The 112,043-nt window shown below is 34.2% G+C and overlaps 2 protein-coding genes across 4 annotated transcripts; one reads left to right on the forward strand and one right to left on the reverse strand.

Annotated features, from left to right (window-relative positions):
* Positions 1–26,817: 26,817 nt before the first annotated feature.
* LOC132552364 (ectonucleoside triphosphate diphosphohydrolase 2-like) lies at positions 26,818–74,473 on the reverse strand. 3 transcript variants are annotated; one of them, XM_060216526.1, is made up of 12 exons: positions 74,410–74,473; positions 45,456–45,732; positions 39,487–39,623; positions 38,252–38,369; positions 37,891–38,041; positions 37,009–37,180; positions 35,357–35,605; positions 33,806–33,931; positions 32,780–32,923; positions 32,046–32,171; positions 30,437–30,577; positions 26,818–29,608 (listed from the first exon to the last, which is right to left on the reverse strand). In XM_060216526.1, exons 2-12 carry the CDS (start codon positions 45,700–45,702, stop codon positions 29,363–29,365), a joined length of 1,857 nt encoding a protein of 618 aa, XP_060072509.1. In that variant the 5' UTR covers positions 45,703–45,732; positions 74,410–74,473; the 3' UTR covers positions 26,818–29,362. The 3 variants fall into 3 exon arrangements, with proteins under 3 accessions (XP_060072509.1, XP_060072507.1, XP_060072508.1); XM_060216524.1 differs by having other exon boundaries at positions 39,487–39,626; XM_060216525.1 differs by lacking the exon at positions 74,410–74,473 and adding an exon at positions 73,411–73,448 and having other exon boundaries at positions 39,487–39,626; positions 45,456–45,706.
* A 274-nt stretch (positions 74,474–74,747) lies between these two features.
* LOC132552381 (AT-rich interactive domain-containing protein 5B-like) lies at positions 74,748–106,082 on the forward strand. Its single transcript, XM_060216548.1, has 11 exons — positions 74,748–74,805; positions 75,009–75,263; positions 95,070–95,292; positions 96,040–96,273; positions 96,508–96,623; positions 97,344–97,497; positions 97,932–97,984; positions 98,333–98,430; positions 98,712–98,892; positions 100,881–102,170; positions 102,823–106,082. Exons 1-11 carry the CDS (start codon positions 74,785–74,787, stop codon positions 103,177–103,179), a joined length of 2,982 nt encoding a protein of 993 aa, XP_060072531.1. The 5' UTR covers positions 74,748–74,784; the 3' UTR covers positions 103,180–106,082.
* The last annotated feature ends 5,961 nt before the right edge of the window (positions 106,083–112,043 follow it).

Below are 112,043 nucleotides of genomic sequence, written 5' to 3' on the forward strand. Positions count from 1 at the left end.
TGCAGTATCAGGTTTAAGTTATACACAAACGCTGGAATTACGTTGCACATTATTACAAAAGTGACAAGTGGAAACAATTTGTGGTTCCCCATTATAGCAGTTCGTGATGTAAATATTCCTTCATAAAATAAACATATGAAACATTTGCTTTAAGATCACGACCAATGCAATTTGGGAAGAATCGTTTGCAAAAGAAATAGAAGAAATTTACCATTTCCGAAAGGTATTAAGAAAATGATCTATTTTTCTTCAACGGTTAGTTATTGTAAAATTTAACTGCATTTTTATTCTCGATATTTCTTTGTGGAACTGTAATCATTTATTTATTTTCGTCAAACTGGTATCAATTTTCAAAACGATTTTGACGTTTGGGTAGTAAGTATAATATAAATACTGTGAGGATAGGAGATTTCGACATGTCAACATAATCGTTAGAGCAGAAATGTAAATAAAAATAACAAGGATTAATGTTATATTTGTCAATAAGTACAAGATGAATAAGACATGGAGAGACGTTTCGGCTTGATTGGGTTCAACAGTCATGTAAATACAGTACTTCAGTTAGTGATATTGGGTACAAATAAAGAAAAGAACGCAATAACATAATGAGAAAGAAAAAAGTGTGACTATGGTTATATATGCGACGATGCCAGTAAAAACAGGAAGATACCGGCTATTAAACAAATTCACTCTTAAAACACAAGCATTACAAAATAAGAAAGATTTACACGGAATAGCATTTTCTGCTTCATCCATGGCACTCGTAATCTAAATCTTGGTCAATCCAAGGCACTAACGTCATGTTCCAAAACGAGAACAAAGTTGACAAAATAACAAACCATTTAAATGTAAAATTGGTTCAAGCCTTTACAACACTCAGTTTTATATTTGCAGTGAAATCACATTCAGCGTTACTTGATGTCTTGATGTCCTTTAAAAATATGTAAAACTGGGGTAGATCGAACATCAGTATAAACTTTTTAATATTTGCGTGATACTTGCATAAAGGCAAAGCTTACCAATACGGTTTCAAAATAGAGGAACCCGGAAAGTTAAATGGAAGATTCTTTTACGTGAGAAACTCCAAGCACAAGAGACAAAAAGAAAGGAATTACATGAAAGTACATTTTATTCAAACTCAAGTGACTTGTCATAGAGTTGATAATAACAATAAGATCTCATTCTACTTTAAGTAGACTACGCTGCTATTGGTCGAACAAGAACTCCTGAGAGGTTTGAGAAAGAGAAAAGACCATTCATGCTACTGCTCGTAATAGGAAATGTTTGTGTGCTTACTGAATTACCATAAAGAGACCAGGAATTGCATTTTAAACATATTCATAAACGATAATGTCGACGATGGTGAGCGGAGATCAACTAAGGTGTGATACCAGGACACAGTGGTGTAGCACAGCACCCCTAGGACAGAACGAAAATGGATCTCTGTCTGTTTACCGCGGGACTCAGTTGTAGACGTTGGCATGTGTCGATATACGATATTTAGAGAAAATTGTTGTCTCTATCGTTGGAAACCAATCAATTGAAATTGTTTACTCTTTTTCTGTTCAAACTGTTTTATCTAAAAACATAAGATAGCATCCATAATCCATTTAACTGTAGTGCTAATTAATTTGGTTTATCTATAATGTTTAAGTGTTTCCGGTTTCCTTTCATCTTTATTCTTAAACATTATGGAAACTTTCGTTTAAATAATTTGATAGAATCGATCAATATAAAATTATGTTGTGTATGTACATGGCATTTTTAGTATAAAAGGTGGACACCAAAATATAATAGAAGAAAATCCCATACAAAGACATCATTTTCATATACCACCAAATATTCCAAAAACAGCGAAGAAACATATATCCTAATAGATATGATCACCAACGCGGATACGGAAACAAAGTATGGCTGGGATGTTATTCACGAAAGAAGAAAAATTGACATTTAATTTAAGACATAATTAAAATTATATATATATTATAAAATTTTATAGTGAAAATTTTGTGGGAAAATGGGATACAATATATGTATATATAAATATAACACGAAAAACATACCACACATGCAAACGCAATGTCAATTTTAGCGGATGCCATAGCCTTGACCTAAGGAAGTAACATTGTCTTGATTTGCTGGTATACGCAATCAAATGAACATAACACCTTATTATCCCATACATGACAAATCTTTTATTTTCATGCGAATTCGTTTCTGTTTTATATCCTACAATCGGTGTGAAATGAAAAAGAACAGAATTTTCACATGTTTTCCCTTTTTTCCAATTTCCTCATCACAAAAGATAAAATGCAATGAAAGTCTTACATAAATGCAGGATACACATGTAACTATTTGATATTCCTCCCGAGAAAGATTATTTTTTTCACAGAGAAAAGTAGATGCCTTGTTAAGGCCACAAATCAGAATATCTCGTAAGATGGGATAATCTAGGAAGAGGACAATTAAAACTCTACCAGATCACAGTTCTGACTGAATAATGAAATAGAAATATAAGCTCCATTTCTGAATTTTGTATTAGCTTCGGAATTCGGAACAAAAATCATGAATTAAAAACAGAAATATTCTACAAAAATTGTATTCACTATCGTTTTAATCATTTAAAAATTCTAATTATTTCTTATTATCTTAGACCAGAACAGATACTTCAAGGATGTAGGAAGGTCTAATGGGTAGATGTTCTTTAATTTAACTTTAATTAATTTGAAAGCAAAAACATTCATATCGCTGTGGCAACTCTTTCCGGTTCAGGCGTCAGAATATGTGTAAAAAGAAATATCAGAATTATTTCTGACTTTTTTTGTTCTGTGTAACAGGCAATGACTTAAAAGAAAATCTCCTATTTGATTAAAATGTAGCAGAATGATGATGAAAATGACGTGATAATGCTCAATTTCCATTTGATTTAACGAGCTTAAAATTGCAAAGCAACCAAGAAACTTTCAAAATCTGATGCTTTGATTATTCGAGAATTAAAAATAAGGAGAATTATATTTTATTTTTGTAGTTTCACCAAAATGTCATTTTTCGTAGATCAAGAAATCAGGGCAAACATTTATTTCGGGCCTTACAGAGAAAGAGGGGCTCATAGAAAGCAATCCATCAAGTAAGGATCTAAGTATTCAAAAAACGTGATTGTGATGATATCTTTCCAAATTGGTTAAAATCTTCTCAAGGTTTTTAGAGTTACATACAAGAGAATTACTGTACCTAATTGTTGCTTAGGAATGGAAATCAGTTGAAAATGTTGACACTATTAACCGAATTATAACAATAAATAACAAAGCATTTTTTCATGTTCCAATTAAACTACATTTTATAAATGCACAACAATGTAACCATCATTCTCAAGTCCTGTCATGTGGTGATATACACCCGAATATACGACTTTTCTGAATAATACTAATATTGATTCGTGTATTCCATGTTATATTTATTTGAATATATATAAGAATCACTGTAACTATAGTATCTCTAGACAAAACTAAGTATGATCACTTGAGCACATCGTTGATTTTGTGGTCATTTTTATGAGCACCAAAGTTACCTTTGTGTCAGCATATACCCCAGTAATGATCATAAATTGTATAATGCCAACATTGAAAACAATCTCATTTCCTTCCGTAGCAGGGTTGACAAAGACATATACATAATCTCCAATAGGTCATAATTCAACATCGTTCGAAACTCTGATGGAACTGAATCGGACAACGGCCCTGGATACATTTGTACAGATGCGAGTGATATAAATCAATGGCAATTTGATACATTGACCTAATGTTAATGACTTATCCGAATGAAAAAGTATTTGCAATATTTGCCAAATTAACATAAACCTCTTTTTGGCTGAAAGCTTGTTTACAACATATTTAAAATGTTTTTCTCTTTGAATGTACAATTCCAGTAATGATAGTGATTCCTTTTTTCATGAAGGAAACATAAATCGTTGCATTTTCCTCATCCCTCGAATATTGAACAGTATATATTTTCTTGGGGTGTTTCAATTGTTAAGTATGAATGACACACCGGTTCTGCGAACGTCGTCAAAGTAAATTTGTGTTAACGGAATTTCTAGATTAAGGACTTTATATAAATTCAGATCGATGTGTTTACTTTGGATTGTCAGCAACTCGGAAAAAAGTGTCAACATTAAGATTTTCAAAATAACAAACTCAGTGAAATGTAATTTACAACTTCCGTTCATAAAACTCTTACATGATATTCTGATGGTACTTTAAATGAGTATTTCAATTGTTGTAAATTGTAGGCAAAATGTTCATGGAGTATAAAAAAATGACATAAATCATTTCAGTGTATCAAAATGCAAAACATCATTTTAGGTTTGAAAAGGTGATTTTTTTTCTTTTGCTTTTTATAATATTATGTTAATACTAGAATTATCACTTACTGAAATCAAATTAAGCCCATATCTTCTACATCATTCAAGTGAAGTCCAGTGAAAAAGGAGCAGAAAATCGGCCACATAAGACAGATAACTCACTAAGTAAAATCCCATTAGATATTTTCCTAAACAAAACAAAAACAAAGAGCATTTTAACGAAAGAAAATTAAAATGTGTGGTAGGACAACTCGGTCTATTAATTTCTGATTGTTTGTTTTCTAACTTTCGTACCTGTTTAGTGTACATGACGTGATCAACAGTTTCCAATACATGTCACTACTTAGATCGCTTAAATACTGAAATGCTCTTATTTGTTAATATACGAAACTGAGATATTTCCTAGTACATTTGTATTTCACCATAAAACTTTCAACTTTAAGGAATTATTACAGTAGCGAGACCATTCAATGTATTTTCATTACACTGCGATTTAAAAAATCAGTGTGACGTTACAACATTTTCTAAAAAATACTGAAATCAAGCATTCATTCCTTATTGTGTGTATTGTTTACCTGTATATTAAATGGATGTTATATTGAAAAGGAAATATTAATGAAACTGTGAAACATTTTGAAATGAATTAATACATTAAATACATTAGAAAGCGGTCACTGGGGAGTTTTTAAAACTGCTTCATACTGGAAAATATCCAACATTAAAGATTTCTCGTCAAGGCATGTGTGTTTTTCATAACTATGTAATAAAACTATAATGCCTTGTCATTATGGAATATAATAAATATTAACCGCTAGGTACTGTTTGGCAATATTTGTTTTGCAGAAGTCCTTTTTCAAATATAGGATATGTTAATTAACAGTACCTTGGATCAAATACCACGGGAGGGCACTAAATGTCGGTAAAGGTCAAATATAATTTATGATATTGACTGCTAAACTCCACTTTCATTGTTTTATGTTTAAGGTACATACTCTGTAAATAATCTTTGTAAATGTTGGGGAATTCTGTCCATTCTCTTCAACTCAAACGCGAAAAAATGAATTACGGAAACTCAAAATTCAAACCAGCTTATGTTCTGGATTTGTTATTACGATACACGCGAGGAAGTCAACTACATTATTGTCATTTCCTTATAGATAGGAAATACAATTTTGATTAATTGACCTTTTCGTTTTCTTGTCACTAAGTCTCACGATTACCCTTAATATCCAGCGTTTAATTTGCCTAGTTCAATATACACATATGAAACTATTACTTCATTTCTAGAAAGGTACAAATTATTCTCACTAATACATAACTCCAATGCCATATAATTCCCAGCTGAAGTGAGATTATCTCACCGACGATCCATTTTTTTATTTCTGAAGGAGAGAGTAGGGGATAAATTTTGCACCGGTAATGGTTCACGGCTGACCCGGTATCTGCTCATTAAAGAGTGGCATCATAAAATGTTCTATCCTTTATAAATAAAATTACAAAACCCTCATTGTCACTATCTTAACTTTAAAATGCGACAGTTACTTTGATCCATCCCTTGGTGACACTAAAACGCTGTCTAGCTTTCATTAGTACAATTTCGTACAGAATAATGACACGCAAGAGCCTATTTGGAAAAAGATTCAAAATTGTAAAAAGTTGTCCATAAAATAAAAGCAAAAGTTAAACCCAGAAGATAATTACCAAACGCGTGTTCCAAGAGTATTATTACAATACTTACCCTTACGCAGATTCGAAACAAATTCCTCGTTTCAAGGTTTCTCGGTACATGTCAACAGAAACTTGGATACAGTCTTTGGAATTTTACTGAACGGATATACGTCTCAAGAGAAAAGTCAGTCAAATAAAAACGCATTGCAATGTTAAAGCACAGTACATTTAACGCCTGTACATGTGATGTGACCTTCTGGGCAACATTTGGTTTGGCCTTTGACATTGATGGTATGGTTACATGTATTTAGATACATGTCTTTTCATTAGATAAGTACAACCTACATGAAGACTACAAAATTTTCAACTGAACAGACCAGGCCTAGGTCTTTATAAAACAATATCAAGTTCTCATAATGAGCAACACGATTCTCGGTGCCTAAATGTCAGTTCTCGAAATCGGCAGTGATCTCTAATTTCTTTTAGAATCAAAATCAAAAACGACATACAGATAATCATTCAGCTATTTCAACAGAATTTTATTTTCTTTAGATGTGTTTACACTTAAAATAATACGTCACAAACTAATTATTCATATTTTACATCTTTGTATTTTAGTATTTCTGTTAAGATACCAACGTCATGGTAACTTAAAAGAACTACTCAAGTCGGCATGTACATGGATAAAGGAACATTTTTTGTAATACATATACTGATAGACAAAATTGATAAATGCTAACATCATAAAATTAGATGCCGTCGGGTCAAATAATGTAAACCATATCCTCAAAACTTATGCCTCATATTTTTATATCTTTAAGGTCAATATCTAATGTGTCTGTATATCATTATACTAACATGTTCGACAAATTTTGTGTATAGATAGAATTAATTCCAACCACAGTGATATCACAAAGAAAATAAATTATATGGCATACATATGTACCAGTTCAACACGATCTGATTATACTGGAATTCCAAGGGCACATTCGATTACTGAAAGATTCCTTTCTTTAGTTTGTCTATCAATGAAGTCAATTGCTTGAAAACGCATCATGTGATTTGTGAGTCTAGAATTATTCCCTCAGTTCGTCGCAATGTCAATGATTGCAGACTCATCTACATGAACATTTAGCTCGTTCACATGCGCATGTCTGACATTGCTTAGATTCTTCTGTTTTATCAAAACATCTAATTTTACTGCCTGTTTCACAAATACTTTGTATTGTTGCAGTGTTGCCATTTTACTTCCTGAATATATACGAGTGAAAGAACTACTTATCTTTCTTGACTTTACAAATCACAATGGATGAAAAGAAACATAATAAAACAACAAAACAAACAAAATAGCAGCATTATTTTATCTAAATTGATTTCTACACTGAATTTGTGATCTTTTGATAATAAAAATAATGAAAGTGTTTGATGGTATAAGACAACAAATACCATTTAATATCGATCTTGAAAAATCTACTAGTATAGCATTATACTCCGTTACCGCATCAGGAAGTTTCCAAACATCAACAGTTTGTTGCACAACTAATCAAGAGAAATTTCTATCTAAAGACCAAGCTCATTGACAGTACATACACTCGTTCTCATATTTTCTTCAGCAAAGGAAACAAACACATAAATTACCAGGCAAAAATTGCTACAGTCTTCTAAACGCTCTGATTCGAGAGGATGTCGTTTCTTTGGAAATATTTTAGGTCATACCGCTTAAAATTAACGCGGGTGAAGCGAAGAATTTGCCGAGATTGGTGTGCGGGGGGCTATCAGGAAGACGTCAATTTCAGGGGGGAATTACCTTGATTTGATTATGTGAAGTGGTTTATCCTCCGCACGTGCTGTTCGTATTAGATCTATACCTGTTTGCTTCCGTTAATTCAATGAAGGAATCGTTTCCACTCCGCTGGCAGAAGTCGCAGCAATTAGCAGTCCCCGAGGAATCTCGTCGCAATCTTAGCAGGGAAAATTACGTCTAATAATACAAGATATTGTTCTTTAATGGACGTACAATGTTATATTGCCGAATGTTAGAATGTGGGAAAACGTTACTCGTTGTAGGGTGTCGATGGGGCAAAGTTTGTACACGTCACAGCATTCTCCTCGCCTGTCGGGAACTTGGCGGTTTAATCATTCAATGGAATCTTTTGGCTGATGATGATGACGATTACAATTTGTATCGTTTTCGCTCCTCATATATCAAGTATTTGCGCCCAATGTGCAAATGGCTGCCATGTTTTCCACCGGATCTATTCGTAAGATGTTGTTTGGGTAAATTCCCTGACGACATGGCTAATACCTTGTTTCCATATTAGAGGTCCCTTACACATTAACTCTGTGTCCGATTATAGTGTTATCATCTATCTTGGTTCCTCTTCGACAAACTTGTGTCGACTTTAAAGACCGTTTTCTTTCAAAAATCTTCCCAAAGGAACATTCATTATTCAGGACGTCACCTTACGAAATTCATTTTTCATGACATCTAACCAAGACGCAGCAGATTCTGTGTCAAGTTAGGGCCAAATAGAAGAAAATTAGAAACAACTAACAATATAGAGATTCCTATGAAATATAATTTACTCGTTATAACTACAATATCGTCAACTTATTTTCACACATCCGTAAGCGGGATTCATTTTTCATAGCTTCAAGTAGATACAGTATATGTTACATGTGTATACAATAGACAGAAATTTATCTTGAAACTGTCGTATTCATTAGATGTGTTGAAGCTAGTACGATATATTAATCTTTATAATTAAATATTTTGGACGGTTATTCAAGATTACCATAACGATTATCATCCTTTTTTTCAAAGGACTCGTTCAGAAAAAGGAAGAGAATCGGCAACTGATGTCATCTTCACTAACAATAACCCTGAGTCCATTTACAAATTCAGAGTTGACACAAAACGTTCTTATCTAAGTCTTCATATTCGTATTCAATTTACCTCAACTGTTGATTAATAATTTCAAAATAGGCATATGAAAAACAAGATATGAAACCTAATTATTCAGACGAAATAATTGGTAAATTATTATATTAATCTTCTACCGAAAAATATGTATTTACCATTTAATTTGCATGATTAATCTGAAAAAGGTTTATATTCGAAGTGTCAAAGGATGCTTACACTTCTCTTGTGTTAAAAAGGAAAACATTTCTAAAATGCACATGAATTGAAATATTGCTTTTGTAACAATATTCTTAAACTTAACAAAGAGATCATTAGTTTGGACTCGGTATGTTGTTTAAAGTATTGGTACTTGTATGGCATATGCACATGTTAATTAAAGTCGCCTATCAGAGCAACACTATCATGAAATCATTGTTATTTTTTTTAGCAAAAAAAATATCAAAATACGTTTGAACGTATCAATTAATCGTGGAACATCGAAGATTTAAAGAAGATCATGGCAAAAAGTAATATATCTTACAAAACATTGCATTGTGATCATTAAGGCAGAAATTGAATATACAGGTAAATAAATAATAAGGACACCATCCCACAGCTAGGCCAAACCGTGATTGATATACACTTCTGTTGGTATCTAATTTCTGAATTATAACCGAGAAACTCAAACAAAAAATATTTATGGTAAAACAATGTGCCCCGAAAAATGAAATGAAAGATAGCACTATAATGTTGTAATATTTAAAAGGCTAAAACAACATAGGCTGACAATCATACATAATTCGACTTTGCGAAGCAAAGTGACATTTTACCGATACTACGTAGTGATGGTGAAGTAAACTGATAGGACACAAATGTCATTGATGACGATGACGTGATCGCTTATAATTAGTCCACTTTCACGAAATAATTGATAATTAAATTATTTGGCAATGTATATAACAGAATCGATATAATTGGTATTGATCTAGGGAGGAGTTTAATGCTTGTTAATCAGACCATAACTGTAATTGATTTAAGTCGGACATATGGTGAAATTTGACCTCGGAGACAGACGGTGTGTCCATTTCACACGGGCACACAATGGAACAAGTTTTACAGGCAATATCAAGGATCTGGAATACATCAGGAAGTACAAAATATGCGGGTAAAATATGAGGAAAAGTGAAAAAAATTTACATTCGAACAGCGAGAGTTTTAAAACTGATATCTCTTACCTAGTGATCAGTTTAGCTGTATTATTGATCACGTGGCTCATAAAAATAATGACAGCTAAGTGCATGAACAGTATCTCGGATATGATTTAAGTCAAACTACTATGAATGAAATTTTCAGCTATTCCGTCTTTCTAGGACTCCATATCGAAATCATTGGCAAAAGAAGTGAAACGCGTGTATTTAAGAAAATATAAAGGAAATGAATACCATCTCCATAATTCAATTATTTTGACAAAATTATGACAGCACGCGCCAGTTTTTATTAAGATTAAACATTTCATGTAAACGAGAACGAAAATTAAAGTGAATCAGAGCATTATTCATCAAATATCATTTATACATATCCATTATTCCATGATCAGCAATCCAGTAATTTTCAGCGATTGATTTAGTCAAGCGTCGGATTGACTAAGACAAAATAAAAAACAAAAGCTAACAATATAACCCTCATTTAAGTTAAAAGTCAAATGGACACGGAATACAACTTTGTCCAATTGGAAAAAAAAAAACAATTCAGACATGTCAGTTTAATTAAAACGATTATTGTCATAAGTATTCGTGTTGTAAAATACTCCAATATTTTATTAACAGATCTGACTTACACTCTTGAGATATCGATTTGTTTTCGGTGGACGACCCTGTAAATGAAGAGAGATTGAAAAGATAGTGGTTAATCAAAATAATGTTGTTATGCTACATACCGTCTCCTCCATCAAAATATCGCAGCGCAGTTTACTAAAAATGACACATTCTACTGACATTTGGGGTATATTTCTTTTTGCAAACATATATTTTCTGGTATTATTCAATCGTCCAAACCAATACAATCACAGACATTAAAGCTACATCCTATGCAGAAATTATTTGAAATTAAACCATGAATATACTATTCTGTAAACGAAAATAAATACTACCCCTGGGCGCTCATCCACAACCTCAAAGAAGGTAAGTTAACCAGTTACAAAGTCTCGGTATACGTCCGGTAATGTTAATAGGGATATGATTTTAAGTCAGATGCTGTTCATACTCAAAGTATTTTATGATTATTATCATTTGGAACGAAAAGAAAAAGCCTCAACTATGCATTCGTTAAGGAGGTCTGATATTGCCTTTTTCTGCTTTCTGAAAAGCTTCGGGGTGTTTGATGATGTTATGCCCTGTTGTAATTATTGTGCTATCAAATAGAAATCAAATTCATGTAATTCTTTTTCCTTTCCTGGCTTAAATGGTGTTTATTGTTATTTTACGTTTTTTATCCGATCAGATCTGTTAACTAAGGGAACGGATTAAATATCACTAGTATCTCCAATACATCTCTTAATTTATGTTATATTTGGTTCTTTCATTGTTAATATAATTTATATTTACAAGAGAATGTCCCATGCAGTTCTCGTAAACTTGTTGTGATGCGGTACTGTGATATCTAGAATTTAAAACAGAATATATACATGTATTTAGGAGATAGTGGCATTTGAGCATTTGAACCCGAGAATACTGTATAGTTGCTATAGAGATACGTCAAACCATCAGAAATACACAAAAATAAATGAAACGGTTGAAAGGAACATTATTAATATCATAGGTTCAGATTTGGCAGTTTCCGAAACAGCTGTATGATGAAGGTTTAATTCATTATTCTAAATTTTATTGGAAGGTGTTACTCACTCGTGTTTTGTACAATCTATTGACAAGAAGACCACAGCACCATAAAATAAAATAATTTTATGACTAGTATTCCATTGTTGAGCTATTTTCATTTTCTTAGAAATAATAACTAACGTAAAATAGCCCACAAAAATGTATCATTCAATTGATGGTACATCACATTCACATAACTTCGAAAGTACAATTTTGACGTTGTAGTGTCGATTCTCTCTCACTATTTGTGTATTGCGAACACATTTGAGATAAGTAATGACTGATCTTGAAAAGTCCCTAGGTGAACAAAGATAAGAATACAATATTTAACGTTGGAAATGAGAAGATCAAAAAGAAATATCTGAGATAAGAAAGTGTTATGAGTAAGTGTACCCAGACGTGTGCACAGACGCTCAGGGACCATACAGCGGTTCTGGGAACGGTCAGGAAATTAGCTTGAATTTGGTCCCGACACAACCCCATCCGCATTAACAACGCAAACACTATTATGCTGTAAATATGGAGATTTAAACGAAGAAGATTCAGGGAAATTCCGTTTAAAATAAAGGGTGGACACTGCTAACAAGGTGGTATGAGACTGACTGGGGAAACAGAAATAGAGTTAATTAACCGAACGTTTTGTTTTCCTGTTTACGATTCTCTGGGGCTTCACTTTATGGTAATTGTCTTGACCATTCCGGCGCATGTTACTTAGTAGCACATCCACGATCGCTTCATAACTAGTGTGTTCAGTGGCCATTTGCAGTTCAAATGAGAACTTTCGTAAATCGATTTAGTTATGAAGATATATGATTGAGATGGGGAAATAAATAATATTTTATGGGCAAGGGCAGCCATACCGGTATAAGAACGTTATAAATAGCAATCCAACTGGAAACAGATGATTAAGAGAATTTCGTTATGGGTTTTGATCCTCTCCTTTCTTGAGCATTACACATTTATAAAGTGTAAATGGAACACACCGTATTTTATGAATTTGGTAATATTATTTCATCTTTCTCCTCCATAGATCGTTTACATCATTTTTAGTTTTTAAATAAGGGAGATCCGAGAATTGGCGTCTTCTTTTGTCTTCGCGATATCAGTCTCACACCATCAACTCCGAATGCCAAATCTTCTCACAGCAAACTAACACTAAAAAAGTCCTAAATCAATTTTTGATTACCAAAACATAAACCGAAAATTGCCTGTAAGCATTTCTTAACAAGCTGTACATATCTCCTTGATATTTCTAGTCTGTCCGTCCCCTCAGTGTATTGTATAGATACCGATGTATACTTGGCGTAGCATCCATTTTTGTTGAGGAACTACTATCATCTTAATTCCTCTTTCCATACTCCGGTTTTGGCAATGTTTAAATATCAGAAATAGAAAAAAAGTCATCTAAATTGAATCTGTTGGACACCATTATTGGTAGACTGGCTAACAGTCCTTAAGTAAAAGAATTGTTTGCTGCATTTGTTTACTAGCTTATCTCCCCTTCCTATGAAACTTCGGAATCAAAGCTACCTGACGGATCAGAACTATAAGTTTGATTTGCTTTTATTACTTTAATATTCTAGAGACATGAGGTCATTTCACATTAGTGGCACACGTAACACCAGCTTGACTTCTATTAAAAAAGTCACCAAAAAGGTCGATTTAACTTACAAATGACACTCAGTCGACGAACATTCGTGGTATCTCTATTAATACACAATATCCATAAAGATGATAAGACGACATCACGAGAAGTCAAACACGGTCTTACAAATCTCAGTTTCTAAAATTTTATATATTATATAGTGAGATTTCGTGATCAGTATAAAGTGTTGTATTGTATATAGTGAGATCTCGTGGTCAGTATAAAGCGTTGTATAGTATATAGTGATATTTCGTAATCAGTATAGTGTTGTATAGTATAAAGTGAGATTTCGTGGTCAGTATAAAGTGTTGTATAGTATATAGTGAGATCTCGTGGTCAGTATAAAGTGTTGTATAGTATATAGTGAGATTTCGTGGTCAGTATAAAGTGTTGTATAGTATATAGTGAGATTTCGTGGTCAGTATAAAGTGTTGTATAGTATATAGTGAGATTTCGTGGTCAGTATAAAGTGTTGTATAGTATATAGTGAGATTTCGTGGTCAGTATAAAGTGTTGTATAGTATATAGTGAGATTTCGTGGTGAGTGTTCAATGTTATATAGCGTATAGTGATATTTCGTGATTAGTGTGTTGTATTACACAGGGTATGGTGGTATTTCATAGTGGATGTTTCATGTTGTACAGTGCATAGTGAGATTTCGTAGTCAGTACAAAATATTTTTAATGTATAATGATATTTTTGGTCAGTGTATTGAACTATGAAGCGTTTATTGATATTTTATGGTCTCTGTTCAAAGTTATACAGTTTACAGTGATATTTCCTGTCTAAAAAGTGTATAACGAGTACAGTGATATTCAGTTAAAAGTTATGCTAGCTATTTTGTGGTCAGTGTACTGTAATATATAGTGTACAGTGATATTTCTTGTTCAGTGTTAAATGTTATATAGTGTATTGTGATATTATAAAGTAAACTGTGATATTCGATTAGAAGTTATGATAGAAATTTCGTGGTCAGTGTACTGTACTACTGAGCGTATACAAATGCCTTGTGGTCAGTGTTCAATGTTATAGAATATGTAGTGATGTTTCGTGATCATTGTACGGTATTATGTAGTGATATTTCGTTGTCAGTGTAAAGTGTCATATGTAGTGTATAATGACATTTCGTGGTCAGTGTAAAGTGTCATGTAGTGTACAGTGATATTTCGTGGTCAGTGTAAAGTGTCATATGTAGTGTACAGTGATATTTCGTGGTCAGTGTAAAGTGTCATGTAGTGTACAGTGATATTTCGTGGTCAGTGTAAAGTGTCATGTAGTGTACAGTGATATTTCGTGGTCAGTGTAAAGTGTCATGTAGTGTACAGTGATATTTCGTGGTCAGTGTAAAGTGTCATGTAGTGTAGAGTGACATTTCGTGGTCAGTGTAAAGTGTCATGTAGTGTACAGTGATATTTCGTGGTCAGTGTAAAGTGTCACGTAGTGTACAGTGATATTTCGTTGTCAGTGTAAAGTGTCATATGTAGTGTATAGTGACATTTCGTGGTCAGTGTAAAGTGTCATGTAGTGTACAGTGATATTTCGTGGTCATTGTAAAGTGTCATGTAGTGTACAGTGACATTTCGTGGTCAGTGTAAAGTGTCATATGTAGTGTACAGTGATATTTCGTGGTCAGTGTAAAGTGTCATGTAGTGTACAGTGATATTTCGTGGTCAGTGTAAAGTGTCATATGTAGTGTACAGTGAAATTTTGTGGTCAGTGTAAAGTGTCACATGTAGTGTAGAGTGATATTTCGTGGTCAGTGTAAAGTGTCATATGTAGTGTAGAGTGATATTTCGTGGTCAGTGTAAAGTGTCATATGTAGTGTACAGTGATATTTCGTGGTCAGTGTAAAATGTCATATGTAGTGTACAGTGATATTTCGTGGTCGGTGTAGTGTTTTACAATAAACAATGACATCTAGTGGTCAGTGAACAATATATCTAGATTATAGTGATATTTTGGTGTCAGTGTTATATTTTATAAAGATTATAGTGATATTTCATGCTCAGTGAAGTGTTATAATTGTACATTTAAGACTCCTGGTGGTAGTGCGTAGGTAGGTATCTAGAGTGCCTGTAAACTATGTTCACTCGGGCGGAGAATTAATCATCAACCACCGCTTGTAAAAGACAGGAACGATATCCACTAATAAACTTGTTGTGAAAGCAGCGTAGTAATGTATTGGTGAATTTGGTAAAACACATCGAATATGTTCTATACGTAAGTATGCAAGGGGATCTAATCATGTTACCTCTGATTGACCGATGATATGTTGACAGATTTGAAGTTTTGTAAATTAATACCCCAAATGTAGGGCTTAACTGTTCAGGAATTAGGAATAGATTACATCGAAATTGGTAGAGTAAGACAGAAATCGAACATTGAATATTGCAAATAGTCACTACTTTTCACTGAAACTGTCTAACGATCAGTAATGCAGTTAAAATTATAAGAATTAGCAGCAGACATGGCGGTAACTCATACCCAGTGTCCGCTATATTGGGTACCCTTACAAACTACACAATCACAATTTCAAACGACAATTTATCTGTTTGTGTCATGAAAGAATTTAGAATTATCTTTTAAGATTATTCTACCAGTATCATTCACGTGTTATACGTTCATGACATAAAGTCTGGGATTTATCAGCTAAAACAAAGAAATTGTCAAAACTGTCGTGCTAAAACTACATCACAGGATAATGTGTCACTATTATGACGAATGGGGCCAACCTCCCTGATTTTTCATCTGTCCACAATATCAACGCCAGCAATTTTTCACTACAAAAAAAATACTACAAGAATGTGACCCGAGTTTTCCATGCGGTCATCACAATTAGAATCTAAATTTTATGAGGGGAAAATCCGCCATAATTGTATGGGTATAGACACTGGAGCAGGTGGTGGGGCGGTAGTTTCCGTGTAATTATCACCACAACCTTCCAACATACGGGTTCTTCCATTGTCGCGCGGACTAGTTCTACATCTCGTACGACATCTCGCGGCCACGCGATGACAAGTCAGGACGGACCGCCTTCTACGTCATGCGGCGTTGCCAATTAATATACGACAGCTCTCGATAAGTTACGTCGCGTCTTAGCGAAGCCCATCTGCGACCACGCCATGCCGAGGTATCACCATGCACGGAATGTCGACCCAATGTGCAGACATGAGATTCATAACACGGAACGTCCTCCTTTTTTATTTCCTGGCTAATGGTGGACTTTACGTCGGACTAACAATGGTAATACAAATACCACCCTCGGGAGAGCAGTTAGACGGGGCAGGCAACTCCGCTAATGATGACAATGATTGACCTGTCGTTGTATTCATTGGCCGTTATACTAATTCATTAAATTTATCACGTATCTTGATAGATTCATTTCATCCTTGATCGTTTGATAGCGAAGCGAATTTCATGCTTTATTGAATAGAGGATCTGATATCTGTTTGTTTCTAAGTAGAAGAATAACATAGTTTACAAGTATAGATGATGTATTTGTTTATAAGTACGATTTCTTTAAAGCATATAACCAAGATATATCAATCCATGTTTACTTTAATCATATTCGTGTATCGTTATGGTTTCCTGAAGTAAACCAATCCACCCCAGGATATAACTTATTAAAGAATACAAATGCAAGGATGTCATTTATATTATTATATTATCTTATTTATATATATTTTATATGAAAAAGCGCCATTCAAATGAAAATTCTTTGATAGATTCATGGGAACAAACTGTGTCCCTCTATTGGCTGACTTGTTTTGTTTTCATAAGAGACTGAATTTATCCAAGAGCTTATCAAAACAGGTAATGAAGACCTTGCAAAGTCGTTAATTTCACGTTCAGATATATTGATGACGTAATTAGTTCAAATAACCAGAAATGGATTGAAAGCGTCCATCGTATATACCCACCAGAATTCACAGGAAATCAAAGACACGGTCGACAGACTATTCTTTATCAACCGCTTATTTCGATCTTTTCCTACAACAAAATCTACAGCTCTCCACCAATCTGTATGATAAGTGTGATTATTTCAATTTCCCTATTGTGAATTTTCCATTTCTGGATAGCAACATCTCCTCATCCTCAATCTATGGTCTTTACATGTCGCAGTTGATTCGATATTCGAGAATCTCATGATTTTAGTGCAAGAAGTCGTCAACTGACGAACAAAACATAACACAGGGTTACAAAAGATGCCGGTTGATGAAAATGACTGGGAAGTTTTACGCTCGTCATCGTGATCTCATTGAGAAATATTCTGTTTTCTTTGTGTGATATGAAGCTAGGTATATTCAATGCTCAATAAATTGCCTGATGGTTCCGTTGTTATATACCTTCATTTGAGAACGTGACATTACTACTTGGTCTTATTCGTGTACTTTTTCAGATGCCTCCTTGTAAATATTTTGTTTGTTCATATTTTGTCCTAGTTTTATCTAATTTGGATTTGGATTATGTTGACATGATTGTATATTCTAGTTGCCCCCCTCCAAACAAACACGCAAAATTTAAAATAAAATGGAAACTCGTGAAAGCTCGTCTTTGTATGCAAACAAAAGAGTTCCGAGCATTTTCAGAAATCTCTCAATAGTGATATGTTTCGATTCGATCAAGCTTATATCAGCAGGTTAGAAGAGTGAATACATACCGGCGTGATTGTGTATGTAAACTCATTCTAATATACGGGTACGATCCCGAGCCGGAATCATACAGTGCCCGGATGTGTTTTTAATCATTTATGAAACCATAGTTATTCCATCAACATATTTTGTTTAACATTTGTTAGCTCAGGTATTTTGGATATCGTGATCAAATTTGGATATCAGGAATCAAACCCAAAGAGGGCAATACTGGCTTGTTATCTTAAAAACATCACATTAGGTCCATACAATTCGGTAGTATACCTAGAAATATGTCCTCCACTTTCCTAATCAACGAAACGAGTGGCAGAAAAATATAATATTTTTATAGAAAAATTTGCATAGTTCTTCCTCTTCAATTTGCATAAATGTCAATAATTACTTTAAGTACCTAGATATATTTCTTTTTGGTCAATACAACCCATTTAACCGAGTCAGATTAACTTGAAAGTCAGAGTAGCCATATTAGTCATCAATTGTGAAATAAGCATGTATCATATAAGGTATGTTTATCCGTTCTTTGCGTAAGGTTAGGCGCTTTTGACAAAGTCGCCATTCATTTGCTGATAATATCAAACATTTTCTTTAGTACTGAGTTGATCATCGACGCCAATGAGACAGACATCGACTTTGTTCTAGTTACATATAACATTATCAATTATTGTATTGGACCATCGACATATACTGTCAAACAACTATTGCTATGTACGAAGTGTACAGGTTTGTGTTCCGTTCCGTTTTAGATACCTGATAAAGCTTTGATATCTTTGTACTTTATCAAGTATGAAGTGATTTTTCAACATCTCGAAAAGACAACACTACGTAAGTGTCTCGTTCAAACATTAAATCCATTACATGTATTTCTTGCAAAATGCCAGTTGAATATCAATCTTAAAAATCTAATGCCGCATCAAATGGAAAACTGAATACAAATCTAGATATGCTATACGCCAAGATGTACACCGCTGTAAAATTTGCAAGACTGGAGCCGAGTCCAGGAAAAAGCACTTGTTACAACTTTCTCTGCCATTACAAAGTGGTGATTTGAACGTAGAGACATACATGTAGAAGCAGTTGTATTCCGGGCACACACTTAAATGTCAAAGACATTGCTTATCATGTACATGACATATTATGATAAAGCTACGTACAGAACAGACCAGACTTACCCCGTGTTTCTGACAAGTCAGGAACCACAAGCCTCATTATCAATGTTGAAATTTTAAATTCCCTCATGCCTATAAAACTATTTTCAAATATTTCAGTTAATATGGACAGATATCATACATGCATAAAAGTCATCAATTTATTTGAAGAAATGAAATTTTATTTTGATTATCTTGCGAAACATCTTACGAAGAGGAACCAACAATACGAGTATAACAATACATGTGATTGTACAAGTCATTGATCGAACACGCGAGCCGGGCCACGATAACAATATTTTAATTCAAGAATGAACAACAATACAATATCATCTGATTATAATCAAGCGATAAAGTCTAAAGAAACATATGCTGGTGATCAATTTTATATGCCTCGATTTCTATAATGACTTCATCCAGTCGTACATATTCACGAAAAATCTTGAGGAGCCGATATGACAAGTTTTGATCTTGAGCCAGCTTTGATTAAAGCGATATCATCTCGGAAGCACTTGTCTCGATATGGGGTTATGGGTTACACCAGGTCGTTAAAATCTTCAATCTATGTTCTCCTTATTTGGTGAGAGAGAAAGTATGAACTTTGATGATGAAACACGCTTCAAAATGATAAAATTGTAAGTCGTAAAATATTCAAAGTATCTTTTTGATTTATAAACGAAAAAAACCCATCTCGGGCTCGACATGAAACTTAGATTAAACTAGATTAAATGTAAATCGTGACATTCTAGATATATATACATATGTAGATTATATACATATTTTTAGATACAAGCTATAAGAGTATCATATATACAAACGTATCAAAATGTGTCTAGCGCATAAAAACCAGGCTAGAAATAATCTACATCTCCTTCGGAAAGACAAATCGCCAACATGAAACGATTAGCATCTCTGAACTCGGTGGGCAACTGTGCGAAAAAGGGAAGCTTATAGTTATAATTGTAACAGATAAAGAAAGGGAAAAGGTATAACATGTTAGACTTCGTCCCTCCGGCGGCTCAGGGCAAAAGGTGTGCATACATACATAGGTACTATGTTTGATGACGGAGAATGACAAATATACTTTAGTTTCACTTCCTTAAGATTTTTTATTTGAAATATCGGAATAGTAGTGCAACATTTTCTATTAAAAAGATAAAAAAACAAAAACAAAATCTGAAAAGCGATGTTACAATCTTCCAGGATAATACTACGTATCAAAAATGTGTAAACTGTTCAGACAAAAGAAGTAGCGCCACACAATGGTTATAAATGGTAAAAATGACCTATTTCTGCATCTCAAAAGAAAGGTCAAACGGTAAAAAAATAGTAAACCCACTGGCCTGACTTATATGCATCACAGTGCTTTCCTGACTGAACTGACTATATGTTTAGGAAACCGATATTTCATCCACAACGAAAGCGGACGTTGCACTGAAATAATATCTTTATATTTTAATGTTTCGATATATCCTTACATACAAAATATACTTTGTACACCAGAATCGATTGTAGCTCTACGTTTCTTACAATCGAACGGACGGATGTAAGGACAAATATGCTTCACACACGAGAACGATGTTATATAACATTTGGCTTTCTTTCAAACGAATGTATAACGTAAAAATTAAACTAGATAACCAAACGTTTGTAACATTATGTACTACTGTTTTAGCAGAACTTATGACTGAGAAATCAGACTTCAACAATTCTTTGAACTATTGCAGACACCGAAATCAGGAACGTCGTAAGGACTGTGTAATTCTTCGAAGTAGACAGAGAGAATTTCGGATGAAGCTATTTGCTTTGTATAAACGATTTGTTCATATCGTAGATCGTGTTTTTTTCCTAAAGAAACAGTTGACAATAACTTGCGACCGATAAAAAACATAAAGCGAGATTATGACTACACGTCCGTATATATTAGATTAAGGAAAAATAATCTTACCTCACAGTACATGACAGATTTCCTAACATCATATCAAAACAAAGGACAATACCATAACAATGTATTGAAAAGTAGTATTTCAATGGTAATGCAAAACGTCATAAAATTTAATGACGTGATAAGATGGGGTGAACGGTACTGTTACCATGGACAATGACATCATACACACAGAATTTGATTTCTTAGGCCGTAAAGTTTACACAATCGTGGTCTTCAGACTATGACAGATGCAGACAAACGAAAGTCTAGCTCATCACGACAGACGCAACTAGACAACGACATCTATAGAATGACAAGACACATAAAAGACAAAGAAACAACTGCTGATCACTAGTTTTGACTCATTTGTTTTGATTTATCATACTGTCTAAGGTAAAAGTGACAAGAAACAAAAGTGGATCTTCAATTTTTAATCAAAGAAAATTTTCATTCTTTAATGCATTATGTTATTATCTGAAAAATGAAAGAAGTGTAAATCAGAGGTGTACAAACAATATTAAAATAGATCTGACCAATGTAATTACACGCCGGAGAAAGGACATATTCATAACGAATTATTCAAGAGAAGCGAAGCGTACATCTAACTCCAACATCAAACTCAAAGTAAGTAAAGCAAAGCACAGAGCCATAGCCATCCCCCAATATAGTTAAACACGTACCCATTACGAACACAATCATCAAGAATTACACTGGAAACAAAAGGAACGCAGCTATTGTGTAATTCGTTAACTATATTCTGTATTCCAGAAGCAATATTCTGAAAGATAAACTTATGTGACCTGAGAACGTAAGTGCACATAAGTCGTCTAATATTTTGTCTGTTACACATGCTATGTTAGGTATCTTAGAAAAACGAGGATAGAAAAACGTATAAATTTAAAATGAAAATACTTAGTGACTGAGAGTTGATTTAACAGTAACGACGGGCTAAAGAGTTTCTCACGGAAATGGTGCTCGACTAGTGTTTACGTTTTGTATATTTAAATGACTATAGTTTTATTTTTAATCAGTGTAAGGGATCTCTGCGACAAAATTTACCGGTACTTTGATGCGATGCACGAGTCTGAACTCCGATAAACAGAAGCCATGTCTCGATGCGAGTTCAGGAGAAATAGGACTGACTAAATTTTTAATATGGCCACCATTGCGGTCATCTTGAATACACAATTCATTGGTGGGAGGTTGGTCTCGATACGACTCTCCGTTCAGGATAAGTAGAGATAATGAGGATTAGAATATACCATCACGGTGGCTGTCTTGAATGCTACACGAGTTCGGTTTTATACTAACTTGATCGTTTCTTATGCATAAGGTAAAGTCGTTTCACGGACGGACGGGCGGACGTACGTGGAAATGGATGAAGTTCTTTTAGTTTTTGAGACGTGGAGCTGAAACATGTCACGTGATATGTCAATATAGATAAGATAACAGTTATTGATAAAAGTAACGATAGTGACAGGGAGACCTTGAACACAAATACTCATACACACGCAATCAGAAAGCAATGGAAGCAAATCTTCACTGTTTAGATATTTCAACTGTCAGCAAACAAAACCTAGTCCGGTGTTTTTTTTTTATGAGGTGATGATAAACCTTTTAATTTCAAATGATAAATGGTCATGATTATTTTTTAAATGTGAAATAGTAATTGATTCGGTACAATTATATATTTGAAATATAAAAATATATTTGATTGTATTCTACTGTGAAAAAAAAATGTTTCGCATATAATACAATATAACAATATCTTTGATTGTGATGTTGCAATAGGTGGACTATGATGATCTTTGAAAAAAAGGAGTGGGTAATGATACACCCGCTTTCTTGTAAATGGCAGTTGCCTTTCACTACTATCATATTTCTGTGCTGATGAAATATATCATCACATAAAGGGAGGCAACTCGTATACAATTAATTCCTTTTGTGAAGAAACAAAATTTTTAGCTTGAATCCTGAAGCAGTAGGTCCAAGCAATAGTCAAAATTAATCAAAAGGTAAAATAAAATAAATAGTTAAATGATAACTTCGTATTTCATAATTACAATTTAAAGAAAGAAAAATACATCTAAAACGCTGATGAGATTCTCATTTTCGTCCTAATTTTGGTGTGGTGTTTTATCAGGTTGTTGTTCATCTTTTCGACACTTCTTTGAACACATATTTTCAATATACGAACATCAATATCTTACACTTCTCCATCGCAAAACTTGAACAAGTTTCTTCCGTTTCTTGAAAACCTCCCCATGACAAAACTCATGGGGACAATTCTTCTGTGATACATACAACAATGGCATTTCCCAGCTATACACACTTGACCAAAAAGAATTAAAATAAATAAAACTCCTAGCAGCACTTACATGTCCTGCGTTGTTATTTGCCAGAATAAGGACTGGAAATGTACTACTCATTACCGAGTATTCAATAACACATAACATTATCCCTACACATGTTATGTGTACACTAAGAACGACAACTTTATCCTTTGATGTCACGATTGACAACCAATAAATGGAGCAACTTTTTAGCCAACATTCTCTGGTCAGATATGTATAAAGGGCTCTATTTCGATAACTGCATGAATTGCGCTTCAGAGAAGAAGCATTTAAAGCGAAGGACAATACAAGAGAATATGATGGGTTACGTTAAAAAAAGAAAGAAAAAAACTGGCGTTAATATTACCCAAACGAAAGTTCTCGAATAGACTGACAACCCCAAACCTTAAAATGGCACCTGTCCTATGACGAGTGAGAAACACTATTCTTTAATTATACCTTAAAAATGCATATCCCCATTAAACCCCTCGTCCTATGATTGACATCACATCAACCTGACATTAAAAATTCTTTCCCTGAACAGAATCAGGACTTACCTACGAACTCGACATCGGGCATTTTTTGTATGGAGTTACAAATTACAAAAAAGGATTAAAGTTATTTAAGATATGATATGATCAAGTAAACGAGAGACAGCAACAAGCAAAACACAGGAAAATATTGACATATTCAGAAAATAATTACTTACATGAAGGCTCTAGAAAAAATACTACAATGAGACAATGTGTCCCGGAAGAATAAGCGTCTTATGCTTCATCGAAGACAATCGCCGTGTAAATCTTGGTAAAGCCAAGTAAGTACTGTCACATTCATAAATGAAAGCGATGTTTACATAGAAAAACCCCTGAATAACTGCATATCGCAAAAAGAAAGTCCCCAATGAGGACACTATGATTAACATAACAGTTTCCCGAAGTCTTCATCAACCCGTAACTCTCGAAACCTGGTGTTCTGAAATTACCTCTCATCGCCCAACATTTTTCACCTAAATTTCAATACTAGGAATAAATCACTGAATATCGAATCGACTTGTGAATACGATAGAGTGGGGAAGCAGGTGTTCACGCCAGGAAATAAAAATCAGTACCCATAACTATCTTTTATATACAAATGAAATATCTTATAAACAAATTAGATATTATATTTGATAAATTATATGTCTTATTTAATGAATTTTATGTCTTATCTAAACAATCATTAATCAAATTAAATCAATTACATATTGAATAAATTAGATATAATATTTAATTTCAAAAAAGTACTTGATCAACTCCGAAAACCCGTTGTATATAAACGAGCGTGTGTATTTCAGTCTGGATGTCCTATACGACCATCAACTAAATATAAAGAGAGATCTATTTTAAATTAGTAACTATGCCAGAAATACAGTTTAAGCAGCAGTAATCTTGACAAATATCCCCTTGACCATCATTTGTCCGAAGATATCGAGCTGTGTAAAGTTGGACCAACATTCTACATACATTGTACAAGTAGAACATTGATAACCGTTGGCTCAATGTCCAATATTCGATATATTAATTTTGAATGTTTAATGCCGTATGTCGGACACTGATCCAACTTGTGCAACTGTGTGATATAATTCATATCAATACTTTATAATTCCGGAATGAATTTTAACTCCCAAAACTGAATAGGTTTTTACACGGTTAAACGTTCAGAGCTAAACGTGTGTCATAGATTTGTGTTGTGGACCGCCTTTTATAGTCTGATATTCATGACAAGAATGTCTTTTTCATCTTGGTGAATAGAGAATATTCAAAAAGCAAACGAAATATATTACGATGATGAAAACTACATTCCATAATCCATTTCGTGGATATGGAAAAACATTCGTTTCCACAGAGTACACAAATGATTCGTAACACCTTAATAAAAAGGAACACGGGTAGATGTTAAATAATGTTAACTAGATACATAATAGAGTACAGATATTGATTATACAGCTGACAGAATAAGTAAAATGCATTTTTTCGAGGTTCTTTAGTTTGTTTTCAATAGGGTGACTAGATCTACTGGAATATGAAAGGGCGACATTTTATACAAATAATGGGGTTTCTTAGAGAGATAGAAAGAACATCCATTTCATTTCACTCCTACAGGAAGATTTCACTACAGTTACCTGGCTTTGTCTTCTTTTCCTTCCCTATGCTGATTTTCGGCTTTCAAATTTTAAATTCGGAAAACTTTTAAATATGGCTGACTTCTTCATTAATTTTCCTCAGAGTCGTCTGCAAAAAACACATTTGTGCGTATGCGCAATAGCTCTACCATCGGATTGGTTGGAAATTGACTAATAGCTGTGACGAATCAGACAATGAAATGCATTTCGGGAAATGGCTCGATGCTCGATATAAAGTTTAAGAGGTATATCAAAATTTACACGACATTTCTTCTTTTCTATGTAGATTTCAGAACTTGACGATTTCAAAAAACAGTTTCAACTAATATTTTTTGTACTTAAGTTTCCCACTTCAAATTTAAAACTGAATTTATTTTGACACCCGATTTTGTTGAGAACTCAAAACGTTTGGCCCAATATCGATATTATTTATAATGATACTGAATTATTATCATCATTTGCGATCGGAAACTAAAAGCGTAAATGATTCTATCACATACACATTGGTACATACTACAGTTTGGGACTAATAAAACGGGACAGCCGAAGTGGATTGGGAGTGAAATCAAATACCATTTCGCCTTTTCACACAACGGCAATCTTGGAAATCGATTATACGAGGCAGCCATCTTGGTGGTACGACACAGCAACCGTATATTGTCAGAAGGAAGTTACTGTGACCTTGAGCCTCACAAGGAAGTCAATGACCATTTGACCCACCATACTAACAGACTAGCTTTTCAACAAACACGACAGTCCTTCAGCCGTCATATTCTAACAGCTCAGTGCTTGCAAAACAGTACTGTATCAATTTTTTTCCCCAAAAATGTTCACACGATTTTTTCAAAATCTAGAAGAAAAGGGACCTATTTTTTCACAAATGTCATGGAACACACGTATTTCTCTATTTAATGCAATTCCAGTTTTTACAATTCTATCCTAAGAGATCCCAGAAAGATCTTAGCACATCTTTATTTTTTTTTTGAATTTGGTCTTTTCCATTTCCTTTCTTTTTTTCTCTCTTATCTGTTCAACTTTAGAACACTAAAGTTAAACTTTACATGTAAAACAAATTTTTACCTTTACTCTCGTTTTACCATATCAATTGATGACGAAGAAATGACTATATCATTAATCAAATCAAAGATCTGTTCAATTATCACAAATTTTATTTGCTTATTTCTTTCAAAAATTATTACAAAATAAATCACATGAAATACTATAAGTATACCTCATATCAAAACAATTTTATTTGTCATTGATTATCCTCATTTCTCAATTAGAATGTAAGTAAATGATTCTTGGTCACATCTCTCACACACATTTTCTTTACGAAGAGAGACAACTCCTGAAAGTACATTGATGTTCTTATTCATTGTTAAATAAGTTGTCCACAAAATTAACAAAATACTGTGTTGTCTATATCTTTATGTATACCCAATCAATTGAAGCATACATAAACAGGGACATACTTAGTTCTCAACTGGCATGCAACAACTATGACAAGGAGACCTTTTTAAGAGATCATATGGATATGTGGAATATGGAATGTATGAAAAAATCACACCCATTAAAAAACATATTTTGGTGGGGCAGGGGGACAAAAAAAAAAAAAAAAAATAAAAACAATGTAAAATCTTTAATATTAAATATATCTCAAGTACCACTGTCAGGCATGCATTGATAATTAACATAAAAAAATGTTTACTTACTATCTAGTTCCTTAATATAGCAACCTGAATACTTGAATAAAATGCACTGGATATGAGAATTTGAATTAATGCCCTTTCCTATTAGCAGTCTGCGGGAGGTTATACTAATTAGCACAAAGACGGAAAAAATCGGTTTTGAATCGGTAGTAATATACTCTTCTCATACGCACTATAGTTTTCCCGACATCCTTTCACAGCCTTGGTGTACATGTAAGGTCATCACAGATCTGTGTTTACTTTAGTACATGCTATACTAGGCTGGTGAGGTGATCATTCTATAAGTACAGTATATATCCAACAGTTCAGCACAGAATTGTAGTATTTGTTGTACCTTATACTCTATCACAGGATAAAGTAATTCTAAATCTGCATCTGAAACAGGATACGGACTTAAGTATCAAAGACAGTATTATCACAATACTACTGAATTAAGAACACATACAATTGTAAAAACTGACTTTGTCTTCATGAACAAACAGTAGATGATGATGCTGATTTCTCTCTGTCACTTCTAAAAAATGGCTATAAGGTTTAGATATAAACACACTCATTGATATCTTACATACCAACACAACCTGACAATTGCAATGATACATTAATACATTATATCAATATTTCACTCATTACCGATATATTTTTCATCACTTTCAGTCCATAAACAAGTACAATCAATGTTTTCCAAGCACACCAATGAAAAAATGAAAAAAATCTTAGACAGCTAACAATTGTACATACCAAATAGGAAGGGTTTGGAAAGTTTATCTATGAATTTAGAAATTTATTGGTAAACGTATTGAAAAAAAAGTTTTGAGTGTGGGATGTGGATGCAAGTGGAACAGCATTAGCTGTCATATAAGATTCTTGGCCTCACCACAATTAACAACCAATTACGTTTCTAAGATACAAACAAATTATACCAAATCTGTTTAATTAGCTTTGTTCAGCTGAATTTCTAAACTGAATCCTGCAGATCATCTATGAAAAATTAATTCTCTTGATTTGAAATGAATGAAAAAATGAATAAGTCACCAAATATCATGCGTGAACAGTATCCCACAGTTACTCAGAATACAGAAATTTAACACAACACTGTAATTTTGGTTTCTACCAAAGGAGAAAGATATGTCTATCGCATATATTACATAATAACAAACTTGTATTGAGACAAACATAATTAACAACTATCAAATCTCATAATGAGCAAAAACAGTAAAATTGAGTAAACAACATTATGTAGGAGATGGAAGTCTCTCTATTTATGAGTCAGGTGTACTGTAAACCACATTAATTTCCTGTTGGATTTATTTTCCTATTAATTTGGGAGGCGTGTCAATTGTGAATTCAAATCCTTTGCAATTATTTATATGAAAATGACTCTGGTTACTGATATCGGAGTCTTGCAGAGTACTGGTCTGTAATAGCTTAGCATTCACAAATTTATCTGATAATGAAATATTGTGGTCATCTGGTGGTCCTTGTGGTCTGTTAGTTACACTTTCAAAGCAACACAGCATATAAAAAAACTCTGATATTTGGATAAGACAAATTATCTTCATCAATATTAGACACTAAACCAAAACTCAGGTCCAGCATTTCAGATAGAAAACAAATAGGATGAAATTGTGCTCCCAACATAGATTGACCAAAAATAAAATAAAGTTTGTGAATTGTGCGTGAATTTTGTTACAGTATTTTCTGTACATAATGTTTATTAATATTTTTCTTCAAAACTACTCAATTGAAGGAAACATGTACAGGTTCACAAGTTTGGAATGTGCTGTCCAACAGGACTTTCATAAAATTCTGAGAAAAACTCCAGACAAGATTCCACCAACAGAGAGATGCACAGATGAACAAACAACCTGTTTTCTCCATATCCCTTCCCAATACTTCATTGTATTGATATGAAAATATCTTGAATTCCTTCTTCAAGATAAATCACAGTAAAATGGCAATTTTTGAAACATTTCTTATATTTCTGTTACTATACAGTCCCATAGCTTGAACTCCCAGCATTAGGTAACTGTTGGTATCTGCCTTTCAACGTTTGCTTCAAACTTCTGATGGCATGTAGAGCGAAGCCAACAGAAATACATATAAAGATGCAGAAGAGGATGAGGAGTAAGATGAAGGTTACCAGACTGATAACACAAGTCGGGGAAACGGCAGCAATGTAGATACTCTGTGAGATCATATACCCCAAGCTCCAGCCTATCTCTGTCCCATCCAACTGTCAACAGAAAACAGTGTTATCAATATTGTAAGCTTTAGGTGGCCAGTTGTTGTCTTATTTAAATGTGATCTTTTTCAAATTAATTTTCAAAATTTTATTTTAATCAAATTTGATTAATTTGATGCTGTTGTGGTAGCACTCTCTGTCATAACAGGATTTTAAAATTCTTGACATGACCTTTGTCTATTCAGCATTATCCTGTTGGCTAGATATTCTCTTAAACATTAGAACACATTCATCTCTTTGAGCTAGTTTCAACATGAAGACATCCAGCATTCTCTGACCATTTGGTTTTACTCAGCGATGAAAACAAAAAGTAATATCAATGAAAAGTAAACTAAGTGAAAAAAAAATGTGGGAAATATGCTAAAATGAAATTTTTTAATTTAATCAATCCTGTCTATTTTACAGCTGCTTGTTTCTGGACAGAGTCACTGTAGATACTGGTTTGCACTACAATTTCAGATCTGAATTTTTTTGTTTTTTATTTTCCCTACGATGTTCCAATATTTTTTCGGAAAAGAAAAACAAAAATATTAAATACATCCCATGAGGCCAAAAGAGTTATTTAAGAAACTAGATTTATTGAAATCACTTCTGATATCAATTTCTTTTTCAATTGTATTATGATCACATCTAAACAAAGAGGAATAACTCCAATGGTTACAGAATTTTACGATTAAGCTACCAAGAAAAGGTCTGACAGTGGAATAATTTCTCATATTGATCCCACAATAAGCCTATGGCTGGTCATAACCCCATCCCCAACTTTGAGTAATGTGTTGCCTCCCCAGGTAGCAGGTTAGATACAGGGGTGACACATACGTCTTTAACAAAGTTGATTTTCTGCCATGACCCGTCGACAGCATTAAACTTGTATTCTTCATAGAGTAGTGTAAGAATATATCGTCCTCTGAAGCAGAACTCTGGAAGGAGAGACTTTATCTCAGTCTTCATGTACTGGACCTGTAAAAAAACACAAGTAATAATTTCTGTACACATACAAACTTACTGTAAAAGTTGTTACTTTTTAGGGGATCTAATTTTCACTACTTTTGAAGATCAAGCCATGAAAAATTAAACACTTTGAAGATTGTACAAAAGACATACAAGTAAGTAGCATCTTTTAATACAAATTTAGAATTGGAAACAGTAGAAACAAATAAGGAATTTATCACCATAATACAGCTCTTTCATCCCTCTTGGACTCATCAGTGATGCTAAGGACCAAAATTTTAAAATCTAATAAGCAATTTAGGGAAATCAGAACTGATCTATCAGAATAGTCAAAATCTAGATTGATATCTGGTAATTTTCATAAATCTGATAATTTCAAAAGAATGTCAAGTACATGTGTACATTTTTTGCCGTGCTACCATTTAAATTAATTAAAAATACGTGTGCAGATTATGAAAAAAAATTATTCTTAAAAAATGAGGTCTTTTCAGGACTTCTATGAAAAGTACATCCTTTCTTTATCAAGTTTTTGGTAAAACTGAAAATTTGCATCATCAAAAAAACCCTTTCACAGTATGTGAAAATGTGTGTATCAGAATGACCACACAAACTAGAAAAGGTCTGTTCATTACATGTATATGCCTACTTTGACAGAAATTATCTACACACTATGACAATCCAAAGTCAGCAAAACCGTAGACTAGGTCCAAAAAATGTCTTTCTAAACTATGGCCAAATATCTAAAAAAATTGGGTATGGTGTCTACATTTATATTTGTTATACAATGTACATGTATGGTTGAATGGCCCAGAGGTAACACACTTGCCTTTCACCTAGCTGTCCGGGATTCGATTCCCGAAACGGACGTGAAAAGGTAAGGGGTCATTTGCCCGACCATGTGGGTTTTCCCCGGGACTCCGGTTTCCTCCCACAGTAAGACCCCTCACGCGCTTACATCTGGGCCAACAACAAGTTTATATTTTATTACAAAAACATCAAGAAAATACAAACATGCAACATAATCATAATCCAAACTCAAATTCAATAAAACTAAAGCAAAATAGAAACAGAAGAAAGATTTAGATGGAGACTCCTGAAAAAGTAGCATTGATGAATGGACTGTGGCATGCTTCTGTCTATATAGTGTGTCTGTCCATATATTGTGTCTGTCCATTACTTGTGAGGCAGTTCCTCTTTAGTGGGGCTATATGTGTGACATCTGTATTTTGCGCACTGTTAAAACTGAAAAAAACAATTGTCACTGGTGTATCAGATGTATTCAGGATCTCCTCTTTACTTATGATAATCACTATATCCACGTTACATTTACCCACTTCCAAATGTCACCTGTATGTTAAATGGATGCATCACTCAATGTTGTCCTACCTATGATAAGTACAATATTCTGAACTAAATGACTGCATCATGAAATGGGTTCCTGATGTTGGCTACAACATCATCCCCAGCTATTCATTACCTCACTCCAAGGTTTCTCACACAGAGTACTGACAGCTTCTATCACGTCTGACAATTTTGTCTCTGGTGACATCGTCGGTGATGTCAGGTTCAAGAATTCCATCACATAGTAAAAGTTGGAGAAGGCCTAAAGGACATCAAACATGAAGAATACCAATGTAGGCAACTGTGATACTAGATTACAAAATTACCATCAATAATATTCCCTTTACAGGTAATTTCTATACAGCTCAGGAACTGTGTACCTCATTCCAATCATAAAAATGTCTTAAATTATCATAATATTACAAATAAAAAAAAAAAAAAACAACAAAATATCTTTAAATTTAGTGAGTTTTAAAACTGAGGTGATTATTTACACTTTCAGATGATAGGTACTGTTTACTTACATAATATTTACCATAAACCTTTGGTTGGTAGGTACTGTTTACTTACATAATATTTACCATAAACCTTTGGCTGGTAGGTACTGTTTACTTACATAATATTTATCATAAACCTTTGGCTGGTAGGTACTGTTTACTTACATAATATTTATTATAAACCTTTGGTTGGTAGGTACTGTTTACGTACATAATATTTACCATAAACCTTTGGTTGGTAGGTACTGTTTACTTACATAATATTTACCATAAACCTTTGGTTTGTATTTACCATAAACCTTTGGTTGGTAGGTACTGTTTACTTACATAATATTTACCATAAACCTTTGGTTGGTAGGTACTGTTTACTTACATAATATTTACCATAAACCATTGGTTGGTAGGTACCATTAAAAGTACACGGAGGCTGGGTACAGGTGGTGTGGTTGAAGAGTTGCTGGACTGTCTGATGACACACGGAATCGTCACTCTGTCCCTCAAACACATATGTTGTATTCTGCATCGCAAGAAAAACACCAATATGTCATCTTCAACTTCAATAGAGATTGATCAATATTTCTTTCAAAGCATAGAGTTCATATTTTGATGCTTTGAAAATGGAAGATACTTTCAAAAACTTATTTCTACAAAATCAAGTTTGACTAAGAGAGCATGATGTATGTAGGTCAACTTGTTGAGTTAGTACAAGATTGTTTATAAAAGGTAATAAAACAACACTGTCATGGTTTTTTCACATTACCTGATAAACTAATTTTTAGACACACAAAGATGCGTCATCTTGTAGAACAACCCTTTGGTGTAAACATTATTGTAAAACCATGTATTTACGTGGGGCTCAATTTTGTGGTTAACCAAAAAAATAATATTTCGAGGACACCTGATTTCTTTGATAAATATAGTACTTATGCTTATCTTAACAGTTCATGGATGTATAAATTTTTGGACTAAGAGTACCCACAAAATTCATGAAAATAACCCCCCACAAAAATGTATGATTTTACAGTTTACAATTAGCACTAGTAATTTCCCAGATAGGGATGATTCAGTAACTAGATTTTGAACAAAGCCAATGAAGCAGCACTGACCAGTCCAACAGTCAATGAAGACATCACCCAAGACAATGCTCAGACTGGTCTATTGGTCAACAAAGAAAGTGTCAGTCCACTTATGTCAGCAATGCCAGTGATACAGATCAGACATTCTGGTCCACTTTTAAGAATATTGTGAAATACAAACCACTAGCTAATCTTCACCTGAAGCTATTCAATTAATTAACTGATCATTTAAAGCTAATGGATGGTATGTATTGAAATATTCTACTTCAACATATTACATTCAATCTACTAATAACGGTATGTTTTAGATCAAGAATACTGACTCTGTCGATTCCTGATGGCCTTGAGTCTTTGGTACATGGCGCCTCGAAAACATCCATATAGGAAACACTGATGTTTTTACCCCGCGGACCACAAGGGTTGGTCACTGTCTCACTGTAGTTCTGGTTCTATAAGAAAACAAAAAACAAGAGTATCAGTGAAATTGATGAATACTCCACATATCAACTTTACTGGACACAAAATTTTAACAAATTGCAACAATTCTGTAATTAGGTGGTTATGGGCAGAGACTTCGGTACACTGAGTTTCATTATCCTAATTTAAATGCAAGCAATGTTATGCTCGGGACAAGACATTTTTAACAAAGGGCAATACCTCTGTTATAGAGGGTTTGCAGGCCCTTACTCTGATACATTGCACATCATCTTAGTATGACCAGTGTACACACCAGGTTTCATGATCCTTGTTTAAATGAGGGCAAATTTATGCTATGGTAATGAAGGGATGAATGGACAGACAGATAGATAGCCAACAATATGCTCCCCAGAAAATTTTTTGGGAGAATAAACATCTAAATATATTTTAATAAAATTTCTCACTTCACATCTGATCTTATCACTTTTGTGTTATAATGCTGTCTGGACACATACATCTGGATAAGACGAATGCTATACATTATACGAATAGAGACTTCTACACAAATGTTTGTCCACTGCTTCAATTGGCATTGTCATCACATAATTTAACCTAGATGCAACACATTTGTATTTCCATACAATCTATGATGTATAAAATGATAGGTAGAAGCGAACACCATGGTGTATGTCCAACTATCCACAGATACAGAAAAGCATGAGGTGAACGGAGCACATCTATCGCAACAATCTTTGGATTGGTTTTCATGCAATTACAAGATAAAGTTTTCATTTTATTTGTTTTTGATTACTGGATTCATCAGGATCTCTTTGCATAGTACCCAGATGTTCTTTAGTAAATCTCTCTCTATAAACCTGAACTAAAGACTGTTTCCTGGTGACTGTTATCTGTGTAGACTTGGTCAATCTTAATCAATCCCAAAGCTCAGACCAAACTGATAGATCTCTAGCTACTAATCATCTGTCTCAAGGTTTTGGAATTCATTACAATATGTTTTTCCCTCCGAGACAAGATGAAGTGACTTAATTTAGAATCATTCGAGCATGTCACAACAACTTCAGTAGTACTTAGAGTTATCCATCAGTAATTCCAATTCATTAGAGATGTTACCCAACACAGGATTGGTCAATGCAATGTGACAATTAACACCCTGCACAAATTTCCAATTTTGCACGTCTAGTATGAATGACAATAGTTAATGGCACAATTAAATACCATTGACTCTTGACACTTCATGAAAAAGGTGTCAGGAACAACAGTGCCATGACGAAATGCCCCCTAATTTTGAAAGTTACTGGTGTCACAAATACTGAGCAAGATGCCCTTGATTTCTGAAAGTGTGCACAAAAATGGCAATAATGGTAAATGATGTTTTTATTTCTTTTGTGTCACCAGCCCATTAATTTAACATCAAAAGCTTTATCCCTATATCTTACCTTGATAAGAAGAGCACGATATTTCCTAGTTATCTCGTTAACCCCATAACACAGGTAACTGTGAGTGTACACTGAGTAATTCATTCCATACAGCATCAGATCCTGTTCATACCCCGGGGGCATGGTAACATTACCAGGGTAAAAAGTAATTTGTGTTGAGGCGCCACCTAGGTCCATAGCCCCAACAGTTCCATCACCAGTGGCAGACATCTGCCAGGAGTTACCTGCTCCTTGTAATGTTGGCTTTTTCTGAAAATTTGTCAATTTTGAATACTAGTAGATGTCAAAACTATATAATCAACAGACTGTGTAAAGCAGACCCTGTGTAAACCAAGCCCAGTATAAACAAGCCAACTTTTCTCCAAAGTATAATCTCACTGCACACTCATTAACGTTACAAAATTACCATCGCCACATGTGAAATATAATTCATTGCAACCTTTGATATAATACATACAAATGCATTAGAAAATAATATATTGTTGTGATTTATTTGCATAATGTTTATGCCTACTAACAAGCTCACAGAATTTTGGTGGAAACTCATCATCAACACTAATTCCTTGTCCTGCAATTAGCCAACTCCCCTTATTTTTGTCACAGATGTGTTGGCCTCTAGACTTATTGTAACTTTTTTATTCTCCTATAATAAGCCCAGACACCTACTTTAAATCAGAGATCATGTGTTACCCATCCCGTCTTGGCCTTGTTTCAGGAAAAATGTGGAGCTTTAAATCATAGTCCTGACCAAGAATTCAAGCATTGAATTGAACCTGATCTCATTAACACTAGATATCATTCATTCATTTCTTTCCGGTATTGATATGGCAGCAAGACTATCTCTGCTTATTTGCCCACCCATATCTTTTTTCTGTTACTTAGACTCAAACCAACATTATCTAACTTATAGCACTGTAAGAAGCCCAACCCCAGACTTTAAATGAGAAGTAGGATGCAAACGTTTCTAGGATCATAGTTCCATGTTACGCCCAACCCAGACTTTTAATGAGAAGTAGGATGCAAACGTTTCTAGGGTCATAGTTCCATGTTACGCCCAACCCAGACTTTTAATGAGAAGTAGGATGCAAACGTTTCTAGGGTCATAGTTCCATGTTACGCCCAACCCAGACTTTTAATGAGAAGTAGGATGCAAACGTTTCTAGGATCATAGTTCCATGTTACGCCCAACCCAGACTTTTAATGAGAAGTAGGATGCAAACGTTTCTAGGGTCATGGTTCCATGTTAAGCCCAACCCCAGACTTTTAGTGAGAAGTAGGATGCAAACGTTTCTAGGGTCATGGTTCCATGTTAAGCCCAACCCCGACTTTTAGTGAGAAGTAGGAAGCAAGCATTTCTAGGATCATGGTTCTATGTTAAGCTAAACCCAGACTTTTAGTGAGAAGTAATATGCAGGGCCCATAGGTCTCATTGTTCCATAATATGCCCAACCCCTGACTTCTAGTGAGAAGTAATATGCAGGGCCCATAGGTCTCATTGTTCCATAATATGCCCAACCCCTGACTTCTAGTGAGAAGTAATATGCAGAAGTGTCTAGTGATTATTGTAGGATAAGTAAAACATGTCTTGCTTGTATTTCTGAATTTAACCATAATTAACATCCCATTTTTATGATGATGACACAGAAACTTACCACACCAAATGACCCAGTGATGTAATTACTCGTAACCCAGGAGTACAGCCCTTCTTCCTCACCGGAAATGATTCGAGATTGCTGGGTGGCATTTGTAAACATGAAAGGGTATTTTTTTATAGAACTCCGAACAACAGCTAAAATGGCATCACTCTGGCTACTGTTAACAGCACTGTAAAAGATAATCAGTCAGTATGAATCTATGGACAGATCCAATACCGTTTTTCAATGAAAAACAATTATTTGTAATTTACTATGTGTAACCAACAGCTTAAACTTAAATATTAATATTTAACTTTAGTTGGAAATGCAATTTTTTTCTAATACATCAAACAAATTCCACCTAATTTTAGGAATTTTCATCTTACTTTTTTGAAATAGTTAAAAAAAAATTTGATGTGAGGAAAGTTTCTTCTGCCTCTTACAACTACAGTAGTTCACTGACCATATATCCTGCTTAAGATTTTCAAAGTTGAGCATGGACTGTTATAATAATATTGTCTATAAGATACTAATGAGATCAACAGACACTCTCCCATAAATCTAATACAAAATGATTTGTTTAAAGTTTGTCTTGGCATAAGAATCATTTCTTTTTCATAAATGATACCCATAATACTTAAATACACATTGTGTGTATTCAATGAATGGATCAGCACTTGAAAAAAGATGACACATATATAATTTCTTACTTCTTCAAAATATTATGCAGAATTACTTCCCTTTGACCTGAACACTTTCAGTCCGGATGTAAATACACATTGAACATTATTTTAGAATCAAATTCTTCATCAATGGAGTTCATCCTGTCCATATACCGACTAAATGCACCATTTCCTTACATTCTGTACAATCTGTGCTCTTATTCAGTAATTGACCTACTAAAGAAGTCTCATCCCAGCAGTGGCTCCAAGGTAGATGGGTGTGGCTGAATGCTTATCTGCAGGGACTGTACTTTTAGCCTTATCTAAACATTGTTCCAAGGGTTTGGCCAGGCCCTGGGGATTACTGACGTAGGTCGATATAGATGGTCCTGAGAAAAAAAAGAGAAATATACCGGTAAGAAAATGAGACAACATAATTTTTTCCCTTTCCTGCATGAAGAAAATTATTTCTTTTATGAAGAGTTGCTATAAAACAAATAACTGAGTGATTTATAAAAGAAAAATATTTCAACAGCATTGAAAATTTTGACTTGAATCTGTGACCATTAATTTTCAAGATTAATCACATTCAGTGTTACCTGAAACTTTACAGGAATCTATCTGTACTGCCTGAGCCGTGTCTTTGTATTTTTCACTGGACCATTTATAAACATACAAAGTTGTGTGACTGGATCCAGCATCCATCACTACACCAAACTGTAAGATAAAATGTTACTAATCATTGACTGTATTTCAAATCATATATCTGTTTCAGTACAAGTTATATCCTTGCAATTCTTTTTTTTTAACTCCTTTTAACAAAACAAATATTCATTCACAGTGCAAAAGTACCTTTCTTATCACAACAGTAAGTCCATATTGTCATTGGGCAGATGGTGACACACTTGCCTTTCACCTAAGAATCTGGGATTTTGTATTTTCAATTAATTTTATTACCAATATATATACTACTCTGTTGTCGCCAAAGAGGCTCCTCTTCTGACTTTGAGCACTGCAGATAGGGCATAAGAATGGTATTTGCTGTCCTTACTGCACAATCATAAGCAGCCATAAAATTGAACACAAACTTCAACTAAACTAGTTTCTCTCTTTTCTAAAGATTTGTCTTTGTAATGCCTGCCTTGACACTGCCTCACTGCCATGAACATTTTTCCCTGTGAGGAACATTTTTCCATCCCCTGGCCGAGCAATAACAGGGCCTTTAATAATGGAAGCATTGTGGTAATGTTATGACTGGTTTGCATGTTGTCAATGGCCGGATGCCTTGGTGCAGTGTACCACATGGAGGCTTACATGACATACTGCAGCCTCCACAAAACTAATTTTAGTTTATTTGTTGCTTTACATTCTATTAACAACCAGGGTTCTGTAGAAAAAACACCAGTCTGTGGCCTGTACCTGGTGACTGTTCCACGTAGGTCTCCAGCCAGAGACCAAGAGGTGGAGGGCTAAGTAACGTTATAAGATGGTCAGTCACCTCACCCATTTTGTCACCTCCCAAAAACATAACACATAAAAAAACACAACACATCCACTCACCTCGAATACATTTGGAACCTACCCTTAAACAACCCTGGCTTTTGACTGGGTGTTAATAACATACCCCAAACCAACTATCCTTGAGCCAGAATTACATTGCTGGATGATTATAGTACAGTTGTATTACAAAGGTATTGTATAGTTAGTATTAAGCAAACTAAAAACTGAAACAATGGGAAACCCTACCAAACATTAAAGAGTGAAAAAACTTGTCTGGAAAGGTAAGATATCATTGATTATTGTGTTTTATTTTACCAATTACAATTTCAATTACCTCATACTCCGTTTTCCCGTTTTGTTGATACATGATAGAGATGGCAACAAGACCAAATACCCCTATCAAAATGCTCATTACACCCATAGACCACCAAATGTTGCATTCACATTTTTGTCCTGAAGTCCTCACTTCCTCTGCTGAAAGAAACCAGAAGAACTTTAAACATGTCGACTGAACACTGATAGCACTGGAGTAAATCCACCTAGCCACGATGGAGTTGTGTTGAGGAGAAACCCATAACCAACTAGTACTGTAATATGATTATCATTTCCCCAAGGTATGATAATGTTTCTTTTGAAAATCCATACAAGGCAATAAAACAGTTTTAGATATATCTCTGTGATGCTTACTTTAATTTCAATCTGAAGACCGTCTCTAAATCTTAATTTGAGAAATTTGCCCTTCTGAACTGGATTTTGAATTGTTTGATCATTTATTCAGAATGTCCCCAACGAACCAAGTATAACCTGAAAAGAAGGATACACAAGAATTCTTTTTTCTCATAATCCAAATTAATCATCTATTAACAATGAAAAATGTAAAACAATTCAATCAATCAGAACCAAAATGATGATCCCATTCTTTCTCATAATTAATCTGTTCTGATTGAAAAAAAAATTCTAATTTGATCGTGCAGTACTCCCAATGACAATTTTTGGTAGAATAATTAACAAAACAAAAAAACAAAAATCCAACAAATTTGATGTAAAGTAGTATTTTCCATTTAAGAGGGCACATCTAACATAAATTTAATGTTGAAAAAAAAAAATCAGTAACACCCGTAATTTTATTTCTCATGTGGATAATATCTTTTCATATTAAGTCAATTTAAAATAGATCAATTCAAAACAAGCCTTTGGATCTGCAACTGGAAGGAGTGTTTGAAATTTTGTATGACAGTTCAACTCAAAACAGAATAAATCACGATTATGTGGGCAGGATTTTATTTTTTTACAGATTGTTGAGTTTTGGATGAACCTATTTGTGGCAATTGTACTTGAATTACCTCCCTTCCCCCATTATGAGTGTTAAATTACCTCCCTTCCACCAATCACCTCACTGATCAACAAAAGTTTTATAAAAGAGTAAATAACCAACCAGATTGTATTACAAGGAATATATCAGATCTATTACTTGTTTGATTTTCTTATCTTGTTTTTTCAATTCATGAATAAGTGTATATAAGCAATCACGTTAAGTGTGATGAAGAGTGTTCACAAATGGATAACATGTATATAAATATATCAATGTGTATATAGGAGATGAGCATGTGTTTATACACCATAATTATGTTCACATAATATCTATGCAGGTGCGTATGGATTATAAATATTGTGTATGTGATATGAATGCGGAATGCATCAAAAATTAATGTTGCGGCTCAATATTTGTTTCTTGAAATGTAGAATGCATGTATGATAGTGCAACGGTGATGCCAGCTATTTATTAATGATTCCAAGTAGTCACTCAACAAATGATGAAGAATGAGTGTTAGTGGTTGAGGCATATGTGTGTGTGTGAACAGCACTATATATGTAATATATCAAAAAACCTTTAAAAAAAATCTACAAAAAAAATCATTTCTTTTTTTTTTTAATTAAGTGAAATGTTTGGAAATTGCATAACTTCCACTGGTATTTGAATTTTTGACATTTTGTGTGCCCTCTGGTAATTATTCTTATACAAATAAATCAATTGCAGCGTGAATATGAAAGTTCCAGCAATTCAAAAGTATTTTCTGTTAAGAAATATTAATACAGTCCTATTTACAAACATATGTTTATTGTCAAAAAACTTTTTTTTTTCATTTTTTGTTTTTCATTTGCATAACTTTGAATATAATCAAACAAAAAACACAATCCCTTTATCAAATACATGTAACAGGTCAATATTGACACTGATCACTGGTCTGATCAATTCTGATGTGGACCTCTTCAGTTCTAACTGTCAGTAGTGTCAATAAGTGACACCACCATTGCTTGTCTGATGTAACATGCTGATAAATTTCAAAACATTTGATATGTCTTTAGGGGTGAGGTCCCCTATGACATGACTTTTAAAAATATTGATATAATGTAGATGTATTTACACTGTGTCTCATCCAATCTATCCATCATGAATATAAGTATGTAGGACTGTCAGATATTAGTCACGGACTGTGTTAATGGTAAAAACTAGGACTGACCCTAGTATGTATATATTTTCTGTATATGAATGTTTTAACTTACACACATATTTTGATACTTTTTTTCCATTTATTCATTTTTTTTAATTTTCATACTTAAAAAATCTGACTCAAGTATAAAAAAGAGTCACTTACTCCCAATATAGTACTTTAAGGTTAAGCAAAACATTTTACACATATGCATATTTTATTTTATGCAAACATTTTTACTTTTAATTTCAATTATTCATATGATTTTATTCCTTAAATTTCATTGTTTTTTAATTCTTGTCAGCTGAAAAAGGCCTTAGCATTTGTATTTGATTAATGTAAGTTCATACTTTCTTGGCACATTCAACTTTACATCGCACATTTGAATAATTCAATTCAGTTTCTCTCTGAAACATATTCATAAAGATACATAAAAACTGTCAAATTTGTTGAATATGTAAAAATCAGTGCATGACATGACTACTAACGAGTTTCTGATAAAAATATTTACCATCAATAAGCAAGTAAAAAGATAACATTTTCTTTTCTGAGATGCATTTTTAATTAAGTTCTGTACATAATCATGAGTCCCATTAACATCATATTTTCAAGCTAAATTACTGCATCAACAGTCTTATTACAACTAAAAACAGAGGAAATCAGAACCTAATACTATCTGATCAAACTATTTATTCCGTTCTAGTAACTGATATCTCCGTGAATGACTGTGAGTAATTGGCAAAGTTTAGAAACTGCTGAAATGATAGCTAGTTATTTAAACGTGTTAAAACCCAGACAATTGCTTGTATGTTTAAAGATAGCATTATCCTGACTATCCGAGTGTGACCTAGATACACGCTATACCTAAGTACTTACTACAAAGACCCTGAGTGCTATATATATAGCCTGGAGATTGGTTTTGATAATGAATAGAAAATAACACATTACCTGTTCAGGTGTAATATCGTTAGACAAAGAAAGATCAATAGAAACTAATATTGTCTGTCAGATGAAATTAAAATGTGAAGAAAAATTTAATTATGCTGTATCGGTAATGTATCTTTACTGCTACAATGATATTTTTTTTGTTTAATATGACACTTTAAAAAAAAAACAAACAAAAAACAAAAAATGCAAATCAATACAGGTAACTACTAACAATGGACCAGCTAAGTAGTTTTATTGTTCAGATATTCCTGTCTGGTATGAAATTTAAATAAATCAAATTAAATTCCGCAGCATGATCTTATTACATTTAGATGTTACAATGCATTTTCATTTAAATGCAATTCAGATACATGCATTAATATACATATAACAAATGATTAATTCTAAACATGTATTGTAACCATCCCTAATGTAACACATTCTGATGTAACACCACTAACAAGTAACACAATAAGTCAAATAACTCCTGTACAAAATGAGTTCATCAGTGAAATTTGTCTGAACTGGACATCCTTGGGACCAAATAATTCAGCCGGTTTATAGGGAGTTCAGGATTGTAGAGAGTCTATTGTTAAAATGTTGTTTGAATTGGGACTTAATTATTTCACAGGATTAGGCAGATATCTGGATTGAAAAGAATCAGTTTTAGACAGAGTCCACCGTACATTTATAATCAAATTACATAAATGCTTTGTTTAGTATCTTAACTCAGTTTTTTCATCAAATATTTGCAAAGAAAATTTTCCAAATTCATCGCCATCAATCCATGTATCAACAGTTTAAAATCTTTTCCATCTTATCTAATCGGGCACTATTTGAATGCAAGCTATCATTAAAGAAAATATCAATCACTGAATCTGTTGTTTTTTTCACCTGCTACGCATCAAACACTGCCAATAATGAAATCTGCTTTGTCATTTAGTCTGAGAAATGAATTTAAAAATGGCTGTTTTACACTAATATTGATCCTGTTTTTCTCAACACATTTACAATAACCAATATTTTCATCTCTATAATCAACACGAAGTGGTCTGACTTATGAATTTGTTTTTACATTGTTATGATATGGGACTAAATTTGTATAGAATAGCCTCAAAATCCCACACGTTCAGCTTGGCTTGAATCAATAACACAGAGAATTCTCATCTGATGTACACACTGCTGTTAGAATTGTATGTTATATCATTTTCAAAAATTTCTCATTGATCTAAGAGAGTATTACCTTTTATTCATGAGATGTTTAAACCATATTTTCACAATGACAACATTAAGGCCACAACACATGGCAACGTCTATGTTTTAAATATGCATCTTTCTGAGAGTGATAATCAAATCATCTTTGAAGTCTGTTGAATTCAATAAAGAAGTTCATTTATCACCCTACCAGCTGATGGCTTTCCAAACATCTGACAAATCATGACACAAGTTGATAACCAGTGTAAAATTACATAACAACAGAGTTATTTTTGATCCTTGATAAACTGACATGCATGTACTTAACAGTACATATTAAACCACAAGGATGATTCCAGTACCATGATGAAGAAAATAAAATGCATTGATTGGGAATAATACTACAATTTTTCCTTTTTTATTCTTAATTTTTATTAGTTTTTTTTGTTTGGTTTTTGTTCTTTTTAATTGCATTGGATTCTAAACATACTTCTTGCTTGACTGTAAAATTAAAGAAAAACCAATCGCACCAGTAATATGTAATATTTCACATCTTTATATTTATAAAATTGAAATCTGCAAAAAAAAATCACCTTTTTTAACTTCTACTTTTTTTTGCGGAGGGGCAGTTAAAAAACCCAAAACTTAAATGCGAAACAATAAAAAAAACTATATATTGTAATACAAAACTAAACCTGTTATGTCATAGATCTTTGACAATCCTTGTTTAAACAACTCAACATGGACTGTGAAGGAAACAATTAAAGATTATGTGGTGAATTTAAATGCCTTAATCTCCCAACACTTGGATGGTATCAGATTCCCTCGATCTCCAGAGTAGGCTTACAACTCCCTGATATCACCAATGTTTTTAGTCAGGTAAACACGTCCTTTGTCAGAGTCTTACAATATTTTAAAGTAAACAGGAGGGTCGCTAGATTTATGACCTGACATGGGCCAGGTTTTGTTTGTGTGTGTGTATGTGACATTGTCTAGTTTAGGGCATGCAGGACTGTCTAATACCAAAATTATCACACACACTTTATTATAAATGATATACATACCTACATTTTTTTTAAACAAATACAAACAATAAAAATTGTGAAATACATTGAAGTAAGCATTAATTAATAACACATTTGAAAAAAACATTTACAAAAATTATGAATGACTATCATCTATAATTTTGAACCAGATATTCTTAATCATACAAAACATTCTGTTGCCAAGGAAAACTATGAGGGACTACACAAAATAATATTTTTTGACACATAATGTAAATTTTTGTTAGATTTAACTATTTCAGTTTTCGAAATGATCTTCAACATAGAATACTTTGAAATCTTACTATATTAGAAAACATTGTAAAGCTAAAGATCTGGTTCACTTGAATGCTTATACCTCAAACACAATGAAATGTACCATGTTAAACTATTGCATGTATCCTGCAAGGAGCCCTAGGGGGCTTACACATTACTCCTGATTCTGAGGGTCAGGCTTATTCCAGGATAATAAAAAGATGGATGGGTCTATAATCAGACAAAGGTCTATTGCTGGGTACAGTTAACAGTGAAGTTTCAAGTTCTTCTTTAAAAACATGAAACAGTAAAAAAAAAAATAAATAAATAAATATATGATCACTGCATTTTGTGAATTTTATTTTGTGAATATGACAACGATCTACAAATACCTGTATTCCAGAGATAGAACTCTTTGCCACTGGTCAGAACATTCTCCTTGACTGAAGTAGACCACAATAAGTTCTTTCCATCTTTGTTCTGAAGCATGTAGGAGCTCTTCAATGGAATGGTATAGTCATGACATACTTTACGAATCAGCAGGCCAACCTGAGAATTTTCACTCAAAGTAACGTGAAACGTTCCCTGTGGCTCTCCCTCTGGCAGTTTACTGTGTATGGTCACTTCTATTTCCTCCATGATTCTTCAATTAAAATCAGACAGATTTGGCTGTGGATATAAAACAAATAGCATCAAACTGGAGTCAAATCTGTCAATAAGGGGACTCTCCAGAGACACAAAACAATACAAGTAACATAAATCCTATAAAGATCATCCACTGATATATTGAACAGTTCACCACATGAAAAAAGATAAACATAAAAATGTCTACAATGCATATTTCAACACATCATTACTGAGTAATCACAATTTTTGCTCCCTTGTTTATTCTTTAATATATACAATTTAAGAACAACTTTTTTCTTTTTGAAATTCAAAGCCAACATTTTCACAATCTTATGATAAATTTTCTGTTTCATTTCACTAATTTACATGTTTCCAATTTTGTTGTCTCCAAGGACAACATTCACAGCAAAATATAGACTGACACAATTATTTTCCTTTTTTTAAGTCTCCTATTAACTGCTTTAAATATTTGATTCATCTGATCTTTAATTATCTACTTATTTTGAAATCAATAAATAATTAGTTGTTGTTTTTAATCTGGTAAGAATTTGATGAAATTCTCTGTTACTGTTATGTGTTATCTCCCCTGGCATGAGCTGGTTGTACACATTATTGATCCCTTCTGTAGAACAAACAGCTGTGTGCAGCATACATGTATATCCTCCAACATAATATGTTATAGATCTTGCCAATCACACCATGCACTGTCAGCTTATACCCCGTTTAATTAAATTGAATTAGGGACTATTTCATATAAAATACTGAAAAAAATTGATTTATATTCCAAAAATCTCCACTGTTTGAGTTACGAAATATAAAAATGTTCAATGTTTCCGTAGAGTATTTGTAATTTGTAATTGATTTAGCATGTCAAAAAATCACATCATAAAACTAACAAGGCTTAACAAAAATTTCAGTTCTCACAAAGCAATTTCTGTAACTAGATGTCACAGATGGTTTTACCACAACCTCAATGCTACCAATGCAAAATATTAACTTAATTATGATTGATTTTCTTTCAAAATCGCATCAATATTTTTTTTCATCTCTTGATGCAAATATCACAAACACTTCTTTAATAATAACAATCATTTTAATATCAGCAACATACAAAATTACAAAAAAAAATCATATGACTGCATAAAAAAAAGCTTTGAAATATTAACTTAAAGAAAGAAAATTGATTTTCAAAGCTGAAAATTTTCAATGCCTTGATTTCATTTGAATCTCATTATACATATTGAATTTTGTTTTATGAACGTAGAAATTACTTTTTAAAAATTTTAGTAGACACTTATACAAAATTCATGGGGGCGCTGTACATGTGTTTACTTGAGATCGATTTTACCAAGTTATAAATATTTTTATAGAATCAGACAAAAACAAAGATATCTTCAATCTACCAAAGCATGAAAGTCATAGAGATTACTATTGTATGATGACAGACCTTTTGATAAATAGAAACAACAACAAAATTTCATAAAACATTAGAAGACTAAAATCAAAGCAATTTTTGTCTGTACAAACTGACAAATTCAGTAATATCCTAGAATCTAAGAAATTAATAAACAGAAAATTATATCAATCTCCTGGAAAGGAAGTTCTGTTTTAACAGCATTTGATGAAAGCTGATGGAAATATTGTCAACAAAATATTCATTACCCAGAAAGTTGATATGCCCAAGGGGCTATGTCTTTCATATGATTAATGAGATAGGGGCTTGCAAAAAGAAAGCATTGTCAGCTCAATATCTAAAAATAAAAACAAAATATCATTTATTTCTACCCATATATCTAAGATCTCTTATCAACAAATTTTATTGAACATAGAAGTCAAATGTTTCATTCACACACAAACTTTCAAAATGAGTTTTGAAGTAGTATGAAAAGATTTTAGATGCATATGTGTTCTGTCCGAAGCTTCCCAGTGATAAAACAGCTAGCTCAGAGCTTGGCTTTCTGCCTGTGTTGCAAAATCAATGCCAGGCACACTATATATATTATACCAATACAATGTATAGCAGCATTCACCACAGGAGAATTGGCTCCAGATAAATCTTACACACAGTTGTAAAACCTGCCTCAAATAACACCATTTATCTAATAAATATTCAATATGGCAATCTTATTCCTATAATATTTCGATTTTGTTTAACATGTAATTTCTAGATTCATAATAATAGTACAATTTTGACTTTTTTTTAAGGATGATTTAATTTCATTTTCTGTCTTATGTTGATTGTTATCCTTTTTTAATTAACATTCTTTCAAAACATATCTTTTAAAACAAGTAGCAGTGTATAAATTGATTTTCTTCTTCATTAAACATAATAATGGATAAGCCTTCACATACAAATTTTAAATAACGTATAATCAATATAAATGAAATTATGAGATTATTACTAAAATTTTACCAACTTCAATTAAAATCAAAGAAATATATTCCCTTTATTGGGCCCCTGAAAATGATCCTGCAGCCATGTGGAGCACTGAATTACTTTAAGGGGTCAAAGGTCAGGCAACAGAGATAAATCCAAAAATAGTCACCCTCCCTACACCAGTGGGAGGAAGATCAAATTTTTTCTTACAAAAAAAAATACATGATTATCATCACGTTTATAATATATCAAATCAATATTTCATGAAAACATTAAGACAACATGCAATCCACGCTATATATCTTCCAACAAAAACAGTTTATACAGGGTGGGGTATTTTACTTCCATCCCTCAATATCAGTGTCATGAATAATTTACAGAAGTTATGTGAAAAGAGCAAAAATGAAGAAAATAAGGCTTGTTATTTTGGAATTCAATTTCACACAATGGTATCGAAAATTCCTTTATAAAAAATTCCTAGTTATACAAGCAATCCTGAAAAAGAAGTCTGATGAAATTAATCAGATATATATATATATTTATTAGATAAATTCCAACTTTATTGAAAAGTTTATGTTGAACCTAAAGCCTGTTTCTAAACATTGAATATGTATTTATTTACTAACACCTAACTCATACAAATATAATGATCTACATCTATGTAGGTATTTCTGACACATTTTCATATTGAAGTCTCCATTTATCATTAAACTGAATATTTCCGATACAGGAAAGAATATTCATATTATTTTATCTTAATTATGTTAATGAACAGAATAAAGTATAAAGCCATCATTTGAAATACAGAATAATTTTAACATACAGATGTAATGATGTCATTTTAAAACATTGCCATCTACTAGTCATATTTTGTTTTATATATGTGTTAAACAAACATTGTAATACAATGTTTTTTCTTTGAATAAAATGGTAAATACTATGTACATGTAATATATATTTAAAAAAAAAAATGAGAACTGCTGAAATAGAATGAAATTAATTATGCAGTAAACACAACATTGATTTAATTTTTTTTATCTTTATTATGTATGCAGCTATCTATTAGTAAATAGCAGACAGGAGTCTCACAATAGGTTATCTGGTAACAACACAACACCATAAATATTCATAGAAAATCCAGACAAAGTAGAACAAAAGCAATTATTTCTGAAACACTGGCAACAGATGTTTCTCGTTAATGTTTTATAATCTTGTATGCAAAGATTACTATAAACATATTGTAATTATTTCAACCTTCTGACCACATATATTTGTTGAAAAATCTGGGAAACGCATACAGAGAAAGTGGACTAGCAAGGGGAGGTGTGTAATTTGGGGATGGGGTATGGAAGAGTCGGGGTAAACATGGACTCTTCTAAAAACAGCTGGGGTGGGGTTAGGGGTTGAATGAGGGCTGGGCTGAAGGGCTGCCATTGTGTGGGAACAGTAAGTGGACAAGAACATACCCAATCTGTCCAGGATGGGAAGAGGCTTTAGATTTTGCCACAGGAATGATAGTGAGAAGTTGCTCTGACTGTCGATGCAAGGTTAGATAAAGATAATTGAGGGGTGAGTGAAATGTATTAGGGAGTTGTACCTCAGAGATAGAACAGAGTCAGGTAGATGGGTGGGGAAAAGAAGTGTGATTATCTTGAAGGTGAGAGATTGTTGTGTAATGATGGGAGGGTTGAGAGCAAGATATGACACTGGGTGGTAATCCACAGGGGATGAAAGGAAGAGTTGGGATAGGTGTAGGTGGGGAAGTTGGAAGGGAGGGGGAGGATGACTGGGGTGTCTTGAGGAGGGGGAAGTAAGATGAAAGGACGAGTGAATGCATAGGTGAATGGGTGGAGTGGAAAAGACATGTAGGTGTGAGTGAGGGGGTTGGGGTAGGTGGAGGAGGGGCAGATAGAAGTGTGAATGGATGGAAGTGTACGTGGAATGGGACACTTGAGAAAGGGGAACTTTTTAGTCAGAAACAGATGTGACCATATACTATTCAGTGCTAATGATACTATGGTAGTATAGTCTGTATCTACAGCTATACTGCTAATGACTTAATTTCCCTCAGTATAGTCTGTTCCAGAAAACTTACTATTTCACTTCTCAGGAAGTTTATCAAACTGTGGTAAACATTCTCTCAATATTATAACATATCGCCGACCTGGAACCTATAAAAACTAGATCTAATGAAACATGTGTATCACTAATCCTGCTTTAATCGTTAATTACAATGATAGATGTACAGCACCTATCATTCTCACTATTGATTTAATTAACATCACTTCGCTAAGCATGAACATTAGCCAGTATTGTTTGACTTTGCTTGGTTTATTATTTTGATAGGTTTGTCACCCATGAACAGCCAGGGTCATTATGAGGCACGGTCTCCTTGTAGTTGCTGGTGGCTACCTCAATGAACAACATACAAGAGACCCCTCATATTTCGTTCAGAACAATCTGGAAAAAGATGTCTTGCCCAAGGACACAATCAAGACAGCACATACCAGTTGGTCTGTTTCCCAGCTTCCTCAGAAACACAAACTGGTACAGATAGAAAGCATCAAACCCTGCACCTCAGATCTCTATCAGAGGTTACCTGTCTCTAATGCTTTGACGACTGACCTATCCCCATCCCCTCCTCTCTCCATCAGATAGAAAATTGATGACTGAGGTCCATGCAATGATTCTATATTTCGATTCCTTTGTTGAACATTTTTCCCCATTATTTGTGATCATGTGATCAAGTGCAAAGAGAAATTTCCAGACAATCATCTGGTTCCGTTCCATCAATACCTCATTGACATCTGTAGTTTATTATATTGTTCACATGAAGTTATATATCCTTATTTCGTTTTAAAATGACTTTAAAAAATATTCACATATATATCAAGCAATGTGCTTGTAATTTAAATTTCGAAAATGTAAAGCTATGCTGACTGTGTTTAAAAATTAATTTAATTCGTGTACATTTCAATTCCCATTCAGTTAAAAAGAGCAGTATTTACAATTACCATATATACACATGTATACACTTCATCTTAAAGGAACCAGTGGAAATGCAATGGCACATCTATAATTTGATCAAACTTTCACGATGTAAATATCTATCACACTACCAAGGTTTGTTTTGTTACAGTATTCAATTACTAGTTCATAAAATCAGTAACACAATATATAATGTTCTACTGTGCCTGTGATGTAACAACACTTTTTATAGTTTAACAATCATTTCCAATGGTAAAATTACACATACACACATATAATGTAAATGTGCAACTCCAACTCTTCCTGTAGTTAAAGTTAACTTGTCAAGTGAGCACATATGGCATGTGTATATTGAAACAATTCCACACACCATTCATATAAAACTTGTATTACCCAATTACAGACTTAAAAACATTTAAATACTACGACATCTGTAATTATCTCCTTCAATTGAATAAAAACATCATATTATCAAAGTAATGCTGTTCTCATGTGTGTATTACCACATGAAGGAACAATCAATGATATTTTGTAATGTTTGTCAAATGATTAAGTCCTATTTTAAGCTCAGTCAAATATACAAATTCTGACTTATAGCCAAGAGGTTAGTATTCAGCAAGGCAGTGAAATTTGCATGCATTTCTTTTATATTCTACTGAACATCAACAGATGTGGGAGGGATTCATTGTTATCAGGAATATTTTTATTTACATGCTGTTCCTCAATTTGATTATTTTTTAAAATAAAACAACAAACAAATTGAAACTTCGCAAATGTTATCATCAACCATCAAATTAATGTATCATATTAACCAACACAGGTTAACTCCCTTTATCTCAGAGTAAGAGACAGACCCAAGGAAATGTCATCTACTTGTCAGCATTAGGTTGATAATTCACCATGTTGACCTCATAAAAAGCAGTGCTTTCTGCCCTGTTTTACAGCCAAAAGCACGCTGTTCTGTGTGCCACTTTCCAATAACTGTGATTTTGGCAATATGAAGAAAAAATTCAAAGATGTCTTCTCAATTTTGAGGAAATACTATTTTTTCCAATTTATATAGGCTACTGAAAAATTCAGGTAGAAACAAAAAAAAACCAAAAAATAGGACAGTTTGATTTTTCCTTTTATGATTTTCAAAAACCGTTTCATATTGGTTGTACTGGAAATCCAACCTATGATTGAAAATGATCGGAAATTTAACAACTTGCAAAGTGCATTTCAATCTACTGTAAACTGAAGCCAGCAACTTCTTCTAAATTTTATGAATTCACCGGGCATCAACTGAACCTTTTAAAGAATTAATGTCAGGAAAGAAATTGGTAGTGTATTATTAACACTTGAGTTTTATGACTATATTTTATATAAACTGGTTTCTTGAGAGACTAAAACGAACAAAATTAAAAAAAAAATCTACAAAAAACATTTACATGCACTTAGCAATATGTATTTCTGTAACAGCTTCCAGCAGAGAAATATTTGTGAAAGATATTTCTGAATAATTTTTACACATTTCCGCTACATACCTGATTTATGAAACTTCTGAATAGTCATATTAAGATTTCAAGTTTTAAGCGAGCTTCTGGCAAGCTAAAAACAGCATAAGAAATAGAACAAATTAAAGACCCAACTTAAAACACGATCAATTAATTTCCAAAACATTAAAAAAACATGGATTCCAAAGTCACTTTTGAAGACAATCTTCACTCCATATTGAAGGCCTCAATTATACTGTAATGTAATCTGTGAGCATGCAATGTCATTTTATTATCTACTGACATCACAATGGCTAGTTTAAATAACTATCTGTGAAAAAAACCAACATATACACATAACACAAAAGCATTATTTCAGGAAATTATACAATTTATATTTAACATCATTACTGAGACAACAAATGATAGAACAATACCAACAAAGTACAAATGATATAACTTCTCAAGGTCACTGTACAGTCCTTCAAGGTTCAACATAAAGATTATATCTTTCTGGATTTAGTAATGATACTGCCAGTTGTTTTATTAATAAAAAATCTTATCATTCATTTTAGATTTAATTTATAGATATTGAATTCTTCTCGTACTCTTTGTAATGATACACAATATACTAACTAAAAAAAACTCTATATAACATAAGTAAGCCGATATGTCGAGTCATAACTTACATTATACACGCACACATTTATACTTTACAAAACAGAGATCTCTATGGACAGGGTATGAAAGTTGTAAATAACAACATATTGTTTATTGTTTAGTGTTTTGGTTTGTAGATGGATCATTACACTTGTAGATTGTATACATTCTCTAGCAGTCACATCTAATCTGTGATTACATCTATAGCAAGATACACACAGGAAACCGACTCAAGAAGAAAAGTAATGTGCATCTAGTCCCCAAGTACAACAAGAGCCCATGTTTATATATAGATTTCACATCAATTACAACTTCTCTTTTCATATTACCTGGAAATTAGCTGTTTCCACAAACTTAATCAACCGTGGCAGAATTATCATGTAGAATGTGTTCTTTTCTTTGAATGAATATATTTTCTTTTTATTATTTCTTATTATGATTTTTTGAGCACTGTGAGTAATAATGGTTTGTTTTCTTTTACAATATAGTTATGAAACTGAGTCATAAACTTTCCTTGATCCATGTGCATATGATTTCGTATAATGGCCTTGATACAGAGGAAAACATAGAAAATTGTGTTGATTCAGTATGTACAGTGGTTCTAAAATAATATTTGAACCTCAAAATGGGGTATTGAATTCCTCTCATCTAAGTGATAGGTGACTTATGCTCAGTAACCTTTATAGGAACCCTGTGGTGAGCCCCATCCAGTGATAAATCCGATAATACAAAACAGCACCATGTTATCCATATGTTATCATGTAGGATAGAAAATTTATGTCCTCTAGTATAACCATTTAGCTTTTGTCCTGTATCTTGCTAATATTACACAAAACTCAACTATTAAGGATTCGGTGTCAATTTAAATTTGAAATCTAATATAATTATAGAGTAAAAAAATATTTCAAAGTGCTTTGTAAAGTTATGTCACAATCATAAAATAGCTTCACTCAAACTTGTTTACTTGACTCATACACAATAAGTATAAAAACCTGATTATTTTTTAAAAGAAATTAATGGATTTTAAATCCACAATTGAAAATATCGTTCTGCCCTAAATGACTTCTAAAAAATGATTCATATAAATTGGGATTACTGAAAATTTGAATTTAAAATTATGCTATTGATATATATGTAAGTCTGGTAAACAAGTAAACATTGAACAAAAAAACATTCACATTTCAAATAGTTTTATTTTTTGCTGGATTATTTGTGTTTATCCTCCCTCTACCATATTTGAAATTCCCAGTAATATGACACAGGGTTGAGATTAGGCTCCCGTCTTAAGTTATTGCCAACAGACTGTGTACATATCACTTCAGCGCTCTAACAGAACACACAACATATTTCATACACACCTAAAATCACATGTTAAAATAATATTAACCTGCTTCTTACTGATAATTTCCCAACATGTAATTTTATATGACTTGTTTTTGAGACACCAAACTGTTTTAAATTTATTCCCATTGTTGTTTATAACAACATTTTGGTTTTGTAACACATGCACAGTAAGTAACCTTTTCTCACCAAGTATTACAACATTTTCAACATCTAGCAATAAGCCCATTTCTGACAATAAGCCCACCCATGTCTACGGCAGTTTCAATAAAAAAGCCAGAAAAGATTATGTTAAGAGTTCTGTAATAAGCCCACTTGTTCTGCTACTTTTGATTCAGTCTTTAACTTAAGGGCAACATATGACTAATTCCCTATTGATTGAGATGTCTTTTATTACCTTTGACCCTCTGACCTATATCTATTTTGCTACTGGACACCAACCCTCTGTACTTAAGAGGCCAGTCAAACTATTCATACTTCAGACCAAATTATTCCTACAGGATAAGTAAGATTTTAAAGAATTTGCTCTATTTTTCCTTATTGGCCCTGCGCCCTGCCCCTCCCTCCCCACTTCAGGCCAAATTTTGGCAAAATCCAATCCTTTTACAGAAAGATTAAGATTCTAAAGGATTTTCCCAATTTCCCCTATTGGACCACGCCCCTATAGCCCCAGGGGGAGGAGCCCATGGTTTACAAAAAACTGATTCCCTTTCCCTAAACAATGTTTCAGACATAATTTAGCCAAAATCCAATTATTCCTACAGGAGGAGAAGGATTTAAAAAAAATTGCTTGATTTCCCCTATTAGGCCCCGTCCCTCCTGCCCTAGGGAGTCGAGACTAACCATTTATACAAAATTGATTTCCCTTCACCTGAGATTGATTCCACTTCACCAAAGAATGCTTCAGACCAATTATGGGCAAAATCCAATCATTTCTACAATAGGAGTAGGATTTTAAAGAATTTCCTCAAATTCCACTATTGGGCCCCCCTGGGCCCCTCCTCCACTCCACTGGGCCCCCTTTCCCTCCTACTGGGCACCCTCCTTCCCTCCAACTGGGCTCCCACTTGGCCCCTCCCACTGGGCCCCCTCCCTCCACTCAAATTCCACTATTAGACCCCCCCCCCCCCTCCCCCATGGGTAAAGGTTCCACTATTGGGCCTCGCCACCCCCACTCCTATTCTACTATTGGGCCCCCACCCTACTATTGGGCCCAAACCTCCCTCCACTCCTCCATGCTTGGGCCCCCCTTCACTCCCCAACCCTTGGGTCCCCCCCCCCCCCTTTTGGTTACTGTAAACAACCTTATTTTAGCAGGTATTTAATTTTGCGAATGCTAAAGGAATGTATGTTTCGGGTACCACAATATGGTTTTGATGTTACCCCACTACAAAAGCCATTCATTTATGGACCACACCAGTAAAAGTATATTCAAGGGGAATTGAATTCATGGATAATGTTGCTTGCAAAACATTATCCCTTGCCAAAAATAAGACATTCACCCAAAGCTGCTTCAAACCAAATTTGGACAAAATCCAATCATTCCTACAGGAGAAGTAGGATTTTAAAGAATTTGCTCTATTTCCCCAATGGGGCCCTGCCCCCTCCAGCCTCTGGTAAAGGAGTTAAGACCTAGCGTTATACAATTTCATTTCAGTAATAATTACCATAACTTTAGTATGCAAATACAGTACCTACACCCATCTTTGTATCCCAACAACAAAAGATTCGAAACAATCCCTCCCTCCCTACGATCCATCAGCCATCACGGCAGGAACACAGAGTGATTTCCCTTCCTCTTACCTTTACGGCTGCCGACGAGTGCGAAGGTGTCTGAGCTAACTGCTTTTCTTACTCCTTCTCTTCGTACTGCTATTGTCGTTTGAGTATATTGTTACTCATTTTGTAGTCTATAAACCCATTTCCCAACTTATATTGTGAAATTAAGTATTGTCAATTGTTTATTTTGACCTTATTTCCAGCCGTGTTTTCCTCCACGTGTTCGAGTGCATGAACACTTGTCTCGTCGCTTGGATTTTCTCTGTACGCCTGGCTCCCCCGGTCCAGCTGCGCACTGAAGTAGCAGCCTGAGCCTGACTCGGTGCAGTCTAGGGTCGAATTGGCCGGTAGCTCTCGATAGCCGGCGGTGTTACCGTCGGAAAGGAACTTCCGGTCGCAGGTCTCTGATTCCTTCAGGGACCTCGGTGCGCCAGGTGGTGTCGTTTGACTCCAGACCTGTACCTTCGGGTATAGGGTCAGGGGCCACAGACTTTTTGTCAGGATTGTCTGTGGTTACGGGGATTAGTGACAATGAGTTCACTAATCCTCTGGTGTCAGCGTGGGGCCTGTTTTCCCACCCTCAAAGGCTTTTGGCTCCAGTTCAGATTTCCCGGTGCAGGGTTTCCCAGGGGGTTTCCGGTCTCCCTTTCCCCCGGGCTCAGGATGCTGGGGTGCCTGCTGGCACTTATTCCTCATGGATTTCCGCCTCATGCGCGGACCCGTCGGTCTCCTGTTCCCAGGGGTCGGCTTCGGGTCTCCGACCCAAGCCTACAGGTACGGCTGTTAGACGCTCTGGATATAGAGGAGTCCCCCTCTCCGGAAATGGCTCATCTGGTGGCCTCTATTCCTCCCAAGGGGACTTCGGTCCCTATTGAGGAGAAGATGGATGTCGAGGGCGCAGGGTCGGCAGAGGAAGATGATGTCATTAATCTTTCTCTTGGGTGCTCGGAGATTGATCTATTCAAGTCATCTGATGATGAACCTTCCGGCCAGGAGGGTTCCCAGGGGATAGATGGCCCCGAGACTGCTGAAGCCGACTGCTCAGTCTTCTGCGCAGCCCAAGTCCAAGCCTCACTTCGAGGGAAAAAAGGGAAAGGGTAGGAATGGTAAGAAACCTTCTTGGGGCAAGAAGAAGGGTTCCGGACTCTTTCTGCTCCTTGGCCGCGACAGACCAAGGGCATGGCTGGGTGGATGTCGGTCCTCCCGTTCCGGGCTCTTGTCCTTCTCCCGCAGGCTCAGACTCCGGGTTGGCAGACGATTCGCTGGTCAGGCAGGGGCTCGATCTGCCCCATTCGGAACTCCCTGTCCGCTTTCCTTCCCCAGTGGCACGAGATCATGGAGGACGCTTGGGCTTTGTCGGTGGTCAAGGAGGGTCTAGGTATTCCCCTTCTTTGGGATCCGCCCTCACCGCCCGGCCGATTTTCTTTCCTCCTCCGGGGGGATTTGGAATAGGATCAGGCGCTCCAGGAGGAAGTAGGGACCATGCTGGCCAAGGGCGTGATGCCCTTCGGGAACACCACAGCTCCTTTGGTGTTCACCAAGTTGCTGCAGGTGGTTGTGGGATTCACTCGCTCATGGGGAATAGACGTCCACATCTATTTCGACGATTCCATCATGCTTGTTTGGTGAGGGAATTGCTAGTGAAGGAGACCCGTCTGGTCCTGAAACTCTTACTCAGAGTTGGCTTCATTCCTTCCAGAGAGAAGTCAGAGGTTTCCCCATCTAAGGACTTCGTCTACCTGGGGAACTGTTTGACATGGTTCGGGGCTTAGCCCTTCCACCTCTGGTGATGTTCGGGAAGGCCAGGGCTATGGCCTTCATTGCTTGGTCGCTTGTCCAGGTACGTTGGTTCCTCAATTTTCTGGGGTATCTCAACTCCCTGGCAGATGTGGTCCCCCTAGGGAGCGTCACATCAGACCTCTCCAGATGTTCCTCCTGTCCGACTGGGTTCCGTCATCCAGGAGTGGGAGGCCTAGATTCCGCTTACCCAGTCGGTCAGGGAGTTCGATCGCTGGTGGACCATTCAGGAGAACGTTTTCCGCGGGGTGCCTCTGACCAAGCCTGTCCCCTCTATGATCCTGTTCACAGATGCGTCCATGACAGGATTGGGAGCTGATCTCGACGGCCAATGCTGCTCAGGGGAGTGGTCTGGCAAATAGCTCTCAGAGCACATCATTGTACTCGAGATGAGGGCTGTTCTTTTGGCTCCGCAGTCCTTTCGGGGTATCATGCAGTCCAAATTGATCTGTGTGGCAACCGACAACTCTACAGTTGTTGAGTATCTGGAGAGGCAGGGGGGCACCAGGTCTTACGTCCTGTGTGTCATCATCCGCATCCTTCTTCTCTGCCAGGACATGCAGTTGACCATAGCGGTCAAGCATCTTCCTGGCAGGCTGAATGTGTTGGCGGACACTCTCTCCAGGCGCCGTCAGCCAGAGTTGATTTTCAAGGGGATTTGTCAGGTGTGGGACAGATCTCTTATAGACCGGTTTGCCACTTCCCTGAACAACCAGCTGCCAACCTTCGTCTCCCCGGTCCAAGACCGAAAGGCTTGGGCTGTGGACGCCCTTTCTCTGGACTAGGATGGGATGTATGCATTCCCTCCCTCAATCTGGTGGGCAGGGTGCTACAGAAGTTCTGGGAGCATCACTGCTCTTTACTTCTGATAGCCCTTCTGTGGCCGAGGCAACCTTGGTTTCCAGAGCTCTTGTCGTTTCTGGTGGAGCAACCCTTGTCTCTCCCCACCAGACCGAATCTGCTACTCCAGCCTCGGTCCAGAACGACACACTCTCGACCAGATCACCTTCACGCATGGAGGCTGTCTCTGGAAGACTCGCCAAGGTAGGCTTTTCTTGAAAGGTGTCAGATCTCTGGGCAGCTGATTAAGGATTTCCTACTCTCTCTGTTTAGGGACCGCAATCTGGCACCTGGCACTATTGCTGACTATCGTACAGCTATTGCCAGTGTTCTTGCCTGTTATGGCAGGAAAGAGATAGGTTCGTCCTCCTCTCTTTCTGCCCTAAACAGAGGCTTTGCTCTGGATAGACCCAGAGTTCTGCAGCTGGCCCCACAGTGGAATCTGGCCCTGGTGCTAGACTCCCTGACTAGGGCTCCTTAGGCAGTCTTCCTTTTGGCTTTGGTCTCTGGACATAGGAGGAAAGAGGTCCATGCCTTGTCGTCGCTCCCCTCTTGTCTACGTTGGTCCAGAGGCCAACTGCCATAACTCCTAACTGATCCTTCCTTTTTGGGTCCTCGGCTTTTCTCGGAGGAGAGAGAGGTCATGTCTTTTGCCCATCAAACAGTAACAATAAGATATCTCCTCCCAGTCGGTTTCCAGGTGGGTTTGCCAGGGGATTAAGTATGCTTACGAGCATTCTGATAATCAAACTTGGGTGAGAGTGAAAGTGCGGGCTCATGAGGTCAGGGCCCTCTCTGCATCCTGGGCCCTTCTCAATGGGTCCTCCTTTCTGGAGGTCATGTCTGCAGCATTCTGGCGGGGCAGGGATACCTTCACAGATTTTTATCTGCGATCCCTAGCTTCCCACTCAAAGGGCCTGTATTCGTTGGGACCTCTGGTGGTGGCATAGTCAGTGGCTGGGCTTCCTCGTTAGCCCTGGGGCATGTCTTTCCGTATGGCGGCATGTGGGTACACCTGCTCTTTTACAGAGAGGTCCCTTCCTTCTCTTTGGCACTCTGTTCTCCCTCCCTACTACTTTGTCTGTGCTGAAGGGGCTGCCTGGCTTCTAGTCACCACTACGTTAAGACAAATTCGCATACTAAAGTTATGGTAATTATTATTGAAATTGAGGTTTTTTCATGTAAAACCAATTTTCATGATATAATACTTACCATAACATTATGGAGTCCCACCCTATCCTCCCCTTTTCCTTATCTGCCTGGCTGCCCCTCTGTGGGGTACTCCAATAAGGTTATTAGAGGAAGGGAGATCACTCTGCATTCCTGCCATGATGGCTCATGGATCGTAGGGAGGGCGGGATTATTTGAATCTTTTGTTGTTGGGATACAAAGATGGGTGTAGGTACTGTATTTGCATACTAAAGTTATGGTAATTATTACTGAAATGAAAATTGGTTTTACATGAAAAAACCTCAGAATTATTTCTCCTTCACCGAAAGAATGCTTCAGACCAATTTAACAAAAATTCAATCGTTCCTACAGTAGGAGTAATAAACAAAATTTCCATTTCGGGCCTCGTTGCTCAGATCCCTGGGGGCTGAAACCCACAATTTACACAAAATATTTTTTCTTCTTTCCCCCAAGGGTGTATCTGACAAAATTGGTAAAAATCTGTTCAGTTGAATGCCACAGAATGCCATAAGCTTGCCAGGCTCTTCCTGCCAGGTGGACTACAAACAAAACACTCATTTACAGGGTCTTGGTAAACAAATGTACTTTCCTAGGTCTAATATACCGATAGACTGATTTGTAAAAAATATTCTTATTTGACCTTTAACTTTTGCTGACTGTGAACTAAAAATGACATCAATAAAATCAATGTTCATAAGTTAGTATGCAAATAGTGAAGACTTTGACACCAGGCAATCCAGAGGAGGCATCTCCAGGTAGGGAGAGCAAGGTTCAGGGAACTTTGATGTGCTCTGAGAGCTGCTCCCAAACCAATTCCCTAAGCAGCAGTGCCTTTCGAAGCAAGTTTCCAAACCTGTCATGGAAGCATCCGTGAACAGGGCCATAGAGAGTCCAGTCCACTATAGGAATCTCCTCAACTGCACCATTGGCAAGCATGATCCCTACTTCCTCCTGTAGCACCTGAGTCTTTTCTAGATCCCCCAGAGGAGGGAAGAAAATAGGATTGAAAGTTAAAGGCAGATCCCAAAGAAGCAGTATTCTTAGACCCTCAAGGACTACAAACAAAGCTCAAGCATCCTCCATAACTTTCATCCATTCTGGAAGGAATACTGAGAGATGTCCACCCACAGGAAGATCTGGACCAGGTAGATCAAGACCCTGAACACCTGTAGCCTGATCCTGTTAGAGAAGGACATGAGATGAGAGGACAGCCACCCTCCAGGGCAAGCACGTCATCTGAAGCCAAGGAGAAGAGGGAGTTTAGAACCATTCTTCTTGGCCCCAGGAGGGTTCTTATCCTTTCCCTTGCTGCCCTTGAAGCAAGGGTTTTCATAGAAGACTGAGTAACCGAAGGTTAAGACTTTTTCTTAGGAGGCTCTGACCGCTGAGAGGTACTGGCGTTCTCAGCCTGAATCCTCTTCATCAAAAGTGCTGATGCGACCAAGTCCTCCTTCGTGTCCTTCTGTGCAGAAGGAAAGGCCCCTAAAAACCAGGAGGAATTGGGAAAGGGGAAGTCAACAGACAAGGTAGGTAAGGCTCTTTGACTGGGCCACTTTTCAAAACAGAAAAATGCCTTGCCAACATGATAATTGACCAGCAATGAGACCTGCAACACAGCCAAAGCTCTAAATGGCGCATTCTGGGCAAAGATAACTATGTCCAAAATATCAGTCTGTTCTGTCTGAGATCTGACCCTAAGAGAGATTGAAAACCTAATATAGACACATTGTAAGGAAGTCTATATAAGACAAAATCTTAACAGAGAAACACAGCAGTCTGTTCTTTAGATCCAAATACCACCTGGTCTACAGACTTGCCCAGTAAAGCTGCCACCTCTATCGATTCCAGCCTTGCTGGTTGAGAGGCAAGATGCCCATCATGTGAGGCGTAGTTAGTGGGGTTAATCTCTAACAAACCGCCAACACTGAGCTGCAGCCCAGCAAACCCAGTACTGACCAATGCTGAAGACACAATCGTGCCTTCTGGCAGAGAGTGGTCCATCTGAGCATGGGGTCTGCATCCCTGACAAAACATGATGGGCCTCAACCTCAGCAGTCAACGACAATGCTAAGGCATCACCTAGAGGGAGAGACCAAACCCCAAGGAAACAGGTTGCTTGACCTGATGGCCAGATTTGCAGATCTAAAGTGGAATTGCTCAATTAACCTGAAGTTCACTCACTAACATTAATTTCAAAGATAGTATTTTCCATGACCCTCAAAAACCTTCATTTTGACTTCTTTAATAAACAAAGGGCCCCAAGGCCTCCCTGAAATTGACCCCCAAAAATAAATTCTTAAGTTTTACTATAATTCAAATATGATGTAAGTACCTGGACTCTTCCGATGAATAAATTTGAGGGTCTCAGGAAAACTCTTATGGACTGTTTGTCTATAAATTCAACAGACTATTTGGTTCAAATGTCAAAGTAGCAGTACATTAAAATACTGGAAAATACAGAAAATGTTGTTCAACATATACAGAAATAAAAAAAAACGTAAATGTATATTAATATTTTTCTCAATTTCAATTTATTACTTTTAAATTTTTATCAAGATAGTATCAAAGGAAAAAAAAAACAAAAAAACAAATATATGGAAAATGTTACATTTCTTTTTCTTTTGATTCATTATTATATTAACATATTTACATAATTTTATGAAAGAAAAAAAATACCACCAAGAAAATACAGACCCATATATATGTTTACTGTTGTGATCAAAAGTAAACAACCCCCTTAGATATATAATACAAGTCCATTTCGAACCAAAATGAAAAATGTCTCTATGCTTTTCAGCAATGTAATTAATCTTTAGAGGCCTGACAAATAAAGGCCCTCGTCTTACCTGAGACCAGAGCTTGTGCCTGTGGCTACCTCAGGTAATTGGGTGTAGTTTTATGGGACACTCTCTCATATTTTGTTTAGCAATCATTTAGTATCTAGCAACACATTCTACTTGGGTATTATAAAACCAATGAAAGTTGAAATACTTCTTATAAACACTTCATTCCAATCAAATGTCAAAGACTTAACACATTTAAACATTTTTCCTTCACATTTTAAAATGACTTTTGAATACATTTGACAAGTTATGATATATGTTCATTATTATCCTAAAAAAAAACAATTGCATATTTTTTTAACACTAGATCAAAATAATTACAAATATATTAGTTTATGAAAATGGCTTTTTTACCCCAACCCAATTTGAATATCTAAACATATATCAATACATTGTATAAATGAAAATGCTAAAAAAATCAAATTAACAGATATACCAGGTAATACATTAATCCAAGCATTTATGACTCAGTGAAATAGGAGTAAACAGGGAAATCTAACACAGGCTATCGGTGATCATAACTTGGAGAAAGTACACATTGCGTAAGGGATGTCTGATGAAGGAGACTTAAATTCTTTTGTTCAATATCTATATACTTGTGCATGTACAAAAACCTTGATGTAATGCACCTGTTCTGTCCATGCTAAGTAAAACTATCATCTACTGTCCCTCAATGCTGTAATTTAATATAGTGCTCCTCAATATATGACACTTCAATATAATGATTCTCAATACAGTAAAACTTTAGTATAGTTTCTCTCATTACAGTAACACTCCAACTGAATGTCCCTTATCACAGAAGAACTTCAGTAAAGTTTCTCTCATTACAGTAACACTCCAACTGAATGTCCCTTATCACAGAAGAACTTCAGTAAAGTTTCTCTCATTACAGTAACACTCCAACTGAATGTCCCTTATCACAGAAGAACTTCAGTAAAGTTTCTCTCATTACAGTAACACTCCAACTGAATGTCCCTTATCACAGAAGAACTTCAGTAAAGTTTCTCTCATTACAGTAACACTCCAACTGAATGTCCCTTATCACAGAAGAACTTCAGTAAAGTTTCTCTCATTACAGTAACACTCCAACTGAATGTCCCTTATCACAGAAGAACTTCAGTAAAGTTTCTCTCATTACAGTAACACTCCAACTGAATGTCCCTTATCACAGAAGAACTTCAGTAAAGTTTCTCTCATTACAGCAACACTCCAACTGAATGTCCCTTATCACAGAAGAACTTCAGTATAGTTTCTCTCATTACAGTAACACTCCAACTGAATGTCCCTTATCACAGAAGAACTTCAGTAAAGTGCCTCTCATTACAGTGAAACTTTAGTATAACGCCCCTCAAAGCAAAACCTCGATATAATGCCAGAACTTTGACACTATACACATTGAGTAAGACTGTCACACTTAACCACCATCTCTTCAGAGTGTGTTTGTCAAAACAAAGAAAAAAAACTTCAATGTAATGCCCCTTGTGTAGTTATCACACAAATGCTTTAATCAACAGCATAGTGATCAAAACTGATGATGGCAGTGTCTTGATTGTTGCTGATGACAACTATTGCCAGTTTACTGAAAGACTTAATTGATGGTGACAACTATTGCCAGTGTGATGAATGTTTATCCATGCAATAATTGGCAGTACATTGAATTAGGGTAATACTCCATTGACAGTATACTGAATGACTAAACTATTGGCAGTACACTGAATGACTAAACTATTGGCAGTATACTGAATGACTAAACTATCGACAGTATACTGAATGACTATACTATTGACAGTATACTAAATGACAAAATTAATGACAGTATACTGAATGACTAATCTATTGGCAGTATACTGAATGACTAAACTATTGGCAGTATACTGAATGGCTAAACTATTGCCAGTATACTGAATGACTAAACTATTTGCAGTATACTGAATGACTATACTAATGACAGTATACTGAATGACTAAATTAATGACAGTATACTGAATGACTAAACTATTGGCAATATACTGAATGACTACACTATTGACAGTATACTGAATGACTAAACTATAGGCAGTATACTGAATGACTAAACTATTGGCAGTATACTGAATTAATGACAGTATACTGAATGACTATACTAATGACAGTATACTGAATGACTAAATTAATGACAGTATACTGAATGACTAAACTATTGGCAGTATACTGAATGACTAAACTATTGGCAATATACTGAATGACTACACTATTGACAGTATACTGAATGACTAAACTATTGGCAGTATACTGAATGACTAAACTATTGGCAGTATACTGAATGACTACGATATTGACAGTATACTGAATGACTATACTAATGACAGTATACTGAATGACTAAATTAATGACAGTATACTGAATGACTAAACTATTGGCAGTATACTGAATGACTAAACTATTGGCAATATACTGAATGACTACACTATTGACAGTATACTTAATGACTAAACTATTGGCAGTATACTGAATGACTAAACTATTGGCAGTATGCTGAATGACTACGATATTGACAGTATACTGAGTGACTAAACTATTGGCAGTATATAGATGAAAACTGATATACCTACATTAATAATGAAGATGAAAAATAGGTACTGCTGCAAATACTTTTGATTTATATAATGACACTGTGAACATGACTCTATAGTAAAAAAAGCTGATGGTATAAATTTAAATAATACGATAAAGAATGTTGGTATACAAAAGTTAAGTAACTCCAACCTTATGATTATTCTCCTAGATGTTTACATGTATACCTTAGAAAGTTTTATGACACATATATATCTGTTTATCAGAGCTTTCACACATACCTCATACACAGGGCTATAAATGGAAAGATATTTATATTAGGTTGAAATCCAATAAAGATTTGGTATGGAGGACAATACACCTACTCCTAACAATGTTTAATATATATCTTGAGTTCCTTGCTGAAATCTATATGTATATATATATATCTATAAAATAGTCTAAATACTCAAAATAACAACTCTTACAGTAGCAAACGCAAATCACAAAATTATTCCTTAACAAGTGGTCCCTGAGAATCTTTGCACCCATCATTGTTTGATTTTTTTGGTCCTTTAAAAGCTGGATATTTTCCCTATATTTTCTTCTATCCTCTTATTTGTTCTTAATTATATGAAACTTGTGAATTTTTAAAGAAATGTCAATAATAATCTTTAACTTTCAAATCAATGATAATTGCAGGTGACCAATTTTGTTTTTATGATCAGTCACAAAATCAAAATGGCAAAACAAGGGACCAAGGAGAACATATGAAATTAAAGGTAAGTCCATCAAGCATTTGTCCAGAAATAGTGATAACAAACTGTCATAGTCAAAATTCAAGATGGCCATCTTTTTGCCATTTTGTTTTACCAATAAATCCCAAAATCAAAAGAGTAAAACATGTGTATAAAGGGCACAGACAAATGATATGACACAGATTCATCCGGTTGTGAAGTTTGATTGCCAAAATCTTATGATGGCCACCAGGGAAATATTCTGTTTTTTTTTCAGTCCCAAACTAAAAAGACATAATAAAGGACAAAGAGTAACCTTTATATTCAAGAATGATCGTTCCAGTAGTTTTCAAGAAATAATAGCCATAACAAGAAAAACAAGAAAGATAACATATATAGGTTGCTGTTAATGATGTTGGACTCTTTTCTGTACCTGTGCAAATTTAGTACACAAAGTAAATTATGTAGTAACCACTATTTGATTCAAATACAGGAAATAGATAATAATCCTTATACTTTTGATAAACATAGACTTTTATAAAACATTTAAAGAACAAATTACCTTATACATATTGTTCGAACATCAAGCAGTAAGTTCAAAGTAACAGACATATACTGGAAACAGTTGGTGGCACCACTGGAGTATCATTGACAACATGAACAACAACAAATAGTTCCAAGACCAAATGATTAAAATGATAATTACATTCATCTTTATCTTTTTTTCTTGCAAATACTGATATACAAGTGTCTTACATGTCTCTTAATATTTAAAACATGTTTATATAAAAGCACACAACCTATAAAACTGTATAATCTTGTTAAATCTGATGAATCCTAATAATGAAATTGGTAAGCTTCATCTAGAGACTTTGTAATTCAAATGTTAATATTATACGAAATAGGACATCAGTAGGCTCCAGTTTAGGCATGGATCTAATGAAATATGACACTCAGTGTTATTTCAAAGCAAGTTTTTCTTCTGCTCTATGATATGAAACAAACACAGTCTAACATCTAGCACCCTGAGCTTTATCAGACAGAAAAATTAAGTTGTTATTAAATATGTCTAATTGCTATTTAAAATAGTTGAAATTCATTTCAGCAACACATAATAGTAACAGCTAGTTACATACAATGTCTTGACCAAGAAATTGGGACAAAACATTCAATTTAAAAGCATGCACAGGGAGATGCCATATAGTAGAGCAAAGAGAGAACATGTAGCCCCTGAGGCTACATCAATTTCACAAAATGAAATATCTTAAACCCTTAATTTCATATATGTAAAGAAGAGACAATATGTTTTTACCTTTTTTAAAGGGACAAATTTTATCAAGCCATCTTTGCAAATTATAATCCAGTTTTTACAAATTAAAATGTTGAAAGCTTTGATGCATTTAACAAGAAATCAGTCACAAAACTTGTAAACAGAAATTCAGGTATGACTTTTATCCTGATCAGCTACAATTTTATCTTTTTCATCAAGTTTTCGACAACATGTATTCCAAACCATTAATGTACATGCATTTGATTGAATTACTAAAAACTTACTAGGTAAGCAGTTTTTTAAAAATTTCCACTTGAATGCTCAAAAGGAATACTTTGCAGGTAAAGAAAATTAAACAAATTATTCAAAACAATTTTAAAAGATTTGGTAAGAAAAGTTCTCGTACAGACCTCTACCATACATCCCTTTTATGGTATATATAATGGTGTATTGATTGTCTTGTCCCTCTGATCAAGCAGAGAGATAGGAGTTTATCATATACCAAAGGTCAAGGTGATAAAGTGGTTATAAACATGTATACTTTTATATAGTTCATCTTTAAGTTAACGGTTAAATCTGTCTATAAAGGACATTTCACGGAATGGAGAAAAGTGGCCTTTATAGGCAGGTGACTTTTATATTGAGGTTCAATCACTATGAATTGTGTTATATTGAAAAAAATAATGTTTCTGATTTCATTTATATCTTGCTTTACTATGTAAACATCAATAATAATATCACAACGAAAACTCCAGACAGATGGACAGTTTCCATCAACAAGTGTACTTATTGCTTAAGTAAAAACACCACTAACAGTGAAGTTTCCTTTGAATATATAAGTTTTCCAATGACTGAACAATAAAACATTTGACACAATGTAACAAAACAGATCAATATGAATGTCTTCACCTGATCACAGTACAGAAGATGATATCTGTTAACTTGACCATCTTCTGTATCTCACAGAAGCAATGAGACACATAATCAATATTAATTGGCTTCCCTTAGCCAGGCTCCAAATTACCGTTTATCTTCATGTATCAGCGCCTGATGAGATTTCTGATTTTTTATCTTTTATGTTGTTTTAATTATTTTTAAAGCTTAACATAAATATCTTTTTGTTGGGGAAAATTTCTGGTCATGATATTTCATTAATTATAGTTGTTTTGTTAAGAAAAACGTATCCTGTTTTGAAACATGAATATGAGTCTACATCACTAACCAGCCAAATAACAAATCAACAAAAGCATATTACGATAATTGTCTGTAATTTCCTATAAAATACTCACTAACTTCAGAAACAAAAGTTTATATATATATCTGTAATGGTCTGATAACATGATATCATGATAACATGACTGACTCTGACATTTGACCCTTAAGCAAGCTATGACATTGACCTTTGGACTACAGATCCAAGAACATTCAGCAACAGGCTGTATCAAATGATAGACATTCAATGCATGAAATTTCAAGTACCATTTTTCCCAGGCTATAAACTGCACCCGAGTAAGCTGCAAGGCTGCTTATTAACAAATTATTTGGTTTGATCAGCTCATAAAACTCACGCTGCACTCTTTCTTACAATGTGGTAACTGTTATGTTGACCAAAGTTCATTGATATAACAGACAACAGATGGCAATTTATTCAGATTGTCAGTGAAACATTTAATATAAGTTTGTAAATGAATTATACACAGATAGTCCTTTATTTTATTGATATGTTTGAAAAACATTCAATAGCAAATATCAAACTTGTTTGGCTTGCAAGCCTTCAAAAATTGTCTACACACAGATATAAGGCCTGACATTACGTATGGTTTTCTTAGCAATATCACCATCGATGTTTGTACTGGTAAATATTAGCGAAATATTGCATGCTGACAAAATTCTTATAGTCCAGCATGATTTCTTGTAAGTTGCTCGAAGCCATTCTTATTGTAAACAAGCATGGCGGTCATTTTAAAATTAGACCCGATGACCTATCGATCCTAGGATGCAACAGGCTATTGTAAACTTCCACTATGACTTCTGAAGCAACCATGAAAGTTCAGAATATATTATTGTGATTCATATTTAAAGGTATGATTAACTAAATCCACAAGAATATTATTTTTATTTCAATCTTAATATCAACCTGCATATGGTTGCAAATGACGGTTCTAGACGACCTGTTCCAGTCACAAACACATGATAGACCAGTACTTGTAAAAAATTTGGTAACCACATCTTGTACTGTTCTACTGGTACCCTCAGTTTAAATCATTAATTTTTATTCTTTCTGAAGGCATCATGTGTTACAGCAATCAAAATTATCAAGGTGCGAGGTCAAGCAGGTCAATATTCCATGTGCTATGCCTCAACAAAATGTAATCACGCAACCTCCACAAACTTTTCTGAACTGGTGACATGTCCGATGAAATCTTACTCATTGTCTGATAAAATATCATAGCAAAAGTTAAAGAAGAGTTTGAAAAAAGTCAACACTGCCTCTCTCGTACAATGATACAAGAAAGATAAGGCAAAATAAAAAAAATCAAGTGACAGATTTTAAGTCACAGTGACAAAGATTTACAAATGAAAAGCCGTAGAAGCTTTCAAGGAAAGAGGACATTGTTTATCTAACTCTTCAAAACACAATATCTGGCTGTAAACACAAAGAACCATGGAGATGACCACTTGTAAATAACATATAATATTTGTGAATACCATAGACTGGCATCAAGAAGTATCAAAATGTCAGCCTCTGCATCATGTTGCATGATGGCATTTACTTTTAAAGATAAAACTCCAGTTCTAACAAGATTGACAGTTGCCATTTATATAAGCAACTGTAGTGTCACTCATGTGATTCACTGCTTCTATACAATCCAGAGCTTATGCATTTGTGTGTTAATATTAGCGACAACACTCCAAGTTTTGTATGGGTTGAAAGTTGGAATTCATTTCATTTTAACCAATTTTATTGCACAAATTGTACAAAGGGATCTAGACAACAGGCTGGCATAGGCGATATTAGTCTTTCCTAAGAATTTAGTGTTATGTTTTCAATTCAATGAAACGTAACAACACAAACAATGAAGCTAGAATTGATGAATAATGAATTTCCATATTAAGGACTCTGTTAATTATGGCAAATACAGTAAATGTAATTGCATGAAATTTGGTGAAATTTACTTGACATTAATCACAATTTTTTTCTTTAATAAGCTCATGCCTGGTAATAAGTCCACCCATTTAATGCTGTAGATTTACAAGTAAACATTATTCTATTGTTCTGTAACACAAACAAACATAATTTCACAGTCCTGTAATAAGTCCACCCAACTTTGACTATAAGGTAATCAAGTCTTATCCTTCCACAGCTTATTGTATTATAAAAAAAAAAGAAATTAAATATTGGCTTGTTTGCATCTTTGTGGATTATACTCTACCATCCAACTATTCATGAATTCCTCTAGGTATGAACTCTTGAATGTCATCCTCAGAGGGCTTGTATCTAGAGGGATTCCGACTGGATGGGGTGATGGACTGACAACAACTGAAGTTGGGACAACTCTTGCTAAATATAGTAAAGATGATAGTGTAATCACATCAAGTTTAAAATAAATTAATGGGTTTATGTGTATTAATAAACAAACAATTCAAAGGAAGCCTGAATATATCTTTAGGACTATTATAACATCGATAAGAATGACAACATGACATCATGTAGGTATGACAAAATAGTGTCATGCTAGAAATCATTTCCTTTTTCTTTTCAGTAGACCAAATACGATCATTGAAAAACTAAAACACATGACCTTCTCCCTGTAATGGGCTTTCTGATGAAAGAAACTGATGTTTTCTGAAATGCCAAAGGTATACACTATTAACAAAATTTCCAAAGACTTAAAGCATAAAATCAATACAACAATATATGAATGGCCATTATTTCAATATCAAGACCTGATTCCATTTTGTGATTACTTATTTAAGCCTAAAGTTAATCATTATTATTAAGACACAACTTGCTTGCCCTAAAACTTGTCCATTGGCTTCGACTTGTAGAACCAATATCATGTAAGCCAATGGTGGCTACGTGTGATTGAGTCTTAGACAAATTGCTGGCTTAATTATCCTTACAGAGACAAAGCAATCAGAAGACATACAAGTTTAGGACTTTCAGTAGGACATTGAAAATATGTTTTTAACTTCCCCAAATTAGCTTTGACTCTTAAGTTTGAAAAGACATACCTCTCAAGCATATGTTTTGAAACAGACAATTAAGATTTCCAGACCTATGACTTCTGAAATTAAAGAAGCTGCAACATTTTCCAGAATTTAAACATTCAATCAATTACTGTTAGATAATCTTTCCCAAAAAATTAAGACTGAAGAACCAACACAGATTTGTGTAGCACCCTACATGTTGTTTCTGATGTAGTCAACTAAACTCTGTTTCTAAGATAGTCCACTAAAGTCTTAAGGCCAGACCAACACAGATCTGTGTAGCACCCTCAGGGCTCTCGATCTGCCAGATTTGGGGCTGATATTCAGCCCCATTCCCAATGCAAAATAGTATCTTTTTTCCCCAATTTAGACCCCAAGTTTTCCAAATTCTAAGGAAAATGCCAATTCTTAGGGCCCCGGGCCCCAGTCCCAAAATGGGGTGTGAGAGCCCTGACCCTTCATGTTGTTTCTGATGTAGTCCACTAAAGTCTATGGCCAGACCAACACAGATATGTGTAGCACCCTTCGTGTTGTTTCTGATGTAGTCAACTAAACTCTGTTTCTGATGTAGTCAACTACAGTCAAGGCCAGACCAACACAGATCTGTGTAGCACCCTTCATGTTGTTTCTGATGTAGTCAACTACAGTCAAGGCCAGACCAACACAAATCTGTGTAGCACCCTTCATATTGTTTCTCATGTAGTCAACTAAAGTGTAAGGCTTGACCAACACAGATTTGTGTGGCAATCTTTGTTGTTTCTGATGAGGTCAGCAACAGTCATGGATGGATCAACAAAGTTTTGTGTGGGATATCATATTGTATATGATGAAGTCAACAACAGTCACAGTCAAACCTGAATCTGTAGACATCCAGTCATATATTTTATCGCTGAGCTTAGGGAATTTAGGAATAGGCAGCCAAAGTAATGTTTTTTTTTCTTTATGTACAACACACATTCACAATTATTGAATTTCATGATCTTTATCAAGTCCCTCCTTCCTGAGAGTTTTAAACTGAAGATGCAACCAGAGGTAATTACTTTCTCAAAGCATCCTAAAATCTTGGACCTCTGGCTTGCTTTACAAACATTTTCTTCTTCAAGTTTTATAAGTATATATAGAATAAAGAAGTTCTTATTCAGGTTCATAAGTATATATAGAATAAAACATCTATTTCCCAACCAGTATGCAATTTAATTAAAGCGACGTTTCAATGACTACACTGTCGCCTTCATCACTAATAGCCATTGTGAATCACATCTCGGCTAATGTAGGTTCATACTGGTCATTCTTCTGATGAACTTGACTGTGTACTCATCGAAGTGTTGCATATAAATTTCTGACTTGTTGTGATCACCATTATTTTACAGTGGTTATACACTGTCCTGGGCACTTTTCCCCTGGTTATCTGTAAACTTTATTTTACTAAATTTGCACTTTATACTAATATTTCTTGTTGGTTCCAACATAAGCAGTTTTATTGTTGTAAGCAACTAGAATACCCAGGGAAAACCCATGTGTTCAGGCAGGTGACCACTTACCTTTTCACCTCCATTGCGGGACTCAAACCCCAGATGGCTAAGTGAAAAGCGAGTGTTTACCACTGTGCCAACTGACCACCACTTGTTAATCAGCAGGTAACAGCAAAAACTTTTATCAACAATTCTTGGGTCCTTACCAGGGCACCAATATAACAGAGGCTTCCCATCTAATGATCTTGTAAATGAGCTAAAGAAAAATAAAATCTCCTTCGTTAAGTTGATAGGATCAAAGTGACATGTTCTTTTCAATTATTTCATTATTTACAAATGCTACCAACTCACTAACAAATTTTATTCCATTTATCAATCACAAAGATATAATTGCTTGTATTTTCCATATAACATGCCTTCTGTCCAAGGAAATTGTCTATGCTTTTTCTGAAGAACAACAAAATCAGATGGAAAAGATACTATGCGCACTTAATCACATTCTGTCTAGTCTGGAGTCAAACCAAACACCACAGAAACTTTGCCACTACAAAGTTAACAGTGTTATCTGATTATTAAGTAACTCCTAGCTGAATTATCAAAGGGGTGACAAGATCATTTACACTTGGAAGATGAAGTGGTCAGTGGTGTCAAATATTGTTGCAGCAAGCAGTGGTAACATATGTCCTGTTCCCAGTAGGCTCAAGCTAACAATCTCTCACTCTCAGGGCAGACACTATATCCATGAACACTAGTTGTGAATTGAAAGTGATCTCTTCATTTTGCATCAAAATATAAAACTTGACCTCCGTACGAAAAAAATCCAGACTGTGAAAAACAGGAACCTCTCAAAATCTATAGGCACAAACGGTCAAATACACCTTCCAATAAATTGACATGCACTTGCTACTAAAACTAGTTTATATGGCATATTTATTTGTTATCATTTTCAAGAAAATAATTTAAAATACGTAATAAAAGCAATACAATATCCCAATGCTGGCAGTTGCAGAAGATCACATGAAAAACATACCCACTAGTGACAAAGTGAAACTAGACCTAAATGCATTTGACCTGTTCATATCGACCTCGACTCCATCCGTCATAACGTGTGGACAAAAACACTTGTTGTACTTGTCAGATATTGACTATCTAGTCATAGAATAAAGCCGTTGTAGTGTAAGTGGTATAGTAACTAAAATACTTACCAATATCTTCATTTGTAAAGACATGTGACTACCTCTCTTCTTCCGTCCGTATCACTAACTTCCGTCAACAGCCCAAGGCCGCCATGGCACGTGAATTTTGGCATCATGGGATAGCTAAATCTGTTACAAATCGCGCCTGAAATATACATCAAATTCATTTAAAAACAATATTGCAAAATTCGATTATGTATTTAAGATGTTAGAAAAGAAAATCTTTTGATTTTGTGTGACGTGCTTAATATTTAGAATAAATTATGATAATGAGGATACACACTCAACACTCGTGACGTCACGTAATTAGGTCCTAAATATAAAGTATTGTTGGTGTTCTGCATGCCGCGATCATCGTGATGAAAACCTGTATTTTATAGGATTATGGAGTCCCAAAAGGTCCAGGTAAATACACAGTTTTATTTATGAATATATTTTCTATGAATTTTTATTCAATAACGTTGAAATATCGTCTGAATTACGTGTAGAAACTAGGATGTTATTTATTGAACAAGTGACCTAGTATGAGAAGGGAAGGGGAAAATTTATCAGCGATTTATACACATACCAATATATCTGATTTTCATTGTAATTGCTTTTCTTTTCAGTTTGTCGGGGCGTCTTGTGGAAAACATGGACCATACACATTTTACAAGGCGTTCAAATATTTTAGAGACGATAAATTTAGAATTTTAACACTTGGAGAATTTTTCTTTCTGAAGATATTGAAAGAGGGCCCCATTTGTATAGGGGAACTTCAGCTGTTATGGGAAAACAGTCAGGAACATCAGATCCTTGCCAGCGTCCGACTGTATTATCTGCCAGAACACACACCAGCAGGAAGAGAAAATTACCACGGAGAGGTAAAATATTTTTGTTTTTAAAATCTTACATTATTTTTCTGCTCAGATTGAAATAAATATTTTGAATGGAGTTATGTGTGAATGAATATTTCTTTCCACTTGAGTGGTTTTACATAGAACTTGACAGGCTTACATTGTGGCAAGTTATTGAGAGTCAGTTCTATAAAATTTTAGTCATGTTTTGCTCATTTATGTTAAAGTTATATCAACTATGTGCATGCATATTACATACACACTATAATTATAGGTCTGACATGATTTACAAATAATATTCAATAATTAAGTATTTTTGTTAATGATAAAAAATATCAAAATTCTTCCTGTTATTTATGAAAATATGTCTTCAGTGAAGGATTTCAATAACAGGATCATTACAGTGAGAGAGGAAACATCAGATAAATTTTTAACACTTGTAGATTATCACTGTGATGTGTGGGGGCCTCCCACAGGAGAATCAATAAAGACACACATTGCCTTCAAGGCAGTGCTGTGATAAACAGATGTAAAAACCTTCTGCCCATGTTATTAGTGGACAACCCATCCACTTGGTTCGAAAATATGTGTGGCACTGTCCAGAGTATTTTCACACCTAATACCTGGAGTGTGTAATCAACTTCTTCCTTAATAGATCTGAGATAATTTAATCCCATGGACCTTTTTATTTTTAAATGTCTCAACAATATCAAACATTTTAATTATAATCTAAAAATTATTTGTCATCTTCTGGACTTTTCATCTTTTTATTATTATTATTATTTAGTTGTTACTATTGTTCATTTTTTTTTTTTTTTACATTTTGAACACCGAACAAATATCAGAGTCAGTGAGATTTAGGATGAAACAATCTTCTAGGTCAACACAGCAGTACCCATTAAAAGCTGTATAATATATGTTGACTGAAAAACAAGTCTTCTTTCTTAAGGGGGCCATTCTTGGGGATTTTGATTTTGAAAAATTTACATAATTTGAAGAAATATTGGTTTATTTGTGAATTTTTTTTTTTACTAAATATACACTATGTAAAAAAAACACACACACATACACAAATATCTTACAATCATTATTTTGCTGAAATTTTTAGTAGTATATTGAAATTATTTAAATCTTTTGAAACAGTTGATTTTTTTTCCTTATTGTAGTCAAGATTATACCTTCAAAATAAATTGTTAAAAGAAAATTTATGTGTTCCATTATGAGAAATATGAGGCAGGTTTGTACACACACGACTGATTATCTTTCTGAAAGGCCATGCCTGAGGTGTGTTGTATGTTATACCAGATAATACTGTTTACTCGGGATTACTTCAGCATACATAATCAGACACAGTTTAAAGTGACTAATATCATTTCGACTCAAGATTTTTTTTTCTGTATGACTTCCAATGAAATGTTATCACTGTTGTTCATAAATGGAAAATACTTAAAGTCTATCATCCTGTTAAATCCGTCTACCGATGATTTGACAAAGTGAAGGCTTGCCGGCAATAATTAGGGTTTAGTGTCATATTGCACTGCTGGTTTGTTTCAGCCAGTGCTCCAGATAATTTATGAAGCCATATTGAATTTACATCATTTCATTGATTTGTACAGTCAGTACTTGAAACAGCTTGAGAATTGCTCTGAATAACAGTGTATACATTCTTATTTTTAAAAAGTGATAATATGTGTATAATTCATGTCGTTTTATGCCACACACACATGTATATTGTAAATTTCAACCAGTTAATGGATCTGTATGAATATCTAAACTCACTTAAAGTAATACTTCTGGAAACTAGTGTATTTAAAGCAAAATAAAAATATTTATGGCTAATCAGGCACATGTGTTTTTCTGTATAACATGCATATATTTTACAGGTTAAACTTTATCTTGAGTAATAATAAGATTAGTAAAGTGCTGTGCATTCATGAATCATTGATACCAGGATGTTTGTAAAAATGTGGGGAAAAAATTGAACAGGAAATAACTATTGTCAGGTGGCATATAATCTGATTTTACTGAAAGTTTGTAATCTAACATGCATTTACGTGCTTGTTAAATTTTTGTCAGGGTTGGTAGCTAAAATATAGGGCAAGTCAAGAAATCTGATATCTCTGAAATGTTTCCATATGCCTGATGGTTAGGTGTGTCTATTTTTAGACAGGATATAACGATATGAGAATTTTTTTTATGAAAAGCAGTGGTGCAAGTGTCTAACCAAATGTATTCTAGTATTTTTTCATCCTTCTTAATTGCTTTTTTGAGAATTTTGAAACAGAATGGAAATTGATCAAAAATTACATAAGATATTGTTGATGAATATTCATATAACTTAAAAGTCTCAATAATTATCTGTTTTTAACAAAATAGCTTTGTCACTAGTTCAGAATATTAAATACATGTACTACACTTGTTTACAAAACTAATCAGAGCGTGACTGTTTGCTGTTCTGGAAATTCATTCTGCATTTGACAATTTCTACCATATAAAAAACGGATTTGTGTACAAAATATTATTCTCTCAGATCTTACAATACATCAATTTGACAACTGTACATATTGTATCAAATGCCCTTAAATTATAGATAAGTTGATTTCCTATTGTGTCAAATGCGTAAGATTTATCCTATAAAAACACAACAATTGTTGAGAGTAATTCAGTATTTGTAATTGTAAGATATTGTTCTTAATTGTTAATAAATATCTAGATGAACTGTAATGATTTCCTATAGCCTAAAAGCATTCACAAAGATTACTATCCGTAGACAATGGGAACAATTTCTGTATTGCTTGCCTGATGTGGTATTTTAAAGATCGTCTTTAATTGGCGTAGAAGCAGTCAGCACTTCAATAGACTGGTATTCATACCCAGATCAGGTTTTCAAAAGGAATGTTTAAAGGAATAATAGTCTGATTCAGAACAGGAACTGAAACTATTCCCCAGTTTTACCTCCTTTTTCTCAGTTTGCTTTTGTAACACACACACTGCTAGTTTTACGATCATTTAGAATGTTTTATACTAATTTTCTCAGTGCATGCAATGTGTTATGGAAAATCAATATCACAACTTACAGAAATATTGATAATATTTCAATTTAAATCAGTTAGTAATGTAAAAGTAATACATTCAATAAAATATCTCATTATATTTGAATTTACATATTTCAAATGACTACAGAAAATAATACATGTAAATGTTGTTAATCTGAAATATGAAATGGTTTGTATAATTTATCTTGTATAAGCCACAAAGAATGTCTTTGAAGAACAATGATTACCTCAGATAATGCTATGAACTCATTTTCTCATACAATGTCATGGATGAGTGATTTCATCTGACATTTTGTAATTATCCTGGAGGTATATAATCGTCTTCAAGATAAACATTTTCTATATAACTATCTTTCCTGTCCTAATAGGCTATTTGTGTGGGGGGCATTTTATTCATGGTGTATACTGTTGTCTGATGGGATTTTGTAACATTTTATAGTGATAAGTAAAATCTTTCCAGTTATCATAAAAAAAATAATGATTTTAACATTTCATTTCTAATGTAACTCATCTTTTTTTTTCAAATGTCATTTTAAATTGAATTAATTGAAACAGAATAAATTAGCACAAAAAAGTAATCAGTGATTAAAATTTGTTTCATTGAATTCAGTTGAAAGTGTTTATAAATTCAGATATATGAACAGTTGGTAATTAGATTTTTATTCAATTTGCAGGATATGCTGGGTTAGGTTTAGGCTTAAATTGACAAATGTTTGCTCTGACAAGCTGGCACCCTTTGGCCTTTTTCCAGAAATGGGGCCTCCCATGGGAGAACAAAATACTACTTAAAAAATAAACATCCTTTAAAGAACTTGACACTTCAGTTTGCTTTTAACTTTACTGGCATTCAGTTTTATTTTTTCTGGTTGTTGTAAGTCAAAGTTATCTTAAACAGGAAGATATATTGAAATTTTTTAAAATGATGAAGAAATTGATTCAGTTTAATTTTCACTGATAAATACATGTAACTAATTCAAACATAAATAGTTTTATATCAAGTTAAAATTTCAATTTATATTAGTTGTATTTCCACAGTCATTAAATTCATTTTTAGCATTTAATTTTCATCATAGACTTTGTGTTTCAATATTGTTATATTGTAAATATGTCACGAATGTAATAGATATCTTAAATGGGTATTGTACATGTAATGTATGAGATGTCACAGCAGGGCTGACACAGATGTTAATATTACACACTCACACACATATACCCATTGAACTGACTTCTCTACATACATTGGCATTTATACAGCCTCAACAACCCTTCACAGCATCCTAGGCATGACACACTTACATCTCTTAATTATCGCAGAGAAAATATTATTATTGGAGTAACTTATAATGCTACCACATATTTGTATAAATACACATTAAAGTTTACCTTTTACTTATAACACAAAGTAAAATTTTTGGTTGGGTATAACAGGTATTGATGAAATATGACAGAGATAAGTTTCTCGCAATAATGAAAATCAAGTTGACAGGGCTTTGTGGGTTATGAACAGCATACACGCCAGCAAGTGTTTACACACACATAGAGCATAGCTGACTACAGAGGTTATATAGATCTCCCCCACTCAGTGTAATAGTAGCTCTGGACATGATTACCATAAATACACACATGTACTTAAGTGGTAAGATAGTATATAATCCACCATATATAATATAGGGTGACAAAAATATTCAGTGTAGGACAAAAATTAATCTATTTATACATAAATCATTTGTACTTTAAATCCCTTTATTGAAAATTCAATAATTCAGTAAAACTGTAGAAAAAAATTGAAGAAAAGAAAAAAAAGGAGATTATTGAAATAAATTTTCATTGTGTTTTCCAATTGATAAGTGTAACAACATAAATGCATTGTCTTCTTTTAAATCTGCGGATATTGATCAGAAAATAAAGAATTCATTTATGGTAATTCAGGTATATAACATATTCTCTTGCACGGCATTGCATGTGTTATTCTTTATTTAACCATGTGTGTCAAAAAGAGAATTGAAAGACAATTTTGAAAAAATTCATTCTTTTAAAAAAAATTATACCAGTATATTTTGTTAGATATACATGTCTTTGAATTATGATATTTATCTGTTGATGCATGCGCAATTCTTCAAATAAAATACAGCTGTTTATGCATTCGATCACTGAAAGATGAAGTCTCCATCTTGTGTGGAGAGTTACCACGAAATTAACTGGAAATTTTTATGAGATTTATTCAAAGTCAAGATAAATAAAAGACAAACACAGTGAAAAAACCTCTGATATGGTAAGAGAGAAGAAAATGTACAATTGATGTATACTGAATGACTAATCAATATTTTAAAGTGTCATGGACATTTTCCATTTCATGACGTCCATGTTGTGTTTTTGTACCCAGAGGTGCAATGATTACTAAAATGACTAGGCCGCAGTGAGAGTTAGTAATTACCATGGAATTAAATTAGTGGTCATGACGTGCAACATCAGTACTGCATATAGGTATAAGGACATATATTTGTTTCTTTCAGTGAGGTTGTTGCACTTTAATATGTAAGTGACTACATTATTCTATATAAATGTGTGTATACATACATTTTTTCAGCAAAAGCAGTACTCAATGGTATGGTCGTCACATCAATATTTTATTCACGAGCACAAGGAAAAGATCAATGGATCTTAAAGCTATCACCCCCAAAAAACCAATATTGCCAATTATTTGTCAATTGCTGGCTGAGTTCATTATTGGCTGTTTGGGGTAGAGGAAAGGAATATTGTAAATTAGAAATAAAGGATATTACCAGAAACATATAGAAACCAACTGTTTTAATTTTCTTCTTTTGAAGATATTCAGGTGATTGTTTTGACAATTCAGTGTACAGTTAGTCAAGGGTATTATTTTCATCCAATCTATATTTTATTTATTTATTTATTATTATCTTTTTTCACATATACAGATGTAACTCATTAATATTGGAGCATATCTATTTATAATGCTTTGAAAATATTTTTTGGGGTGATGTTAAAAACCAATTTGGAGTTCACTTTCTATTTCATGTTTGATGAGTTAATTATCTTTAAGCATGAATCTGGTAATCTGACTTTGCTTGCAAACTAGTGGTTTTTAATATAATACATATCACCACTCAGAAAACAAGTTACCTTGATTGCCTAAGGGTACCAGAAACTTTAATGCTCATCCAGTTCCCTGACCTCGAGATTAATTATAGATGTCCAGATCTGAATCTAGATGTAGGTAAAATCAGTATTATAGCAGATATAGATTAAGGAATAGATAATTAAGACTACTGTCAAATTTCTTCATCAAAGGTAACTGGTTTCCAGCTCACTAGTGTAACTTTCTTCTTCATTGTTTCATCTTCTAAGAAAAAAAATTTGAAGATGTACTGTAATGAAAATGTACAGACTGATCTGAATAGAGAAACAGTTATGCCTGCTTCCAGATAAAAGCTACGTTATAAAAACTAAGTTAAATGAAGTCAAAATTTTAAACGTTACATACCAGAGAACATCACTTGATTTTATCTTTTAAAAAAAAGGGAGGGGGTTAAGAACAGCTTGTTAGGGGAAGTCGGAAATAAATGTCCATCTTTTTAAGCTTGACTAAGTCAGACCACTGAATGAGGGTTTCATGGGAAAATGGAAATGAGGGTAGGTCAGTCAGGTCCAGTTACAAATGGCTAAATAATGACATTGAGCATCTTATGTCCAGGCTTGTATTTACAATTACAAAACCAAGCTTTACCTGTGTGAAGGCTTGAAAATTGTTTATAGGCAAATTATTGAAACCTAGCAACCGATACAAAAATACATTCAATATAGTAATGTCTGTCTTCTTTAATCAAGGATATCATTTCAGGATGAACTGTACATTTCTTCTGCGTGGCAACCTAACTGGAAACAAAATACATACTTGTCTAGCCTACGCATGTTCATCTAATTCTTAAATTCTGTTTAATATAGTGTATTCAAATGACATTAAATGGATTACTTTGTACATATTGAAAAGTAGTCAGATTAGTCTTGTATGATATTTGATCTTTCATTTCTAAGAAAAAAGAAATTTAGGAAATTTTAAAACTTTATTTTCTTACATTTATTGATTTATTGGTATCATGCCATGTAATATGGAACCTATCTCCACCTGGGGACTTATCAGTTTTATAATATGATGACAGAAGACAAACGCCTGGAAATTCTAGTACATTTTGATATGTAGCTTTACATTCAGTGACATTTTGAAATATCACTGGTTGTGTGAGGTCTAAATTGCTCTAGTTCATCTCTCAATCACTTAGTATCCTTGTGTTTGTGGTTATCTCAGATTTGCCCCAGTACCTACTTGTTCAAAGTATTTGAACAATCTAAGTATGACTCATCCATTTTCTCCATAGGTCAAAAGTATTGGTACACATATCAAATTACAAGTAACAATCTAACTTTGAAGTCAAGGTAATATACAAAAAAATCATTATTGTAACAAATATAATATACCATTTTTTCCTGATATCAATATTTTGAAGTAACACGTCACATTTAAATTTTAAAATCTGGACTTCAATCAACAAGCAATCAGACTTGAATTCTAACCACTCCTAGTTTCATTATGAATGAGAGAAACTCTAGTGCAATGTGAGAAAATTGACTTCTCCATACATAATTTTGATGAGTGTATTTTAGCAGATGAAAAAAATGAAAAGTGAGTGTATGGAAGGGGAAGGACTGCCAAACTGAATTCTTATTTCCAATTTACCATAAAAATAAGAATACTTAGCAAGTGTTACATATCAAGCACACCATAGTCACTGATGTCTTTGATGTAAGAAGGGGATTTCCTCTTTTAGCCTGGTTTTAGGGGTCTTCCAAGGATTCAAAACTCTTAACACTTATCATGAAATTTCAGTTTTCATTGAATAGTTTCAAGTTGCTTTTATGTGAGGACAATGACATGGTACATTTATTATTAACTGGAAAAGAATATCCCATTATTAAGATCAGGTGATATAGTGAGCCTTTCTATGGCGAGAAAAAAAAAATGTACCAGAATAAAAGCGTATTACTTGTGCCCTGAGCCCGTATTATATAAGATATATCATCTTCGGTTGAGGTTGATATGCATATTAACTAACTCATAGACTGTGATATTGACTGGCACACATTATATAAGGAGAGATAGGTATTAGTAAAAAGATCCTGGGATAAAAATTGATATTCACTGTAGCTAATAAAGATGATTATTGTAAAAATAACATGAACTGGGTCTTAAGAAATTCAACCAAATCTTTAGCTCCATTGCTTTAGGTAGTCTTGGCAATGATGTCATTTAAAGCATGAAAACAATGTCATGGCATGAAGTGAGATTCATGACAGTAAGTATCACTTGAAGATGTTTAGATATTGACTGGATATAGGATGGCTGCAATAGTCATATAATAACTATACGTCCCTATAACACTGGCTATGTGTCCCTATAACACCAGCTAAGTGCCCCTATAACACCAGCTATGTGTCCCTATAACACCCGCTATGTGTCCCTCTAACACCAGCTATGTGTCCCTCTAACACCAGCTAAGTGCCCCTATAACACCAGCTTTGTGTCCCTATAACACCAGCTATGTGTCCCTATAACACCGGCTATGTGTCTCCTATAACACCGGCTATGTGTCCCTATAACACTGGCTGTGTGTCCCTATAACACCGGCTATGTGTCCCTATAACACTGGCTAAGTGCCCCTGTAACACTGGCTATGTGTCCCTATAACACCAGCCCTGTGTCCCTATAACACCAGCTATGTGTCCCTATAACACTGGCTATGTGCCCCTATAACAACAGCTATGTGTCCCTATAACACTGGCTATGTGCCCCTATAACACCAGCTATGTGTCCCTATAACACCAGTTATGTGTCCCTAAAACACCAGTTATGTGTCCCTATAAAACAAGCTTTGTTTCCCTATAACACCAGCTATGTGTCCCTATAACACCCGCTCTGTGTCCCTATAACACCAGCTATGTGTCCCTATAACACAAGCTATGTGTCCCTATAACACTGGCTATTTGTCCCTATAACATCAGAATGTTTGCCCCTATAACACTAGCTATGTGTCCCTATAACACCAGCTATGTTGTCCCTATAACACCAGCTTTGTACTATAACACTGGCTATCTATAACACTAGCTATGTGCTCATATAACAACAGCTTTGTGCCCCTATAACACCAGCAGGGTGTCCCTATAACACCAGCTATGTGTCCCTATAACACCAGCTATGTGTCCCTATAACACCAGCTATGTGTCCCTATAACACTGGCTATGTGTCCCTATAACACTGGCTATGTGTCCCTATAACACCAGCTATGTGTCCCTATAACACTGGCTATGTGTCCCTATAACACTAGCTATGTGTCCCTCTAACACCAGCACTGTGTCCCTATAACACCAGCTATGTGTCCCTATAACACTGACTATGTGTCCCTATAACACCAGATATGTGTCCCTATAACACTGGCTAAGTGTCCCTATAACACCAGCTATGTGCCCCTATAACACCCGCTATGTGTCCCTATAACACTGGCTAAGTGCCCCTGTAACACTGGCTATGTGTCCCTATAACACCAGCACTGTGTCCCTATAACACCAGCTATGTGTCCCTATAACACTGGCTATGTGCCCCTATAACAACAGCTATGTGTCCCTATAACACTGGCTATGTGCCCCTATAACACCAGCTATGTGTCCCTATAACACCAGTTATGTGTCCCTAAAACACCAGTTATGTGTCCCTATAAAACAAGCTTTATTTCCCTATAACACCAGCTATGAGTCCCTATAACACCCGCTCTGTGTCCCTATAACACCAGCTATGTGTCCCTATAACACAAGCTATGTGTCCCTATAACACTGGCTATTTGTCCCTATAACATCAGAATTTTGCCCCTATAACACTAGCTATGTGTTACTATAACACCAGCTATGTTGTCCCTATAACACCAGCTTTGTACCCCTATAACACTAGCTATGTGCTCATATAACACCAGCTTTGTGCCCCATAACACCAGCACTGTGTCCCTATAGCACCAGCTATGTGCCCCTATAACACCAGCTATATGCCCCTATAACATCAGCCATGTGTCCCTATAACACTGGCTATGTGTCCCTATAACACCAGCTTTGTTTCCCTATAACACCAGCCTTGTGTTCCTATTACACCAGCCATGTGTTCCTATAACACCAGCAATGTGTCCCTATAACACCAGCACTGTGTCCCTATAACACCAGCAATGTGTCCCTATAACACCAGCTATGTGTCCCTATAACATCAGCTATGCTTACATATAACGCCACCTATGTGTCCATATAACACCAGTTAGATAAGGTGAAAAATATCCCTCTTCAAACATATCACTTGTGTCTTGACATACTCACTTGTGTAACACAGGTGTAGTGTACACATGTACACTTGCAAAAATGTTTAGAACGTGTTGAATACCAGGTCGTTAAAAGTACTGTCTGTGATCAGTCGAGCACAATGCCTACCTCAATTTGACTCAACACAATCTATTTAAATGTATAGCAAACATGCTCTGTAAATATTTCATGTACTTAACAATATCTCCTTCAGGTTTCATTTAAATTGAATTGATTTATGTCTTAAATTTAAAGAAATCTTAAGATTTTAGACATTTTTCTTTAATGTAAATGAATGATATTTTGATATATACATACATATATATACAAGATAAGTTTAGTAGAAAGCAAAATTTCAAACATAATATTTTCAATCATGATATTTGGTTTCACCAGAAGCCTATTTGGACTAAAACTAAAGCAAAAATATATATCATATATTAAAGCCCATGAAGTTATGAACAGCAACAAGAACACTTAGACCCTTTTGCCTTGACAGAAAAAATGGTATAACTGTGTGAAGCCTAACGATAAAAATCAATATTTAATCCAATATTGTTTTTCCTGCAGCCATTATGAAATTCATGAAATCCATCTTTTTTTCTTTTTTTTTTTTATCTTTTCTTGCGGTGCCATTTCAAATTGTTACGAGATGCCCCTTGTATTATTTTCTTTCTTTGTCGCAGACTACATGGTGATTCAACTGTAGAATTTAGGAAGAAACACATTTTTTATTGTTTTAAGTGAAGAACTTAGTGAAAGATTTTTTTAAAAAAGGAAATTTTTAAGTGCTCTGCTGATTTTGAAATTATGTTGACATTTTGTTGGGGTTTCATGTCAGCTTTATCCTGTCACAATTCACATGCAAAGCTCTGTGAATAAATTTGAATGAAATTATTTCATTGCAATTGTTTGATTGTTAGGTGTATGTGAGAAACAGATGAATTTATCCGCGAAATTATGAAACACTGGTCATCATTCTAATGTTCATAATCAGGAAGTCCTTTGTACTTCAAAGACAAAACTGCTTGGCACAATTTGTGGTGTGTTGACATACAGAAAAGTCACAGGAGAGGTCTAAATCAGCCTCAGAATAATTACTTATTGATTTGCCTAATATGTTCACAATTTTACCATGTGGATATGACATCATATTGAACAAGAGCTCTCTTACATTCTGGATAGGGTAATCCTGTATGTAAAAATTTGATTTTAATTTTATTTAGAAGATTTGTGGGGAAGAACTATCATGACGGGGAAAAGTTATGATTGAATTTCATATTCTGGAGTTAACTTAGACATCAAAGAACTATGTACTGTGAGCATAAATGTTTTAGTGGTGATTTTATTTTACCTCTTTGAGTGCATTAATGACAGTGCATTACATACTTTCTTATACATTACATGTAGACCTCTGGGAATGCCAATCCGATGAGACGCAAAAAATTTTTAATATTACAAAAATAGCCAAAGTTAACAGACAAAATGCAGGTTTTTAAAAATATTCAAAAAAAAAATTTTTCAATTTCTCATTAATTGATGGTAGCAAAGGTAGAAAATACATACAACCATATGTCAAAATAAATATTTACAGATTTTGTTGTTGATTTTTAATTACTAAACATTTCGTAAAACATCCCTCATGATCAATTTATTGTGTCATATCTCATGAAACTTGCTAATGGCAATTGAGATGAAACCGTATACACATAAAATGTATGTACAAACATTACATTTTACGACAAGAAATGTATACAACCTTAGCTGTGTTCATTGTACCGAAACTGTGTATTTATTTATACAATATTTCATTCTGATTTACATAGACGAAATAGACTCCTATGATTAATGATAGACCAATGAAAAAAATGTATATATTGCATGTAGCAGTTAATGACTCTAGTTATCGGATATAATACGCAATAACAAACAGAATAGATAATGGTGCCCTAATATCAAAAAACTAGCTCTGCTTCCAACGACATGCATTTTCATACAAGTTAATCAGAAGATAAAAAACGAGTCATTTAATTACACTAACAAGTAAAATTTGATTAGAATGGAAATGATCCACTTCCTCGTGAAATTTGGCCGAATGGAAATCAATTTTATAAATGAATGAGGTCTGCCAGTTCAGCCAGTTTGTAATATGTATTGTCAGGCTTATTGCTTTAGTCTGCAAATCAATACATCAATATCATTGGAGCCTGTGATTCAAGGCTTGGATCAAGGCTCCCAAAGGGGCACCTGTACCTTTAGTCAAAGTGAATAAGGCTTCAAGCAGGGCTCCCAAAGGGACAACTATACCTTCAGTGTCAAGGTGACTAAGGCTTCAATCAGGGCTCTTAAAAGAGCACCTATGCTTTCTTTGTCAAAGTGACATACTGTAGGTTTCAGTCAGGGCTCCAAAATGGATACCTTTACCATCAATGTCAAAGTGACAAAGGCTAAAATCAGGGATCCCAAAAGGACACCTGTGTCAAATTGATGAAGGCTTGGATCACGGCTCCTTAAAGGGATACTTTTACCTTCAGTGTCAAAGTGTCTTAAGCTTCAGCCAGGGCTTCCAAAGGGGCACCTACACCTGTAGTATCAAAGTGACAAAGTCTTTGATCAGAACTTTCATATGGGCATGTATACCTTCAGTGTCAAGTGATGTAGGGTTGAATCAGAGATCTCATAGGAGTCGCCTATACCTTCAGTATCAAAGTGAGGTAGGGTTGGATCAGGGCTCACAAAGAAGCACTTAAATATTCAGTGTCAAATTCGCAATTTCTTGGATAAGGCCTTCCAAACAGCCACCTATACATAGTTTCAGTATCATATCAATTTAGGCTTAAATCAGGGCTCCCAAAGGGGCACCTGTTTCTTTAGTGACAAAGTGAGGAAGGCTTGGATCAGGGCTCCCAAATGAGCACCTACAGTTTTAATGTCAAATTTGTGAATGTTTGGATCAGAACTCTCAAACAACGGCCTATACTTTAAGTATCAAATTGATAAGGGGCACATATTCCTTCAGTGGCAACGTGATAAAGGCTTCGATAAGGGCTCCCAAAGGGTCACCTATATTTCAGTATCAAGGTGACGAAAACTAGTAGCTCTCATCATTCAAAGTAGTCCTTTACCTACATTGTCAAGGTGATATAGGCTTGGATCAGGGCTTGCAAGGAGTGCCTCAACCTTAGGAGTCAAAATAACAAGGCCTGGATCAGAGCTCCTTTACTGTTACTTATACCCTTAGTGATACAAACCCATGAAAGCTCCCAAAGGTGTTTGTTTCGACAAGGTTCCGCAATGTTTTGTCATGTTGTGTCCATTTGCGATGTTTGGTCTTTCATCAGTAGTACATTGTCATTTTAGACAGGTTCGCTCAACATATGCATAACCAGCATGTGGTTTTGACTTGAATGAGATAATAAATACGCCTAATTAGAATTTATACTGAAGGGGACCTAACACAAGGTGTAAGACTGGCTTTCATTGATTAAGACAGAAACACCGAATTCATGTGTGCTGCAGTAACTACATACACACAAGGATATCTGATAGCTCTGTCAGGCCATCTTGGTTTCTAACCAAATTGAAGTTGCTCAAAGAAAATTTATAGTCTGAAGACATTTTTTCATTTCTTCATTTGTTCTTCAGAATATTTTCAACAAAATAAATCAAAGATAGCCTTCATTATTGAAATAAGAATCGTTGATCAAATAAAGTTACATGATTCAAACATGATATATTGTATTGTTTGTAAGAATATCAAACAGCATCTGATTTATTGCCAATTAGATGTTTCTGGCGATCAAGACCATCAAGCCATTTGATCTGTTATAATGATAATAATGAAAAAAATATCTGTTCTGTGTTTTTATATTATTAAATTAGTAATATTATGAAATGGTGATATGTTTTATTTATCAGAAATATAAAGGAAATAAGTAAATATTTGGTAAAACTCTTTATCAAAGCTATGATAGAACCAGCTGCTTACATTAATGAATAAATCAGTCTGCAGGAGAAAGGCATGCAGATTGAACATTAAATGTCATATTGATTTTACATGAGTCTACACGTCGATAATGTGACTAGATGTTTATTGATCGTGGCTGATATATCTAGAGTATTGTGCCTTAGTTTTTATCACAACTGTAAAAGAAATCAATTCATATCTGAACACAATATCGTTAACAGTTTTCTTCCAAACATTGAAAAGTCGTTAATTATCCAGTTCATCTGTTTTGGCAGAAATATTGCTGTCTGCTATACTTTGTATTAAAAATCAATCTGGTTTTGCCTAATAAATGAAGGATTTAGTTGTAAATGATTTTGACAATTCTCATGAATAATTCTTAGTTTTAACTTATTACATGCAATGATGGGTTTTAATACACAATGCTTTCCTTTAAAATTTCTTGAACAGATTTATTGTTTGAAATGCAAACCTGATGGAATTTTTACATCACAGCTCATTTACATGCATTGTACAATAATTTTTATGATTGGCATTTGTAAGCGTGTTATACATGCCCTGTTTACCGGGAAATTACCGACTAGCACACACTGTATGTACAAACCATAATTGTAGCGTTGTTGGTAATCACATTGTGTAAGACAGATGTCCTTCAGTTTGGGTGCAAAATACAAAAAGTACTAATTACATTTAGATACACAATTTAAATCTTTGTGAAAATTTGTTTTTCTATAATCACATTTTTCCTATTAGTTTTTACATGAATTTCTTAAAATAAATTATACGTATACATATATGTAATTTATACAGATTACTCTTGAGATTTTACTCATAATCTGAGTATGTTTATTGAAAAGAAAAAAATCAGTGTCGTGTCAAAAATTTTAAGAAAGACTGATTATCCCACTCATTTGCCACAATATGTGCATTAAACAATGAGATATGATATAGAAGGTATAAGTGGCGTATTATGATATGTTTGTGTGTGTGTGTCAGAGATACAGTGTCTGTAGCAGAGTAATACTAAGATATGTAAATAATACAGGGTTGTTGTTATGATTATTCAATGTTACTACACTTATAACTGATGTATGTGGATATATAGCTAGCACAAGATTACATTACCAGTACTGTTAATTCTGGGTATCATAATGGGAGTAGTCCATTTACATATTTATCAACAGAGCCCTAAGTAGGTATATACATAATGTATTGGTCTATATATAAGTGACTGAGGTACATCCTGTTGCTTTGATAATAATTTTAAAACATTCGGTCAGATTTTTTGTTTTTGAAGATTTGTAAGAAGTACACATTTCTCCTGTGGTATTAGAACCTTGTGTGCTGTTTGACAAATGGTAGGATGCATAGTCTCTAATTGTTGTTCAGTCACAAGCCATTTGCCTATCATTCAATCACAAGACAGTCATATTTTTACTTACAAGTCATAGAAGTTAGTCATACTTTTAGTCGCAAGTCAGTTGTACATTAAGTCACAAGTCAGTCATCCTGTTTGCCATAAGTCAGTCATACAGGCATGCCTAAATCAGTCATATGGGTGGGCTAAATAAGTCAAAGTCAGCTGTATTGTTGGGCCTAAGTTAGTCAAATTCAATTGAATGATAAGGTTTTAATCAGGTCCTGCGTACTGTCATTTGTAGGTCAGTTGTACAGTCTATGACATTAGATGGATTTAGTAATGTCACTTTTCAATAGAAGAATCTTTGGGGTTTTTTTTATCAGTCACTCTGTGATAGGATAATTTAATCAGTCCTCTTGTTTAGATGATGTTCCATAACTGAAAAGTAAACACATTATATTGATGCCAAAGTTCTAAACTAATGACATCCAACCACAGATGTATACTGTATGACACCATTAGTGGACTCACATTTAATTTTTACTTTTAATATGCATTAATGGTATGGCATAAGATGTTGTATGGTTTAACCTCCAAACATATTTAATTGGAACTCTTGGACATTCTCTTTGTATGATAATGAAACAGAGTGCAATACATCATAAGATATTAATCTACTGATAACATGTATCAATCACAGAGCTACAATCATACTTTATTCTTTTCTTAGATTTTATAAAATGATATGCATTTTAAACACCATATTTGCATGGTGAAAACCCTAGTCATACTTATTTATTACTGTAAAGTAGAATTAGAAACATATGTTATTTTATTGTCATAAATTAAACCCACTGCTGTCTTGCAATTGTGAGAAAGCTGGAGTACTATGTTGTCTCCCTGGGCTTATAACAGGAGAACTAAGGTACTGCATATTCTTTTAGCTGAGGTATAATAGTGATAACACTTTGTGGGAAAGGAGGGAAGGGGGTAAATATAATGAAATATTAACAAACACGTATTAAGTATGGTGTGCTCAAAATGCTGTCAAATCATTTTCAAAAGTCAAAGTCAAAGGACCTTTTAAATGATGCTTAAATTTGTTTCCATATCAACAGAACCAATCACATTGAAGTAACGGGTATATAGTACTCTGAAGCTGAGAGTTTCATATTTTCTTGCCTTAGCTCCTTATGCCATGGGTCTGTAACCTTTCTGGTACAATCCTCATTGACTTTCAGGTTTTTCTTCAATTTTTCAAAATGAAAAACTGGATGTTAACATTTGTACAGACAAGAGTAAGAATAAAGATAATGTTTGTCTAATGTTCCTATTCACATAATACAAAACGTTTCTGATGTGTTTTTTTTCCTCGCTTTTATTATACCAGTGTCATGAAACTCCTATAATATACACATTGTGTAGCCGATTTGTGTTCAGCATGAAAAAGGAACAATGAAAGCTGGCATTGATGAAATCTGTATTGAGTGTGCATCAGATTGGTGAAAATGCTACATCATAAAAATTGTATCAGGACTTCGATTTGAGCCATGGTATTATTTTCATTTATTGCTCCATAATAGGCCTGTGTTATCTTCATAAATCAGAATAAAAGTGAATCTAATATCTTAAAATTTGACATGATAAATGGTCATGTGTACAATCTTGTCATCCGTCTTCCTTTTTCTGTAACCAAACAACGATCTTCAGAGAATTACGAATTAATTTTAATTAGCTGTAATGATCATATAACAAATAGTGCAATGCATTTTGAACAATTCATGATGAGTTTCATTTTCATCAAAATACTGATAGTCATTTTAATCAAAATAGATATTACACGTTAGGGAGAGTAACTTGATAGATGTCTTTCATAAGCGGTAAAACCTGATCTGAATTATTTTATCTCAAGGCGTACAGCAAAATCAATTAGATTCCTAATCTTCGCTTATAGTCTGTTTCAAATTTCTTTGACTGTGGAACAGGAACATTTGAAAAACCAGTTAAACCCTTCAAGATATCTCATTTTAAATCAGTCCATAAAAGAAATAATTCAGTCAGTAAAAAAATCACTTAAAATAATACCTTAGCTCTAGATTTTCTGAATGAAATATATAATTTAGGTAGGGTTAATCAAATGTGTTTCAGTATTGATTTTTTTCTTTCATTTATTGCTTTTTTATTCTTTCCACATTTCATTCTTCCGTTTTAAAACATACAAAATAACAGCAGAATCTTAAGTAAAGCCTTGACGAGATACTGTCGTTGAAGTAAAGCTCAAAACATACAAATGTTGGGAGCATCAATAATAATGCTGAATCAGTACACCTAAAATTTAATGGATCATTCTTGCTTCATAAATAAGTGAAATTGCCAGGTGAAGAGATAATTGGTATTTGAAGGCCTTTTATAACCCTTGACCATTGTTGATAAGAAATTTGATACAGGAGACAGGAAGGGGATGAGCTGAAGTGTAGTAAACATGTCTAAAAATAGTAAGAAAAAAAAATCTGCATGCAGTCAGCAAAACTAAATATGAAAGAAAAATAATAGATTAGATTTCTGCTATTCTGCTGACTGCAAAAATTGAAACAATTCTGTTTATTGATTATATGAAAGAAAAATAAGAGAAACTAAAATATGCAGAAACCAGTGACATTAAGAGCATGTCAGAATTTTATTGACAGAAATGAATTTTTAATACCAAGATAGATGTAACAAAGTTATAGGAATGCGCCAAGTGTATACACAGCGATATTTATATATATACACACAGACTAGAATAATTGATTTGTGTTCACTAGTGCACAAGCTATGCTTTCAGTATTTTATCATAGTTTGGGTGGTGTTTAGAAGTCTGAAACAGTTTATCAAATACAACATAGGTCAGATATACATCCGAACCAGCACACAATATACAGAACAGCCTTTTACTGTGTTAGGGTTTTGATTACTGGAATTAAAATTTCTGAAGCTGTAAGACGACTGGGTAATGTATAGACTTTAAACTACACATATTATGCAATACTACAACAGATAAAAATATTGACTTTACTATCAGTGTTATATGCAGAAGATGAATAATGCATACGCTCATAGAAAACCAATCCCAGTTTCTGTTTGAGAATACCATTTACTTTGTGTTTTTTTTTTAACTTATTTTAATTTATTTATTCATACACAGATATACTTCTGGTTGAGTAATTGATAGACATTATAAATATGTACAAACTTTTTTTTCATCTTTGTGGTAATTGGCACTTCAGTATGTTGAACTTTCCTACAAGATTATTATAAGCTAGACTATTTGAATTAAATTCAGGTTACACACACGTTAGGTTTTATTAAATGTAGATAAGACTCTACCACTTGATGTTAATAAATAGATTTTGGGTGTACTGCATTTTGGTAAACAATTCTCAGAACATTTACCGTATTTTGGTCCAATCTGGCTATTGAAGGGAGGTAACTCATATAATCCATTGACAAGTTGCCGATTGGATTCACGCTAGCTCAATTTCTTGGCCAAATTTGATACTGTTTTTTAGATTACAACACGAGATTGAACATTCTTGCAGAAGTTACTGTTCAAAGTATCTCTTTTATAAAGGAAGCTTATAACTGTCACTATGTTTTTGAAGTAAATCTAAATATCTATTATAATAACTTCTGCTGAAAAGTTTTTACAACAATTCACTCAAATATAACAAGAATCTACAGTCCAAAACAATCCTCGACATTAAAAAATAGTTCAGAACAGATTTTATCAGATTTTTCATTCTTGTCTTTGTATGATAATGTGATGTTTCGAAATTGATCTTCATATTTGCTATTTAATTTCAGCACAAGATATTGGTACCTTTGTGATAGTTGATTCTGAAGATTAAATATCTGATATCAGTATGCAGTTCTTGTTTTCGTGTTAATTATTATATTATGAGCATGAGACTCTTGTCTAGTTGGAGATGCTGTTATCCTAAGATAAGATATGTGTTCGAGTTGATACCAATTCTCATGTTTACTATTCCTTCTGATTGTAGCACGAGATCCTTGCTTTCTCAGAGAAGTTGATCTTGAGGTTGGATGACCTTGTGAGCTTGGTATACTTGGACCATGTTGAGTGGGGTTTTGGTCTTGCTCTCCTCCATGAGGACAGTGTGGAAGGTGAAGTCCAACCTACAGATCCCCAGACTAAGTTCTTTGCCAACACACAGAACTCAGGACTTCTCATGGATGACGTTCAAAAAGAAATTGATGTTCTGGGTAAGGTGTTCCCCTTGTCTACTGCAGTTATTTACAATGGAGATTTTCAAACAAAAATTTCCATTTTCATTTATTTTTTTCTTGAAATTTTAGAATGAAATTAAATTGAACTTCATAAGCAAATTAAGTACTGGACACACATACTGGTATATGTATTATAAAGATAAGAAGGTATGTGAATGGTTGTAAAAAGTGATTTGGTATTCCTGCAGATATAGAAGAAACAGATTTTTTTCTCTCTTTTCCTTTCTTTATGCAGTGTTTAATTTCTTCTTGTCACATATATAACTTTAATTTCTGAATTTTATTTTGTATGACCTTTTTAAGAAAACCAAACTGTTTACTTTAAAAATTGTATGACAGATTTTAGATTAGGAAGAGATTGATTCACATCATATTGAATCAAGATAGATTCAGCGGAAGTGTCAACCGCAACAAGCTCAGAATAAGTTGGTAGTAGGTTTATTCATCCTGTCGACCAGTTTCGCCCGAACTATGTGGGCTTCATCAGGACCTACTACCATCTTATCCAGAGCTTGTTTCGGTTGAAACTTGCATTGTTAGTCCCTATTCCTCAATCGCCCTGCATACCAGGTGGTATCCAAGCAAGGGATATCAGGAACACCCTGATCTACACCTAGCACCACGACGATCGCTCTAATCCCTGTGTTTACTGCTAAGATAGATTAAGAATTCTTACTCAATATTTGTTCCTTTTGCTTATTTACTTTCATAACCTGTTTGTAGGTGAACAAAAAACGACATCTACCTGTGTGAAGGTATTAAGCTTTCCTCAGTATTGTCGTTACCGAACCATCATGAAGAGGTTAGAGAACATGGCAGACAAGTGTCTTAAACAACAGATCATCTGTGCGCTTGGTGGCATCACATCCAAAAGTCATAATAACCGCATCATGTTTTGTCGGGACACTTTTGATGACCCTGATCTCGATGACCTGGAAGTACGAATGGACCATTTAGGTTTGTAGCACCCCCGCATCCTGCTTGTGTACATTTCTAATAATCATAAGTTAAAATGGATGCTATACATTGATTTTGATGTGATTTTGCAAAACGAAATCCTTACTATCAAATAATTTTTACTTCTCTCTTGATTAACAATACACACAATGAATTTATGAAAAGTGAAATAACTTCCAAATATTATGAATTGCCAGCTGTGTATGATATGATAATAAATGTATTTTTCTACAGCACCAAATCTTAAAGGGCGACCTCGAAAGAAACGGTCATCAAAAAGTGATGGAAACGGTGAATCAGACAGCAACGAAACTTCTTCAGACATATCTACGCCTTCATCTCGCGTCAAAGTGAGTATTTATTAATTAATAGATGTTGTGTTATATGTGATCAGCTTTCACATCAATTGTTGTTTCCACTTTTAAACATGTGTAGTTAGAAATTTTAGTTCTGTAATTTAGGTCATTTTGTTTCTGCTAGATTTTATGGTCATCATATTGTTATGTAAAGAATGTTAGTTTTCAAATGTTCATAATTAATAAGAAATATTGATCGGAGTTCTTAAAAGATTCATTTAAAGATAGCAGAAATAAAATATGGTCTTCTTGAACTTTTTTAAAGTTCATTTTATCCTCAATTTAGTGATGGTAGCACTGTTACTATATCATTTGTGTAAACAAGACATCTGCATCAAATAAAAAATTGCCTTAACTGAAGAGCTGGACATTGCTTGAATGAATACGTTATATTGGACATAAGTAAATTATACAGTGATTAATAGGAAGATGTTTTTGTCATTTGAAAAATTTTCCCAAATTATGCTTTGTTTAAAAAGTGTAAGAATTTTCTCACACATGTGTTGACATGTTTTTCTGTTTTGTATTTTCTTCTTTTTTTTTTCATTTCATATGGGCATTATTTTGACAACAGACATTTTGACAACAGCACAAAAGGTTATCACGCCAAATGTTGTTGAAAAAATTTCATGATTTTAACATGTGGTTTTGCTCTTGCTCCATATACGCTTAACATCTTATGAATTCTTTGAAAACTATGTTTATCATTTTTAGGCCAGCAAGAGGGAGTCTGCCCTTCGGAATGGCTTCAGATTTGACAAGGACCGAATCAGCAAAGACGAACAAGCGTTCCTTATAGACTTACACAAGTTTATGAAAAAACGTCACACCCCTATAGACAGGATTCCATCACTTGGGTTCAAGCAGAGTAAGTTTAAACCAAAAAATTTCCTCTCAGTTTCTGACTTGGATTCCCATGTCCTCATTAAGACACTTTCATGCTGTTCTATTTGAAACAATATGTACGGTTAATAAAAGATAATAAATATTTATTCATGATTATTGAGAAGTAAATAAAGATCACTGAAATCTAATTTATTGGATATATAGAGGGAATAAATACATGCTTAAATGTTTAAAAGGAATCTATCAAAATGTAAAATAACAATTGTTTTACATGTTGAAGTAAATTCCAGTTCAACAGGAAATGAAATCAAATTTTGCTTAATTATTTCATTGTGATAAATATTCTACAAAGCAAATTTAAGTTATTTTTCATTGGCAAATGAGTGCTGAAGTTCAGTTTTCAAAGTAAATTGATTGATAATGGATATCTTATTTAAGGAATGAAATTACTTTCAGTTGACCTCTGGTACTTCTACACCTATGCACAGAAACTCGGCGGCTATGAACAGGTATGCATTGCTATCAACAAGGCAATACTTAACAGAGATATTATGGAATAATTGGTGACAAGATTTTGTCTGAAAATTAGTTAGGGGGAAGGGGGAAGGCACAAATAGCTCTATAAAGTGTCAGTCTAGATAACCTGAAGTAATGATCCATGGTTGTGGTTTGACACTATCTGTGGTGGTTTGTGTTTCTCAGAAAGCTTAGAAACTGTTCTGTGCAGAAGTGGTTGTATCAATTCAGAAATGTACCTTTCAGCTTATCTTCTGTGACATTTTTGAAAAAGTAATTACGAATGTTAAACACAGAGAGTATTCTTTTAAGTTTAACTTATATGTATTTCTGTTAACCAGATTACAAGGAAACGACTGTGGAAGCACTTATACGATGTATTAGGAGGAAATCCAGGAAGTACTAGTGCTGCCACCTGCACACGCAGACATTACGAAAAGTAAATATATTTCTACACTGCAGGTCTTGCCATATTCAGTCATACTTGAGAAGTTTCTCAAGACAATTGTATTGTATGTTTTTGTTTTTTAGCAAAATTTGTGAAATTAATCACATTTAAAGGCAACGCTAAGTAATAAAGGCACCAATGGCAAATATTGAACTGACAATTTGTATGAAATGACTAAAATCAGATATTCAAATTTATGCACCAAATAATGAAAATTTGCCTATGGTAAAAAAATTTGTCAAATGACTCAGCTGATGTTAATGTGTTTACAGGCTGCTTCTTCCCTACGAACGATATGCACAAGAAGAGGCCACAAGGACTACTGTAGCAAATAAACAAAAGCGAAAGTCAGAGCTCCTCGCCAAAGCCCGTGCAGAGGCCAAAGAGAGGCTTCAAGATGCACAGGACTCGGATTATGATTATGAGGAGGAGCAACATCATGCATTTAAAAGGGTGAGTGTTGTCTTGGATTATATGATAAAAAATTCTGTTCAGAAACTCTGTATGTTAAGAATGCTCAACTTGTCTCTGTTTTTCAATAGATGTTGCGAGTTGACATATCTCTGTGCGGAGGTGACATGGCAAGTGTGTGCTGATTATCTGTGATTTTTCGGTTAAAGCTTGTCTTAGTGACCAAGTTTTGTGCACCCAGCTTGTAGTTTCATAAGTTATTGCAAAACTCTCAACTCATGAATATTCATTTACATAATACATGTAGTACAGATTCCAGCTAAATGTACTTAATCTCATTCATGAAATTGATTGCAAGAAACAAGTTAAAATATGTTTAAGCAAACCTGGTTTTACATTGTGCTGAATATTTGTGTGAATATATGGCATATTCATATATTTTTTCAATGTAATTTAATGCATTACAAAGAAGACCAGAAACAGAAACATCACTTGAAATTCTGATAAAGAATATTTGTTAAACCTCTCAGATATGTTTCTGAACAAGGTAATGTATAAAGTGAAATAAATCATGTTTAAGCTGACTTGCACTATTGATATATCAATCACTGAAATAGAACGTTCATAATATTCTTAAAACAAGAGCAGTTTCTTTTTGGAAAAAATTATTTAAACATATCTTCAGCTTTGTTGATACGTACTGATATTTACATGTGAAATTTCATTCTGTAAGAGAGTTGGAAATTGATGGAATCTTGCAGTCAAGTCTTTGTGAAATGAATAAGAGAATTATGATGAAGTATATTCATGGAATGGAGGAATTTGTGGTGATGTTGGTCGAAATAGATTTGAAAGAATTTATGATCAATTTATGATTGGTGGTCAAACTACTGTGTGAAGGCATTCATGATGAAGTGCCTTTTATCATTTAAGGAACACAAGGTATATGGTCGAGTTTATTGGTGACTTATTATATAGTGGAAAGTGAAATCGTAGGTGGATTGATGAATAAAGATTCACTGTAAAAATGTATCAAGAATGTTGTTTGCAAATGTGGGATAAATCTGTTACAGCGGAGGCGACCTCTTAGCCTCGCCTCAGACAAAGTCCAACTTTGGGAGACAATTCGTAAACACCAAGCCTTAGAGCGAGACAAGGTATCCATTATGGAGTAGTCAACATTTGAGAGCTTGTCATTTGTGTCCCATTGCGGCTTTATTTAAGGATGTTAACTTTTGTTCTCTGCTTTTGTAAATTTTATTTTCTTTTTATTTCGCCAAAAAAAGAAAAAGGTAAAATAGATTTAGTACAGGAAACATTTTTTGGGGAAAATGTGTTAGCTTTTTTTATAGTTTGTTATTTTGTAGAATTGCTTGCAAGCATAGAAATCTTTGACAAGTCTGTTAAAGGTGTGTACAGTCAATGTGGTTGTTATATGTAGTATGAGCTTCAGTGATTGCTGATACATATATTCTCTTCTGACTGGTCATGTCGCATGAAAAACAGTTTTTTATCTTTTCTTGCTGCAGATATTGAGTTCAGTCAGCTATTTTTGTTTGGTTACAACATTTAATTTGATATTTCAATTTTTGGCTTTTAATTTGAATTAAATGGCTGCAGTTTGGCTTTTTAGTTTAGTCACAGTAATTAGTTTGGCTTTGGTTTTAAGGGTTTAGTTTGATGTCAATGGCTGTAGTTAGGCTTTTTAATATGGTTTAGTTTTATGGGTTTAGTTAAAAATGATATTTATATATATTTGTTTTCATCAATGTTCATTTACTTTTGACATTAGTAATTCAGCTTATTGTATTCATTCACAAATGCTTATTTTAGTCATTTCATTGAATCACAATTTTATAAATGTTTGTTTACATCCTGTAAGGAATTCTCCATCATTTCAAAGAATTTCCTCTCTTTTAGATTCTAAAAATAATTATTTTGATAAGAAATGTTCTTACTTTTTGAAAAAATTAAAAAAGAAATATAGCATACCAATTTTTGTTAATGGGTTTTGTTTGTTTGTTTTCCAGTTGAAGAAAGTTTCTCGTAATACCAAGACTGTGAAATCCTTATTGAACAATGCAGAAAAAGAGAAATCATTTTTGGAAATGAAGACAGAAAATGGCGAAAACAACATAATTGAAAAGTTTAAAATAAAATCAGAACAATTTGGACAGGAAAACAAGATGCAACAGGATGGAAATGTTCTGAAGTTAGAGAAACTAAATGGTAGTAGTGCTTCATCCAATGACCCAAAACAGGCTAATGACAGTAAAAGTATTGTCAGTCAGTCCAAATTGTTCCGGGCTGATCCTTCGCAATCCAGTAACCTTGTAACAGAGGCCGGCCTCTTACAGTTTGATAGAACAAGACTGTCACAAATATCTGGTCATCCAAATTTACCAGGCGGAGGACTCTTTTATCCACCGTTTATACATATGGGGGGTCTGCACCCTCTGAGTTTGCCTGTAATGCATCAGTTACCAGCTTCTGTACAACAGCTTATCCATTCACCCCTTCAGCCCGCCAAATCTACACCCTCTACAGACAAGCCTGCTAACCATCACAACACACAGAGATCAAGTTCTCAGTCCTCATCAGAGCAACGACCTTCAGTCATTCAGCACGGGCACCAATCAAAGATAGCCACAGGGACGAAAAGAGACTCAAGCCCTGCTCCTCAAAAGTCACACCAGCATGGTTCTCACATTTCCCCAACTTACGTGCCAGGCGTAGCAGCGCCTAAAGCACATTCAGGAGGATCCTCTGGACATTTGAAACGTTCATATAATTCATCAGTTCCTACAGAGGCTCACATTCCAAATCCACAACGAACTCACCCTAATAATAGATCACTTTTATTTGACTTTGAGGCGGCAAAAAAACCAAAAATGGAAACTCCGCCGGCTCATAGTAACAATAGCAGTAGTAATAGTGGTAAACTAAGTTCTGTTGTGACTTCTGATGCAGATCAACCTTGTGACCTCAGTATGAAGACTTTTCGTAGGAATGTTCACAAGGAGGATAAAATGAGAGACAGAAATGGAGATTTTGTTACAGACAAGGGAAGTAACTCACCCGCAGAGTCCCCATTTTCCGTGAAATCCTTGGCCCAGTCTGCTATATCATCGTCGTCATCACGTTACGCAAGTCCCAGCCTGTCCAGTCGCAGTCACCTTTTATTAGATAGGGTACACAGTCCAGATGTTCAAGCAAATGTGTTCTCCAAATCATCTGTACCCAGTCCCAATATACCATCAGTTCACGGTAATAAGACTGTGGATCGACCGCTGGTGCCTCCACCTGCCCATAGCAATAAGGTATGCTCTTAAAATGATGTTCATTGAGGAATGGTTCACGTTCATATTGATGATCAAAAACTTAGCTTGAGCATCACCTGTGTGTTTTGATTAAAAAAAGAATTATCTGAAATCCTATCTATTTTCCTTAGTTTGCTTGTATATGATATGCTCAATAACAGGTTTATTTTTGCATACACAAATTTTGCCATTCAAGAACAGGAACTATAATTTGATATAAAGTAACTCTTTTTCATATTTTAGATTAATTTGTAACAGGTGATAATATGCAGTATATCTTAAAAGTGGGTTCAGCTGTGTGTATGTCTACATTTTACATGACAGGCATTATCACTAACAACTTACATAACTTACTTCAGTTTTGATAGCATCTTGTGTCATGCAGATTCTAGAATATTTGTGTGATTGTAGATATTTTACATATCATACCCGTCTGACCTTAAGTCTGTTGGTTTATATCATCTTGTCAACAGTTGTAGTTTGAATGGTCGAGTTGGTTGCACAGTGGTAAAAATGTGTCTAGCTTTTAGAAATTTTTCAGTACATTTACTGGAATACTCCAGACCAAAATAGCTAGTTTTTTTTTCTTCAAATTCAACTCTCACAGAAAAAGGGTATTTTTTTTACATTACGTGATAATTCTCTTCCTCAGACCAGCGACCTCAGCCATCCATCCAAGAAGACCTCATCCACAGCTCTGCCATCATCAGTTCCAGCCTCCATGCATTCTCCGACAGATCCATCAGGACTTCTCCATCCTGCCTTCCCAAATCACATGGTGCGTCCCCAGTTTCCCCAGCAACCCTACTTCCCATCACCAATGCAGCTACATCAGTTTTTTGAAGCACAAATCCGAGCCAATGCAGCTCAGGCTGCAGTGTATGAGGAGATGCTGAGCCATGATCAGCGAGGGACATACTCCACCATGGCAATGCCGATGTTTCTACCGCAAGTCCCACTACATGCCCAAGCGGCAAAAGACAAGTCCCATTATGCACATGCAAAGTAGAGTTAGAAAGACTATGTTTTAAGTCTTTGCACCATTATACTGATATGTCTTGTTAATTGTGTCCCCAATAATCCAGTGGAATCTATGATTGATTCAAACAAGTTCAACAATATTTAATTATGTTTGGACTGACTGAAGGTCTACCATATCTTGTGTTTTGGTTGGTATTATCTTTACAAATCAAAACCAGGCGGTATTAAATTTGAACATTCTAGCATGGAAACGAATTTGAAGGATTAAAATGACTTGGTCGAATATGTATGGTTTCATAATTCTCTTGGGTCCTCACTTTATTGACAATTTTTCAAATACAACATGGTCTTCATTTAAATGGCAGCTGAATACTCGCACTATTCCCAAATTGATGTGAATTTTTGCTATAAGATAACTCTTCAGGCATTGATATCTTTAACCTGTCCTTTTTACCATTTTATGTTAGTTAGTGATCCCGTGAGATTCTTTTATGCATCAGTTTAGGCGGGGATACTACCGTTAAATAAAGATTCATTTTTGTCAAAATTGATATCTTGTATATGAAATAGAAATTGAAATTACTTGCCAATTTATATATGAAAAACGAAAATGGTTGTTGAAGATATTTGAAAGCCAGATCAGGAAATTTAAGTACATTTGGTATATGTGTGAGAGATTTTGTGATATCGGCCACAGGCTTACTGGTTCTTGTTAGTTTGATTTTGACACAGGTGTCTGATATATTTTCTAGACAGAGAGTGCAGTATATTAGTTGTTTCTATACCTTGTATGTACAGAAAGTCTGTAAAAATCTGAGAAGAAAACTACAAGCCCTTGTGATGTACAATGTTTGATATAAAGACAATGCTGTATTTTGTATGATAATATGAAGGAAAGTTGACTTACAAGTAAAGATGCAGATTTAGGAAAATAAGATCAAAAACTTATGTGAAAAATGTTACTGTTTGTCCTATTAAGACACCATAATACTTAAAGATATGGATAAGTGTCAACAATCGTAACATGACTTGATTTATTTTTCGTGTAAGTACATGCATTTTAATATGATCTAGTTCAGTGATATTAATTATCGGTATTCACTTACCATTCTAGATTTACAAACTTATGATTCTTTTTGATAAAGTTTTCAGCAGGTACATTGGTTTTATGTACACAAGAAACACAATGAAATAGCACTGGCCAGTTTGCTTTAGTAATTTGAAATGGGGTGTACCTGTATGGATATAGATGTATGTTTAATTTGAAGTTTTCATTAAGATAGTGAACATTGTGTGAGATGTTTAACTCTGTAGAGACTACATACAGATTTGTGTGGCTAGTGATTGGCTTGGGCCCATAGAACTAGAATAAAGAGGAAAAAGTGCAATTTTCAGTTATGTATAATTGGGAGAAAGTGTTAGCATCAGTTCTGAAAATGTAATAAGTCCCAGTATTTGTTAGTGAGATTATAATTCTGTATTAACGAGACAGCAATACTGTTTCTTCTTTTTATTTTTTTCGCCTGACAGGTCAACATGTTCAGATTGTTTGAAAGTTATAGAAAAGTAGTTATGAAATTGGGTTTCAAGGTTGTTTTCATAAAATTAAGTATGATGTAAGATCTATGAAATTAATTTAGAAAAAAGAAATGTGCAAGTCAACCTAAAGGAAAATAGAAATGAAAATATGCTTGCTTGATAAGATCACTCTCCTTTTGGAAGGTCATTCTGTCAGTGTCATTCTGTCCTTTCAACGTCATTCTATCCTGTCAAGGTCATTATATCCTGTCAAGGTCACTCTGTCCTTTCAATGTCATCCTGTCCTTTCAAGGTCATCCTGTCCTCTCAAGGTCTGTTTTGTCCTATGAAGGTCATTTTGTCATGTCAAGGTCTATTTTGTCCTGTCAAGATCAATTTGTCATGTCATGGTCATTTTGTTATGTCAAGATCAATTTGTCATGTCATGGTCATTTTGTTATGTCACAATTTCTGAGTGAGATCTTGTTCACACTTACTTGTTACTTGTTGTTACATTTATACAGTTAAATAGTTACACTGTTAATGCATTTATATGATGTTAAATCTTTTTGAATTGGATGGGTAGAGAAATCCTCAAATTTATTTTAGAAAGGTAGTTTATAGCTGTGTGTAACACTGGTCACGGATGGTCTTCGACAAATACATATTCAGAGCACAATAGAACTGTGGTTCATCATTTCTGTTCCTAATTTTTTTTTGTGTTTCTTTTTATATATCTTTTAGTGTTGAACATCAAATATTTCAGTCATGCAGTTAATTTGTTGCCAATTTTTGTCAATTGATAAATGTTAATCTTTTAGGTCTTCAATTTGTTCTAAGAACAAGATAATACACTGAAATTCAACCCAAAATGGTCAATCTTACAAAATTTAGGCTCTTAGCAGAATTCATGGAAATTCCTTAGTCATTAGTTAATCCATGCAATACAAATAATAAGGGTAAATTGATGATGAGCAAGTGCCTCATGAATATGGATGTGATGAACAATTACCTCCCCTGGTTTGCTATGACCATGATCATTTTTTTAAGGACAGAAATTAAGATGCTTGCTGTGTAACAGTTTACAGAAAATTAAAATTGATCCGGGTAATGTTTTAATTAAATATTCATGCAGATGATCACTTCAGTGCCTTTTGTGAAATTTCATTAAAAACAAATTAATGATTTGTATAATCTAGAAAATATTAGCTCTTACATGTGATGTTTAGTTGTAAAAAAAATCTTCAAAGTTATAAACAATTCAAAATCATAGTGAAAAAAAGTGTATTGAGAACCATGCAAATTTTATATGAAATTTCATCTGTAGTGTTAATTTCTTTAAATGTCGTTGAAAAACATGATAAAACTTCTTTCTGATATAGGTTTAAACAGATATTCTTTCAAAAGCTTGATGAAAACATTTTGAATTTAAAGAATTGTTCAAATGTTTTTTCTTTCTGTGTTTTAGTCATTAAGACTGTAACAGTGAAACCACTACCTGTCTGGCCTGTCAAATTTCATTTTCATAGAAATAGTTTTATTATATATAAAAATGTTGTTACAATAGTTTCACCATCCTGTTCTGGGTCACACTAAAATTTAATGGTTTTTTTATGGAGTAAGTATATAATTGCTACAGGTAGAGTGCATCAGAGAAATTTTTTTTTTTTTGAAAAATCATAAAAATATTTTTTGAAGCAGAGCAACAAATTCAGAAATGTTTAAACAATTCAAAAATTGCTCAGGAGGGTATTATGTCATAATGAACTAGCCCAATGACACATCTTTAAAACCATTGATATTCCTATCACCTTGGTTGTCAGTGGTACACTTCACAGTTGTAGCCCTAGTAACATCTTGTTTGGTTGATGTAGATGGGTTTTTTTCTATCAAAGTTATCGATTTTCTCATCTAAAATTTTATCTTTAATGAAATATTTCTACCTCAGCTTTCTGTTCTGTACACAACACTTTGTTAATGAGCTGTTAATTAACACTGTAGTTAGAGATTTAGCGTGTTTTACCATATTTCATGTATAGATATCATTATATTAGCTTAGTATGAGAGACAGAGAATGGATTGTATTTAACTGAGAGAGAAACTGGTGAATTATGCTTTGTCAGAAATAAAGATTTTTTTTACATACTTACAATAACACTACAACATTACTTTGGCTTGTGTTGGAATTAAGTACCTTTTTTTTTACACAGTACATATTACTTGTTTATGCTATTAAAATTTGTTTTCAGTAATACCTTCAAAGTTCAAAAAAGATGAAACCATCTCATATATGTAAAATCTGTTTGTGCTGAAATTTTTGTTACTTTGCTTATTCATGAAATATTGTATTTCAAACGATAATATTACATTTTTCAAAAACAGTTTTTTTAAAAGGAATATTGATTAATACACCCATTTATGAAGGACTTGTTACCTTAGCAAACATTGAAAGCTTTACTTTAAAATATTTAACAAATCTAGTACTGATTTGCCCCAGTAACTTACAAAGGTCAAGCTATTTGATCTGGCCCAGTAGGGAGCTGGTTATTGTAATATGCGACTGTCATGAATATGTTTGTGATTTTTTTTTTTTTTTTTTTTAATATATATATATATAGCAATATGTTGTGTAAATATCAAAAGAGATTTTTATTCTGTATTAAGTGTTTATTTGAAATGGAACAGAACATTCTTTGAAAATATCTTTACTATGTTTTTTTCAGCAATAGCATTCATTATTAATGGTGAATGAATGGCAAAGAACAAAGAGGCAAGCATTTCTTTTCAAAATCAATTTCATATTGTTTTCATAAATTCATATTTGTCATTACACAATAAACACACTTCATTCAGATATCACAGGTAATTCATATTTAATTCAGTAATTCATTTCATCATGAATACTGTGCAATATTTGTTAATTCAGTGTCGAACTAGAGGCTACTTCCCATCTGTTATACAGAGTTATCTCTCTTGTTGAATGACAGGAGTAGAATTTTTTTATCGGATTTGTTCAGTAAGGAATGAGATTTCAATTATTGAGTCCTGTCATGAAAAAACATGCAATATTCACATCAGAAATGTATGAATGCATTACATAGTAGATTTGTTTTGGTCAGAATTTGTATGTATACAATTTCATGTAGAAAAGTAATATAAGGTTATATTGCAATTAGTCATAAATTTGTTTATGCAAAGGAATTTATAATGTTTCATAAGAGGTATATATAATTTCTGTGATTCCACATTAAACTTGTTGGAAAGAATTTTTTGTGTTTGTTTTCATTTCTGTTGAACAATTGCAAATTTTACACAAAAACACTCCAGAATTAGTTGTAACTATTTCTTGCAAATGTTCACTAAATTTCTGTTGGACAAAAAATATGAACTTTGACATTAACTGTTGCCTAGCTCACCCTGATACATCTGACCGGTGAAGATATTGCTTTTAATCAGTTCCCCGGTTTCATAAGGGTTTCTTAGAACTTCTTAAGTAGAACTCTTACAATATAATGATGGCTTCAAATTTTGTGTTTTCCATTAAGATGGCTTATAATTGAGGTCATGATTGGCCTTACACAAGATCAACATTGAACTGAAAGATGGCTGTCTGAAGGCCATATTCTACTTAATATCCACAGGTAAAATGAGTCTAGGAACAGGTGAAGTCTGAAAAAGATAATATACCATTTTTGGGAGTAATGCATTTGCAACACAAATTGCCAGTTTTGAGGGAAAAAAGTAATTGAACCAGTGACATTGACTTACAGACCACTGCCTTTCATGTGACTACTGCACAGTATCAACTTTACTTCATAATAACGAAACTCAGTTTGCTTATGAATCTATGAGCAATCGGTTAGGATTCCACTACTGGTGAAACTTGCTGAAAAAAAAGATATTTTTCATCAAATTTGGGTTTCCAGATGAAAACTTCTGGTGACCTGACTTTCACTTTACTCTGCAAATTTCCTGTTAATTTAGATATATAAAAAAATTTCAAGTTGCCGTCTTGTCCATCTAACTGTCTCTCTGGTCTGTCTCTCCATCCATCTATGTCTGGATCATAACTTTGCCCAGAGTTAAGCGAGGATCATGAACTAAGGGGAAAGTGCAGTGTACCAAATTCAGGACACTGGACCACTCAGTTACAGAGTTACTGCCTTTTGTTAAAAGTTTGTGTATGGAGCATAACTTTGCTTACATTTAAACTTGGATAATAAAACTTGGTGTATACATTGATCATATAAAGACAATGTGCTGTGTACCAGATTTAGGGCCCTTCACTTAACATTTCTTGCCCCTTTTCTATTTATTGGTCATATTAAGAGAATGTGCAGTTTATGAAATACAGGGCCTGCAACCCCTTAATTAAAGAATTATTGCGTTTTGTGTCCAATAAAGTCATTTTGGAAAGCATTCATCAGTTTCACTGATACTTACCTTCCTAATGCTTTTACAAAATATTTACAAGGTTAAGAGAAGAAATGATGACCTTGATCTTTGTACCTTGCAAGTAACCTTTCCCTTTCATCGGACAACTTTTATAATGATAGGACCAAACATTGATCAGAATTAATATCTAGTGAAGTTCTGTTTTTACCAACAGTAACCATCTGCTTAATATCAGTGAATATGTCCAAGGAACACTTATGATTTTTTTTTTTTTTTTGTATTTTTTCATCATTATGTATTTTTATCTCAACATTCTGCAAGTCTTCAAGTTCCATGTGGAAAACACATTATGCCAAAACCATCACATTTATTTTACCTTTGATGTTGATGTAAAGGTCACATAATGACTTCCATGTGAATTGAGGTATGTAGTAAGCTTGGATGAGATTTCTCCAAGTTGAAAACCACTGGCCATATTGCAGATTACAATAAATGACCAAACTTTTTCAGTTTAAATCATGCACTGAAAAATCACAAGTGTTGAACATTTACTAGTATTTAGTTTGTGGGAACATCCTTATATCATATATTTTTGGGATATCACAATCCCCATGGATTAATGTGTGTAGTGTATACAAATGTCCCTGCAGGTTTTCAATCTTCCTTACCAACGGGAGGCCTCCTCACAATTTCTTAAAAACCAAGATGATAAATACTTGTGACTACTTTGTAACAAAACGATGGCAAAGGCTTTTGATATGATGGCAACTGCAAGTAACAGTTTGGGACAAATTGGCAAAATATTTACTAGGCACAATATCTTACCCATTCTAATAGCCAATAATTACCAAATGCACGAAGACTATGAGTAGCTATCCCATCTTGACAAGTGATCCAAGTGATTTCAGAAGGAATCTGTTCATGTGTCCCCAAACAACATCTTGGCTATACTATTTCATTTTTCAGCTCACTGGTTATGAGTAATGCGTCCCAACTGCATCCCATTCCAAAACTTTCGTGCTGATTTTTACTAAAATTGATCATGCTTTGAACTGAACTTTTCTTCAGAATTAATTTATTGCAGCAAGTTTTTCAAAGAATAGCAAAAACCAGATGACCAACAGGCAACAATCTTGGTGTTTAAAGTCATAGTTTAAAGCTATTTTTGAAGAAGCACTTTCATAACTAGTTTTACCTCAGTCCATAATTACACACCTTTAATTTTGGGACTGATTTGGAAAACGAGATTGCTGACAGATTACCATGTTGGATTTTGGTAATGAACATTTACTATCACCAATTCTATAGGGAACTTTCACAAATTTCTTTTGTAGGTTCCCTTGGTCTGTAATTGTGCCTGTTTGATTTTGGAACTGATAAAAAGAATAAAGTGTCTAACTGCCATCTTGCATTCTGCCAGTGAGTGTTAAGTATCATTATTTCTTGGGAAGTACTGGATGGAGCTTTCCAAAATTTCATATGTAGGTTTCCTGTTTGTCCTTTGATTTGTGAGACTTATCTGAAAAAAAAGGCTGACTGATGACTCACTTTGATTAGGCAGTTGAACAATTTCTTAAAAGGAATGTTTAAATTTCATATAAGATGAGCAAAAACAGTGGAAAGAAGAGAAAGATCCAACTTTTGAAGATCAAATGATGGCGAGTGCCAAGATCTTTTGGACTTCAACTTTTTTATCCCTAAGTACATCCTGTACCCTGCCTATTTTACATCTGCAGTATAACTACTGATAAATTTTGCAAAGGCTGCTGTCAGTGAGCTTGACAATCATTGATGGCACTTTACATCAGAGAACTTTACAAGCAGGCCCTGATTGTCATGAAACTTTTTACACCATCATCTTGTGTATGCTTATCTATTAAAAATGAGGTAACTTGCTTCAGGGACTTTTCTTATGAGTCATAACTATACAGAAATACCGCTACTTTAGTACAGGTATGCATTTTGACCTCCAGAGGTTTTTTAAATGTTCTATCACTTTTCAATTTTATCCCATTTTAACTTCATGGCTTTTTTCACAACAATCTCCTCTGAAATAGTCTCGAAGTTCTGGGCTCAAAGTTAAGATCACTGTTACCAGCAATAAAATTTAATACAACCTTGATTTCTTAAGAAACTATACAATATCCACATTCATCAGTTCATTTACAAAATCCTGAGGTCCAAGTTGATGTTACCATTACTGAAAATAAAATTTTCAAATTCTTCACAGATTTGTTTTTTAGTACTTATCCTAAAACTTCATGCACTTATTCCCAACCAGAACAATAAATAAAAAAGAATATATTGAGACCTGGCTTCAGCTACTCTTCTTTCTTTCCTTTTTTTTTTTAAGAACCTGACATTACCAGTTAAAAAAAAACAAATACCATTTAAAGTCGCAAAGTTTATTTATATTAGCTTACTGATACAACTTTTATAAAAACAACATCTGGGGCATACAAAATTAAATACCAACATATCTACTTCCTTTCAACTTCAAATAATTTCCCATCAATAATTTTAAGAGAACCATACAAGTATCAAACTTCAACACCAATAAGATCTCCTGTAATTTGTTTCCAATGTAATAACAGTGAATTGCATATTTGATATACCTACATAATTCCAAGTTACAAGTACCTTACTTTTTACTTCTAAATGTACTTTTATTTGTTTAACACAAAAATTAAGTAAATTAATAAACCAGATGGTGAACTCTATCTTACTGGAAGAAGTAAACTTTCCTATTTCAAGATATATCTGCTTCTTTTAAAGCGAGATCACGGTAAAAAGATTTTTATTAACTTATTTTTTTTAATCATTGCATATATATGTATCAACTGTATCACCTTATGAACAATGTGTTTGTGTTTACAAAATGAACGGTCTCATTTTCAAAACTATTTTGTAACGTTAATCGTGCTAAAGTTGACAGGGGTTTCCTGAACTAAAGGGTTGTCAAACTGGACATGGAAATCT

Source organism: Ylistrum balloti, unplaced genomic scaffold (assembly GCF_031769215.1).
Source record: "Ylistrum balloti isolate Yb309-2 unplaced genomic scaffold, AGI_CSIRO_Ybal_v1 Utg370246, whole genome shotgun sequence".
NCBI classification, from domain to species: Eukaryota; Metazoa; Mollusca; class Bivalvia; order Pectinida; family Pectinidae; genus Ylistrum; species Ylistrum balloti.

What these genes read in the sequence shown, in the direction of transcription:
- LOC132552364 (XM_060216524.1), bottom strand. Translation starts at nt 45,702, where the DNA reads ATGGAGGAAATAGAAGTGACCATACACAGTAAACTGCCAGAGGGAGAG. An exon ending in GTTCTATCTCTGGAATACAG is followed by an intron (nt 39,627 to 45,455) that starts GTATTTGTAGAT and finishes GGTTTCTTTCAG; the next exon opens with CAGAGGAAGTGAGGACTTCA. An exon ending in AGATTCCTGTAAAGTTTCAG is followed by an intron (nt 38,042 to 38,251) that starts GTAACACTGAAT and finishes TTTTTTTCTCAG; the next exon opens with GACCATCTATATCGACCTAC.
- LOC132552381 (XM_060216548.1), top strand. Translation starts at nt 74,785, where the DNA reads ATGGAGTCCCAAAAGGTCCAG. An exon ending in TGGAGTCCCAAAAGGTCCAG is followed by an intron (nt 74,806 to 75,008) that starts GTAAATACACAG and finishes TTTTCTTTTCAG; the next exon opens with TTTGTCGGGGCGTCTTGTGG. An exon ending in AAAAGAAATTGATGTTCTGG is followed by an intron (nt 95,293 to 96,039) that starts GTAAGGTGTTCC and finishes ACCTGTTTGTAG; the next exon opens with GTGAACAAAAAACGACATCT.